This window comes from Colius striatus, chromosome 3, assembly GCF_028858725.1.
Source record: "Colius striatus isolate bColStr4 chromosome 3, bColStr4.1.hap1, whole genome shotgun sequence".
NCBI classification, from domain to species: domain Eukaryota; kingdom Metazoa; phylum Chordata; class Aves; order Coliiformes; family Coliidae; genus Colius; species Colius striatus.
Genome location: NC_084761.1, coordinates 7,125,990 through 7,270,168, shown reverse-complemented (window position 1 = coordinate 7,270,168; position 144,179 = coordinate 7,125,990). Strand labels below are relative to the sequence as shown.

Below are 144,179 nucleotides of genomic sequence, written 5' to 3'. Positions count from 1 at the left end.
TTACTTTATAACCCCAGTTTTCCTTGGTGTGGCAGTATCAAGGACGAGTCTCTTACTTTTTGTCAGAAATCTAAATGTCTCTTCCTAGAAAACAGTCATCCAAAGCAAGATGTCATTCTCCTGGCTTCCTTGAGCAGTCACATTTCCACAGTGTATTACAGGAGAGTTGACACCGCTGGGCAAGACATGAATTGATGATGCCAGTTTCAGAAAAACAAATCTGAAATTTGAGTCCTGATGTGCTGGTTGCTGTCCACATCTGGATAACACTAAATTCTAGTAATTACAGATCTGGTCAACTCAGTTTTTAATCCTCAAATTTCCCTGAATGAATCTACATATTTAGGAAGTACATAAACAGAATATTGTGTATCAGGGCATAAAAGTGCTGCAATTGTTGTCTTTGCTGTATGTACTCTATAATAACTTAGAGGAAGGGGAAATTCCATATATGAGGAAAGTTTGCTTTGTGTTAATTTTAAGTCCTCTTTAAAAGTCAAGAAGTTAGAGAGATATGAATCTGCCCTATAGAGAAAATCAGAATACTCAATCAGTGAAGAAATTGCAGTTGCCTTCAAAGTGTTATTACAAATGTGATCCTACATTAGCAGCAATATCCTGTTTCAGTAATAGGCTACAAGCACTCTAATTAGAAATGTCTATCATGTAAAACAATATTAATACATTTACAGTTTTCAAATCAATATGAAAAGGTTTTTAATTGTCATGTTAGCATATTTTCTTGCTAAACTACTCTTGTACAGCAAATTCGATAAAGTGCCTCAGGAAAAAAAGTCTGTGTAAAACTGAAACTTCACACTAACTTATAAGGTAACAATATTTTTCCAATTAAATTTAGGAACAGTTACTATTTTGTCTCTTGTTTGTTTTACCCACAGTTCACTACTGTGAATGTTGTTGTTCCACACATTACATAAAGTTATCTTGTTCACTTACACAGAAAACACTAGTTTTTAGCCTACAGCTTAAAAAAAACCCAAAACATTACTAAATCTCTTTTACCCAAAAGAAAAGTCTCAATGTGGACTAATGAGAATAACAGGCTGAGGTGCAAATTAGCTCCTTATCTGTCTTTATCTGTTTTCCAGGCACCCAAAAAGCGTGTTCTTCAGAAGGCTGCATCAGTCTTATCTTACACGTTTTTCTCTATGAGATCTTGTGGAAGTAAAGTAACAACTTGATAGAATACTTGGTTTGTGAGGGAGAGAAACATATATGTTCTTAAAGCTGCAGTTCTAATCTCTAAATTCTACACCTGTTCTGCTGGAATCAGAAAGATAAATAAATCGTCATCAAACTACACATTCCAACAACTTATGTTACCTACCTGCAGTTCAGGTGAACAAGTTACAAGTAATAACATCACAACATAGTTCTTTTCACAAAAAAACCCCCATATTTTAGTAGCATTCAGAATGTGATTTTTTTCAACATTTTTTTTACTTAGGATCAAGGAACATAAAATCTTCAATTAACTCCACGAGGTTCCCTCAGTGCATTTGATGACAACTTCCTGACACTGGCTGGGGATGTGAAGGTTGGGCACAGCCTTCGACGCAGCAACCATGAGATGGTAGAGTTAAGATCCTGCAGAGCAGCAAGCAGGATTGTAACCCTGGACTTCAGGAAAGCTGACTTCAGTTTCTTCAAAGACCTGCTTGGAGGAATCTCATGGGATGACATTCTAGAAGGCAGAGGTGCCCAGGGAAGCTGTTTAATTTTCAAGCACCAATTCCTCCAAGCCCAACGTTGGTGTATGCCCATGAGTAAAACATGGAATCACTAAGGGAAAATCCTACTTGACCAACCTGACAGCCTTCTATGACAGCATGACTGGCTGGGTAGGTGAGGGGAGAGCAGTGGATGTCATCTACCTTGACTTCAACAAGGCTTTTGAAACTGTCAAAAAGGAAAGCTCAGACAGCATGGGTTGGATGACTGGACAGTGAGGTGGATCAAGAGCTGGCTGAATGACAGAGCCTAGAGAGTGGTAATCAACAGCACCAAGCTGAGTTGGAGGCCTGCGGCTAGTGTGGTTCCACAGGGATTGCTTCTTGGGCCAGTTTTGTTCAACATCATCAACGACCTGGATGAGGGGACAGCTCCCAGCAAGTTCGCTGATGACACCAAACTGGGAGGACTAGCTGATTCAACAGAAGACTGTGCTGCCATTCAAAGGGATCTTGACTGGGCTTGAGAGTTGGGCAGAGGGGAACTTCTTGAGGTTCAACAAGGACAAGTGTAGAGTCCTGCATCTGGGGAGGAACAACCCTATGCACCAGTAGGGGCTGGGGATTGACCTGCTGGAGAGCAGCTCTGCAGAGAGAAACCTAGGAGTGCTGATTGACAATAAACTAAACATCATCCAGCACTGTGTCCTTGAGGCCAAGAAGGCCAATGGCATCCTGGAATGCATCAAAACAGTGTCCAGCATCTTCCCCTTCTACTCTGCCCTGGTGAGACCTCATCTGGAGTACTGTGTCCAGTTCTGGGCTCCCCAGTTCAAGAGTGATAGAGAACTGGAGACAGAGGGCTATCAAGATGATCAGGGTACTGAAGCATCTCTCTGATGAGGAAAGGTTGTGAGACCTGGAGCAGTTTAGCCTAGAGAAGACAGAGAATAGATCTTATCAACATGTATAAACACTTACAGGGAAGGTATCAGGATGTTACAGTGAGTCTTTTTTCTGTAGTGCCCATCACAGGACAAGGCGTAATGGATGCAGTTGGATTACAGGAAGTTCCACTTGAACATGAGGAAAAACTTTACTGTTCAGGTGAGGGAGCCCTGGCACAGGCTGCCCAGGGAGGGTGTGGAGTCTTCTTCTCTGGAGATTCCCAAACCCACTTGGATGCATTTCTGTGTTACCTGATCTAGGTGGACCTGCTTTAGCAGGGGAGTTGAATTGCATGAGCTGTGATTCCATAAAATTGCAAAATCAGAGTTGCATTGCCATTAGTATACAACAAATCTACACTGGTCACAAATATTTACATATATGTAATACTGTTTACATACATTCATGTTGAAATATTCCCCATTGCATCATCAGCTGCATCCTCTTTTGTTAATAATAAAGTACTTGATTTTTTTAATTCCTTCTATTAAATGAACAGCCAACTTCACTGAATGAATATGACTATGATGTTAGACATTTATGATAGGCTTGAACATAAGTAATGTATTAAAACACTTCATCTATCTGTCATTTTTATATAGTGCTACAATTGAAATCTCATTGTATTTCATGACTTTTACATCTAGAAACTACTAAAGCAGGATATACTACATGGTCATTATATAAATTGTTTATATAAGATGCACAAGTAGAGAGAAAAAAAAATCTAAATTCAAGTTGCTCAGTATACTTCAGTACAAGGTGCACATGTCTTTAAAGTTTTTAACCTAGCTTTCTAATTGTGAGAAAAAATATTGTGAGGAAAAAACAGCTGCTTAAGCTTAATTCTGAGTTTACTTAAGACAAAGTTCATTGAACACACTTGCTGTTAATTGTATGGCAACTATACCCAAGGGGGAACAGAAGGTGAAAGAACATGAATACTTGTGGCTAAAAGATGGCTTTTAATAAATTTACAAATTATGGAATACATTTTTTCCAGTTTCCAATGTATCTTTGTACCTACAGATAAATATCAATATTTCTATTTTTACTCTTTTCTTAGAAAGGAATTTTGTTCTTATTTTTAAAAAATAAATGTATTTTCTTGAGAACCTGGATGGCAAAACTATACATTAATTCAGACAGTTTTGTTTCAGCAGTTAAAAGATATGTAACTATAAGCTTCAACAAGTCTTTGTTTTACTAAAGATGCGAAAACGAATAAGTATGTAGTCAATGATATAATGATGCAAGATAACTCTAATAACAGGACTATGGATGTTAATCTCTTTAAGATTCATCAGCAAATTAGGAACTAGTATGTTGATAAATCTCTCCAGAGATAATGAATCAAGTCTAGAGGACTTGAGGCAAATATAGTAGATTTTGTTTGTTGTAAAATTGACTCTGTGGGAAATTGCAAAATATGAGAACTTTTAGCACATTTCAAAGAAATTGGTCCTTATTTGGAGGTTTTTCTCTGTAGATAATGAGGTTGATAAGGCTAAAATCCAAACAAACTGGGCCAAATACACAAAAAAATCATCAGAGCAGGAAATCTCACCACATTGTCACAGCCAAATATATTGAGCTTTACTTAAAGATAGGATGGAAGACAAAACAAAATGCTGATATTTTACAAAGAATGTAAAATAAAGTTTACAAGTAATCTAAATATTGACTTTCTTCTCCCAGGGAGTGCTCCCCGGCTCTTTACATTATCATTAACAAAAGTTTATTAGTATAACACACAAGAACTGTTGCTAGTTTTCCAAAAAGACTGTTTTCATTACACAAATGGGCAGATTAATGACTTAGTCATGGTTTCCTGCATTTTTCTCTTCCCTGGTAATGATGAATAACTTGTCAAGATTAAAATTAAAATAGTTAATTATCAAAAGCATATATTGAATATATTAATATTAATATTGGTCATACTAATAAGTGATCCAAATAATACTAACTCCAGTGATCTGCTCTATTGCACTACCATACAATTAACCTGCCTTTTATATAGTGTTATTATAATAAAGTAAATAGGTCTGTTTATGCCTTTTTGAAACATACAAGTGAATGTCTTTCTTGGGAGGTTGAAACTGACCATCTCATACAACCTATCAGCTTGACAGTAGCCTATACTTAGTGTGTGTTTTTGATGGAATTAAACTCCTAAACTTATTCAAAATGTTTATTACATACATCCATATAACACAAGTTTTAATATGTTTAAAATTAATAGCAAGCCATCACTGCTAAGAACAGAAATATATTGGCATGTGCTCCCCTGAATATCATTCTCCTAGCCTATTATTCCCAACTTAAAAATTACATATCTTATCTAATTTTTTGACAAATTTTACTTATCCTGTTCCTATACAAATTATTTCTTGTTTTTTTTGATTATTATTTTAATATTACTCTAATGCTTTGCAAGGAAAACTTACACAAAAATCAGTTGCAAGATTTAGGCCTGAGTTCTGCTCTTCTAAGGTAACAAATGACAGCCCTCTGCTGGTTAATAAATATATAAGCATAAGAAGTACTTTTCACAACATTTTTACATTAATATTATATTTAGCCAAAGTTTAAAAAATTTATATATATGGTCCAAAATAAAATCAGACTGCAGAGATATTTTCTTTGGACCACTAGAAAACATAATATTTCTAATTCATGTAGGAAACAATAGGTCAGGAACATTTGTTGTTTATAAATCATACAGACAATCCTACAGAAGATTAACTCTTCAAAGTAGATGCCTTATTGTGCCACAGCTTTTCATATAGTATTCAAAAATAGTAATAAATGTTAATGATAAACACTGTGTAATTGTGTAAGACACTGTCTTGGTCAGTAAAATTACCCATCAGCCACAAAAGTGAAATGTTGCCCAAGTAAAAATAATGATTTTCTGACATTATTATAGTCCAAAGTAAGTTTTAAATGCAAACATCAAACACTTTAGTACCAGATAGGTAAAAATGAGAACCAAAGCATGATATTTGGTACAACTGGCAATGTGATCCAATGTGCAAAGAAAAAAATGTACAGACATTAGCATAACATTTCAGAAATGACATATGCATTAGGAAAATCAAGAATAGTGCCCATATTTTATTATTTTTTGACAGTTTTTAAAGGCTTTTTTCCTACATCACCATGAGTCTCTGTGCTGTGTTCTAAAATGAAAACAAATGTATTATCAAATAATTTCAAAACTTCCTATGTTAATTTAAGAGATTACATAGCATAATGCTGATCATGTGGTAAATTTACAAATAAGGTAAAGTATATCTTCATTAATAGTGTCAATCCAAATAAATATGCAGTGAAAGAACATATTAGCAGTTGTACATTTTTTCCGTTACTTAGAAAAAAACCCAGCTGCAGCTGCCAACATGTGACAATGTGAAACAAATAACTGAAAGTATTTACTTGACTGTACTAGACAGTTGACCCAATGCCCCAGTGATGGTATTTTACCAAAAGAGGATGTAGGGAAAATAATGGGAATAAACAACCAGTGTAAATAGAAAAGATTTTTAACATCTTCCACAGACACTATGGAAAAAGCTGGCTGTACGCTGCCCCTCTGCACAATAACCCTGCCAAAAAAAGCTGTCAATCCACTTTCTCAGAGGGCAATTTTATGGTTGGACTTGATGATCTTGAAGGTCTTTTCTAGTCATAATGATTCTATAATGATTCTGTGATAATGATTCTATGATTTTGAGCCTGTTGAAGTAGCATCCATCTCCCTTCGAGTAGGCACAGAAAAACTACATACTGGAGGCATGTTCACCAGCACTTCACCAAGCTGAAATGTAGGGTAACTCAGACGAGTGTCTTTCAATTTCAGCTGCTTCTGAAAGCAGGTCTGAAGACTCTCTCACCTCTGTGGGACTAAATAGCCTTTTCTGCACTGAGTTAGGGACACTGAAAAATGAGGTACCAGGAAAATATTGAGGTATTTGTGTGAGGAATGCAGGCTGAGCTTCAGGCAAGTTTGGTTCTGTTGCTTAAGAAACGCAAGTAATTAGTAAAGAATAATTTATAATAAAAAGGAAAAGACCTCATATTTACACTCAGTACACACACACACTCCCCACACACGAGGAGGAGAGGAGGCATAACCTCGTCTCGGTGCGAGCACCTGTGGAGAGCCTGCAGGGCTGGTAAGTCCCTACCCCACCTCGGTTTCCACGCCCGTGGTTCTGACGTTCTCTTCTTCCCTCGCCCCGCTCCGCCCGCCAAAGCTTCGCCCGAGGCAGCGCGCGCTCGGGCCGGTAACGGTCGCCGCGCGCGCCGCTGGAGGACCGCAGCGCCTGCGGCCGGTAGGGGGCGTCGCTCCGGCGGCACGCGCCTCGGCAGCGGGCGCGGCTGGCGCGCATGCGCCGCTTCACCGGCGGCGGCCGGCGGCCATGGCGCTGCTCGAGCACGAGAGCCAGATCTTCCTGGACCTCTTCCACCAGGATGGGCTGGTGATCTGCGCCCGCGGGCTCGGCATCGACCGCCTGCTGCTGCGCTTCCTCCGCCTCTACTGCGAACCCGCCAGCCTGGTGCTGGTGCTGAACACCAGCCCCGCCGAGGAGGTGAGGGAAGCCTGCCCCGCTCCGCCCCTTCCTCCGCCCGGGCATCGCCGCTGGGTTGCGGCGGGCGCGTTGCTGGGGCGGGCGGCGGCCCCGCGCAGTGCCGCGGCCGAAAGGTTCTCCAGCCGGGGCGCGGGCTCGGTCCGGGGCGGCGCGGGCAGCCTGCGGGCGCTGGGCTCCGGCCTTCCGCATACTGGGGGGACCTGTCAGACCAGACCCATTCAGGATCAGACCGGGGTCCCAGTTCCTGCTCGTGCAGCACGATGAGGTGCGAGTAATTATAACCAGCTAAAGTAAGCTTATGTACGTAACTTGGAAACAGCAGAAATCTGTACGTAGCCAATGAGTGGAAAGGGATGAAACTCGCTGACATGTACTTTGTCCTGGAACTGGCGAGGTTTCCCACTGTCAGGGAAGTGATGCTGGGGGGACTTTTTTAAGGGTACCGTAGGTGAAAAAGTATCACAGCTGTAGTTCATAAGATTAAGCGTAACATATCTGACTGCTGGCCATAGTTCTCCTCGATAGCAGGTGAGTGGACTAAAAGATAATCTTTTCCCAATTATCTGCTCTTAAATTGGTATGAAAATTACCGATTCTCAAAAACAAAAGCTATTAAAATATAAGAAACTGTAAGCTCCTTTGAGTGTGAGTAGTGTGTATTTGCTTAAGTATTGTCTAGCTACTACTGAAAATACATAGACTTTTAAATTACCTGGATGACTTTGAAACTGAACGAAGTATGCCTAAGGAGGAAAAAAATGATGATAATTCTGACTTTCTTGGGCAGTGTGTAATACTGATGTGCTTTTAAATTTTTTTAGACAGCTCCTCAAAATTACAGAGTATATTTAATGAAGGATTCTTTTTACATCCATTTCATCATTTGCCATAATGTTGTCTTGTGTTTTTATTCTATTTGTTTAGGAGTATTTTATTGATCAGCTGAGGTCAGATGGAGTCGTTCATCTTCCTCGGCGTGTTACCAATGAAATTATAAATAATACTCGATATGAATTTTACACGCAAGGAGGAGTCATCTTTGCAACAAGTCGAATCCTTGTGGTAGATTTCCTTACTGACAGGATTCCAGCAAACCTCATTACTGGTAAGAGTTTAATCAAACAAAAGAAAGACTGTTCAGTTTGAAAATACGTAAAGCTTAATTCTATGGGAAGAGTTCTATTGTCTGGTATGGAGGGTGAAGAATTATTTCTTTTTTCCCAGAAAGACTGAGGGGAAAAGGAGAAAATAGGTAGCTCTTTCAGAATTTTGTAATGGTTTTCTTTGCTCCAGACTTGTCTTTTTTTAGTTATGCAATTTGGAAATATACACATTATTTTAGGTACTGGGCCAGGCATTTGTATGGCTTTCTGACATGAGTAAGTGGCTGAAATGTCTGTGTTTAAAATAAAGAGTAATTGCTTGCTCTTGGTGTAATCATGTCCTGTGGTTTGTAGTACACTGTCCTATGATTAAAACCTATTTTAGGTGTCATATCTTATGAACGATGCACACTATTTTTTTTGTTAAAAAATTACTCCTGATGACTTTTCTCATCAAAAAATAGCATTATCTTACCCACTTTTGTCTTGACACACCTTGGACACTATTTAAATAGCAGTGTTATGAAGTAATGCTGTTACTGTCATTGTGAACATTTTGCAGATAACTTGTGACCTTTGTTGTTGCACAGAAGTTATATGTGAAAGATGATATGCGTATCTTTTCCCCTTCATGTTCTGTTCCCCTCTTTTCCCAACCATGCTTGTTCTTATATTCTTGTCTAAGAATGTAAAAACCCTCAGAAACTGTTACTGCCTGGAGAGGTAATAAAATAGGTAGCTAAGGGACAGGAAGATCTTGTTATTTCAGTGTTAACATTGACATAACAGTTAACATCTTAGTGGCTAAATATAACAAATTCTTGATTTGTAGAATGGTAGGGTTTGGAAGGGATCTCTAGAGATCATCCAGTCTAACCCCTGCTAAAGCAGATTCCTCTCAATCAAGTCACACAGGAACATGTCCAGGCAGGAGAAGAGGACTCTACACCCTCTCTAGGCAGCGTGTGCCAGAGCTCCCTCTTTACACCCTTAAACATTTTTCTTGTATTAGTGCTCCTTGAGGACTTAACAGAGCAAAAGTCTTTCTAGGCTTTTATAAATGTTTGTAAGATCAGTGTAGAATGACATGTGCATTAACATCTGTTGAACTTGTGAGTTCAGCTACATGGGGATAAGAAATTCTTGCTACAGTAGAAATTAATTATTCTTGGTAAGTTTGGCCAAACAGAAGTGATGTACCTAATAATAAATAATAGCATAATAAAAGTGATGCAAGTTGGTGTAGGAAGCAGTGACAAGTTGTTTCTAGCAAGGCTTACACAGCAGCATCAACTCACTTCATAAGCAGAGAAATAGTGACTAAAATAAGAAAGTGTTGTGACAAACAACAGATGTTTTCAGAAGTTCTTTGGTTATGTAAACACTTGAGCTGTTACCTATGAAACATACTTGATGAGCTTGTAATTCCAGAACTTCTCGAACAAAATAATTCAAATATCACAGCCTTGAACATCTTAAACTTACTTTGTTGTAATAATGTGTTATGTCTTGCATTTGCTTTTTTACTCCTTTTAAAAGCTGATAAGTCCAGCCACAGAAGCACAAGCTTTCTTTTGCTAAAGATGCCTTATTAGCCCATTTGTGTTATTTGATGATTCCATGGTGATGAGTCACTTAGTTCGAACCCTAAAAGTTTATTCAACCATCATTTTAGAAGATTTGGATTCCTGTTGGAATTTATTTAGGGGGAAAATAATGTTAAAATAAGATGACTACTTTGAGGAAAGATCGATACAGAATTGGACTTGTCTTTACTTTTTGTGATTTGAAAACCTTTTATTTTGACAGGCATTTTGGTATACAAAGCACACAGAATCATTGAGTCCTGTCAGGAAGCATTTATATTGCGACTTTATCGCCAGAAGAACAAACAAGGCTTCATTAAGGCTTTTACAGACAACGCAGTTGCATTTGACACTGGCTTTTGCCACGTGGAAAGAGTGATGAGAAATCTTTTTGTCAGGAAACTTTACCTGTGGCCAAGGTAAGATACCCCTTTACTTCATTGGTTGCAAAAAAGGTGAAAGATGTTACAACAGGTTCCTAAGAAAAGGAGGTGTGTGTAGTCATACTGCTGATCTGTGTTCCCTCAAGATTCTCAAACAAATTTTACTCAATTTTTTACAGAAGTGGTGTTTAAGATGCTAAATTGCTGTCTTTTTGAAAATAGACTCAAATCGTGAAGGGAATTAACTTTATAGTATAGCTATTCTTTTATTCAATAGAAATCACAGCAGAAAACTACATTCTTGATAGTTTAAGAAAAACTTCCCTTCTTAAACAAATTGTTTAAGCCACGAAGAACAGTCTGTCAGTTCTGCCATTCATGGAGGTATTTGTTTACACCTGTGATGAAACTTTGTGGATCTCTTTTAATCCCTTACATGTATGTTGTGCATGAAGAACGTTTCTTTATGCCTGACAAAAAACAAATTGCCAAGTTTGTGACACGCATTAAATCTTTCAGGAACTGAGCCACAAACACTGGAACTGATTACCTGCTTAGCACTCTTGCCATGGGCCAGAGGCCTGCCCATTTGTTCCTTAGTCTGGTCCAGAATGTATTTCATTTCATCTTAACATAGTTACTCTACATTGTAAATTCTTTCAAAGTCTTTCTTTAGTATCACAAGGACACAGAAATGGACATAACTAGGATAGGAAAGGTTGAATAGAAGCTCTCTGAGCTTCCTTCTGAATAGTGGCTTCTGAACAGTGAAACGGCCTGGGGGTACAGCATGCAGTAAAGGAAATGCCCATTGAGTTTCAGAGGTCAGCAGACATGGCATTAGCTGAGCCTGGCTGTGACAGTAAAAACCAGCTGGCATCTATGCACCTGTGCAGCCAGGTTGACTGCAAGGGCTGTGTCCTAACAAGGACCTGCTGCCCGTCATCAGAAGCTAGCAACATCCTGGGATCTGTTAGTAGATCCACATAATTCCAAAGGATTTATGAACACATTCCAGTTTATCCCTTTATCAGATTGTTTTGTTTTACTTGAATATTTGTTGTGTATAGTAATCTGTAGAATCTAGGCAGTAATTTTCCATGGATTATTCACCAGCACAATAGGCTCACATGACTAGAATGACTGCCATCGTAATTGTAGAGTAGATGGTTTTCTGAGACTGTTGGTAAGATTGCAGTCTTCTCATCAGTAAAAATGGATTTATTTTGCAATTAACTTGTTTACATTTAAAACTATTGTAGTTGTTTCAAACCTCTGAATAATCATAGGTCAAATCATCCATGTAAATATTAATCAGCTGTTTTCCTCTTAGATTTCATATAGCAGTGACCTCATTTTTAGAGAAGCATAAACCTGAAGTGGTGGAAATACATGTGTCAATGACCCCTGCTATGCTTGCAATCCAGACTTCAATCCTGGACATTTTGAATGCATGTTTGAGAGAGCTCAAACGTTACAATCCATCTCTTGAAGTAGAAGATCTATCTTTAGAAAATGCTATTGGTAAACCTTTTGACAAGGTAAACAATTTGCTGTGTCTAACTAAAGGGATGTAGATCTTCAAAGTGCCTGCCATGCAAACAAAAGTAGTATTTATAAAATAAGTAACAGCAGCAACTGAGTGTTCTCCAATGACATATTGATTGCTGCTACAAGGAGAGAAACTATGTTAATGGTGTTATGGTGATGTTACAGTTGCCAGTAGGAGTTTTGATGTGTTGGTATTATCGTTCTTCCTTCATTTCCAAAGTCCCTGCAGTCAGAACCTCCTGGTTCATGGTTGGTTTATTATTATTGTTGGTGGTGATGTTGTTGTTATTATGAAGTGACTGCCATTTCAGCTCAAAACACTTTAGAAATAAGCATGCAGTTACTTGCACACAGACACAGCCCCCTCTTTTTTCCTCTTGAATTTCCTGCTTGTATTTTTTATTTTCTCTATTAGGAGAAGCACTGTATATAATACATAATATGCACACACATGTGTCTGTATATTTTAATGATTATAAATGTCATTAATTGTGTATGCATTGTTATTTTTGGTTGATCTGCAATGTTTGGCGTACATATGCTTTACCTAGAGTAAAATCATCAACTTCAACCATCATACTGAAACAGGGTTATTTGTTACCTGTAATTTGATGTTGGCATAAGACCTTCTGTACTTTAACTATGCGGAGGGGTTTTTTTCCTTATGCTCTGTAGGTTGCATAACTCTGTAGTACTCATTTTTTAAAATTATGTGATATTATAATTTACCTAAGTAAAGGATACTAAATACTAAAAGCACAGGCAACTACCAGTAAAATCGGGGGGGTATGTTTTAACAGTATTTGTATATGTGTGTGTGTGTGTGTGTATATATATATATATATATACAGATCTGCTAAGTGTTGAAACATTTTACATAAAAGTATCCATATTATATTAACTTTGCAAGAAATTATTACTTCTCAAAACAAATACCCCACTATCACTACTTTCATTGGGTCTAAAACTTTAGGAATCTAGTGGCATCTCATGTAATGGGGGGGGGGAAGCACATTCTTACCTTGGTTAATACACATTTGATATCCTGAACTTTCCAATTTATATTTCTAGACAATCCGTCACTATTTAGATCCTCTGTGGCATCAGCTTGGAGCTAAAACAAAATCTTTGGTCCAGGATTTGAAGATACTACGTACTTTGCTACTGTATTTAACTCAGTATGATTGTGTCACTTTCCTTAATCTTCTGGAGTCACTGAAAGCAAGTGAAAAAGCTTTTGGTGAGAATTCAGGTAAACACTGAATCCAAGTTAATGCATGCAATGTTGATATATTTAATTAACATTCCCAAACATACCAAGGTATCTAATTAGGTTTTATATAATCAGCCATAAGGACGTAGGTTTTTATTGACAGATAATGCTTTCATCTTCCCACTTAACTGCTGTTACTTAACAGTGTGAGATGTGCATCACATTTCTGTCTTTTACTAAGCTAGTAACTATGTAGCAAGCAGGTAGCACAGGTATTCCAGATGAGACGTTTGGGGCTTTTAATGGAAAGGGTTGAAACACGCAGACACATTGCAAATATAAAACTATTCCCAGTTTCTTTTCTTTTCTTTTCCAGGTTGGCTGTTTCTGGACTCCAGTACTTCAATGTTTGTAAATGCTCGAGCGAGAGTTTATCGCATTGCAGATGAGAAACTGAATCAGAAAGGCAAAGTTTCTGAAAAAAGTGATGTAAAGAAGGAAAATGGTACTGATCATTCCTAATTTTAAGTTTGAGTGTCACACGATTTCAAGCGCTCTGCATGTTATTACTTGTGCTATGGTTTCCTACATAATCTTATACAGCTCAATATCTCAATTTGTTATCTGGGATGAACTGAGACATAATCTTAGTTCAAAAAGTATACAATAAACAACGTAAAACAGTCATAAAGAAGTAAGGAGTTCTTCTAAGCTTGCTTAACTGATCACTAGGAGAGCTTTTATGATATTGAATTACATTGGGGTTTAGCTTTGTCTTTTATTTTATGTGAATGGGTAGGTGGTTGCCATTGCTTTTATTAAAAAAATATATTCAGGAGTTTCAGAATGGAAGAATGAGTGAATATTTCAACTTATTGTTTTACTAAAGCACTTATCCCAATTTTTAAATGTTTCTGTAAGAGTGTTCTCTAACCCATTAGCATAACAAGTTGCATATGTAGGCTGTTGAATATCGTATTTGCCAACAACCATCACACTATTGACATCTGACTACTAATTTAAAGTTCTGAAGAATATTTTGGCTTTAAGAGCAGCTATGTTCAATCTTACTTTTTTTCAGAAGTGAAAAAGGAATTGGTTCTAGAAAGTAACCCCAAATGGGAAGCTTTGAGAGAAGTACTGAAAGAGATTGAAAATGAGAATAAGAACAGTGAAGACCTTGGTGGTCCAGGTGAGAGAATACTGAATTATAGAAGTTTTCACAGAACAGACATTTTTTACTTCTACTTGACTGTTGAGAGAAGGAGCCTAATTCTGTAACAATAGTAAAGAGAAGTCCATGAATTGTTAGAAAGCTTATGTACGTACAGAAACTATGCACATAGGTATGTACATATGTACGTAAACTATTTAGTTCTTGCTCTAAAGTAGAAATGCTGTTGGTTACTATGCAATATTGTTTAGGAAACAACCTGCAATACTACAAAAAAATATCTTAACTTAAGCTGTCAGTACAATACTGAAATGTAAGTCTTAAAAACTAATAACATGGAAATTTATAATAATCAGGGTACCATTGATGCATTTCTCAAGTTCAGGTTCAAACAAAAACCCAAACCCAGGGATTCTGTCTTATTCCATCACCCACATTCTCTTGCTCCTGAAAATTTGCTTCTCCAGGAGATGCACCTAAATGGGGTAGAGTAGAAAGTTAGAAACTCACTTGCCAACTCCTTTGCTGCCTTTGCTATTTTAGGGCTTTCCATCCTCTTAAATTTCACCAAGTTTTATTTTAGGAAATAGCAAGGGTAAAAAAAATGCTCTTCTCCCACCCACAGTGTTCTGACTCTGGGTAAGAACTGATTTTCTCACCTAGTGTTGTAGGAGTTTATCTGAGTCAGCTTGTGGAGAATTGTTATTCGAGGCCCACAAATGTCAATAATATTGTGTGAAACGTGTATTTTTTAGACTCTTTAACACAGCTGATGGGTTGAAAATTAGAGTGGTCTAAATTAAGTTTTATATTCTTCCATGTTTTGGGGGAAAAGGAAAAAAAGTTGTCAAGAATATATTTCGATACGTGCTAAATCTGCCTTGTTTCAGTTAGTCAAAAGGAAATTCTCTCCAATTTAGACGGTGTAAGAGTAAGGAACACTAAACTTCAATTAACCTTCTCTAATCTTGTTTGGCACGAAACGTCCTGCCATTTGGACTCCCTGAAAGTCCAGAGCAACCGTGACAACCAAATGTAAAGGCTTTTGGCAGGCATCCCTCTAGGATGATTAAAAAACAATTTGGTTAAGAGATGTCTTGTAACAGTTCTTGTAAGAACTGCAGCATAACAGATGATAAACATGATATTCTTTCTTGACTGCAGGGCAAGTGCTTATTTGTGCCAGTGATGACCGAGCTTGTGCACAGCTCCGGGAGTACATTATTACTGGAGCTGAAGCTTTTTTAACAAGGCTGTATAACAAAACCTTCGGAAAGGATGAGAAAGCTGAAGAAGTGTGGCTTAAGGAACGAAAAACTGTGAAGTCCAAAGGAAATTCCAGACCAGACTCAGGGCCTCAAGCCAAAAAAGCCAAACTTGCAGCTTCTTCAAAACAAAACAAACACAAGAAGCAGCAAGACCGGACTATAATTGAAATGATAGGGAAAACTGAGGAGGAAAAAACAGAGGAGTTAGAGGTGGAAGAGAACAAAGAATTAAACAGTAGCCAGGAAAGCAGCATTGAAGATGCCATTCCTGAAGATTTCCAAATGAATTTACCCTCAGATTGTTACTATGGAATTTTCAAGAACCCGCTCACAATTATTCATCCGTTGCAGGGCTGCAGTGATCCCTATGCACTCACTCGGGTACTGCATGAAGTAGAACCAAGATATGTTGTACTATATGATGCAGAACTGACTTTTGTTCGGCAGCTGGAAATCTACAAGGCGAGCAGGCCTGGGAAGCCACTGAGGCAAGTTGACTTGGTTAGAGTAACTGTTCTCTTGAAAGAAAGAAAACACAAAAGTGCGCTTTCCGCAGTTGAGGCAGAATGTGCATCTAGTGATTTTTCTTTAGCTACCTTTTAATTCCTGTTTAACCCTCTTCATATTAAACAGAAGCATAATGTCTAATATAATCAGAAGATATTTTTTTATCTCTCAGAAGGTATGTAGTCCTTTTGCAGCAGAAACATACCTGTAAAAAAAGTTTCCTCCATCTTCTACAGAACCTCTGCTTTGATGACCTTAGTGTCAACAGATCAATTTTGAGGTGCTGTAGTCTCATTTTAAGTGATCTCTATAGGTATAGATTTCAGCAATAAGCTTCATTTTGAATTAATTTTCATTTTTCCTGGTGTCTAGTCATGCTGAAGATAAGTCATTCAGAAACTAACAGAAAACAAGTAAAAGAAAGCACATATATTTGGTACAGTCCTAAACTGAAAAGTTGACCTTTATGAATAAATATTACAGACTAGTGAAAAACGTAGGAAACTTTAAATTTAATATTCTGTAAGTTTTTGCATTATTTTTCATTTATGTGGCTGCCTGATAGAGCATTTCTTGAATACAATAAATTGTAGCTATACCTCTATCCCTCTGGAAACAACTTATGGCAGTTTCTTAAGTCTTGCAATAAACACACTTTATGTATGAAATTATTCCCTTTTGAATTATCATGCATTATACTTTATGAAATTATTTGCATAAATTTAACAGAGGAGTTGTAATTTTCCAGTCAAAGATTTGTATATATGCAACATAACTGAAAATAGAAATGAGTTTGGCAGTATTCAGTGTGTCCACACCTGCTATCCAGGTAAGGATGCTGTAGTGCAGATAGAAATGAAAGAACTCACACAATATATTGCATGGGGATAATTACTGGCTTATCTGTACAACTTTATTTTTTTAATTGCCTAATCAGCATGCGTTATATCTACCTCCAACATCGTGTTCCCATACTTTAGAGCAGGAAAATCAGACTCAGTCATGCAAGTAAGGGTTAGGACTCACACTGCATGAAAAATATAATAATAAAACCTTATCAGGCTGTCAAATTTTACCTCAATTAAAATATACTGGAAGTAAATGACTGTGCTGAAAAGCTATATAGGCTATTAATTCCTTAAGGTAATTATGAATATGTCCCATATAAATCTCCACTTGTGGAATAAAATGTCATTTGTCTGTATGTTCATCTCTGCGAGATAAATGATTTTGTTCTTTGTAGAACCTATGGTTTCCTTGTAGAATATGTCATTTTAAAATCTCAGATGGTGTTTTTCCCTAACCCAGAATGACTGCAGATGTTTTACATTTTATATATTCTACTCAGAAGATTTTAAAACCAGTAAGAAAGTAACATCTCCGTTATACTTGCTTTGTGTCTTTTCTGAATGGAATCAAGAGTGCAATCTGAGTGCACTCTGGTTGAATTCCAGGAAGTGTATCTGCCACTGGCAGATGAGGGAACACTGGAGACAAGAATTTGTTACTGATTTTGGAATATCTTTACAGAAAAAGATATAATGTCTTTTCATTTGCCCTTTTTAAGGCAAATACTAACTTGTCAGGCACTTACTACTACTAATCTTAAATACTGGCTGTGGTGTTTTTAACTTAGTATGAAATTTTGTGATCTCTTTTTTTTCTTGGGTTGGTTTTCTTTTCCTCTTCCAGGGTTTATTTCCTCATATATGGTGGCTCAACAGAAGAACAGCGCTACCTCACAGCTCTAAGAAAAGAGAAGGAGGCCTTTGAAAAACTCATTCGGTAACAAAATTAGTTTGCTACGTTTATTGTTAATGTGTCATGTTGTTCCCTTAGGTGCTTACATTTAAAATACTGAAGTTCTTAGCTCTGTGAAGGCTTTAAGTAAAATTTTAATTCAGTTGCTTTTCAGGTGATAATTTTCCATTGAGAATGAATGAAAAGTCAAAACTTTCCCTTTCAAAGTACCTGACATTTTTGACTTTCAGAGATGTTTAATATGAAATTTCAAAAGCTAAACAAAGTCACTGCTTCTATTTTTCACTAAATGTCTATAAATTTCATTTCTGTAAATGTGGTTTTGTCTGCAGGTAACATTTCTCCTTAGATATTTCCAAGGCTTTTATGACTTGAGTTGCTTTGGGGAACAAAACAATATCTCAGGCTGTATAAGATGGTATTTTTACTGACAGTATCACCTCACCAGGTTAGACTGCTACTACTCATCATTAGTTCCTTTGTTTCATATGCCCTCAGAAGTTCAAAACATAACAAAAATCAGATGCTAAAAAGGGCTAACAATTGAAAATAAAATTAGAGCACCTAGCCCAACAACATGGAAAAGCTGTCAGTTGCATTTCTGATCAGGTTTGCAATGAGTATTAAACTATATATCACTTTATATCAGGCTGAAAGGTATTAAAGTATTTGGATGTATTTTTCTCCTGTAATGGCAGTTTTTAGCATTTCTTTCTTTGCGGTTCTGTAGAGAGAAGGCCAGCATGGTTATTCCTGAAGAAAGAGAAGGAAGAGATGAAACAAACTTAGACCTAATACGAGATGCTAAACCTGCTTCTGCTTCTACGGATACACGCAAAGCAGGTGAGTAGTTCCTGAAGTTGGGCTTTGAAAAAGATCAACAACTACTGCCTCTAAATCCTGTCCCTTACTCCATTTGACTCTGCTAGTGCAATGACAATGAATTATGTTTCTCTTTGGAAAGAAAATACAGATTAATGAAGTCTTTTACCATTCAGATGGTTTCTGGGCAGCTTGTTGGTTATGAGGCTGTCCAGTGTTGCTTGTAGGCAGGTGGAGAGAAATTAAAACATAAAAACTGAAGTCTACAGATAGTCAAAGGCAGGGTTGTCCTTGATATAATAAATGCTGGGGACCTCTTGATCTTGGCGAAACAGATTGCCAAGTCAACAACTGCAGATTGTGGATTTTGTCTTTCTTTTCAGTAAAACATCTTTCTTGTTTTGTTGCAGTTCTAACCACATCTTTGTTCCTGTCCTCTGACATGTATACTCTGTCTTCATTTTTACAGCTCTGCCCATTATTCTTTGTTGTCATTTTTGTGATCCCATTCTCCTTTACCATCTGCTCTCTAATCTTCACTATTATGACTCTGATGCTGCAGTCTCTGCATGCATCCTTCTACAGATCTTTAGAGGCCAAAGTCTGACTCCTACACTGAAATGCCATACTGCCATGGGAAACAGCTGGAAATAAAAAGGATCACCTTTGTTATCTTGCTTTGCAGGCAACTTTAAAAAATTTTCCTGGTACATTTCAATACTTTTTTCTACAGTTTAATATGTTTCATTGTCACAGAGAGCTTATAGCAAGTAGCATGATAGCTCTATTAAACTGTAGAACATGCTGCATAAGCTACAGTATATAATTTGGCTATTGATTTTTCACTACAACAGTGAAAAATTAAGTCTGGATTTATGATACTGCTGAATTTGAGGCTTAAGTTGAGATGTAAAGTCCATCCATTACAGAAGCATTGGCAGCACATAGGAAAACTATACAGCCGGTCAGAGGTTATAAGTATTAGGTTAACTGTGGTTGTTTTGCTCTTCAGGTGGACAGGAGCAGAAGAGCATTCAGCAAACTGTCATAGTGGATATGCGGGAGTTTCGTAGTGAGCTTCCATCACTGATTCATCGCCGTGGTATTGATATTGAGCCTGTTACTTTGGAAGTTGGAGATTATATTTTAACTCCCGATATCTGTGTAGAGCGGAAGAGTATCAGTGATCTGATTGGTTCCTTAAATAATGGAAGACTGTACTCACAGTGCATTTCTATGTCCCGTTACTATAAGCGACCGATTCTCCTCATCGAATTTGATCCTAACAAACCTTTCTCCTTGATTCCCCGAGGCTCTCTACATCAGGAAATTTCCAGTACTGACATTACTTCAAAACTAACCCTGCTTACACTCCATTTCCCAAAGCTACGCATCCTGTGGTGTCCCTCTCCCCATGCTACAGCTGAACTGTTTGAAGAGTTAAAACAAAACCACCCCCAACCTGATGCAGAAGCAGCAATGGCTGTCACAGCAGATTCTGAAATTCTTCCCGAGTCAGACAAATACAACCCCGGTCCTCAGGACTTTCTGTTAAAAATGCCAGGTGTTAATGCAAAAAACTGCCGTGCCTTAATGAACCACGTTAAAAGCATTGCAGAGTTAGTGACGCTTTCAAAGGACCAACTCTCTAAAATCTTGGGTAACGCTGCCAATGCCACACAACTTTTCGACTTTATTCACTTGACCTATGGAGAAGCCATATCTAAAGGAAAAAACAAAAGATGACTAATGAGATTGTTCAACATGGGGCATAGATAAGCTTTTCTTGTGCAGTACTTTGGCAAAGCACATGAAATATTTTAATAAATGCCCTCTAAGATAACCAGCTGTTTCTTGCTAATGCTGTTCCATCAGTTTTAACATTGGAGTTAATTATTACCGAAGGCAAGTTTCAAGGGGAATAAAAAAAGTTTTTTAGTAGAGAAATGCAAATGATTTTTATTGTTCCTACAGCACTTTAACCAATTCTATAATATCACTGAATGAGCTAAATGAAGTTCTTCAGCAAGTCCATAAGAATTAATTGCCAAAACTAATTAATAAAGGTGTTTTCTTTCAAAAGTTATTATGTCTTGTTAAAGCTAAAAATGTACTGTTTTTAATAGTATGTGTGACCTGCTGCATGATGTGTCACTTTGCTTTTGCATTTTATTAATGTCTTGCTCTCTGGAAGCTGCCAATTTTTGATTGACAGTGATGGAACTATTTGAAACACATCGTGGTCTTTTGTCACTAGTTCATTTAGAAGAACATACTTGGGCTCAATTGTGAATTGTAGAACATCATTATAAGCCTTTGTCACAGTAAACTGCAATTGTATGGTACATTCTATATTATACTTATTTACTTTACTAGAAGTTACACTTTCTTCTTTGACATTCCAAAGGCAAGACAGCTGTATGTTGCTAGATTTTGCAAAGTGCATTTCTTTGGTCTAGATTGGATAGAAATTCCACAGTGGCACAATACAACATATTCTCAACGTGCCTTACTTCTTAAGATGCTTTATTTTTTTAATCACTTTTGATAGCTCTTTCACCTCCTTCACTTGACAGTGAAAAATCTAGCTGTACTGTTGGGACTATTCCTTTTTACCAGAGCATATTTTCTCTCATAACATGCAGTAGTTTTCTAAGTAACGTTTTCCAAGTGTATTGAGAAGTTCATCAAATACTATCTTCTTTCTGTGTCCTGTTGCACTTACATTTTAATGTCTTAAATAGACCATCTGTCAATAAATTCAGTAAAGCTATTGTCATCTGGAAGATGAAACTTCTAGCATTCTGTGTAATGTAAAACAGGAATAGTTGTTCTTTTGATAGTTTGTGAATATGTATATTGTTAAAAACCTATATTCTGCACTGGGCTTTGATGTGACAACTATGTAGCAAACTGCCATTGCCAAAAGGGTTGGTCTTGTGTCAATACATGCTAATGTATTTACATTGGCTATTTACAAAATCTTTATCTGTAATGCCTTGCACATATGTATTTATACGATTCTAAGGCAAACAAGATCAATATAATCTCCATCATTAAAGAAGAAAATACTGATTTTTCTGTATTCAGGTTCAGTAAGAACTGTACTGTGCACTTTCAGGTGTAATGTTTACTGTGCACTTTAAGGGTGACTTATGAATTTAACTTACAGTCTAGGACTGAGCTGTGACAGATTTCCAAAGTGAACACTTTTATACAGGTGCAAATTTCAGTATTAAATACATCCATAACAGGATTAAAATTTGAGAATTGTCTTGCTTCACTATATTTGTCTGTATTGGAACATTTTAATTTTTAGTATGTGGTTCATAATCCAGACCTTAGCATTTCCATTGCCCTATATTCTTATTTATTTAATGTAAAAAGAAGTCTTTCCATGAGACTCTTGCTTATTTAAATCAGTAAGATCAGAAATGCTCAGGCTTGAGGATGCCTGTGAAGTGGTGCTAAGAGAACACAAAATCAGAGTGAGAGCATAACTGTCTTGAATGCATGGCCTGTAGAGGTGAGCTGAACAAGTTTTGAAAACATGTATTGTTTGTGCACTTGCATCATTAAGGTGTTTCATGAGCTGTGGGTTGGTTTGTTTTTTTCATGTACACTGCATCTCAGCAGTGAAATCTCAACGATTTTTTTTTTCTTAAATGTGTATAAGGTGAAAATGAATAGTATATCAAGTTAGTGTTACAAAGTTGTAGTTTTGTGTTGTACACTAGATCAGTAAATGCAATTAAATAATTTAAATTTGTCTTTTGTTTATATATGTGGAATTTCTGTGAGGTTTTTTGATATTTTTCCAATGAAGGATTTGTCTTTTTCTTTAAAACAACCACAAGTAATGTTGTATGTTGTTATTGCTTATTTGCAATTTGGCATGTTGTCATATTAGCTTAGGTTGGAAGTTAGTGGTGTGTCCTTCTAGGGGAGTAGGCACAACTTGTGAAGGAAGGTGGAAGAGGCCTTATCTCCTGAAACCACTGAACCCTGAGATAACCAAACCAAAGAGTCTGCCTGTATGCAGATGCAACACAATGTTGGAGTGAATTATGGCATTCCTTAGGATGCATTCCCTGGCCTTATGGTGTTCTTTAGCTTACTTTCATCGACAGTCATGAAATTTTGTAGCTCTTGTCATTGCTTGACGTTTTCTGTTTGTGTTTTCTTATTAAAAAAAAAAAAAAGGAAAGAGATTGTCTTCAGTTTAAGAGTGTCTCAGATTCTTTCTTACACCCAAACCCAAATTCCACATTTCAAGGTCGCTGAATGTGTGAAACTAGTTGGGAATTAAGTTAACAAGCTGCTTGTTTCTGCAGTTTGCCCTAGGCTTTGATTGCACAAGGTTTCTTCTCGAACAATAATAAACTCAAAATCTTTTAGGAACAAATTCAGCTTATAGTGGCAAATATATTTTGCACAAGATGGATCATATTGTAGTTCCATATTGTTGATTCTGTAAAATCCACACTGCTTATAAAATTTGCAGCTATTGTGTAAAAAAGTGACTCTTTGAAAGTACAAAAGTTTAAATACAAGTTTAAATTTTCAATTAAAAAGTTTACATTTTTGTGAGTGTGAGGCTTTGTCATTTGCAGAGTTGTAGTGCAAGCACAAATAACTTCATTTTAAAAAATAAAAACATCTGTCTCTAAAGCTCTCTTTTATCATCCAGAATTCCAACTCTATCACTGTAGAAGAGAATCCAAAAGGAAACACCTGCCAAAAAATCATTATTAAACAAATACATTATTTATAAAGAAATGTAACTGGGGCTTGCCATGTGTGGTCTTACCAGCTGACAATTTTTATTTCAGGCTCCAATCCTTTTATAAGGACTATTTTAGGATAAAGTTTTTCTTAACTCTTTCTCAAAGATATAAATTAAATTAGTATTCAGTTGATCTGCTCTACAATATGTGGTTTTAAGAAATGCAAGTAGATTCATTAACCAAAAAGTCCAGAAACTATTGCTCCAGGAATCTGCCATACTGTGTAATTCCAACTTCTTCTGTATTCATTCTTTCATGAGGTAAGAGCAAGAATTTTGGATACTTGCAGAATAAACTGAGACTAAGCATAAACCCTTTTCTATTTATCCTGTGAAGTCCTTGCTATCTATGTAACTGAGCTACCTTCTTGCATTAAGAACACATTCACTGGCACAAGAGGCACTTCTTTTTTATTTGCAATTTCATATACCTTTTTTTCCCCGAAGTTTTCATTTTTTTCTTTCTAGTCATCCTTTCTAAAACTTCCTCTCAAAAAATATTCCTGATGTCCTCTTGTCTAGCAACCTAGTCAAGAATAAATCATAACTCATAAATTTGTCAATAATATTTCTCACTTCTACTTTTTAAAAATTTCCTGTTTATTCTAAGTTCAGCTTTGAACCATGACAAGTAATATTCCTCATCGCCAAGATTAAGAGGAAGAGTTAACACAAAGAATCTTTCTTGATGTTTATCAGTTAAAAATGACTGAGCTCTGATAACAGCAAGTTTGGGGAGGTTAGTGATGTGTAATTGTTGGGTACATCTCTTGTAATCTGGGGTTGCTTTTTTCTGTTTTTTTTTTCTATCAAGATAAAAGTTCTAACATGTATGAATTTGAAAGAGTGCATGACTCATGTGGTACAGAATGATGGCCAAGACTCAAAGTATTTGGTAATAGAGTATCTTTAAACCTTCCCACCAGCCACTAAAACTGGGATGACAGTCACTGTGACATTTGACCCAGAATGTAGTTGGGGGGTAGCTTGGAGCTACTGTCCTCAGTTTAGCTTCAACTGATGAAACACTGATATTTGAAATGGTTCATTCTTTAGTTTCTACTAGCACTGTAGGGGAAACAGTATCATTATAATGACTGAATAAAAACACTCAGCTTTTATTCAGTAACTTACATAGGTATAAAAAAAGAAGTCCCAGACAAAAATGATTCTCAATGAAAGGGAACTAAGAGGATCTTGTAGAAAATGACCACTTTAGCACTATTGTCTTCCCTTAAGTTATATTCTTGGAATCAGCCAGTGGGTTCAGGAGTGGAGAGAAATTTACTCCATTGTAAAAGGCCGGAGACAGAGAGAATGTATGTGTTTTTCATAAGGTGGTACAAAGAAATATTCAAGTGTTGCAAAACTTCAGTGTCATTTTTTTTTGTAGAAAGTGTGCAGAGTTCATCTCCCAGATTTTTCAATACAAATAGGTTGGACATTTTTATACTTGAGTTTTGATTTGTATTTTAACAGCTTCTCCTCAATAAATTAAAAGACATTGTCAGCTACCCACTCTTGAAATCAGGGAAGGAAAGGGCCAGGAGCTTGGCTAGCCAATGCTTATCTAAGAGATGAATTCTTTAGTCTTACTGAACTCAGTGAGGGTAACCAGGGCTACTACACTGCTACCGTGATTTGTTATCTAAACAGAAGATGTTGCTGCAATATCTCAAAATGGGCCTGCACAGGTACTAATTTTAGTTGGAGCATGGTAAAATTACCTTAATCCGTGACTGCTGTAAAGCAACTTCCTAAGAATATTACAGATACCATTTTCTTAGCTTTCATTTTACCGTAGTTCTGTTTGTAAGAGCTTCCCTCTGGAAATAAAAAACAGATCTCATTTCTGGGGACTTTCAGATTTCTTATTGTTTATAAGAAGACAGCAGTCAGATGGCTAAAAAAAAAAAAAAACCAACAAGTGTTGCAGCTGCCTTGCCTTTTTTTAATGGTTACCTTTCTCACATTCAGCAGATCCCAATAAATAGTCTTTTTATGGAGGCTCAAAGTAAGAACACACATAAGTCTCTTTCTGTTTACGAGATGGTAAGGTTTACCATGAGCTAGGTCCTAGGAAGACTAAAGAGAGTTTCAGAAACTATTGAACTAGCAACCACAATTGAGACAACTGATTAAAGGATTTTAGGCAGGAGCCTTACAGGAGGATTTTCAACAATGGCAGAGAGTAAATTTATCATTTCTGAGTGTAGAATTTTAAAAATCACTACTAAATCTATCACATATGTACTGTAAATGTATACATGTTTTCTTTTTAAATTACCATTCCCCACCACCAAAGCTTCTCCTTGATAACTATAGTTCAACTGAATTCAAATTCAGCCCTAAATCTTGCAAGTATATGCTGGAATATTACATAATTGGATTAGCAAGAAGATAAACAAGTTTCCATCTGTAGCTTCAGTGAAATTGCACTGATCTATATCTCTTTAGTGACTATTACGTGTTGTCCACAGGAACATACTAGTGTTCAAATTTCACACACATATAAAAAGCCCTCCCAAGCGATTCAAAGTCTAGGAGTCTGCCCAGTGAAAGTGGCACAGATACCTACATTTGATATTGCTGAATTTCAGCCTACTAAATAGGCCATTCCCATTAGTGTGCACAGTGGGACATGCACGTTGTCATCCATCATGGCACGCTACAGCACCCAGGGGCACCAGGAATGTGCGGCTGCAGCGGAGGTCTGTGTGTCATATACCCACAGCAGCATTTAACACTGCCTTCAGTAACATCTTACAGGTTTTTTTAACTGTTTCCTCATGATGCTGTCTTTGCATCATTCTCAGATTCTCCATTCAACATTTATCTTCTATTTTTTCTCTGGAATTTTCTAGTTTATTTCCTTGTTTTGCCTCCCTTACGCTAAGGATGTCTGTCTGTGTTCTCCTGCAATATTTTGTGATGTCTGTTGAACACAACACTATAAAAAAAAAAGAAACAGACATTTTTGAGACATGTCCCAGACACATCCCGGTGCACAAGGTACTATCTGTACAGATAGTTTTTAAGATGATAAAGACATCTCAAACCAGGCCTTGAACTGTAGCAATAAATTTGCATTACAATTTGTGTAATTATTACAGTAAATTAGGGTTTTCTTAAACATTAGCATTCTACTGCACATCACTAGCTGACAGAAGTCATAATCAAGATTTTCTTTCTGACTTTAATATTTACTTGACAGAAGGCTTTTCATAAATTGCTATTGATATTAAAATGTAGTGAGTTTTTTTCTTTGTCAGCCTCATCAGATTCCTAGGGATCCCTGACATATTTCTAGTGGCTTGAATAACACATGCATTATTACTCAAATAGAAGAATTTCAACTGGTATCCACCAAGAACTCCTGCCTTTCCTTCACTCATTATCAACTTTGGCAACAATGTATAATTGGTTTGCAGGTGGGCACACATGCAGAGTGTCTGATATGTTGGGTGATACAAGCCTGCACATTTTCAGTGTCCATGTCTCTGAAAATGACCCTGAAAAAGTAAGCCGAGCCCATCCCTGTTTCTATATATAAAGCTGTTTGTTTAATTGGTGAACTGCACCAGGAATAAATAATGAGGTAATTCTGAAGATCACTCCCAGAACAGTCAGCTAGGTTTGTTTCTGCAAGTCAGAGCTACCTCTTCTCCCCTGTTTCTTTGTTGTTTTTATTCTAGTTTCATTGTCTGAAGGTGAACAGCTGTAACCTAAAAGTAATTTTAGGAACAGGACTATATTTAAAGAATGAAGCATTCTGCAGAGAAATGAGGTTTTGAAGTGTTTACTGAATGTAGAAATTATTAAAAGCTCAAATCCCAAAACTGGATCAAGGATTCTCACAATATTGGAGATGAAGCTCCTTCCATGCAAAAAAAGAAGAAAAAGACAGAAAGACGGAAAGACAGACAGAAAGATGGAAAGAAAGACAGAAAGACAGACAGAAAGACAGACAGACAGAAAGAAAGAAAGAAAGAAAGAAAGAAAGAAAGAAAGAAAGAAAGAAAGAAGTGCTATTAAGTGCTCTCAGTCAATTAGGGAAGATTGCCATTAGATTTATTTCAAGTAACAACAGTTTAAAGTAGGAAAAAAAAGATTTTTAAAAAAGGTTTTTAAAAAGACTTAAAGAGGTATAGTAATTCCCTTTCTAAATTCTTTTTAACTCTTTAGCTGTAACAGGATGTAATAATATTGATAAAAATATAAAAATAATTGATAATAACAAAGTTTCCTTCTGGTTTTGATCCTAACATAGTTTGCTTTGTTTCTTCTAATGGCTCTTCTGTGTCTTGGTCTGTGCACTAACAAATAGATGAGGTAAAAAATAGCATACAAAGCTCAGAGGTAAGTAAAATTACTGCATGAGTTATGAGTAATGAGGTAGATTAGCTCACAGCCTTGATGGTGATTTCTTATATTAATACAATTGTCTTTTTTAATGACTACAGACATAAATAGAACTCACATTACTTGACTCGTGGTTAAAAAAATACAACCTCTAGTCAAACACTAAACAGATCCTATGAGGAGAGTGCTGTGCCTGTTTGGTAGATTACAAAACTAAGAGCTTAATTCTGTCATGCACTTGGTGATGTATTTATTTATCTCATAAGCAGGCAGGCAGAAAATGAAGACAAAGGGATATGCCAAAGCTGACAAAGCAAATCTATGATGCAGTGTGAAATTGAAACCACCATTGACTCATAGATCAGTTTATACCTTAAAATTTTTATTTTCTATATGCCTTTTAACTTCTGAGGTGCTGTTACTTATCAGTTTAAAGTAGAAGTCTTAATTTCAGTACGTGTCTAGTGATATCAAGTAGTATAGACTGAAGTTTCTTTTGATTCCTAGAACCTGATACATTGACCCACTCTAAACCAGTCTCAGCCACATGCAGAACAGTTCTGCTACATCTAGTACAGTTATGGGACCCTATATTGACACCTACTTTATGGCACTAATTTGCCAACAAAACTTTCCTAAAAGCCAGTTTCACATTACCTTCTGGGTTGTCCCCTGCTGAGGTGAAGTGGTAGCATGGAGTCAAGAAGCTAGAAGTTAAAGTTTTGCTGCTAGATTTTTTTTCAGTTCAAGTCCTTGTTCAAAAAGAGTTTCAAATACTACAGAAAAGATCAGTCTGGCAGGTGGGGCCCAGCTCAGATCTATAAAATTTGTACGTCTAAGCATCTGTAATTAGCTTGACCCTTATTGTTAGGGCTACTCTGCTTTATTCTGCTTAAACCAGCAGATTCTAAAATAGGATCATGGCCAAATCAGTTATGATCTGGTTTTATTTCTCTAAAGGGCTCATGTGGACTTAATTTGCTATTGTGTGTTAAGATATAATGAATAAGTAGAAAGGATTATGAACAAATGTTTGGCCTCAAAACGGGAGAATGCAGCCATAGCTTCAATTTCCAAGTGCCTTATCTCATCATAAGCTTAACTTTCAGATCTGATATGGGGATTTTGGTACATAATGCCTCATTTTCAACTAATTGCATCTTAACTGAACATCCAAACTTCAACTTGGAATATCAAATTACCAGCTGTACGATGAGCGTTTTTTTCAAACGTGTAGATGCCAACTGGAAGACCTAAGCATCTTAATGTCCTGTATAAAACTGATTGAAATAGAAATGACGACTGTTTAATCAACTTTAGCCAAGGAAGAGGAGAAACTGTTGGGAAGGACTGGTTATGCAACCCAGGAGAGAGGAGGAGAGTCTTTTCAGCAGAGCAGACCTGTGTTATATCCCCTGTTCTTATATTGGCACCTTTGTTCTACCACTTTGCATTTGAGAATATGCAAAACCTATGCTTACTGCACTAGCTATCTATTATTTTTTATATTTATCACTTGAAGTAATGTATCATATTAGGAGTCAAAAGTCCTTCTTCAAAAGCGGGCAAATAATCCATACACCAGACTATTTTAAGCTAAGAGAATAACAATATTCTACAAGAGTGTATTAGAAGAGTAATTGACCTACGAAGAAGTAGTATTTCCCAGGCCTTTTTCATTGCATGTAGAGATGAAACTTACTTCTGTAGCTATGCTTACTAACATCTGCTCTGGCTTTCAAGCTATTTGTTATGGCTAAAGCAGAAAATTATTGCTAACACTGAAGGATTTTCCACAGTTACCAAAAATTAATTCACCTATATTAAAATAGTATTCAAATGTCTTAACAGTTTCCAAACATAGTACACATGGCTGGGACTCACTGTGCCCATTATGTGTTACAAGTAACATCACTCTGCAAGGTATTGATATATCAGGCTACTTGCTCATCAAGACTATGTTAATTTTTACAATTACAAATCCATCTTAGTTCCCAATTAGCGCTATGCCAAAGAGGTCTAAATCTCTTAGTGTGAGCCTGCATGATCTCCAAGAGAAGAATATGGACTTTCTTTTCTGCACTGGAACCAGTATTTAACCATGAATAGCTCACAACACTGTACACTGCTCATCCATGTCACCATACCACATATGATTTAGCAAGCCCTTAAAGTACAAAGTGATGAAGCCTGGGAACACACCATCTAGTCTTCCCTAGGCAGACACTTTTTTGTCCAGTGTTGGAGAAGACAGTGTCAAGCAAGTAAGATCTCTGCAGAACGTCTATTATTAGGAGGAATTTCTTTCCTGAAAAGGTTGTCAGGCATTGGAATGGGCTGCCCAGGGAGGTGCTGGAGTCACTGTCCCTGGAGGTGTTTAAGAGACAGGTGGATGTTGCACTTAGGGAAATGGTCTAGTGGTTGATAGGGCTGGGACAAAGACTGGACTCGATCTTAAAGGTCTCTTCCAGCTGAAACAATTCTATGATTCTATGATTCTATTCATCCATACATTAATTAGAAAGTCATAATCAGCACTTTCACAACTCTACTTTTCGACCTGAATCTCTTATAAAAAAAAATTTAAAAGTGAGGGCCCCTCTTTGCATTGTTTGAAATTATTATGGCACATAAGGTAAAGTAGATCTTTCTCACAAATTAGATAGCCAGATGATGTTGTTTACAGTGCATTCTTTCTTTAGAGATTTGTTACTTCTATTAGTGCCTACTTCCATATTGGTGAATGCTGTTCTACTTTCTTACAAAAAGGATTATCCTTTCTGTTTGTTTAAATGGAGTTATATGCCACTGAGGCATATTATGAGGGACATAGTAACTTCCAGGCTTTAAAAACTCAAGTCTAAGCATGCTTTTATTAAGTAATACACATAATCAGTATATTACAACACTCTTTAAAAAAAAAAAAAACAAAAAACCACAAAACCTTCTTATAATCTGCTGGTTTATCCCTAATCAATATTTTGACTAACACGCCACAAAGTTTTCTTGGCTCTGTATGTAGACAAAACCTTGGGTGAATGTGCCTTGCTTTAGGGCTAAGAAGAAACAAAGGAAAGTGGAACTTTTCTAAGTAACTCCCACACTACATTGTGTCAAAACTACATTTTAAATGTTGAAATCCACCCAGTGAAGAGTACAAACATCCCATCGCAGTCTTACCACCTGTCAGACAAGATTTCATCTGGTTAAATAAATAAATATTTCACCAGTTAAATATGAATGTAAATCACTGCTTCTTTAACTATTTAGGCAAATTACTTTTTCAGTTGGGTATGAGGTGCTTATATTTGAAGCCTACCAAACTGATTCATGACTTGGTCAGCATGAGCCTTGTTTGACACAGAAAGCATCTACAGATAAATTAATCAAACACTCTTTACCAATTTATAACATAGTGTTTATGTATCCACCCTGTGTATGTCGAATGATGGCAGTGACAAGTGCATCGAATAGCAACCTTACAGACTCCCAAATGGCACACTCAGAGAATAATTCATTAGCAATAATTACATATTCATTATTAATCTGGGATCTAATTAGTTTCTTAAGAAAAATCAAACTTAGAAACAAAAGCAACACTGTGCCCTTTGAAAGCATAAAAAAAAACCCATATGAAATCAAACTGTTGAATAACTAGGTATGAGAAGAAGCTGCAGAGGAGCAGTTACAGTGAGGACTGGTGGTGAGTGGTGCTACTTGAGACAGAAGTGTGCACTTAACAAAACAACTGTCTACACAAACTGCATGGTCTGTGCTGTCCTTTCTTTGCTTCTTCCTTTCTAGGACACCTCTGTGTCCTATTCTACATGCATCAGTGGGCATTATGTACAGCACTGGGGACAGAGAACTGAAGAAGCCTCTAGCTGAATTCCAGCTGCATCAGCATGAGAATGGGTGATAAAAGAATCGAGTAACACAACTGAGCCACTCATGTAGTTCTAATCCCAAGGAACAAGCAGAAGAGAGACATGGAAAGGATGGTGCATAAAAGGTAGGATGAACATGAATAATTAATTTTCAGTGAATGCAAAATGATGTATTCACCTTCAGATTTTCCCCATCTGTTGCTAAGCAGCATTCTTTAGTCACAAGCTTTGACTTCCAAAATGAACAGCAGCCTCCGCACATTTTGCTATTTTTACATTTCAAACTGTTCTTTTGCCAAGGTTTCATCAGAACTATATTTCAAAATGCTCTAGAACAAAATAAGATGAGCACTTAAATTTATGCATCTCTTAGGAAAAGGTATTAGACACTACCTGGGACAAGCAGCCCTTGGACTGCCCAATCTCCAGTATGGAATTACGAGAGCTTCCATCTCTCACGTACCAAAAGAAGTGCCTTTTTCCTCTCAGACTTGAGCTTTACATGAGAAATTGTACATGCATGATGGAAAAGGCAAGAGTATCACTCATTTGGATTTGTATATTCATCATCGGTTTCAATCTACATAAACAAAATCCCAGAATTTTTCCCGTGGTGGTGGTGAATTAATTGTATTAATTCTTTCAGTATGTACTAAGGATGTTGTTCCAACCATCAGACACCCATTCAATGCTCAAGGCATTCTGACAAAAATGAAATCAACTACTTCTCTGTGTAAGAAATCATCTCCCATTTAATTACAAGTAAAGGGCTGGCTGCCAATGTTCCCAAACTAATACCAAACATCCCCACTGCAAACACTCCTTAAAAACTCCGAAGCATGACCAGAAACTTCAGAAATCCTTGTTCTTGAAGACGAAGAAAAGCAATTGACAAAGACTACAGGATCTTTCACTGTGGGCTACTAGTAACCTACACAGCTCCCACATGTCCACAATTTAAACACACTACACTGGTAACTCCCTTAAACAAAAAGTGTAAACATTTTAAAGTGCGACTGACCATCAGCTCCATCTTCTTTGATTCATGAAACAAACAAATTGTACAGTAGAATAACATTGCCAGTGCTGTGGAGTATGTGGCCTGGAACAGAAGATGTCTTTCAAGGAGAGAAAAGACATATTGAATAGTTACAACAGGCCTTTTCCAACATTTCTATAGAAAAGGCAGGAGACTTTTGCAAGGTCTCCTAAACCAGCACCAAGGCAAAATCCTACTCTTGCTTGTCTCTACTGGATAAGGCTATAACTATCCTCATTAAGGCTTCTTTATTGGTGTTTCTTTTTTCCCTCTGGCAAGACCAACTAGAGATTCTGAAGTCCTCTGATGAACCACAGAATGCACCTTCAGCTCTCTAGAAAAATATTTCCCAAAGAGCTATCCCAAAAGCTTCCCAAGTCTCCCCGGCTAATTGTAGCAGCCTTTAGAGCCTTATAGCTAACAACTGTTTCTCATACAGCCACACAAATTAGTCTACATCTTGATATCCTTCCAGATGTCTCAGCACTCTCAGAAACAACAATTCTACCTGGCTTCATCATCTGGTTATCGCTCCCCAGAAGTTGAGCAGCTGCATTGTTCTGCCACTGTTCAGGCCACCACCACTGCAGCAAGGAGTACTCCCTATCGAATATTTTTTCTTCATATAAATGAACGTATCAGAAAAACAGCTTTACTGACCTGGGGGCATTGATATTCACCTACTGCCTCAGAATAGCTGTGGACCTACTACTTATATTTACATAGGGATATCTCCCAAGCCAATTTTTTTTGCAGTAGCAAGAGTCAACAGTGCCTTTCTCCCCCTTTTTTGTATACCTGGAGGAAAGAGAAGCAGAGACTGGGTTTTTTTTAATATTTGTTTACCTCTTTTCCTCTCCACCAGCTGCTGAGTAAAAGGACTGGAAGCAGGCAACAAAACCAGCAGCCTACGGGTAGGTTGACTTCTGTTGCCAAATCTATCTCATCCCTGCAAGCCTCAAATTTCTGCAAAACTGCAGGACTATGGTTGAGACATGAAAGAACAGCAGTCTCTGGCATGCTTCCTGTTGCTTAAAGGAACAGGCAGAGAAGGAGAAAAGAGGCATGAGGAGGCAGCAGAGAGAGAATACACACATGTTCAAAGGTGGGGCTGCATCTACACAAGAGGAAAGAGAAAATTCTAACATAGGCAAAATGGGCTGATCCAGGGGATATGGGTACCCCATAGGAAAAAATAACCAAAAAAATGGAAGCTATTAGGAGAATTAGAGGAAAAATAATGAATAGAAAACTCTGCATACACTATATATCCAGATTACATGTACAGATGGCAGATCTTAATGAACATTTTTTGTGGAGCCATACTTGACTCCTGGTCTCTGTTTCTTGGGAGACATAACATTTATACAGCAAATCAAAAACTCAGTTAAAAAAAAATGTAAAGAAATAACTGTGCATGATCATATTCAAACACTACTTCAGACACACTTTCCATTCAGGTACTGTAGAAAAAGTTTAGGGAATTTGGTTATAATCAACAAGAATTACTACTTCTTAAACAAAACACTATTCTAATGATCTGTGTATTATTACCACCACTGAAGGCAGAACAACTACAGACCTCAGCATTTTTCATAGGTTAAGAAAAGGTCCAAGACTTGTACCCTAGTTGTATTTATTTCTACTCTCAACTTTTGATTTCAGAAGATTACAAATGTTTTCAGTTTTTCAGAAGGAAAGATATTAAATGAGGGTTCATCTTTAATGTTTGCTGATTAAGTTTGTTTGCTCTTTAATCTGAAGATAGTAAAAACAGATTCTAAGCTTTTAATCTTAGCATTATTAACATTCAACCACCAAACACAAATGAAAAAAAGCGAATTTAAATGCCACTAAGAAATAACTATTTCTTGTGACAGATTAGTCAAGCTTCAGTGCAAAACTGAATTTACAATTATTATAAATAACTGCTGTTACTGCAATAACCTAAGGTAGTAACAGCCAATGTTTCTGAGTATTTTCTCAGACGTGACCCTAAGCATCATATTGCTTTGTTTCATGAGAAGCCATGGATGACCCCTAGTGAGCTGTGTTCAATGAGGTCAGCAGGACTCCAGTTGGCAGCGGAGAATAAAGCAGTTTGTAGAATCACTGCTTCCAGAGATTGAGTCCCCTCTGTAAAATCACTGCATTAAATTCATTGTAAGTTTCTTTAGTGAATACATAAAAATTATGGCAGAGGCAAGACAGCCTACTGTTTCTATAACATAGCTGTTTATATACTTACATAACCTACTAATTTAACGATGTGAGGTTTTGTATGTTTTTGTTTCGTTCTCAGCTATTAGGCTGAAAAGGCTGTCTTTTTCAATTTCCTTGTCATACAGAAATAAGAACTGGTCCTGTGATTTACACAAAAGCCCATGTAGGCCAGCATCCTCTCTCTAAAAGTGGCCACAGTAGGATACTTCATATAAACATCCCCCTTCTTTGCTTCTTGTTGAACTTAAGCAGCTTGTGAGAGAAACACTCATTTTTAACTATGCTTCCATTTTGTAAGAGCCTTTGTAATAAGAGTGTTAAAAGATTATTCAAATCCAAATAGCACTCTCAAAAAAACATCTTAATCTTAATTATTTATAGTAACTCAGAAGGACCTTTGGAGAAGCTCTTTGTGGAAAGGAGTAATTTTTACATTTCATAGCATGTGTTGTCAGTCTTCTTTTGATCTCAGGTCTTTAAGGAATATATTGGAATATAATAATTGCTATTTATATGATGCTAACAGAAGCCATATTTGTCATCATAGTTTCAAAATAGCTTGCTTAATTGTAAGCTAACTGCACTACTAAACTGCAGGTTACAGTGCAAAATTGTTATATTTACTCAATTCTACTAAGAAATGAAACATCCCTTGTCACATTCTTAGTTAACATTTGGCTTTGGGAGCCCAGGCTAGAAATTACATTTATCTTCCTGCAGGTAGTCCCAGTCTTTGAGGATATAACCTGCCTAAAAAGATGAAAGAGCACAGATGACAGATATTTGCAAAAGCAAAGATAGCTCCCATTTAAAGACCTATGCCAAGAAACAGGGATTATCTCTTTGGAAAGTGAAAATACAGTAACCACATCCGCAAAGTTACTAGAAAGTTTCCTCTATATCTTCCTTTTCCCTCTAGCTTGGACATGATAAAAACTTTCTAACAACAAGCAATTTCTGCAGCCGTATCCTGTGTTTGAACTGCTCTTGAGCTTCAGTGTTAATCATTCCTTTGTGGACTGTGGGTAGTCCACGGATATGCTGGAAAAACTGGAAGCACTTTTTGACAAAACCACCTGGAGCAGAGCACAAGTATTGCAAAATGCTGTTCTCAGCATTTGAATTCTAGTGACGTGTAATTAAACGTCTTAAAGGTTAATTACTCAATAAACATTCATGTTGAGCAAAATGCCTCCTACCTTATGTACCAACTGCAACCTGAACAGAAATAAACCAAAATGATTCACTGATGCTTATACCTAAAGGCAGATTTGCAGAAATTCTCCGAAAAGCTTAAGTATTAACCTCATGTACAGAAATCGATTTTATGTATATGAATATGTTCTTTTCAGGGCTGTAACGAAGGTGTATTTCCAACGTTTTCTAAAGCAGCACTTAAAAAATTCTTAACAGCTTCTGGACATTCTTATGCCTATAAATAACAAAAAATAAAATTTCTTGTGTTTAATATAACTAATTTACATGTCATTTCTGTTTGTAGAGAGGTGTAATTGTGTGATACACTTCACTGGAGTGGGTGCTAATTGTGGTTGGCAAGGTAACCTGTGAATAAAGGCTTGTCTCTGAAACAGCATAAATTTAGCTCTGTTTTAAACAAAGTACTTCAGTTATTTGTGCTAGCAGATACAGGCTTCAAGGGCTTTCTTAAGAAGGATGTTACAAATGAACATCACAGTGTCTGAAGATTAGGATGACAAAAAACTCACTACTTGAAAATGTACACTATTTTTTTTTTAAATTCTTCTCTAGAGTTTACACAGAACGTGGTTTTACTGAGTGGTGTATATGAATTCCCTTCCCAGACAGCTCGTGTGATTCTTGTGTATAGTTACCAAATATTTATATACTAGAAAAAAAGAAAACCTGTAGAATACAGGCACTGTAAGACAATCTTTCTACAAACATCTATACTATAAAGCTCCTATTGATAATCAGTCAAATATGCACTGGTTATTGCAGTAGCAGTAGTGAAAACACACGTTGGTATGAAGCTATGTATACAGACAGGAGTGACAGCCAGATATTTTTTAGAAAAAGCTCAGAAACTACAGTTCTTTAACTAAAGCCTGTATTAGAATTGAAAAAAATGTTTTGCATTGTTTCACTAAACAAACAATCTTTCCCTAAAACATACAGCTTACAATCGCGTGATGAAATACATATTGGTTATAAACATTTTTATTTGTGCATTAATTTGACACTGAAATGCTAATATTGTGTCATTTGCCTGCTTTTCATCAGCTTGACAGCAACAGAGGGAGAGTTAGGACCATCTTTTCACCAAGAGCATTACTGTAGCAATTCACATCCTTCTTATGCTCACTGCTATTGTAAGAAAGGGAATATAAAGTTCATTGTTATTCTTGGAGAGCTATAGTTGAACTTTCCTGTAATAAGAAGGAAGCGTTGTTCATGTTCATACCCAAGACATGAAAGGTGGTGCTCAAAGACAAAAGCTATTGTGTGGTGCTGGACAACTTCCACAGAATGATTTTGTAGGAGAAACTGTTTCCAAGTTACTTGTTGCTTTAAATGTGTCTTCTTTTTCACTGGCTAGTGTCATCATGTTGTTTTAAAAAGCTCTAGAAATAAGTATCAACTGTGTTTAATCTCAACCTTTTAACCTGTCTGATACTTTTTTTGCCCGTGTTTTTACTGTTCTATTAATATGAACCACATCTATAACCTAACCAATTAATTGCAATGCCTTAATACATGCAGCAGTTGAAACAACTAGAATAATCTAGACTGCAGTGTGACATTAAAGGGACTTTATACCTGTAGTACATGCTTGTTTCCCCATATTCTGTACACATTATAAAGAGATTAACTGCATTTCTGCAATAATTATGTCATTTAAATACCCATACACAAGACAGAAATATGATGTACAAGTTATTGTCACTTGAAATCACAGCAAATCTTTTTATGATCATGTCTTTTAAATGTGTTTAAATGTGCAAACTTGAAAGAAAAGGTGAAGAGACTGAATTTAGTCCACATAATCTCTCTATAACAAAGGAATGTCTTGTGTTTTCAGGAAGAGAGAAAAGAAACAGTTGTTTCTCTATGGAAACCACTCCAGAAAGATTAATATAGCAAATGTTAATCAGTGTATTTGATGGAGGAAAAAAAAAAACTCATAGTATCTCATCTTTGGCATAATTATCTGACATCTCATCTCCAGCACCACTCACAAACCAAATTCTTTGCTAGAATTTACATTATAAATCTGTTTTCCCCCAATTACTTTCAATATTAGTTCAAAGTTTTTATAGAAGTCTCTAGACAAACTTTTACTCTCAAAACACTGAAAAATTAGAAGATTTTACAGGAGAAGGCAGCACCAAATATTTAGTGATTTTGAAGGACAATATACATGTGCTTGGCATGGTCAATGGGATGACCTGAAGAAGCCTCCTTGATTTGCCTTTAGAGACTAAATGTAAAAACAGAAGTGTAGCTGTGTTCAGCTGAATTCCTGTTTTCTTGTTAAAATACAAATATTGCTGATTAAAACCAGCTTGAAAACATCCTTACTTTCCATAAATTTTTGACCATATTAAAAGCATTTGTTCATGCACAAAGGCCTTGCATTAAAGGTATTCCAATAACTGTTTCACCACATAGTTCTTTTTTAACTGTGTCAGTCTCATCTAGCTCCCCATTACATAGCTCTCAGTCACTTTTTCTGCTTGTTTAGCAGCAGTAGCTGTTTGCTGTTACGTAATAATTTGAACTGAATTTAGAGTATTGTTTTAATTTGAAAAAATGGTGTTTGGACACAACAGACATACATTGAATTTGGATGTTTATCATTTCTCTGCCTTAGCTTTGCAAGTTTTAGGACCCTTCCCAAATAATGCAATGGCAAAGCAGGACCAAGATCTTAAACCCTGTGCTGCTATACAGGGTTTTTTTCATTTTCTTAGAAATCTGAAACTTCAGATATTAATTAGTTTTATTCAATGTCACGTTTGCTGTCTTGTAATCCTAATGTGACTAATTAGATGCTACACATTAAACTGAGTACTTATTTGCAGTTATGTGCATTTCTAGTTGTAACAGCACTTTCAGATCTGCAGTATTTTATTTGAAATGTGGCGGAAGTAAATCTGGAGCAAATTACAGGTTTTAATGAGATCTTTACACAGTTCATTGCTAAGTTTACAGGTCACTGCTTGATTTAGTTTGTTTCTGAAATTGGATAAAATCTAGTTAGCCAACTATAATCTAGAAGAATGTAAGAGATATGCACCCTGCTTAAGAAAGCAAAACAAACAAGAACCCTTCCAACTCCTCTAAATAATCTGAACTAGCAATTCTTTTGATGCTAAAGCATTAGTCTATAATGAAGCAAATCAGAAGGTTGTTTAGCATCTGAAAACCATAATAAATGTAAAAACTATTTTTTTTTAAATGCATGTATGTGTTCCATTTGCTTTTAGTGTCACTGATGAACGAAAACACTGAAAAACCTCTTTGGAGCTGGGAACCATGTTTTGCTTTGGTACTATATAGCATAAGCAGAATGTAAGTCTCTTAGCAAGCTCCCAGATGCTAGCAAACTGCAAATATTAAAAAAAGCTGTATTAGACCATAGCATCGAGTGGCAGCTCAATTCCTAACCTGGGAGCTGAAAAAAAAACCCAACCACAAAATAAATGCTGAGCTGCATAATGATAGGCCTGATGCAGTGTACCTGTGGAATAGCTCAGTCTCAGTAAAAGCCCATTTCTTAGTACAATAGCCACTGCTGTGAGCACAATGTTGCACAATACATGCATCAAACTATCGTGCGTGCGCTCATGCCCATACTCTGCCTAAAGAATGAATTCAACTTTTTGTCATTATGTTCTCAAGCAAACATCATCAGGTTTCTGAAACCTCTTCCAAGAAATGAGATTTTTTTCCATGTGATTGATGTTTTAAGTTACATCACCTCAGATATAGCTCAGCCTGAAGAGAAACTACCGGAGTTCCAAGTCTCACTTTATGTTTTTGTTCTGTAAAAGTTTGAAGCCATACCCAGAATTTTGCTTCCTATTTCAAATTCGTGGGGCTGCAGAACCTGGAGGAAAGTTCTGTGGCAGAAAAGCCGCCGCAGTGGGCTCTACTCACCCCAACCTCGCCTCAGCACTGCAGAAAACCCACCCAACCCCGAGGCCCTCGGCTGGGACTTGGGCCTCCGAACCAAGCCACGGAGTACGTGGTTACTCTGGGCCTCTCCACTGCTAGCCAGGTGAGTCCAGAGCGGCGGGAATGCCTATAACCGGCGGCGGCCACAGCTCGTTCGAGGCCCTGCCTTAACTAAGGGGGACAACGGGAATGGCCGCTGTTGAAAAGCGGGGACGGTTTACCCCTGACCCTGAGAGAAACCCGAAGACGTTTCCTGAAGCAAACCTCCCGGCACCTGGAGAACAGCCATGACAGACCAAAGACTGCACTGCCACACACCCGCCCTCAGCCGCCCCTCACAGAGGGGCCGAATGCCCGGATGAAGCCATCCCGTCTCTCCTCGCTCCGCCCCCCGCCCCCTTCCCGCCTCCTCACCCACCTCCCACATGTGTGAGGCGCCTGCACAGCGCCAGCGCGCGCGCGGCCTCCCCGCCCCCGCCCGCGGGCCAACCGCCGGGGCGCGCGCCCGAGGGCGGTCTCGGCCGCAGAGCTCGCGAGAGGACATGTCCGCGGCGGCGGCGGCGAGCGAGGGTGAGCGAGCGAGCGAGCGAGCGGGGGGCGGACGGTGCCGCCGCCCGGCCGGGCTCCTCCACGCGGGGTCCGCGGGGGAGCGCGCGTCACGTGACGGGCGGGGCGGCGGCTCGCCCCCGGCGCGCGGAGGGGTGGCCGCGGTGCCGCGCCCGCGGGGTCGGGCCGCCGCCGCCACTGAGGGGACGAAGGTCGGTGAGCGGCAGCTGTGGAGCAGCTGCTGCTGTCCGGCTCCTGGGCCGCTGGCGGCTGCCCGCCCGCTCGTGGCAGCCACAGCCATCTTACGCAGGCTGAAGCGTGTGGGAGTGCGACTCGCCGCCCGGGCCCGGTGCCGGGAGGGACAGCCGCCCGCCCGTCGCGCTGGTGAGGGCCGGCGGCGGCTTCCCCGTGCCTGCCGGGGGAGGGCAGGGTCCTCGCAGGGCCGGCTCCCACCGAACGCGGTGGCGGCGGCCGCATCCCCCCGTCCCTGCCGGCCCTCGTCGGGGGAGCTCGGCCGCCGCGCAGGGCCGCGCAGGTGGAGCCAGCACGGCGCGGGGTTGCCAGTGCCGGCAGCTCTCGCATCGCCCTCCGAGATGCGGCTCCCCTGGAGCTCTGCCCGGCTCTACTTCTGCCGGCTTTGCGCTGATACATTTCCTTTCATTGCGCTGCAGACACATTGATTTCTTTTAAAAAAAAAAATATATATATATATCTTAGTAAGGCGTCCTGTGTGAGGCACAGGGCCTGTGAGTGGAAAAGTGTAACTGCAGGGCCTGGCCTTAAAAATACGTGCATGGGAATGAAAGCTTTTCCTTGTTCAGAGCAGTGAAGTTGAGCCTCTAGCCTCGATGACCCAAGTCATGCAACTACAGCGTAGGTACACTCAGGTGTTAAAAGAGCGGCTGCCCTTAGACCAGGGGCTGTTAAAAGTTTTGACTTGTTATTTGTGAAATACAAGGATTTTAGATGGCAGTTGGTTCATTAGCTTTGTACAGAAAATAACAAGTGTATCTGCAGCAATTACATGCACAGATCTGCATCTCAGCTGAGATGCATTTAAATCAGCAGTTGTGAGAGTGCTGTTCTTTGGGATGGAGGGAGTGCAAGGTCAAGAGCTGTGTCTTTCTGCCAACAAATACATTTGCCTTTATTCCATTTACATAGTTTTCATATTGGTTTGTAAGCATGCAGTGCAGAAAACTGCAGTTGTGTCATCTCAGTGCAGTCGAGAGAGGTAACACTAGGACTTTATGGCTGCAGCAGGCAGTATGACTGAAATAAAAACTACAGGGTTTGGAGTTGTTTTTTTTAAATAATGAAGTATCAGAAAAATATCTTGTGTATTTCACAGACAGCACCATGAAATCTCCTAACTGCTGTCAATATGTCTGACAGATTTAGACTAATCTTAAGTCACCTTTTAAGAAAAAACCCATCTTACGCAGCCGTGCGTACAGCATGTTCTGAAGTTCTTGTTTATGGGAAGGTGATTACGCTTCTTCCTCATGCTACGTCTTTCCCTTTACGATGGAAAAGTGCCCAGGTTTTGAATTAATTGATGTTTTAAAGCTCTCAACAGAGGCACAGCTGGCATTTCAAAACATTATTTACTTAATGTTTGACATTTTATCTAGTTCCTTCCTGAAGTTTTCTTTCCTGTGTAATTAGTTAGGGCAAATTATGAGTATTACATTTAAGACTTGAAAGAGTTCTGTCTGTTAAATCACACCAGTTATTAAGAAAATAACACGGAGAAGCTGAAAATCCTTAATACACTATTGGATATGCAGAACAATTTTCACCATTTGGCTATATTTGAGGAAATGTAGGAAACTGAACTTAATGATATTTTAGGAGCAGTCACGTGATAGGTAAATTTAGTCTTTATACATGAGCCCTTGCTTGTTAGCCTAGAAATCAAATTGGATCCTGATGAAAACGTGGATGACTATGGAATAGATTTAGTTATGGTTTTGGGTTTGATTTTTTTAAAACCAGCATTTAGATTGCTGATGAGCAATTATTAATTATTGGAAGGAAGATGGAATACCTTTTATTGTAGGTCATTTCTTCTTTTAGGCCTTTTTGGTGTTTCCATTTGGTAACTTCATGTGTGTTTTGATTTGGATTATTTTATGTGTTTTGTTTTCAGACTCTTTCACTGTTATGTACAGAAACCATAACATCAGCTTCAGCCTTTGGGCATGCCAACCTTCAACAGAAGAAAAACTCTATTCGTTAGGCTTTATCTCTCAGAGCAAAAGCAATGTTGTGTATCAAGGCAATATATGGGATCTTTTAGACTAATACCTATGGGTTTGAAGGCAAAACTGGAAAACCTTGTTAATGAAATGACATTTAATAAATTCCAGCCTGGAAGATCACTATGATTTTTTTAAAACTTTTTTAAATGTTAGTAAGCAGTAGGTTTCCATTGACCTGTATGTACCCAAAAATATTCTAATGTTCCATTTAAACATGAGAAAAAACTACTGTTAGGTGAGGGAGCCCTGGCACAGTCTGCCCAGGGAGGACATGGAGTCTCCTTCATTGGAGATCTTCAGGACCCACCTGGACACATTTCTATGCGACCTGATCTAGGTGGACCTCATTGTGCAGGGGGGTACATATAAAATGCTGGAGCAAAAAGCAAAATGTGTGTGTGAGTGTTTTTTCTCTATAAAGTTTCCTTCTACTGGAATCTATAAGAAAATGAGATACATTTGCTATTAAATGAAGTTATAGTGCATAGAGATAATTGGCACGTAAACTTCCAAGTGTGAAGACATTATTACTCTAAACAATTGTGCAAGATGGACTTGAAGGATCTAGGACTAGGCTTATATATTGTAGCTAAGTGAGAAGGAGTGTGTGATATATCTCTAGCAATCTTATTCTTTCCAGAGGTAACTGGAAAGACAAATAATTTGTGTGTTAGAATTTGAGAAGTAATATGAAGGATACTAAAAAAAATGAGCTTTGAGCATATTTAAATTAGTGATAAGGATTTTTAACCTAACTGCAAAAACCAAGAAAGAGCAACTTGTATCCTTAAGATTTTAATTTCTTGGATAGAATAGAATATGTTACTTTTGAAATAAGAAAATCTTGTGACATTTTTGTGATTTTTGTTTTTCCTATCTTTCCAATTGACCAGAAATGTGCTGAAACGGACACTGTAGGAGGAAGCTAGTGATACAAGGTAAGTGTTATGTCTTTAAACAGTTAAAGCTTTCTAAATACAGTTTTTTATAATGCTATTTCATAGTGAGCTGTGTATCACTTTAAATTGTACTGCTTTTATAATCCTATTAACATGGAAGGATTTCCAAGAAAGATGTTCTGATGCAAGCAAGATTTCGGGTCTATGTTTTACCTTTGTTACATAAGTGAAGAGCAAGTTATTGTGATGTTTTTGCTTTAGTATGTGCTTTTCCATTATCTCTTAGAATTGATTTAAATGTTCTTATATTGGTTAAGTAATCTTTTTCTCCATTTTAAAGGACTGATTGCAAGCCTTCACAGATTATGTCAGTGATTTTCTAAATGTTAATAGTTTTGAGATTAGTATGTGAGACTTTGGCCTCTATAGCATTTTGGGGGTTTTTAACAGCTATTCTATAGTGACTCAGCCTCTTACCAGCACAGTGCCAGAGCACTTAACAGCACAGCACTGCCAAGGTACCCCCAGACCAAATATGTCCAGTTATAGATGAGAGGAAACTTCTCTCTTGAAGGGAGTAACCGAGAAGATTTAACAGCTGCTGACAGAATTCTGTTTCAGTATTTGTTAGGCAGGGATTTGAGTATCTTAGGAAAATAAGGAACTTAACTTATGTCAGTAAAACATTCTCAGTGTTGAAACTGTGTGCTTCTGACGTTCATCATGTACAAAAAATGGTGAAAATTCTGATCCTGCCTTCTCCCTCCCCATCTTTTGTATGGGAAAAGGGACTTTACTGGGAGAGTGGAAGGGGTTGGTTTTTCAGAATAACCGAGACAGAGCATCAAACTTAAAGCTTCCATAATAATTTCAACTGAGGCCTCTCTAAGATAAAACAGAGCATTGGCTCCACCTCTACAGAAAAAGCCAGGTACTGCATACAGCTTCATGGCTAAGAACTGCTCCAGAAAATGGAAGGGCAGCAAGATGTACAGAACTTTCTGGATTACACAGAAGGTGGTATGTATCTGGAGCATTGATATATTCCAGCAAACCCCAGGACTCTAGTGTTAGGCAAAGAATTAGCAACTGGAAACACTTAAAGATAGGAGAGCTTCCTCTGACCTGAAGGTAGGATGTGTTCTAGGGTTGCATTCAGGCTACACGAAGAGCATGTTTGATTAGACTTGGCAAATCAGTTCACCTCCTTGTTTAGTAAATCTGCAGCCTTTGTTCCTTACTGTAGATATACCCATTTTTTAGCAGTGTGCCTACAAGAGATTAACTACTGAAATTAAGCCTATTTACCCTTCACAACCATGAATGCTTCCTATTTGCTTCTATAAATGAAATTATTCTGTGCTGTGTTTAGCACAATGACCAGTATTCCTGGCTTGTTTCTTAAGCATTTTTATCACCTGAAGTTCAAGAGCCAAAATTGCATAGTATTAGTTTTGGAACAGAACTTATTCAGACTTTTCTTCTGTGGTAAAGATTGACAGCTGCTGTAAAACTACTCTTTGGGGTTGTTGAAGCTCTGTCGAACCCTCAGCCACAAGAATCTTCCATATCCTGAAACTCCAAAGCAAAATGCACGTTGCAGAATTTATTAAAGCGTTCATATTACAGTTATTAAATCCAGATGTTAGTATAACAGTTTTGCACTTGTGCAATAAACTGAATCTCTCTGATCGTTGTCTCAGTAGACAGTATTTTAAGATTGCGTATTTGGCTAAGGCCATTAATTAAATGTTTGAAAACTGGCTTAAACCTGGGCTTGACGCCAAAAGCAGCAAAATGAGAGGGAAGTCATAGTTAAAGCTCACTTTTGATCTTCACACCAACTACTGAAATGCAAATAAGAAAAACACTGAAAATAAAGACAAAACCACTCATTTTCTATCCTTCTCAAACTGTGACATTACAAGAAAATGAGCCCTAATTTTTATCCCTGAAAAAGATGTACTCGTGTATTTTTATTTCCACATTTTGTTTTGAATGTTAGAAGTCCACTAACTTAATGTTAGAAGTTAGGTAACAGTTGCTGAAAACTTGGTTAAAAATTCTAGAAACATTGAAATCAGTTTACAAGTCATTGTTATAGATGTAGCTCAAAAGTTCAGCAGAGAAACTAAAATAGAGTTCTAGTTTTTAGTGCCTTGCACTAAAGTCCAGTTAATAACTATAAATGGTTCTTATCTCATGATGTGGCAAGATTCTCTATATTTCCTGAAAAAAAAGACGTAGAGTTCCAGCTCCTGACATTCTATTTAATTGCTGACAACCCTTAATTTTGCTCCCCTTCTTGAAAAATGAAAATATATTTGTTTGGTAAAGTCGTAATGATGCAAAGCTTCAAGTATGTTTGTGAGACTAAGCGAATTGCACAAAATTGAACACATGCTTCGAACTTATCAGGATTTAGAGCCACATGTTAGTCAAGTTTTAGGAGAGTAATAGTTGTTACTTAATATTAGCAAAGAAATCTGTGTTTGAATGTCACATTGGTGGATGTTTTCCTTTCTGCACTACAGTGTTGCAGATGCAACTTTGTGCATAGGTATTCTTTTACATTGGTAGGTATTCGGTATAAATTGTGAATTATGATCTTATTAAGTGTTTAATGTTTTCTGAGAGAGCGTGTGGTGTCAGCATTAGTATCATTTTGAGTTTTCAAACACTGCTGAAGTTGTATGTGTTATCAGTATTTTTGTATGCTGTGACGTAGCCATGTTTCTCTGCACACCTTGTAAAGTGACTTTGTAAGTGTGAAAGCAAAGTAGTGTGTTAGTGCCTTTATGTCCTTCGGTGGCAATCAGGCAGATGAGGCTTTGCAATGTATTTTGAACATGGAGCTTGCAGAATATGCAGAGATTACTACAAAGAAATTACTGGGACCTTTATGTTCATTATGGTTGGTCTGAATTTTACCATGTGTATATGATTTGAAGGGTCTTTGAATGGACTAATAAATCTCTCTGTTTTTTTCATTGATATTATGTGAAGCTTCATGTCCCATGAACATACGTTTGCACGTCAGTCCCCAGTTTCAGGTTTTTCTTCTATTACGAAGTGGGGTGTTTTTTAGTAATATTACAGAATGTAATGGTTGTGCTATGGAGAAGCTGATGAACTTGTGCTGATTAATGTATTTTTACAAACCTCAAAGTTTTTTCAGGTAAAAAATCCAAAACTTAAATAAAATTTGTAAGACCTGAAAGTGCTAATAATACTTGGTATCACTGAATGCCAAGGAATTGCTCCAAAAGCAAAGCTGATCCGTTAACAAGTCATTTGTTTGGGACTACATTTGTTATTTCTTAAGAGAAATCCAGCATTTCCGTAGTTTGGCTTGTACAGTTTGGGTAAATATTGAGATTGATCCCAACATCACACAGTTGTGTTTGAAGTTATAGGAATGACTGAAATCCTCAATTTTCTAGTGCCTGTCATGACATTTGCAGTTTCTGTACAGCAGAAGGATTTTAATATCTGGTCTATGAGGGCTCAGGTACTGTGTTTCTAGTAAATACTTAATTCCAGACAGGCTACTTCTTTCTTATATAATCTTATTATTTCTGAATTTTATGGGTTATGTATGGTAATGCTTTTTTTTTTTAAATTAAATAGTACAGCAGCACTCAAATACCTTCATGTGGTGTAAGATAAAGGGTGTACTGAGCAAATGCCATCAGTTTATGCAAAATGTAAGCCATCTTAGTGGTTATAGGAATTATAACTCTTCAATGTGAATCAGGCTTTTAATAATTCACCCTCCATCTGTAGACAGTTTCAAGCAACTTTCTTTGCTTCTATGAATAACGTGGTGTAATTTGTGATTTTCTTCTGGAGTCAGATCAGCATGGTGAGGCAAACCATTCTGGCTGTGGTAGATCCACATTGAGTGGTTAATGACTGCCTCCTTCCTCTGCCAGATGTTCCACCCTTCCTGTGTTCTACCACTTTAACCATTTGACTGCTCTTCTTTTTTACCGAAAAGTATGCTTGGTTTTTAAAACTTGTCACGAAGATCTGGGAAAACAGAAAGGTAGGATCTCAGACAAAGGGTGAAATGCAGACTGTAACAACCTCCTTCAGCCAGTCTTTCTCTGCTCTGAGAAAGTCCTGAGCAGGAGCAAAGGTGGGCAATAAAGGAACAAACAAGAAATCTGGACTGGAGGATGAATAAAACACTAGATGGTACCTTCCTTTTCTGCAAGCTAAACCAGGTTGTTAGCTGACAAGAGGCTCTGGAACTTAGATGTGGTTCTAAATGTACCATTCCTCAAAGATTTGGGACAGTAATGGGGCCAGAAGATAGGGCAAAAGTATTCTGTAGCAACTCTTGGATCTATCTATGGGTTCTTGGCCTCCATAGGTAGGATTTTGAGAGACTCAGCCAAGCCTTATGCTGGCTTGCTGAGGAATGTGGTCAAGGGAAGAAAAGCTGTGTTAAGGAAGGATGGTATAGAGAGCACTTTTGCCAGATAAAGTGGAAGCTGAGACAGGAAGGGGTTTAGTGACACATGGAGGTTAGAAAAAAAATAGAGAATTTAGGAAGAAGGATCAGGAAGGAAAGCAGGTTCTGAATTGATCTGGGGAATAAATTAGCTATGATCTGATACCAGGAAAGAAATAACAAAAACAAGCCAAGAAAGAGAAACCCGATCTAGAGTAATTATATCTGACCAGATCATATTTAATAAATGTCTTGTTTTCCTCACATTATACAGTTTTCCAACGGGATTTCTAATAAAGCTTTGCAGTTTTTTTTTCCAAAAATATATTTTAATGCTGTTAAAAATGTTATTGATGAGAGATTAAATACATTGTGTCCGTAGTAAATGGATCTAACCAATGTGTTTTGAAACATACTTACCCTCATAAGGTACGTTTGATGACTGTTAAATGATAGAAATTAAGTCTTACATGTCAGAAGGAAAATTCAAGCAAGTACATTTTCTGTTACGCTGCTAAAGACCAAAAATGTCTAGTATACAAATAAAATTAAATGTGTAGGAGAGAAATTACAGCTGGAATTATTTTTGGGCTCATGAGTTTGTAAATTGACTGCTACTGTAGTTTTGATGTAGTCATGAAAAGAAATGTTCAGGAAGTACTTTTTCCTTAGCATTATGCAGAAGGCTATTAGGAAAATATATTAAAAAATACTTCAGCTTGCGTTTAAGGATTTTTTTGGCTAGCTGAAGTTTACTTCATATTTGAAGTATACTTTCAGGTAAGGGGAGAGATCTGTGCAGCTGCATAACTTTCTGAAGCACAATTAAGATGATACAAGTTGTCTTCTGGTGGAGCCTGTCATTCCACTTCTACCAGAGACTTTCACCAGCTCAGATTTGTTCTCCTAAATCATTTCCGTTCAGGTTAGCCAAGTTAACAGAGACAGTTGTTCAGACTTGATAAGCTGATGGAGTTCTCCGTGGATGAAGAGCACACATGCCAACAACTGACCCAGCAGGGTGAACAGGATCATCATAACCAGGAACTGGGTGGTGAAAGTCATCTGAGAGACTACTAATTTTGTCAGCCACCACAATTGCAGATGGGCTGGGTTCTAACAGAAGTGCCCTATACTTATTAACTATGCCATTGAATCTCATTACTCAATAACTCAAAATTTTATAAATTACTCAAAATTTATAAATATTGAAGCAGATATTCTAGTGGTGGCAGGAGATCTCTGTAGAATTAAGGAGTGCTGTATTTAGCAAGTGCTGTATAAGTTTTGTAGTAATAAGGCAGCGTTGCACGGGAGCTTTCTAAACTAGCATAGCAGATTTCAGTAGTGGTGCCTCTTCCTTTTTAATTCAGAAAAATTAAACTGAGGGTGGGGTGGAAAGATGGGTACAGACTGTCTGGATTTTTTACAGTCATGAGTGTGAAGTTGATTCTTTGTGCTATTACTTGAATTGTAAATTTCTAAATATTATTTTCCTTAGAGATGATTTTTGGAAATAGTCTTAACTGAGTGAAGGAAATAATTTGTTGCAGTCAGACCTTTTCATTTTTAAGTCTATACATATGAAATTTATATCTTTGAATAGAAGAGGCCTTTTTTCTATGTTTATTAACATTCTGTTGAGTGGCTCTTGATTTAAGTATTTCTGAAGGCTGTTATGTTTCTTTCTTGGTCAAGCTTGTTCTTAGTTACTGTCATTTTTGCATAAACAGAGGACTCTTTTTTTCTGTGTCTGAGGGAGATGCGAGTGATGATGGTTTTACGAGGGGACGGTTTAATGGCTTTTTTCACTTCAAGTTGTATTATGAGAAAATCTCGAAAAGCAGAGAATTTTGATGTTTTACAGCTGTTAAGTGTAGCACTTTGTGCAGAAGTCTACTCTAAACAATTCTATGGTTGCCCTCTATCTTTTTATTTATTTTTAAATAAGCAGCTTTGTATGGAATGAAACACTGGAACACACAATAGTTTAACAGATAAGACTTCTTTGAAAGTGGCCTTAGGCAACATAAACTTTCCTGACCCAGAGTTTCTGCCCTATTAGTCTTTAGCTAATTTCAGTATGGAAAATTGAATTCAAGTTCATTTTAACATTGGAGATCGTGAGAAGTTGGTTTTTAAGGCACTGAGGGCATGGACTGTGGATTACAGCATTAAATTGTTTATAGCATTAGAGTTTTCAGACACCATACTAATAGCATACTTTTTCTGGTTATTTTAGAATATGGGTGTTGATTCGGGGATTAAGCTTGATCACTTACAGTCTTGGCTCTGTATTTATAAAGAAACAATAAATGATAGTATTGGCCTTCTTAGAAGAAATGTTCTTTATTTGAGAAGTAGAAGTTTGGCTTTTGTATAGTTATGAGTGTTATTTTGTCTTAAAATTCATTCATTTTTCTCTTAAAGTCATAATGTTTTGTTTGTGATATATCTTCATGCTCAATTTCTAGTAGTTGGTATGCTGAATATTCAAGTTTTAAGGTTTGTGGCTATTTTCCCTACCTGAAAGTCATTGCTAAAGGCATGAAATTTAGCATTCTTTTAGTATGCATCCTTATATCTATTAAAAAAAACCAAAACCACTTTAATTCTTTGGTAAATACTGCAAGGTGTAAATCTATTACCACTGATGTAATTGCTTTCACATTCTGACCTTTTGTCACTGTTGTATGAAAAATTAGGTCACTTACTACGATGTGGGGTATAAGCAGGTCACTGTAAGCAAATGTATCATAGAATGGTAGAGGTTGGAAGGGACCTTTAGAGATCATCTAGTCCAGCTCCCCAGCAGAAGCAGGTTCACCTAGATCAGATCACACAGGAATGTGTCCAGGTGAGTCTTGGACACCTCCAAGGAAGAAGACCTTGTAATGTTACGCTGTATCTAATGTAATGTTACACTGTTTTGTTTGCTTCCAGGTACAGTATAATAACTTTTCTTTAACCTGCTATGTCAGTAGGTGTAACTTGGAGAAAGAATCAGTTGAAGACTGAGAAGGAAAGAGGTTGTCCTCCTGAAGCCTTGAGTCTGAATAACAGCTGGTGTATACGTGATGAAACAAATGTCCTCTTTCCCTTTTAAGTGTTTTTAAAGTTTGGAGTAGAAAGTAATACTTTTAAGCTAAACAAATAAACATATTTGCCTGGATCTGGTAGCAGCTTTGGCTTTAAGAAATGAGAAGTATATCGACCTCATTCTGACTCTAGGATAATGACGAAGACAGTGGAAAATAATTTACATGTATTGAGTAGAAGAGTTTGCAATAGCATGAAATGGTATTATGGGACAGCCGAAGTTTTGTTTTGCTGCCTCTGTTAAGTAGAGAAATATTAGAATTCATACCCATGCAGCAAGCATGTGACGAATACATCTGTTTAATGTATGTAGCTAACTGTGAGTTACCTTTGGGAGCACTTGGAGAGTGCTCTTACAGTTGTAGCTCACTCAGTGGTTTTGTCTAATCGGGACAGTAGCACTATAAAAAAGTCATTTTTTAACTTCACCTTCTTTAATTAGCTATGAATCATTCTTTTGTTAATATTCAGAATGTGTCACATTTCAACAATTCAATTGGACAAAGAGAATATAGTCTCCTGAACTTGTAAACCAGACATGTTAATTGTTTGGTACTAGACCTTTGTTTGCTTTCTAGTTAAAGGAAATAGAAGAGAGGAGAGGATTAAATACTTATAATAACTTACAAAGTAAAACCAGTCCTTTGGGACAATTGGATACGTATCATAATGCCTTTTACAGGTTGGATACATGATTGTGAATAAGAGAACAGAAAAGAAAGTATTTTAGATGCACTCTAAGCACTTAGCATGAATAAAATAAAGAACACATAGTGAATAGTTGCTGCTGAAGATGGACAGACAGAATGTTGATTTTTGTGGGTTTTTTTATTTATTTAAACATGAATCTTTCACCTTCTAAAGTTTTGGATCGTCCATAAGTAGGTTAAATTTTACATGTTTTAGTTTCAAGAGTTAAGAGCAGTAAGTTGAGTGGTTTCCATGGGAGCTAATTTGAATTATCGTTTGTGTTCTTAATATCTGAAGGTGACTGTGTTGATATGAAGCAAACAGTTTGTGAAAGACAGAGTTTCTAAATTGTCCTAAGGTTGTGAGTAGGGACTACATAACTGAGTATCTTCTGCATGTGAGCACTGAATTGCAGTTTAGACATAATCACATGGATATTTGCAAGATCCCCCAAATTGAAGTTGTTAGTAATCCCTAATAATGATACATTATTTTGAACTCTTGTCTAATTAGTATTTATTCGACTGCTGAATGTGAATAGGAAGTTAAATTTCATCCTACAAAAGTCAATTGTTAATTTTTTGCGAGGTCAAATATCAGTCTTTGGTATCTCAAATATTATCTTAATTTTGCTAATCTCTGTAACTGAAATAAAAGAAGCAAAGTACATCCATTTCAAGAAATTTCATGTTCTAGAAGTGATTGTGTAACTTTCAGTCATGCTTATGAAGGTAGAAAGTGGCATGTTCAACAGGAAACAGTCCTGCAGTTCCTTCCTCTTAGACTTGAATCCTAACGTTTTCCTTGCTTTGTTCAATTCAAGGGCTTGGTTTACAGGCACTAAAATAAACAGAATAGCACCTGCAGCTTACTTATAAATGGAACATCTTGAAGTAGCTAAGCAAACAAATGAAATAATGGAGTGCTTTAACCTTTTCTGAAATGCCTTAGATGTTCTACCAACATTTGTTTTTGATATAAATTAGCATTTTGGCTATTGAAGGAATATAAACATGTAAAGGAATTGTTAGAAGTTATGATCCAGTTTATTGATAGAGGTTTCTAATTAATTATGTTCTCAACTATCTGAACAACTCTTGTAAAAAGCTCTGTGTAATTTATTTTCCTTTTTTAAAAATAAATGTTCACTTCTAGGGCATGACACTAAAATGTTTATCAGTCATATGATGTGTTCATATAAATATTTGACCATTACTACAGACTTGATCTATCAAGCACTTGTACCAAAATGAACACTTGTGTGGGGTATTTTTAATATGTTTTCTACTTCAGTTACATAAATAGATTCTACTGGCAACAGAAAATCATGGAGCACGTAATATTGTACCATTTCCTCCTAGAGTCTTCTATCTTAGAACTGAACTTGCTGTTTTGATAAATCAGAGTTTATCTTGCCATTATTTGAACACTATTGCTAAGCACTTGAGATTTAAACTTATTTTAAAAAACCTCTGAATTTTTAAAAATTGGATTTTAAATCAATTGCTTCTGAAATTACATGTCACTTAGATGTTATTGGAAAAGAGATCTAATTTAAATCAGTAGAGATCCATGAGGATGAGAAACTAAAAGTATTATTTATTTGCACTCTGATAGTGCAAATGGTTTCTCTTTGGGTTGTTTTGTTTCTTTGTCTTGCTAAATTTGAATGTTATAAAACTCACCTTGTGTTATTTTCTATGCTGAGTCTAAATTTATTTGCTGCCAGTGTTAACATAGGCATTTTAAATTTTAGTAATTAAGGCAAGTGTTAAATATTGACAACATAATGTTCATAGACTGAAAACTAGGAAATGTCAGGTTTAGATTTTTTTCAGTATTTGCCTTTGGCAAATACTTGAGTATTTATAAGGGCATGCACAATGTATGTGTGTGTGCAACATCCAAACAAGATGTTACTTTAAACTAGAAAGGTAAATTATTTTTATGAAGCTGTTTAATGAAAGATGGAAAATGTTGAAGACTCTGTGGAAGTCCTTCACATATGACAAGTCATAGAACATTTGTTTGTTATGCTTTGAAATGTTATTCTCATGATTCTTGTTGCTGCTGAGTGCTTAGGTAACAGCAGGAAGATTAAATTTCTTCTTATGATTCAGAGCTCTCAACATGAGTTAAGTCTTTGTGAACTTCATGCTACAAACAGTACTGTACTGTAAACTAAGCATAATGTAACTTCTACTCATAATGCATTGTGTCAGTCGAAGGTATATTAATAGATGTTCTGGGTTGTCTGGATCTGTTAATAGATGGTAGCTTCAATGCTTGGCTTTTAATAGCTTGAACAGCTACCTAGATGATCATGTCTCTCGTGATAGAATAGCAAGGTAGTTTATACTTTTCTTAAAAGAAGAAAGTTGTTGCCCATCTATTGTCGTTAAGAGGCAACTAGTCCTAAACTCTGCCTTTTCATTTGGTCCATCAAACCATTTGTTTATTGATATTGATTTATGCTGCAGAGTTATTTTCATAGTTGTTTCTTAAAGGAAGGTGGTAGATTTGAAAAGCTGGATATAATCAGTACACAATTTAAACATTACTTCCATCTGGAGGGATTGGTTTCATTTTAGTGGCTTGAATATTGGACCTTGGCTTGTTTATTGAGCCTCGGCTTGCTTTACTTAAAATATTTGCAAGAAGTTTAGTATCTTGGATAAATTCTGTTATTAATTACCATTTTAAAGCCCATGAAGTATGAACACAGAAGGTAATTGTAATATATATACTTAAAACCTTTTTATGAGATCTTTAAGAAGTTAAACAATAAGCTTCACAGCTATGAGTTACATCCTTTCCACTGAAGGGTAACGTTTAAGTGAAGCCTGGAAGATTTTACAAAATTTTGTTTGAATGGGTTATTTTTGAGAAGGCAGTAATGTGAAAGAGGGATTGGTAAGTCATCTGTATGGCCCTACACAGCAACGGGTGAAGCTTTGGTTTCTTTGCACTTTAAGGAACCTGTGGGAGACCACTTTTGTTCATCACAGACCCACACTCTGCCTTATAATTAATTTGCACTTAACAGGCCACATTTGCCATGAGATGAGGTGCCTCTTCTGGGGGGGTTGCCTGGAAATGGTAAAGGAAGGAGTGTACCATCTAGTATTCTGTTGACTCATCCCCTGCCTCTGTCCAGATAGAGGTAATTTTCTGTACTTTACCTCGTTCATGGTGTGCATTTGCTAGCATAGCTTATTTCTTTTCAGACTTTAGTCAGACTTGAGATTTAAAGATTTGCTTCTACGAATTTGTAAAGAGAATCTTACAGTAGCATTGTCATCAAAACATATAGAAGTGTTAAATGAGTCTCTGAAGGTCTTCTAATGTCTGCTCAGAGTCGACAGTTACAAAATCTTTATCTCAATAATTTATTAAATAAAGAGGAAACATATCTGAAATACTTATTAGTCCAGGCTTGACTCCATACTCCTTTAAGAAGCACATCATTTCAATTGTGGGTATAGTGAGAAGTGTGACAGGACCTCGGTTCTGTCATGTACTTCTGCACACTGTCTTTTAAAGAAATGAGTAGTAACAGTGAGCTTTTCATGATGATGATTACTCATGGTTAGTCAGCTGTTGATATTTCTCATCTTGTTCTGCTTTTGTCTAATTACCTTTGTAAAAAATAGCTGTATTATTTAAATCCTTGCTACTGCATATTTTACCAAAAAATTTCTCTTTATTAATTAATATAGAAACACTGTATTTTAACTGTAGGATTGCAATTTCTCTTTCAGTACAGTAATTCAACATCAGTTTTAATTTCAAAGTTCAGTTGCTGTATCCAGAATACTTTTAAGGATAGAGGTTGTGTAAGAAGCTAACAGCAGAAGTTGAGTGCAACACTCGAGTTGTCAGCAGTGTTGACACTGTTCTCTTTGGGAAAAAGAACAGCATTATACCACTGTGTGAAGTAGAATACTAAAATGGTTGAATATTTTCAAGAGTCCTTCTCATGAAAATAGTCTTAGAAACTGGTCTTTGAATCCACCATGGGGGGCCTAAATCTCAACAGAATATGCATTGTTCTTGGAACAGAGGCAAACTTAATTGGAGACCTTTCCTCCTATCAGTGAAATGGTGAATGTCAAAAATAAATTAGATTAATGTATTCAATTAATTTACTGACAATCTGGATGAATATTAATAGCAAGTACTTTCTATGTCTGTTTATTTTATACTCAGTCATATATTCATCTTTACTCATCCTAAATGCTGCTGCAGTAAGTGGATTTAAAACCTGAGATAATTTTATAAAAAAAGAAAAAAAACCCCAGATTTTGTGTAACATCTTGTTAAAATTGCAGTGCTAAATGCAAAAGGGCTTTTTTGCTTCTTACATCTTTACTGTTTTAAAAAGAGCAGTGTAAAAGATTTGGTGGAAAAGAGAAGTTAATGATCTGGAGGAATACCTTTAAGTTACTTTTAGATACGTTGTATTTCCAGAGCTGCTGCTTACCATTACTGTTATTATTTCTCTCTCCATTTTGTAATGAAATATAAGTAGCCCCCCAATAGCCAAATAGGAATTTAATAAGGTCTTATGTGTTTAGTAGGATATAAGCACAGCTGAAATGAAATATGTGCTAGTGTCTACCAAAGAGAACACACTATGTTTTAGAGGTCACGGTAAAAACATTATATACTAGGCTAAGGACCATTACAGTCTTTGTGACAGACACCTAGGTTTTATATTGGTCCAGGAACTGACTTGAGATGGATTTCTTGCAGCCAACCCTTCTATTTGTTTCTTAATTTTCTTTTTACCCCTTGCTGATAGGCAGCATGCCAAGAGGAGTCACCCTTTAAAAACGTCGCATCTTTTCCTCTCCTTGAAGTGGGTATTCATCCCCAGTTCTTGTCTTTGGGAACTCTAGCTTACAGTTACCGTGTTGTTCAGTGACCTAAATGTTCCTATGCATTTTGAATGTTTATGTCCAAGTCCTGCCGGGATTGATCCTGTAGAAAAAAGGAGGTACTGAGCCAAGGGTTCCAAGGGTTCTGACCACTGGGTCTCTGTTAACTTGAAGATTAGAAAGGAAGTTTGTTGCAGGCATATCTATGTAATTGATAGAGCCAGCTGCATTCTGAAAGCAGAGTTTTGCCTTTCTTTAATGAGATGGAAAGAGGAATTGCCAGGTTAGTCTCATATTGTGATTTAGCACATAATCTCAAATACAAATCAATAATGCTCACTGTTCAAATTGTTGTAATACTTGAAACCATAATGGTCCCCTAAATGCTTATTACTACTCTAACATTAGAGATCGTTGTCCCCATCCTTACAGATTTTGAGGTCTTTCTAGGCATTGACAAGGAGATCCAAGAGCTTAATGCCAGTCACATTCATTGGCAACTGTTCAGCTAACCTGCTGGATATGGTACTTGAGCTTTTAAGTCTCTTCATGTGGTGTTTCCTGACACATTGAAGAAAGAAAAACAAGCAACATTTAGCAATTCTGGTATTCTTCCCTCTAAAAGTTCTAGTGTATTATAGACTGCTAGTGCTATCATTTAAAATTTTACTGGCTTTCATAAATGGAGGCACTTGAGCCTGAATGATTTGCCTGCTAATGTTCACACGATTCTGTAATAAATTCTGTATGTGAGCCTGGCATTACTAATATCTAATCTGGTGTGACTGGTAGTTATTTGGTGCTGCACTGTGTACTGTGACCTAAGTTCCTTTCAGATGTAAATGGGTGAGCTGCATTAAGGTCAGCCATTTGACTTGGAGAGAGTTTGAACGCACTGTGATTCTTGAACTGTTTTTTCCAGTAGATTTCTAAAATAAACGCTGATTTACTACCTAAGCCTCATCCAGCTTTCGTAGTTTGTGCCAAATAAAATACCCGTCCTAGTGTGTCAAGTGGCAGGAAAGTCTGTATTTTTTTCCCTATTCTAAGATTTTTCTAAGGAAATATGCTTTGTCTTTTGAAGATAAAATGTTTAAAAATAAAATAAGCATTTGTCTCCAGAAGTTAAGAAAGATAGCAACCACCTACAATCTGTGAGAACACTTACATAAGACTCATACGCTGCACAGGAGTTCTCTTTTGCCAGTACTGGAAAGCTGTTTCTATGTAGTTGTCAGATAAATGTGAACCGAAGCCTTCCTTGCAGTGCTGGTGCATATTCTATTTTAATAATCTATTCTAAGGGTTAAGTAGGAAAATATTTTTGTTCTAGTTTTCATTTTACTACTCTTGAACATTTTGCTGAATTCTGTGTTTCATCTTAGTTACTACAAATAAGATGATGTTATACTTTCAAACACTTTATAAGTAGAAACATTTTTCATACCAGGTAAAATGATGGTTCATACAATTTAATAGACCTTTAGATGTCTTAGTTTTAAGGAAGGGGCCCTGAAGTTAACAAGTGATATACAAGTCTGTGAAATTAGCCTTGTACAAAATGTTGCTTTCTTGGATTATGCAGAGTACACTATTGAGACTTTAATAATACAGATTATTTTTAATTGTATTTTTCCTGTAAATGTTTTTACCGTTGAGTTTCAGTTCTGTTATTAGTACACTTCTGTGTATAGATCTGCTTAAAGTCAGGGGTTACACAGATAACGGTTACCATCTGTAAATGCAGATGGCAAATATGAAATAGTTCTGCAAAGATTGAGGAGACTTCAAATAAATGAAAGGAGGTAAATATTTTATCCTTAAAATATGATAGTATAATGGTACGTGAGATTCTAAATTAGATATGTTTTTTCCAGTTTTGCACATGATGATTGGATTTATTGTACAGGTTTGACTTTAATAAAGGTGGTTTGTGTTTGAATTGCTGATATCCAAACAATCAGTTACTTTAGAAAGATCAGAATGGCTTTTGGAAACTGAAGAATAAAAGTAATTGTTTATACTTCATTATTGCAAGTCTTCAGTTTGTCATCTCTATAGTATTGATTAGATGTTCTGTTCACTGATTCAGTAAGGAGCTGTTATGGATCATTAGTATATCTGAGCCAGACGGTGATGATGTAGTTCACAGACTTTTTTTATTCCCTTAGTATAAAACCCTGTAGAAATGTTGAGTAGCGGTATGTTTTTATTTTTTAGTGGGAAAGTCAAGAGGATTCATTGTTTTAAGCTCAAAAATATTTCCTTAGTCGTATACAGTAACAGTTCATTAGTAAAAATGAAAAGAGCAGCAAAATATGATTTGAGATATGACTGAGGAATTTGAGAGAATTTCTGTAAATTCTAGAATGTCTTTCATTCAAATATGACACAGCAAGATAACAACATGCTTGGTCTGGTGTTAAATGATGGTTTTGGAAAATAGCCATGTTTTTGACAGCCCCTAGGTAAGTACCCTTGCAGCAAAAAAACTGAGAGGGCCTTCTGCAGGTAGCTGTGTAGGACTTCATCCTGCTCTGTCAGCCAGTATAGACAACCACTTCCCAGAAGCCTGTTCCTGTGAAATTCTGTAGTGGTAGAGGATAGTAAACTGATAAATAGTAGATGTTTTGGCTTTTTTGGTTTTTTTAATGGACAACTTTCTTTTTAGTGGTTACAGTTGTTTATACGATTTAAGACAAGGCATTTGCAATATATGAGACTTTACTGTGTGTTGGAAACTTTCAAATTAGAGGTTAGAGTTCTGCATAGGGGAGCTTTGGTTTTAGAGGTTTCCTAATGATCAAGTTCATGTACTCTATGAAACACAGTAAAAACTGTCATCTGAAAGTCAGAATCAGCAATGTCATCTGTGTTAGAAAAGGCAAGAGGCAACAGTGCCAGGTTTGAGTAGAACAAATTCTCTTTGAAGGGGGTGGAAAATGAGGTTACCCAGAGGTGGTGGGACCTCCAGCTTTGATGATATGTAGAACCTGACAAGAAAAATTGTTGAGTGGCTGATTGCTCTACTCAGGGTCAGGGAATGGGCTAGATGATGTCCAGAGTGTCTTTTACAACCTGATGTAGTCAGGGTTACTCCACAGGTTAAGCAGATCTTGTGTGAGAAATCAACTTGCTTTGAGTTGCACTGCAATGCAACATATCACAGCATATAATATGTTGCATATAATTCTTGCATGCCTTGTTCTTAGTTAAATCTGGACAATAAAACCATATTTGCAAGCATTCCTGAAAGGAAAATTAAGAAATGGATATGTAAGTAATTCAGCAGTGTGTTGTAGAAGTGATGAAGGTTAAAGTGGTTTAATTTAAAGCAAGATATTTAGTTATCTGTCATAGGGAAAGGAGTTAGTCACAGCTAATATGCAGCATAATAAATGTTAAACCTTCAGTACAAGAAGGTGTTCCCATTAATTTCATATGGGTTTTATGGCATGAATACAGCTAATGTGGTTTAATCCCTTTGAAAAGTGACTCCATGACATAACTCATAGCTAGTAAATTGTAGATAAAATGCTGTGAATGTGAGCAGATAAGCAGCTAAATTTTCACTTAAATTCTGCTCTGAAGAGACTTGCTTGGTTAATAATGTACTTAATTTGTATGGGTGAGTGGGAGTTTGAGGAGAGTGTAATGTCAGGAAATCAAATGAGAGCTCAGTAAATTATGCTTCTAAAAGCTAAGAACAAAGAAAAAAATCTTGCATAACAGTAAGTTAATGTGTCTTCATTTAATGTGAAAGCACCGGTTGGTAACTATGGAAAATAATGAAAATATGCACTTATCAATCATAATTGTTTTACTGAGGTACATATCAAGCAGTAGGTGCTTATAGTTCTTATTTTTAAATTGGCACTTTCAGCAACATGATTCTTTACATCTTGCTGTAGTGTAGGCCATTCTTTGGTACTCATGATCTCTTCTGTCATCTTGACACTTTTAAAAATACCAAGTAGCACTTAAAATATTTTGGATATGGTCACAGAGTCACGTTGCATTTTTAAAACCTTTAAATACACATCCCCAACATGTGTGGTATTTATATTCAGCATACCTGAAGTTGGATATTTAAGGTTGAGGATGGGCAAGCAGTAGTGTTTCTTAAGAAAAAATAGGTAAAAAAACCCAAACATTTTAACAGTAGTAAGACAATTTGTCATGAATTATTAAAATTCCTTATTGTTCGAGTTGCCAAGAATACGGGGATGGGCTTCATAGAAGTCTATATTGATTTATTGATGTCTTAATGACTTTTGAGCTCTGTGTGCTACAAAAAGCCTGTACCAGCAATTAATACTTTTGCCTTTCCTCGCTGTAGACCTCAGTACCACATTACTGATAAAAAGGAAATAAACCATAAATTGTGACTTCCATGCTGTATCCTGTCAACATCTTGTAAAATACAATGAAATTTATTTGAAAAAAATTATGGCAAAAATCCTTTCTTGCTTGAGAGGTTGAAGATTAACTGGTTCTAATACAGTTCTTTGATGGGATGAAATCCTGTATGAATACCAAAATTGATTTTTGATCCCGAGGAAAGTTCTGCAGTGCTGAAAAATATTAAAAGCTATTTGTATGTTATCGTGTAGTAATTCCACATTCTCTAATGTAAGGTACTGAAAAAAGGAGAACGTTTTGCTTATAAATGAGTTGGCACAGGAGACTTCTGCACATCCATATTGACAGTTAACATTTTTCTATCAAAGTGAGCAGAGAAACTGTCCTGCTTTGCAAAACTAACTGACCATTCAATTGCTTGTAAATACTTTGCTTAACTATATTTTTGCAAACCCATCATATTTGAGGGAAATTAGTAGAAAAGGTATCTATCACTTTCAAATAGCACTTTGTACACAAAGGAACTGACCAAAACCAAACCAAAAAAGGAATGTGTCTACATGGTGATTTTTTTTTAAATTAGTTTTATCAGCTATGATGTGACTAAGAAGCCACTTGCTTTCCCTGTCTTCAGACAATTTAGCACCATGGATCACCTGGGGACAGCAGATGCTGAAGATGACTCTGGATCTCTACCACGACTTGCACCAAGTCCTCACAGCGAAGCAGTTGCCCATGAGTTTAAGGAACTGTCTCTGCAGCCCAGTCAGTACCTGCCTTCTCTCAATGAACGGAAGAATGGTGAGTGCAAGACCGATTGTTCTCCTCTTCTCTACGTTGCTTAAATGTTTTCTGTGGGAATAATGGTTTGTTTGATTTCACTAAAGAACATTGATTGACTCTCTTCAATTGCTCTTTCCAAAGCACGTGATGCTGAAGTGCTACGGTGTGTGTTAGGAAATATGTCCTGATCAGCTTCACCTGTCATGACAGCTTGAAAGTCTGACTTTAAAACACTATCTGTAATACTATGTTGAGGAATATAGAAGGGATTGCTTATATTTTTTAATAGTTTTAAACCACAGCTAGCATACAATGGAAGGATAATTAAATATTTCTGAGAGTTTTATTAAATTATCAGACAAAAAGGGATAATTATCAAGAACAGGATTGGGGGTTTTTTTCTGCAAAAATAATCCAGAATTGAAGTTTTGCATTGTATCCCAGAAAGTTTAAGTCACCACATAGTTCAAGGTTGAAAAACAATAGAAAGTAAGATTTACATTTTGGGAATCCTTCCAGTGACTTTCCTTGTTATTGTTGGCATGGCAACTTACAAAAAAAGTGTTTCCACTGTTAACAGTAAGCATCAGGAAGAATTAGATCCGAATCCAAATGTAGCCTCATTTTTACTGGGGAGAAGACAGGAACCTTTTTTGTGTTGGTTTGGGTGTTATTTTCCCCTCACACTAATATCTTCTGATAATGAAGATTCGTTCTCCAGTATTAGAGTGGGAATATAAATTATGTAAATTATGTCTTTGATTTTTTTTGAAGTGTTTTTCAGAATCAGTGTAGCTACAGTTAACCATTAATTCAGTTGCAATAGTATAAGCAGTATTAAATAAGAAGAAAACTACCTGAATATTCTGTCTTTAAAATAGAAAAAGGGGTATATATTACTAGGCTGTATGCATATCAAATACCTGGGCCAGGTCCAAGTCAAGGTATTCTCTGTTTCAAAAAGACATGAAATGTTGTCTGTGACCAAGATGTTCCTGTTGACACAATGAAGGACTAACTGCTGCCTTGTGTATATACCCACAGGATTACATATCACTTAAGAAAGAAAAGCATAATAAGGGGAAGATATGGTAGGGGAGAGACTTAGGCTTGGCTTATATAAATGTAGAATGACAATCTCTATGAATACTTGATCTTGTCTTGCAGTTACTTCCTTCTTTTTTTTCCATGTATGAAGATCTTGAAACAGAATGCTATACTAACTGATACATTTTACTCAAAGTATTTTAAATAAGGGATCTGCAGCTAATTTATTAATACTTGGGCTCTACATCATTGAGAATTATTTTTTCTAAGTCAGAAAACTGTAATTTGGAAGACACTGGGTTTTGTTGGCTTCTATTTGTTGTTGAATTGATAAGTTATGTCTATACGAGAAGTTTGTTTTAAGATGGTTTCCAACATTTTACCTTTTTATGACGGAAACAACAGAAATACATATTTAAAGAAAGCTGTTTCATAATGAGGCTAAAAGTGCCAACACAAACTCGTAAGTCTCATAAAAAAGAGTGTAGTGGTGATTTTTTGCATCCTGTGTGTAACTATACCTCTGGAAAATGTGAGAGGTTTAATTGGCTGCAAATGTGAAATAGATGATTCTATGATATCTTACGATGAGTCCAAATAAGTAAAACTTTTCTTTTCTGAAAGCTTATACCACAAGAATGCACTACATTAAATAGGAAAAATCCCGTATAAGCTTATCAATTGCTCTATTGACAAACCTCGCTGTGACTGTGTTACCTTTCATGTAATTACATTGTTTTGTCTCCCTACTTTTACTGATAAAGATGAATTGTCAAACAAGCAGTAAAATGAGCAATGCAGCTTCAGGTGCTAAACTTACTCATATTTTGTGTTTCATCTTTGAGTTCTTCTATATAGGACAGTTGTTTCTTTTCTTAGGCATTCTTCCTGTAACTTGAAGGTAGTTTTGTGGTTTGCTGAATTAGTGAAATGACTTATAGCTAGGTTTTGTATTGTCTTTGTATATAATCTGATTCTTGTTTTATCTTCCAAAGAAAAAGCATCACCAAGATATTTTAATGCTTAAAGGCTTGTTGAAATAACAGAGGAGGTTTTCATAAATAAAGTGACGGGGGGAAATGACTAATTTGAGGAGCTGCCTCATTCCTCTGTGCAAGTTGACTTAAGAGCCATTACCCTGTTACTCTTTCTTTATTTATTGTAATTCGTCCTAGGATACTTTTCAGCATCTGTCCTTAGTAAGTATCAGGCCTTCCACAAAGATTTTTGATGTCTTCTTTGAGGAAGAGATTGTATGAGGGGATCTTATTAATATTCACAGATATCTAAATGGTGGATGTCAGGAGGTTGGGGCATCACTTTTGTATCCAGTGACAGGACAAGGGGTGATAGAAAGAAGCTGGAACACAAAAAGTTCTATTTAAACGTAAGAAAAAACTATTTTATTGTTGAGGTGAGGGAGCCCTGGCACAGGCTGCCCAGGGAGGGTGTGGAGGCTCCTTCTCTGGAGGTTTTCAAAACCCACCTGAATGCATTCCTGTGTGACCTGATCTAGGTGGACCTTTAGATGATCTCTAGTTTCCTATCCTATTCCTTGGAGGTCATCAAGACCCGCCTGGACATGTTCCTATGCAACCTGATCTAGGTGACCCTGCTTCTGCAGGGGGGTTGGACTAGATGATCTCTAAAGGTCCCTTCCAACCCCTACCATTGTATGATTCTATGGTTCTATGATTCTGTTCAATTTTACGTGTCTTTCCAATGTTGTTTAAGAGGAGACTGCTTTATTGGTATTTAAACAATATGAAATGAACTTCAGAGGAGCCTCCTAGTTCTTTTCCTGTCCCTATGCAAAATCTTTGACAATATTTGACTTTATACTGGCTGGCTGCTTTTGTTACTGGAAAAAACAGATGTTTGTGTTCAAATCACTTTCTTAAAACAACAAACTGTTGTCTTCCAGAGCACTCAAACTATTGCATGTCCATAAGTTCAGATTTAGTCACGTTGGTTAATTTGGTTATTTTTTTTTTAGCAATAATTGAAATCAGAAGAAAATTCTTTAAACTCAAAATTGAACTTGATGGATTCATACTTGAAGTATTTTAAATACTCTGTGTTTTTAGTTTTTACCAAAAATATGGTGTTTTAGGAGTATTTTAATGTCACTATTTTAGAAAATCTGTAAACATAAGATATTTCTGTGCACAGGAATACAGGGGCACTTAAAGTGTTTAAGGGGTTGTTGAATATTTTTATGCATGAAGCATTACGTTTCCTGTGAGCTTTGGTAGCGATCCTTTAAACCTTTTGTTTACTTGAATGAGTCTTTTGGCAGTAGTCCAGTAAAAGGCTGATTTATTCTAGTATTGTTCTGCCTGGTGTTGTTGCACAAGGTAGTATAGAAACCACTTTCAAACTTTTCCAATGACACTGGAAGTGTGGGAGGCTTGTGCTTTGGTTTGGTTTTGTTTACCATGGAGGTAACCACAGCAGGGCAACCAAAACATACAGTGAAGTTACAGATGTATGCCAGGTGAGACAATAGTCATTTGAAATATTACCACTTCCTCCTTTTCTTACATTTTACTCCTCTTCCTCTGCCTAGTCTGCCCCCAGAGATAACAGTCAAACAACAAAGATGCCATAAGAATGCAGGTAAGCATAGCTCAGTGGTTTTCAGTGCAAAATCTCATGGCTTAGATTAAGCTCCAATGGATATATTGTCTCTTAAAGTTCACAAATGAACACTTACATGCTCTCTGTTGAAGAGATGTAACTTCCAGTAGAGGATCAAAAACAAAACAGTTGGGGGGCAATAGCATCTTAAACTTCTCCAGCCAAAAGCACATGCACATGTTTACTCTCTGAATAAAGACAAACAGGTAATTTATTTAAGGAATGTGTGAGAGAGAGAAGGGCAACAATGTATAGTTGTCTCCTCAAACGTCATTTTTCAGACAGATGTCTTCCATCATAAAAAGTCTGGAAACAAATACTCACCAGTTAATGTTTCCCATTTTAATAGCAGGGCAAGTAATCAAGATGATTTGCTAGATGAAGGTTTTATTGCAGAGTTGAAATACTTCAACTGAACCATCTCTAAAGCAAACACTTTAATTATTTGGGCTTAGAATAACAATCTGTTTATAGAAGGTAATCTTGAGTCTGTAATTGGGTGTAATTACAAAGAATCATCTTTCCAGGATGTGTATTGGTCTTCTGAACTGTCAAAATTTTAAGATTCCTCTTTTTCTTTCAAACAACAGCTGTGGGCAATAGGGGATTACTAATGAAATTAATATAAGTGTCTCATTCGTCTGCATCTTTCTGGATGATTAGGCAATATCTACAGTGCCTTGATCATGTAAACTTGTGCCCTGTTTATTGCAGCCTGTTCTCTGCAGGCTAACTCTTGTTCCACTTGCCAAAAAGCAGCAAAAATTGCTTTTTTGCCAAAAAGCAGCAAAAATTGCTTTTCATTGGTTCTGCTTTTCATATTTGTCACATATTGAGTGAACACTGAAGACATGCCTGTAACTCTGGCAGTCTGATCACAACCACTGGTGCATAGTTCCTGTCATGGGAGCAGATGGGCTCTTTATGTAAATGAGCGTTGGGAGATGGAATGGTGTGGCCTTAAGAAGTTCTTGGTTTGCATCCCTGTCTGAAGAATACTAGGTTATGTACACTGTTTGCTTTCTTAGTCAACATGTTGTGTCCATAGGAAGGACAGTAGTTGGAGGAAGTGAAAAGTGACAGATGAGGCTCTTCTTTGGGAGCAGGAAGGAGAAAATTGATGACTAGGTGTTGTTTAGTTGGACTGCAGTGGGGGAAGAATGACAGAGTAGCAGGCACCATGGCACAGCTGAAGTACTAGTCAGAACAATATGCTACCCACGCACGGTACCATAGTTTCACAAGCTTCTGTCTGAGAGCCAGGAGGTGGCAAGGGAGGGAAAGATAGGCTGTCTGCTGCTGACAGGAGGAGGGTGGATGGGAATGATGCTGCTTGCAGCCTTCCACCCTGCTGTTTCAGAGCCAAAGTGTGTGAAGCAGTTGCACATGCAGATACCATCAAAAAAGGACACATCACATGAGCAAAACTTTTTGCATGTTGAGTTAGTACTTTCACAGAATTGGTGAGTGTGCCACTTGGGCTGAGAGAGGTAGGTGTGGATGTTTGGGTGTCAGGAGCCATGCAAGCATAGTTGCTTCAAGGTACATGTAAAATGAAGAGGTCCTAGGTTCCGTTTCACAGTGATCCGTTGTCTCTGCAGTGGCTTCCTTGACTATCCCACTGTGCCAGAGCCTCCTTGTGACAGTGGCTACTAGTTTCTGAAAGAGATGTGTAAGTTACTCTTGTGCAGTCATATTCCACAGATGAGAGCCTGGACATATTCTTGTCAAACAGGTAGATAACTGGTTGGCCCCTATACAGGCCTTTAGCACTCTGTAGTCATTCTTCGGCTCTTTTGTCTTGGCTCTAAATCATCTCAGATTGTGAGTGTGCCCATTCCCTATCCTCTGCATAGTGTGGAGAAGTGATTTTGTTTAAGCTAACGGAGGCTAGTGAGTGTCTGCTTCTCTAAACTCAGAACCAGAGGAGGTACGGGATTTCGTTCTGGTTCTGTTTGGGTTTGTGTATCTTGTACTGGAGGAGAGTAGAAAAGGTTGTGATGTGCCTACCATGGCTGTCTGCCAGATGTGGCTCCGATGGCTAGCTATTAACAAGCTACAGCAGAATTTAGCTAATTATCTTGTTAGTAAAAAAGCCTTGGGACAGTAAAAGCAAGACTGGTGAAGAAATCTCTTGTAGAAGAAAATAGCCTGAAGAAATTAGCCACTCTGCCTGCATAAGATCAATGACACTAGGAAGCAAGGATTTTGAGGCACTGAAGGTCAGATGAGAATGACGGCTTCCTATGGGGCCACTAGAGCGTGTGGGGAACTGGACTGAATTAAGATGAAGATGAAGCACCTCACTCCCAAAACCCAAACCAAAAAACCCACAAACACCAAACCAAACCCAAATACTCCAAATGGTGTATATTGAGTCCTCCTAAGGGAACAGTCAAGTCAGCTGGGAGACAGACAGTTCTCAAAATAACCAAATGAAATCTACGTCACAAGTAACCTAATGATATTGCTTAAATAAATTTGATGAACCAAAGGAATTTTTCTGGCATCTAAAAGAGTCATGAGTATATTAGTTTGTATGTTATCTCTTATCTTCTACTCCCTCATTATGTAGGACTGGTATCATGCATTCTTAACATAGCTTTATGGCTTCTGAACAAGTTCTTAGTCTTCCGTGCAGTTAATAGATTTGAAGCTGCAAATTTGACACAAGCGAATCAAGTGAAATTTGGAATATTCTCCTTCTATCTACAACAGGTTTTTTCTACTCAACGTCTCCAATGAGACACATTTTTTTCCTCTCCCAATGGTACATAGGTAGGATACTGTGCTTAGAAGTTATTTTCTTGGGAAAGTTGGGAGAGGTAAAGTGGAGACAAGATGGCTAGTGGCTGTGGTTAAAGCAGCAGATTGGCACAGAAAATCACTGGAAACATTAACTTATATTCACCGGTTTCATAAGCACTAAGCTGAAAGCAAAGAGATCTGGAAAATAGCATATAGATACGTGATTCAGCTTACAAAAGAAATGCATGTGTGTGTATATATGTATATATATATGCACTGTATGTATATAGTGTGTGTGTGTGTATATATATATATATATACACACATATAAAAAACGTATGTGTGTAGAAGAATGGGTGCCCAGAGATGTTGTGAAATCTCCATCCATAGAGATATTAAAAGCCTGACTGGGCTGCCTGTTCCAGCTGACCCTCTTTGGGACAGGGTTTGGACTAGGTGATGTCCAGAGATTGCTTCCAACGTCAGTGAGTCTGTGATTTGTCTTCCCTTTTAAGATTTCAATAGTCCATGGAACATCCAGTGCAAATATTCTACTAAATAACCCTTTGTAAGAACTCACAGCATAAGTAATTGAGATATATAGATATGATTCTATGTTTTGGAGTTTGGGTTTTTGTGGTGTTTTGTTTTGTTGTTTTTCTTTAAATAAAGTGTCAATTAAAAAAACAAATGTCTTTTAATGTGTGGTTTTTAATGTGTCTTCCTGTAAATATTTGAATGTTGTCTTATCTGTTACAAGATGAGAGCACAAACTGACTAGGTACTCATTTCCCAGTAAGTCTGTCTTTGTCATTGGTACTGCCAGTTCCCACAATCCAAGCATTCCCAGGGCATCAGTCAGTGTCTACAAGGAACAATTTTCAAATATTAAAGCATGTGAAAAGACATGCAGGCCAAAACTCAGAGCTCTCTAGGGATTGTGACCTCTTAAATGGAATATATTCTGACATTTTCACAGGCTACATGAAAGAATTCCAGCAGGGTCATTCCGTTGGTAAACTTCTAAACAAACATTCCATCAGTTTAGTTTGATTTATAGATTTTTTTGGTTTTTTGTTTTAATTATCTGCTTATTGTGAAGAGATTAACATGGGAGACATGACCTGTGACTGACTCAATTTAAGGCATCTGGTATATATGAAAAGATCCTGTTAGAGGACTTGGCATTTGAGTGTTTATAGGACACAGGGAAAACATGTTCTCCTTCAAAGAGATCACTCTGTCAAACTGTCTCAATCTGACTTTTTTTCTCCCTGAAATTCCTTGTGGATAACTAAATGCATGGGTAGAAAAAAAAGTCAAGTTAATTTTAAATTCTACTGTATATAATTGTTTTAAATTGTTAAAACTAAATCCTAGCTTCTTATCTTTGAAATGTTCACTGGTGACACAGCCATGACAAGAAGGTCACAGAGAGCAAACAGAACTGGTAACTGATGTGCAGTACTCATTATATGTACCTTTGGTAGCATGGTGGATAACCAGATGTTGTCCTTGAAAAAAATACATATGTGCAGTTAAGCATGTAAAATGATATTTTAATGTGTTTTCTACATATAATCTTAAAGTATTTATTTAGATGTAAACATGGGCAAGGCTGAGTGGTAGGGGAATTTTCCTTTAAACATTGAACATTGTGAACATATGTCTTCCCTTAAAAGGATTTGTACAGGTTTTAGTGGGAGAAGAGAACACAGACTTATAAAATTGATATCAGTGTGTTTGGAATTATTCTAGGAAGAGTAACTGAGGTCAAAGGTGACCATAATTTTGGTTATTTGGGTCTTTACCACAGTGGTTTAGAATATAGGTGGAAGTCTTCAATCCCCCTGAGGTAATTCCGTAGTCACAGCCTAGTACACAATGCTACTGCCAAAACTGGACATTTTCCAAAAATCAAATAGAAAGATATACTTGATGTTTTACTACCAAAGAATATGATGATGAGACTTGAATGCTTTGGATTTTGTCTGTTTATCTTAAGTAGAAGCATAAGACTGTGCATAAGATTTACTGCTGAGATGTTTGACAAATGTCTTAAGCATTCAAAGCAAAGAACTTATGTACTGGTGTAGAAAAAAATACTTCATTGTTGACAAAACAAGAAGACAGAATAGACATCAGTTGTCAGTGGTGGCTGGGGTGGAGGAGGAGGGGAAACAACAAGCTTAAGTTAACCTGTGAAAACCCTTCAAGGTAATGTTCTTACTATTTAAAGAAGCAATAGAATAAATGGTAACAGATTATTTGAATGAATGTTTTCGTTTGTGCAGTGAGAGCACTGTTTACCAATGTGAAGAAATAGTTATACCTTGATGAACTGGATCATCCTGACACAGTTATAGTAGGACCAAGAAATTCATCAAAGTGTTTGTGAAGCCAAGATGAAAGAAATGTTTGTGTAATTAAGCTTTGCTTCCCCGCTTGTTTCACTTGTAATAGTGAAACAGATTAAATACCTAAGACTGTTCTTTAGTTTGCTTGCTTAAATTCCTGTGTAGGTTGTTGGGTTTTTTAATGGGATTGCAAAGGAATGAGCTCCATATGATGTGAAGAGTTGGAATGTACTGTTAAAGCAATTGTTGCTTAGTTACTTCATGTTTAATGAGGTTGTGAAATTGCTCACAGTTAGTGATCTCACTCACCAGATCACTGATACTTCAAAAGATAACGGGTCTCTTCTGAGTGGCAGACAAGGTGCACTGTGGAGGAAGGGTACAGTGTTGCTGGATTGTTTCCTCCTTTACATTGTGATTTTTGGCGAGCATCTATTTGGCATTTCCTTTTTTTAAGATAAAGCTTTTTCTGTAGGCTGAAGTAGGCTGAAGATTGGCAGAACACTTCAAAGGCTGCATTGCACGAGGATGGAAAGAAAAAACATTGATTACCTTAGATTAAGAGCAAACATGTTTATGAAAAACTTGTGCAATACGTTACTATTAAATGAGACGTTAGGAGACTCTAGTTTATGGAACTTACAGTGATGTTCCATTCTGAAGCCGTTTTTTTTCATTTCACACACTTACAGACTATATGCAACTTAAATTGAGAGGTACTTCTAACCTCTGAAGATGATGTGAGTCCCAACAATTTAGTCTTTATTGAAACAAAACCCTTGCTGTATATCTTTCACTTCGACCTTTTTCACACACTGATGCTGTTTGTAATTGTGTTTAAACCTGCAATTGAAAGGTACAACATGGGCTGCTTAATGTTTTCTTATAGCTAGAAGAGATACTAACGTTTTGTTGGTTGATAGAAAGTAGTGTTTCAGCCACAATGGTTTCTAGGTTATTGTAGGTTTCTGCATGATCCTCACCGTAAATTAGCTATTTGTACTGTTAACAATAGCTCCTTGAAATAGGTACCTATTCAAATTGGAGAGGTTATACTTTGTTTACTTTCAAAATGAGTAGGTCTCCTTTATTATAAACCCATGTGTATTTAAGTACAGTCAGCAAGCAGCTCGAAGACAAGATGAAAATTTAGCAATTAGAAAAAGTTTTTTGGCCTGTTTTTTAATTATGCAATGAATTTCAAATGACAATCTGAATTCCAGATGCCTTTTAGAAACTGAACACAAAAGCCATTCAAACTGTGAATGGAGTTGAAAGTCACCAAGCTTTTATTGTATATATTTTATATTTGATGGGTTCTCTTGTATTTACTGTATAACTGTGAAAAAATAAAGGCTTTAAAGAGCAGTCAAGTAACAACTAATTTATTGGGTTTTTTCACATATACTTATTCTAAAGGATTTTTTTGTTGCAGGACACAATGGGTGATTTGAATGGGAAAGTATTAAGTTCCCATCCTTGAAGTTTTTCACCATCTCTTTTAAGATGCATGTGGAATTAGCATCCTTTAAAACCAACAGTGACAGCAAGGGCTGTACAAAGCATTTTTTATCTGTCAAAACAATGACCTTTCAAGACAGACACTATCCAAACATAAGGCAGTATGGTTAAAGCATCAGCACAGTGTTGGTGGCTGATGACAGGGCTTCTGCTATTCTGCAAGAGCTTAAAAAATTACCATCAGGTTTGGAAGTGCAAAAGTAAATGTGCAAAGTAGGTATGGTGCTCTAGCAGTCAAAAGTAAGAGCATATGTGAACTGCTCTGGAAGTGTTACACATCTATTTTATTCAGCAGGGAAAAGGGAGATCTTAAAAGGCAGGTGGATTGGCTCTCTGGGGATGGTGAGGAGGCACTTCACCTTGTTTCACATGGGACCTGCTCATGATTGGAAGACACCTGTGAACAACCAAGTATTGTTAGTTAGCAGAATTTAGTACTTCAATGTATCCACCAGCTAACAGCTTCTGTACCTTCTAGTACAGCTCTTAGGAATGTGAGAAAGTCACTCATAAAAACAGGCACTTTACCCATGTGACAGTGCTGCAACTACAGCTACTGAACTGGCAGTTGTGAGATGCCCTCAGGTGCCTGTGAAACTGTCTCAGAATTTTAGACTTTTCTATTCGACACAATGATTATTTTTTTCTTTGAAGTCTTATCACTAAAAATAGTAAAACTACATTGTTGTGTGCTCAGGTAACCAGTATATCCAAATTCTAGGTTGAGTTTGGATTGCTGTATATTCAAGACTGCTGGGAAAACAAGATGTTGGAATATGAGTCTTTTTTTTCATGAATTTGGGAGTAAGTGTCATTCATTGTGCAGGGTTTTAAGAGCAACTCTTCCCTGAGAGAGTGTCCAGGAGTTCTCAGTACTCACAGAATCGTAGAATCTGAACAGAAACTATTTTCTTCTTCCAAGGTATCTTCTTCCTCTTCAGTTATATCTGCCCCTGCCCACGTATTCAATGTTATTGAGCATTTATTGGCAACTGCAGTATTCGATTACATGGAAAACGCACAGCACTGTTTTGACCATTCGTCTCTCCTAGTCTTCACAAGAATTTCATTATTCTTATCTTCCATAAATTGTATGGTTCCTTCTTTTCTTCATAAAGTTATTTTGCAAATTACTGTTGAGATATTGATCAAATTTCTAAAAGCTGTTTTAAAATATTAACCTGTATGTCAGCTTTTAGTGAACTAGAAGGTAGATTTGAAGCAAAATATTAAGCTTAACTCTAAGTGGCTGAAACACAAGCATACTCCTTTCTGTCAGTTTTGCTGTGGAGTGGGCACCCTTGTAAAGGGGGAGGAGTGAATGGCAGGAACTCCATGCTACTAAAGCTCATTGTTCTGAACAGGTGAGAAATGTTCATGAAGGCTTGAATGCAGTTACCCAACTGTTGTTACTGTCTTCTGGCATTTCCTTGAGCACTTGGACACTCTTAATTTATATAAAGCACCATAAGCAGGTAGGAATGCATAGAACTACCTTTAGGACTATGATGTTTGAAGGAAAATGTATTACTCCTTGCGTTCTTTCATGACACACGTCCTTATTAGTTTCCTCATTTGTTTAAACTTCAAAATATTCTGATCTGTGAAACATTTTGAAATCACTTCAGACCAATGTAATGTTTTTTCAGACAATATGTGAAGTGTGCTGTACCCTTCCCACAAAACAATTTCTGCTGCTACATCTTGTTATACTTCTAGGATATAATTCAGCCATCCAAAGTGTTAACTCCACTGTCGGCACAAGAAAAATGTGGAGTTGAAACCTGATATATCCATAACTGTGGAAAATCCTACTTATTGATGGTGTCAGATTTTCATATAGCTTTCTTTAGCAGTATGTATACATTCTGCCTGTCTGGATTTTTCTTTTATTCTGAATATGTGGAGTTTTTAAACAGTAATGTAGTTCCTTGTGCAAATCAAGTGTTCCTGCTGCAGGCAGTGAGGAAGTTCATTTGATTTATGAAGGAGTTTGTCCACAGTAATATTTTTTTCTTGCATTCATCAAGATCATACTTGAATAGTCTGTAATTTGTCATTAAATAAAATCTTAAGATAATTTTTACACACACAATGTACGAACAACAAATCTTTAGGCTGGCTGAACTGCCTCAATTTATGCCACAAGAGTTTTTCTTTTGTCTGTATTTTCGGCTTCTTAGATGTCAAGAAGCTGATAAGGGCCTAGCAAGTTCACATTTGCTTTGAATCTGCAGTTGTGAGCAAATCTAGATGTCTGTCCCTTCTCCTGGCAGTAGGAAGACGGCAGGACTTGAAAGCCTCTCTGGCTGTCCCCCACAGCCCATGGTATCAGTCGCTTGCCCTGGGAGTGCACTGTTAAGGCGAAGAGTCAGTGTTGAGTGATTGTCTTGTAAGAACATCCAAAGAGGCAAGATGATTTCTTTTTTCCTAGTTTCCACTATTAAAAAATTCTGCATCAGGTGATTGTTATTGTATGTGATCTCAAATTCATGCCATATAAGTGAAGCAGTTTTTGAGTGGAGATGTCCTATATAATTTGAGGCTGAAGGATTTAAAATATTAAAACATGTCAAGTGATGGCATTTTTAGGCCAAAGGTAAGGGAAAATGCACCTGCCAGAGTTACTTGTTGACAAGTAGTGACTACTGAAAATTATGTATTGTTTATTTCTCTAAGTACCTGAAATGCAGATCTGTTTCCCCACAGTCTTGCCAGGTTGACACTGATGACTCATTTAAGATAAATAGGATATGCTGGAAAGAATGGCAGATCAGTGGTTGTGGGAGGAAATACTGTTAAAACTGCAGGGAATAATAAGATGTGTAGCTATAATGCAAAAAGGAAAATAAGAAAATACTTGGGTTTTAGATATTTACAAAGAGCAGAAATCTCTCAGGGAAAGACATGGAAATAATCACTGATTTTTTCCCCCACTTACCTCTGCTAGGTAAATGTCTCTGAAACAAGCGCTGGGGCTGATGGGGAGGTTCCTCAAACACAACTTTTCCAAAAGGCAACGTGCAGCTTTGTTTACTGGTGAATCTCCCCGTGGAAGGGATGTGCAAGTCAGGCAAAGGTGCAGTGTTTCAGCTCCCCGCAGCAGCGTTCGGAGTAGTGGGGGAAGGGAGAAGAAAGGGGGAAAGGGAGCGAGTCCCCGGCAGTACTTTGTCTGGGGTATCAGCGAAGGCTGCTGCATTTATTTTTAACTGCTTGACTCATTCTTTGTCAGATGATTGACCGTCGGAGCTGCACATCGACACGCCAATGTGCAGAGGAAGCAAGCGTAACTGAGGGAAGAGGGGGAGTGGTTGTCTGGGAAAAGAGGTGGGCTTTGGGAGCTGTGCTTCCCATGCTCCGCGCTGCCGCCTGCGCGGGTGCGGGCTCCGGCGCGGGCAGCGCTCCCAGGGCAGCGCCAGGCGATGGATGCGCAGAGCCGCGCAGGGCCGCGGTTCCCCCGCGCGTAGCAGGCGCCCGGCAGCGACGTTCGGCAGCGGGACTGCACCGGGACCAGCCGGCTTTGGGTTGTTTTTCCTACGCTGGATGTTGTTAATCTAAAGGATTCTCATCATGATCGATAGCTCCAAGAAGCAGCAACAGGGCTTTTCCGAGATTTTACCCGCTGGAGATGTGAAGCCGCTGAAGGAGAAGGAATGCCTTGAGGGGAACAGCCAGAAAAGTCTCAAGGAAGGTCAGTTGCTCGCTGTTCAGGGGAGAGAAAATGCAGAAGTACCAGGCAGGGTCAGTTCACCAGCATTTGTGGTGTAATGCTGGATGTAGGGAAGAATTTTTGTAGCTTAACTAAGGGTATTGTTTTCCCTCTTAAAATCTCTTAAAAGCTAAATTTAGAATTTACCCGAGACTGTTAAAGTAACGATGATAATAGCTTGATACAAATTGCAGTACGAAGAAAAATAAGTGATGAATTAGCCTTTTCACAGGAGCATTTAGTTTGTAGTGAAATCATGAAGTACTCTGAAATCGTCCTGTAGATATTGCACCAAATGCTTCAAAATGTTACTGTTTAAGTAAATTTAATGAAATAAATGTCATTAAGTGTGACACTACTAAAAATAAAGTCCTACAAACCTTTAGTTTTAGACATGTATTACTACCTCATTTTCAGCAGTGCTTTTCTCAGCTACTGTCTTTTTAGAAGTCCCTTCTCCCCTCGTACTTCAAATTAGATTTGACTCTGCTTTCAAGATGTATGCTTTTCAAAGTACATTATGTCTCCTTAAATGATTGGGTTTAGACTGTGAATTAAATTGATATTTACAAGCATTAGCTTGTAAAATACCAATAGTTTTGAGGATATTTGGAGCGTTATTTCAAGCTGACAAATGGTAGTATACCAGATTCATTTGAAGTAGTGTTTGTTAGGTTGTGACAATAATACTGATGAGACCTGCAAGTTGTCTTAAACCCTCTTAGCTGGAGATACTCTTCTAGCTGGCCTTCTAGTGTTAAGGAGAAGAAGGAATAAACCTCTTGAGGCCAGCTGCCATGCAGAGAGCAGCTGGGGAACTGGTGTATGTTAACATAGCAGGCTCGTGGCAGTTCAGGACTCCCAACTTCTTAATCATTCAGAAACACTGTATTTGTAGCAGATGACATTTCTTCCTTTCTTTTACAGCACTCTGCCTTGGCTTTTCTTCCAGAGATATCTGGCTTGTCTGGTGATTCAGAGATTTCTTGGTGGTGTGGCAAGACTGCCTTTCCCCGTTCTCCATTTAAATGCTGTTTCTTCTGGTGTTTTGTTTGTTTTAAAATGTGGACCTTAATAACGTATAAAATAGCATAAAGATAGGCCATATTCATTCTCAAATTCACTAACTGACAGTTTATTTTTATAATCCCTTTTACATAGCTGTAAGTTAAGGCTAGAGAAACAGATTGTTATGTAATGTAGTGATACCAAAGGTTTCTCACTGATTGGAAAGATAGTAGTTGAGTATTGATGCATGTGTTTGTGTCTGAGAACACAACAGTTTTGCTTCCTTTAAAGCAGGAAAGTACCGATTGAGACAGTGGCTGAAGGGAAAGGGCCAACAGTGGCTGCTTTTTTCATGGTGTTTGTCTGGCAACCCCAAACAGGGTCCAGTTAAACCTGCTGCTGCAACCTCTAAAGCTCTGCAGGGAAACAGGAACAAAGAAGGAAGGCAAGGAAGTTAAGAAGGACAGAGAAGCAGGCATACTGTTGTGGGAAATACTGTAGAAAACAACCCCAGCTAACTAATTTAAGCTACCGAGAAATAAAGGGGAGGAAGATGTGAAAAAATGAACATGGTGGATAGTGTAGGTGGGCTAATCAGTAACCACAGTAAATCATTATCTTCAGTCTTCTTTGAATATGCCAGTTATGTTGAAAGTGGATGAAAGAGCATACATTACAATAATGATGGTCTGTCAGAGGAGCAAAAACCCTGCAATTATGGGACTCTCTTTCAGTCTAAATTCATGAGTATGTTAGAGTTTAAATTATTCCGTGCATAAAAGAAGATGTAATTGTTTTCCACAATCACTGTCTTAGCTTCCTTTTCTCTGTTTTAGTACCTGTTCTCCATTTTCACTTTTCCCCAGTGAAGATTGCTTATCCTTTTATCTCTCCTAAGTTTGGCAACCTAATAATTACAATAATGAACCTCTTTTTGAGAGTATGAATCTCCTCTTTCTAAAACTTAGGGAAAAAAACCCATCTTCTTTCGTGTAGTATATAGAAGGAATTATGGAAAATGTTGGAAATCTGCTTGATTTGCAACTAGAGAGACTAAATCAGAGCTTCACTTTTTTTAGTGTATAGTGTTATGAAACATATAGTGCAGGTATTTTGTAGATTTAAAAAAAATCAGTTACACTTGTTAATTTAAATGACATTAGAAATTACATTTAAACACTTCTTAGTTTACAGAACAGTGTATCCAAAAATTAGTTGTGGCATTCTGTATTGTTGTTTCTTCCCTTTTTTTTTGGTCTTTTTTTCCTTCGATTCAAATGATGGTATGACTGGTTTTGCCACCTGAATCATCAACCCCTTATTGTTAGGACACAAAAACACTTCTGAATACCATCTGCAAAAATTAAAAATGGTATTCTCTTGGCAAACCCAGATAAATAGGTACATAAAGGTCAAAGTAATTCAAAAGATGCTACAGCCTTTGCTTCATAATCCATTTTTGTTAGATAAATCTAAAAATCCTGGGGCAGTACAGTGTGCTTATTTCAGCCATGAGCATCTTATGAGAAGTGGTAGGTGCAGTTTCTTTTTTTAATTAGTATTTCTTTAAAAAGGAAAGGTACTTTTGATGGAAACACAAATCAATATGGTGCTGTCTCAGGCGGGATTTTAAAGAAGATTGGATTCCATCTTGCACCATCTTTTTCACATATTAATTTGAGCTTCAAGTTACCAGTTGCCTGCAGGTTACTGTAAGAAGAACAAACACCGAACCAGGAAGGAAATTTGCTTTCCACCTTGAAACGTAATGTCTTTCCTGGATTTGTATTGCTGCTTAATTTTACTGTTTTGTGAGGAACTGGAGACTGACGAGTGCTAGAAACAGGATGCAGGAGGGGGAATGAATGAAGCATGGGAATTTCTCAGGTGCTTGCTGGAAATGTCTTCATGCTGCCTGGTTAATAGATTACCAGATTTAGTCAGGAAGGATTTCTTCCCTTCCTCTCTTGCAATCAAATCAATATTACATGAGAACTGTTTATTTAACAGATTTCCTGCTACTGCTGGCATGTCGTGTATTGGTGATACCCTCGACTTCTACTGCTCTCCTGCGGTAGCATGTTAAAGGTTCTACTGTTGGATTGCTGGTTTTGCTTGTGTTGGAAATTGTTTGTTTGTTTGAGGTTTTTGTGGTTTTTTTGGTGATGTGTTTGGGGTTTTTTTGTTTAAAACAAAAAAGCTTTTTGTTTTCTGTTATGGTGTTCAGAGATGTTTCTCTGATTCCTTATCAGGGATAGCCTATCAGGTATGTTTCTGGTGACAGATAGTGAGAAAAAATACTTGAGGGGGAGTGTGGGGAAGCATTATTCCTGTCATCTTAATTAATAAAGGAAGCACTGTAAATTCAGTGTACTGATCTGGTGAGGCTGTGTTAAAATTCTCTAATTTGTACATCTACCATAAACAATCTCTTTAATGACAGTGGGATAATTTTATGTCTTACAAGTAAATCAGCATTTATTCCACAAAATTTTCTTCTTCATTGTCCCATTTAAATGAATAATAAACATATAGTAAACCTGTTAGAATACACACATGCTTAAACACTTCAATAAACCAAGGCCAAAATGCATTCATTTGATTTTGTATGCCATCTTTGTACAATTAGAGGATACGATGGCTAAGGAGTTCTGAGGAGACTTGCTATGGCAACTACAAGATTTCTTTAAGGGTTTTATAAAAGGTTAGGGTTAAGACTACTGCTGCCAAAAGTGTGTGTAGTCTCATCGAGCCCTACCCTGCTCACTGCCAGCCTCTCTCGTGTTGGCATTAGTAATTCTGCAGTCCTGAAGTGTGTAGGATCAATGAATAGAGAAGACTGTTTATTTCAATAGTGTTAGTTTTCATCTGGATCAGAGCACTGACTTGACAGGCTTCATCTTTGCCAGTGTAGATGAAACAGAAGCACCTGGGATTGGAGGGAGGAAGAGAGCATTGTCTTCTCATCAGTAATCCTGTTTTAGATCACACTAAGTTATGAAACCACACTCTGAAACTGCTGTCTGTTTTATTGCTATTCTGGAGGTTTCTTCTTTCACAAAGCATCCAACGAAACACAGATGTACCTCAGCCTTTTTAATGCAAAGTCTTCCTTAATGCAGGAACTCTGCTGTCACTGTAAGCAATCTGACTCATCCACTGAGCAGGCATCTGCAGAAATCTGATGTGTTGTCTACATAGCAGAGTTGACACAAAGCCATTGCTTACATCCCAGTTTGCAATCAGGCATCTTAGTGTAAATCCACCTTCTTCGGTGTTTTGAATTAATGTGTCGTTTCATGAGTTGGAGGATCTGCTTGGGTGTGCATTTTGTTTGCTGGCTGTGCTGTGCCTAGGAAAAGCATGGAAAATGGAGATAATACCATCTCGAGAGGGCTTGGCTGGAAATCGTCTGTCATCATTCGATGTAATATGCTCCAAATTATCACAAAGCAAGTCTGTAGGAGATGTAGAATTTAAACCCAAGTTTCACGAGTCTCTTGACAGAGCACTTCTTGGCTGATTCCTGCAGTGTCTGAGGAAATGCAGATTAGTTTTTTAAAAATCAGAAGACTATACTAAACAGATAAATACTTGCAGACTTACAAAACACAAGTTAATGTTTTCTATATATTGTTGTATGTGAGTTGTTGTTAATGTCCTTAAGGTATGCAATTTTACAGAATACTTGAAATGTCAACTTTAGTGTATTTGGGCTTTCCACTCACAAAGGTGGATTTTCTCATTTTAATGATTTTTAAAGAATTGTGAAAAGTAGATTCTCCTTTTTCGTATATATGAATCTGTGTGGTGTGTGTGTGTGTGTGTTGTGTGTGTATGTTTTTTTCATCCCGACAGACATTCTGGTAATTTGTTTGGCGGCTCATGTAGGTTCTGGCTTGTTTCTAAGCAACATGTTCCATAGCAATAGGATATAATACAGATTGTCCTATAGCCTAGTCATTTAAGCTTCTGAAGTGATGATATTGTTCTGCTTTATATTTTGTTTTAAATGTTAAGTTTACATTTAGCTATCTTTCTCATCTAGCTTTTAATTTTCTACTTTCAGTATGATGATGATGTTAGTTCTGGAAACAGTTATATGTACATCATTACTGGCTTCCAGACAAAAGCTTTAAATCACAGTGGTATAATTGAAAAGATTTGGAGGTCCTACAGGGCTTCCCTCCAGGATTCTGAAGAGATAATCTGAAAGAGGCCTCAGCAGTCACCATTCACATGCTTTATGTTTATCCAGAACATTTCTAAACTGAAATGAAAGTATGACTGGCTTTAAATGAGTGTGCATCAGAGACTGTTTCACTTTTCTTCATTATTTTGGATATTTTCTTAGCAGAAAAATCACAGGTACAATAATGGGAAAAAAAAAAAAAAAGTTTATAAAAATAAATAAAGGATTTTTAAAAGGTAAAATAGTTTCTTTTTTAAATTATACCCTGGCATAAGTGAAAGTTTGGAAGATTGAAGCAAATATAGCACATATACTCTGGATTAGATGAAATCTGAGTTCTTTAATGATCGATTGTTATATTTATTTGCTATATCACTATCTTCAGTCTGCTGGGAGGTGAATGCCATAATTTCAGATGCATCTTACCTTTAAAATGCTGTACAACTTACTTAGAAACACTTGCAACAAATAAAAGGTAACTAAAATATTTTCATGGCTTTTCTCTCTCCTTCCTTCCTTCATGGACATGTCATATAAACAAAACAAACACTATGTTACCAGTTATCTGACTTTGGAGACGCGTGAGGGTCCATGAGTAATGCCAGGTGCAAACTAGCTACCACATTCATTAACCTATGAAATTTGTACTTTGCATATCACCTGTTCTTTCCTTTGCTCCTTATAGAAAACATTCAGATTATTAAATGTTTAGGTTTATTCACAGAGCAAATATTAGTTGAAAAGATTAACTGTTTTTGTCTCAAAGCATTTAATGAATTTATAGAGAACAACACCCCATAAAGATTTGAGGGAAAAACAATAAGCAACTTAGGAGAAAGCAAAGCATCTGCTTCTAGAAAGTGAACTTAGTGTAAATTACACTTTTTAGAAAATGCCATGTAAACTTTTAAGTCCAAGCAGATGGAGTTTGGGAGTGCAGGGGTAACAACTGAAAGAGGCATAGAGTTAAGTACCTAAAATCCTACTTCTGCGATTCCCTAAGTGTCATCCTGTGCTATGGGGATGGTCCAGAATTCCAGTACAAAGCTGAGGTTTAGGTCTCTTGTACAGTCCATCTACCAGCTGATAAAATACTCTTCTACTTTGCTGCCACCCTGCTGTTTGTATCCTCATATTAATGTTATAGTCCCAATGCCAAATAACTACTTATAAATTACTTCAGATGGAGTAGACAATAGACTGGTTCATCTCCTGCAGCAGTGCTTCATGGCAGCTACAACGTCTGTTGTTTCAGCATCAATACGTTAGAGACTTTGGCTGCACAAAAGCTGTTTTAAGCTGGCAGAAAGAAATGGAGGCTTTTGGTGTAACAGCTTTTAATTTAAGGGAAATGGCCCTGTTTCCAGCACTGTCTGTTTCCATGGCAGCCAGCCTAGCAGCCTGCACTGGAGTTTCTGCTGCTCTTGGAAATTTCCAAGGGAGTATGCAGGAATGTTGGACATTACATTTTCCCATTTTTACTTGCAGTTTTAAGTGCTAAAATAGCTAATATCCACAGAATTTGAACTTGGGAAGAAATAATGAGATGATTACATACAGAACATTAAAAATGTCTTGATGCATTGTTTTTCTATTTGCTGTTATTTCAAACTGTATGCTGCCTAATGAACCCCTTCTCCATGGTTTAGTGTCTGTTTCATCTGTGAGAGTTGTTAAATGGCAACAATTATTTGCTGTTCCATAGTACCTTCTGTGAAAAGAGAAAATTTACATATCCTATTAATTTAAAACCAAATTTAATTAACTGTGTTAGATGTGGGATTGTTAGTGCTGGAACTGTGCACAGTGTGAGTTCTGGGTTTTTTCCAAGCCAAGAAGCAGTGGTGAAAGCTTGTCAATCAGTGTAGATAGCATTGTTCCTGCAGGACAACCATCAATTTATTTTTGTCCACTTTACATTCCTGTGCTTATGATTATACAGTACCAGTTTGAGACATCTTTTCCATAGGATACAAATTAAAGATTTGTAACAAATCACCTGCTCAACATTGATAATAGCGGTTTGTTCTAAGTGATGTAATAATAGACTTTATTTTTACTTATTCCACCATTCATGCTGAGTAAGACGTGCTGGACTGCTCTGCCTTTCAAAGAGCTGTACACTGAATGTGAGATGTACTTGCTTAAGTGCCTATTTGTGACAGCTTTCTTGCATTCAAACCAGCATAGCACTTTAGCAAGCTGTTGAGGATCTGCTTGTTTTGCTTATTCTTAATCTTTATGGCTCTTTAGGGCATGGTGGATGTGAACCTGAACAGTATTCACTGAAGACAGAAGCAATTTACTTCATAACGTTAACTGCTATACGGAAATAAGTTTTAAAATAACAAAGTGCATCGGTTAACAGATAAGCTCTCCTTTTTGTACCATCATCTCCATTCCCTTGCATATAGAAGTGTTGATTCCCTGGTATGCTAATGCTGGAAGAAGCTTTAAGAGTAGGAGCACCAGTTTCTGGCACTCAGTTTGTCAGGTGGTGAAAAATCTGTACTTTCAGTGCAGTCAGAAGACTTCTACTGACTTTATGCACATAAAGTGAGGTAACTGATGTTCTTGTCAGGAGGGATTATGCTTTTTAGTTTTGTCAGTAAGTATCTGAGATTTAATGATCATTTTATTGACTGAAGGAAATACTGAATCTCTTCACCTGGTGTTAAAAGTGTTAATCTCAAAATCATATACTGACTTGAAAGTGGTTAAAAAAATACCCTCCCTTCCCCTTCAGGCAAAACAGGAATTTGACTGACCTGTCTGTACATAGCTTTTATTCAAAAGCAGTTCAAAGACAATTTTGTAGAGTTGGAGTGGTGTGAAGAGGGATTTCTGCCAGATAATGTGAAGTGCAAAATATTTGTGCCATCTTTTATCAAGTAGATTTGCGCCATGGTGTTAACATAGGCCTTCCTTTGAACATACACTGCAAATATGAGGAACAGTATTACTGACATTAATAGTGTATTTACACACCTCAGTCTTTGTTGATTCTGGGTCTTCATTTTGGAGATAATCTTCTATGATTTTAGATGTTGTGCAGGTAACTGCCTGATTTTAAATGTGTATAAGTGAGAAGCAAACTTCCAGACAACAAGCTGAATGGATTTACCCCAATGAGAAAAACAGGTTAAAACATAGTGTTTGAATAAGTACCACCCTGTGGGGAACTTTGTTTTGTTTTACCTCATATCCTTTGAATTCTCCCTTCCCCAGAATCCACACTGGTTGATCTGTGAAGTTTCTTTGTAATAAAGAAAACAAGCAACCCACAACACCAAAACACTCCCACCTCCTGAAAACACTGGAACTGTGTAATAACTTTGGCTAATTCCTCAATGGTTTCTAGGCGTTTGTTTAAAGCTATGTCCTCCTATCTCATCCATCCCTATTACATTTACTTCTCTGTTACTGTTCTGGAAATCTCTTGCTATATGGATTTTTATATATATATATATACAATAGGACAAGTTCCTTTGTGACCTACTCTAGGTGGTCCTGCTCTGGTAGCGGGTTGGACTGGATGATCTTTTGAAGTCCCTTCCAACCCTTAACATTCTGATTAATTTAATTACATTAGATTTAAACCAACCTGCATTCTATTCTATAGAGAGTTTCTCACTGAAATAATCAGCAATTCTTTGCCAAAAGTGCAAAGCTGTTCTCCATTCTCACATCCTTCGTTCTTGACTTTGAAGATCATTTCATCATACTCCCCTTATTGAAAACTTGTGATTTAGTTTCCATGGCTCCCATCTTCCATATCTTTCTGGCTGTTCTTTGTGCTGCTTTGGTGGGTCTCCATTTCCTTCTGAGCTCTTCACAAACCTCGTTCCTGTTCCCTTCCTTTATACCCACTTGAGGTTCGTCTCTCGTATAAAGATACAAATCTGTCTGTAACTTGTTTCTACCCAGTTGTAGGGCTCAGTTTAACTACAATGACAGTGTAAAGGTCATTACTGACTGTATGTAGTAAGACCATCTGCTCTGACACACAGACCTGGAAGCCTAATATCCTCTTGGGACTACGTGTAACTGCAGCTGACATACTGGTGTTCACATTTCTTCCTTAGAAACATCTCTGCTTCTTACTTTCTGTCACTGTGCAGGCTAAAAGTATTTTAGATCTTTGTATTTTTAATTGAGATACAAATGCTGGCTTTGTCCCTAGCTGTTTTTTTTTGGGAAAGCTAAAGTTTTTTCCAGTTTTCCAACTTTAAAAAATAGCATATTGAAGTTTTTTATTCACAATTTCTATTTAGAAACTTTGTTTTCCTTCTCAGTACTTACATAAATGTAAAAAAAACCAAATAAATGTGCTAAATTTTTTTAAAACCTTTTTAATTTTTTATTTTTTTGAGAAAGAAAACATCTGTTTTTCATCCAACTTGGTTTCTGTTTCACCTCCTTGCTCTGGTCCAGTCAAAATCTTCAATGGTTATCATCTTACAGCATCTTGTACCTATGAGTCATTTCTTCTTTAGTATTCTTTCTCCCTGCAGTGCTTCCCCATTAGTCATGCTACAGACTGTCCTTTCTTTACTGTGTAATATAGAAGTTCCTGATATTTCTTTCATAAGTAACTGCACTTTGAAGATCTTCTGTATTTCATTTCTTCAGTCTTCCCACGGTTTTTGTGAACATGGAACAACTTCAAAGTCATCCCTTGTCTGCTTTGTGATGCCCAATATAGGTTAACAGATGATGGGTAGGTGAGTAGTCTTATGAGGGCCAGTAACTATTTGTTATATATTTGCTAAAAAATGTCAAGGTTTCACACCCAAGCACAATATGGGTTTTGTGCAGATACATTCTTACTGTTCTTGTCATTCTGCTGTAGACTGCTGCCTCTTCTCTTGTAAGAAGATTAGAGTATCAGTCAGTTTTTCCTCTTTCTGCAAAGCTTAAGCCGAAGAGCTGATCATAATTGGAACTGCAAATCCTAGATATGATACCTTCATAAATTCTATCACAGGGCTTCTCGCCATCTGCATTTGGAATTCATGTTCATTTGAAGAATTAGCTGAAACCGGTTGGAAAATGAAGAGATGAGCTACCTACATTCATACTGCTATTTTTTGCTGAACAGATTTATTTGGTCCCCCACTCCCATCTCCTGGCTGAGTACCATGTATCGTGGCCATGGCCCAGCTGCGTTAATTATCAGGAACTGACAAAAACTGCATCAGCCACAAATGTAAGGAACACATCCACTGGGATATGTTCTTATTAGTGTTGATGCCTCCATGGTGTGTAAGTGTGATGTTGGAGGGAGGCACAGCCTTTCTCCTTCTCTGAGCATATTACACCAGATAAGCACAAAGAGGGAGCTGCAGGAACTGCATCACACTCAATGAGGCTGTACCAGCACGCTCGCAGTGTCTATAATGTCCTTCTCTTTGGACACACAGGTGTTATATTCCTGACACTTCCATGTTAGTGCTGTTGAAAGAGGGCTCAAAGCAGGATCTTGAGACAGACTTTAGTACACTTTGGGATGGTTGGCTTGAGTGTTTTACCAAGAAATATCTCAGTAGCTGAATGTACCTCAGGCAGACTCCTTTAAAAGTACACTTTAGGGGAGTACAGGGGAATTCATACTAGAAACCTTGGAGTAGTTATTGAATTTACTTGTGTTGACAAAGGGCAGTGTGAGGCCTTTGTGATTTTTTTTTTTTTTCCTCTCATAAACTTGCCAATAGAAACTTAAAATGCAGTAATTGCTAAATGCTGACCTAGTGAGGTGTGTTCAGACTGGCCAGTCCAACCAGGAGCATCATCTGTCTTGGTGTAGTGGAATACCAAATAGGAGTCTGATCCTTTCCACATGAAAGATGAAGAGCCTTGTTCTCAGAGTCGTGTCAATATTTGGATCTGGAAAAGCCAGATCTCTAATTAATAAATAATAAATTTCTGATAACACTGTTACATTGCTTTTTCCTGCTCAGAGACTTTGCAAATTATATTTGAGATCGCAGTGATACTACTTCAGGATTTTTAAGTGAAGTCTGATAAGATGAAGAACAAGTATCTATTGTCTATGGGATATGCATTTCCTCCAAGATAATTTTCCAGTTTAGCCAGCTGTCCTAACTGGTGAAGTAGCAAGGGCTTTCACACTGTTGCTATCCACTCTGTAAAACAGTGTGATCATTCTGTAGTGTAATGGTCAATTTAAAAGTTGTTTTAACTTTCTCACTTCTGTTTACTCATATTTGAAAGTACCATACTAGCAATGCTTGGGTAGCCATAGCTGAAACAGCTACACATACAGAAGGGTTTTATGATAAAGCTCAGTAAAAACAGTAGGTCTGAGTAAAAAGCATATGAAAAATCAGAAATATCACGTACCACGAATGCATTTTTTCTTAATAGATGACTTATCATATGCTGGTAGATGACTCACATCAGTGATGACATTCCTGCACCTGTTGTAATATTACCAGCATTTGGTTGTTGATCCACTGTATTCCAGGTGATGGAGTTAAAAAAAAATACTAGCTCTGATGTACTTACTGTGTCTGGTGACATACAGGTTGGTTTTATTGAATACCTTGAGGCTGAAATGAAGTGGCATACATTTAAACTGACTTGTAACTAGGTAAAAGATTTGGAAGACTTGTTTGTACTGTATTTAGTGTTCCAAGAAAGCCAAGTTTAAGTATGGTGTAAAATTGGACCAGAAAGCTGTATAATGTGGATGAAATTCCTGTCCAGAGCAGGACATGCTTTTCAGTCCTTTCCATGGCTTTCTAGTTGTATATAAGGAAGCATAGTTTGAGCAAAAAACAGCTGAAAGTCAAGTTTTAATGCACTCAAACCCAAAATTGTTGGGTCTGAAATACAGTAGTCCTGCCATGCTGTTTATAAATTGTCTTTCACATTATTTGGATGGGTAAAACTTATTCAAGTGGTGAAAGGGATTTGCCATTTAGCTTTAAGACTAACTTTGAGCTTTCTTGATTTCAAAATTGTAAGAGAGAGAATCTAAACCAAACATGTCGGAACTTTTTGCTTTCCTGTAAACACCACACCAGTTACTGATTTCTCAGTGCTTTGTGTTAGTGCAGTAGGGAGTTCTTAGAAGTAGCCTCAGGGATAGAAGCTTAACATCATAACATTGCATTGTATATTTCAAGTGCTTTCCCATCAAAATGTGCATTTCTTGAAGTCTTCTGTAGGAGTGGGTCAAGTCCTGACCCAATATGTTATTGTTCTTGATTCACACTTGAAGAAAGCTCGTGATTTTTTCAGGTTGGATGTACAGTTGCATAAATGTGTAATTGCACACATTCATCTGCATTTTAGGGGGGGCAGATTAGACCACTTGGATTTATAAACTCACATGGTTTTCTGCAGAAAGATTGCCCATGCTCAGAGCTTGCTGGGAGTGTGCAGCTGTCTGGGGTCACACACCAAACCCAGCCAAGGCTGCGCTGCAGGTTACAGCACCATTGGAGCTACTTCAAGACTTAAGGAGGCACAAGTTTGCATCTACTAGTAGAGAGATACTATAAGAAGAGATCACAGCTTACCTGAAGCAACATGAAATTGAAGAAGAATGAACCCAAATCAAACTATTATGGAATAATTCTTTAGTTGACTTCTTACATTCGTTTGATATTACCTGTAAATACAATTAATTACTTAAAGCAGGTGTTTCGAGAAGAACTCAATACATTTTTCATTCCTATCCATCGATTTTACTGTTGTTACTTTTGCATCTCTGTTGTAATTCTTATGTAATGGTATTGTAAAGTGTGAACAGAACTGCCACAGCCCTGAAATGTTTGTATTTAAGTTCTCTATGTTTGTGTGACACAAGAAAATAACGTCCTTGTTTTCAGGATTTGCTATTCTCAGTCTTAATGCTTTAGCCAGAAGAGTATCCTTCCTGTACTGCAGAACAGGAAATAAGCTGGTTCCTTTCAAATTCTGAAAACAATGAACTTTGTCCTTAGCCTAATTTTTTTAGAAATAACATTCATTTTGACGTTTGGGACAATATATTAGTTTGTTTTGCTTCTTTGTGAAGTACAATGTGAACAGCATGTCAGAAATCCATAATAAGCTATCAGGGCAGAATTGAAGAATGTAAATATTGTGTTCTCTTGACCACTTCTTAGCCAGAAAATGCAGTTTGCCATTAGAGTGGTGGTTATATGGGTCTGAGAAATAATGAAGCTCTATCATAAATTGTTACAGAAACAAGGGGAAAGGAAACAATAGAAGAAGCAAACAACAATTTTTCTTCTTCTTCTTTTTCCTGAGAACATGTACAAAGAAGCCCTAATATTTGAAAGTACAAGGCTTTTATATCCTCCTCCAGGTTTTGTGCAGTTCTTGGTATAGTATTACATGCACGTCACGTTGGTTATTCTTACAGTAACAATGAGAACCTTTGTACATGTCATTAAATGTAATGAAACACAGAAGTTACCTCTGAAACTGTAAAGAGGTTTTTTCCAAATTTGATAGTATTGCATTTATTTTGTCCTTGAAATAATTGCAACACGTATCTCAATCGGGAAAACAGCATTTGGTGATGTTCAGAGAGGATAAGGTCTGTTCCTGATTGTATCGCTTTTTTGATGCTATTTTTAAAATAAGCCAGCTAAATTTTCACTTCTCTTCAGTTTCTTGTGTTTCAGTCAGATTGTAAAAATGTACAATATGCCTTTATATTTAAAAAAAGAAATCCTTAAGGACAAAATGATCAAAAACACACACACACAACTTTTCTTCTTCTCTTTCAGCATAGAGCAGTCATGGAAAGTTGGTTTAAGGCATTTTAAAAGGCTTCATAGTCATTATGTGTTCCAGCTTATGGTATAAATTCTGTACTGCACTGTGTTCTCTTGAATTATCCAAGAGTAGTGTAGAAGGAGAAAGAAAGAATCCTAGATTTACTTGTGTTCTTCAGGCCTCTTACGAGGCCTAGCTGATTGGAAAGCAGATGAATGTATAAAATACAGTCCTTTTATCAGATGTGACCGAAAAGCACACTTCAGTATAACTAGGGATTAGAAACAGTCACTCCAAAGTATGTTAATAGCACTTGATCCTTAATGATAAGTGTCTTAGAGGTCATTACTGTCAGCTCTGAACTCATTTAGAAAAAATATTTCTAAAGTTGAAATACTTGATATCCTTGAATAGGTTTTTAGTGCTTTCAGAGGAGATGATGTGCTTACATATGAAGTATGTTTTCTTCTGACAGTACTTCAGCTGAGGCTGCAACAACGACGGACACGGGAACAGCTGGTGGACCAGGGCATCATGCCACGTAAGACTTTTAAGTTATTTTTAGTCATTCTGTATTACTGTACTGTATTTAAGAACTGAAGATGTAAAATAGTGAAGATAGATGTTTATGTGAGAATCGTTAAAAATAAAGTTGGAAAGACCTGTAGGATCCTCTTGGTAATCTAAATGAGCATGAGTAAACTCGTCACGCTTACCTAGTGTTTCAGTTAAAGTGGCCGCTGTGATGGAAACACAAGGGTTTGCAGACACAGTCGGATTCTCCTTTTATTTTCTCTCTTGAAATTATGACTAATCTTAGCCTTTAAAGAGTGGGAGGGCAAGAGTTGCCATACAAAAACAAAGCACTTGTAGAAGTTGTGTCTTACCCGCCAACAGATGTGTCTTGTGTGTCAAATCTTGCATGCTGGTAGCTGTGCTTTTGCAGGGAATTAGGCTGGGCATCCTATGCCTGATCACGTGGCCTACTGCAGAAGCTTATGTGCCAAGACCTGTCTTTCTGTGTATGAATACCTTCCCAAGAATATGGGAAGAGGCTTTGTGGTTTTGTTTGAGATGTTTTCTAGAAAACTTTTTGGGGTTCAGAACATTTTTTCCAGTTGCCACAAGTTCCTGATCAACTTGGCATACCTGGCAAACTCTCCAAATTGGTCTAAGTGTTCTATTCTCTTCCAAAACAAACATTATATAGTGGTAGACATTCAATTACTGCCTGTAGTTGCTATCTTTGGAAGAGTTGAGATGCTGCTGGTCTACCTTAGTGTGAAGTGACTCACTAAGGCAGCCACATCACCAAGTTCATAAATACTGTTGGAGATGTATTTATGATTTCAGGATTCTGTAATGCTAAACCTGTTGACTCTTCAGCATGGCCACCTATCATCCTCAACAACTGTGCAAGAAGTTCTCAGTTCTTCAGTAAATTAGTTTTATCTCTAACTCTGTTCTACCACTGGAGTTTAATTTCACATCATACTGTTTTGACAAGTAAATAATGTTTGAAAATGTGGATGTTTGCTATGTTTGTATGTCCAAATTCACAGTACTTGTCCTTTGAAGATAAGTAATTGGCACCCTTTATGCAATTGCACTTTATTGCCAGAGTCTATTTTCTCCTTTATTGATTTCAGTCTGCTAAGAGATGATGGTTGTTCCAGCAGCAATACTTATCATGCCTAAAATCCATTTAGGAATCACAGGAGGGTCCTGAATATGGATATTTAGTGGCCTGGAGTGCAACTGTGGTTAACTCTTTTCTTACAGATGTTTTGATGCTCCTCCACTTGGTCTCCAGATAGCTATACTAATTGTTTAGTATAATTCTTCTGACTTGTTTTGGAGATCTGCCTGGCCTCAAAATGAGGGGTGCACAGAAAACGTTAAGAATCGCTAAATGGACAGTGTGGCATGAGATTGAGCTCAAGAAAATAGGTCCAAATTGTCAAAAGATTGAACAGAGAAAAGTGATGTTTCTGAAAACAAATAAACCACCCCCCCAGCTGTTGAAAATGTAGTAAAATTCTGTCAAGTCATAAGTCCTCCAGTGTGCACTGGTGAGTTGATGCTTGAAAGTGCACATCTTAAAGCTAATCTTGATTTGAAGGTTTCCAAGTACGCAGCAGACTTCAGATTACTCCACTAAAGTATCTTCACCTTCCCAGGACTGTAGTGTTGATTATCTTCAGGAACAGAATGATCTGTTTCTTTTTCAGTGAGATCTGGGAAGAAACTTCAAAACTGTCAGAAAGTGCTGAAGATTTTGTTTGCAGGGTCTGATCTCTTGTGCAAAGCGTGGCAAATGAGATGGGTTATGCCTGCTGCTATTTCACCTCCTTTCAGCAATTTAATTGAGGTGAAGCACTCTACAATTCATGTTTCTAGCTGAATAGTGGGTTTACCCTTTTTGGCTGTTTAGCAGCTAAGCATCATTCTCTTTCCTAATGTGAACATTTGGAGCTTCTACAATTACTTTTTTTTCTTTAAATCGGCACAAATAGTTCTTAAAGAGTCAGTCCAGTTCTCTCTACTAACAGCAACTATGAGGTATAGACCAATTGTAAATACAGTGGAATAAATGAAACAGCATTTTGGCATCCTGAACTTTACCTTGTAGAAGCTCTAGTGGAACAGTTTTGGTAAACAGACTCTGGTGTACATAGTGAAGAAGTTAACCTGGTTATATCTTACCAAGTAAAATGGTAATGTCTGTTCAAATCAAATATTCCAAGTATTCTATGTGGGGAATATTTCTCATTTTGGGTGAGATAGAAGCGAATACAACTAGTGTAAGTGGTATCTAATTCTGAGATGGTGATAAACACCAGTACACAAATCCTGGATTAGGATATTTTAGAAATCACTTCCTGTCAATTTAACTCTTCCTCTCTCTTCACAGCTTTGAAAAGTCCAGCTGCATTCCATGAGCAGATAAAGAGCCTGGAGCGAGCCAGGGTAAAACCACTTTGTGTAAACTTATTAACCACTGAAAATGGATAATCAGGTTTATGTGATACTAAATTCTCTGAGTACATGAAAAAACTATTACCACTACAGTAATAGTATGTGCTTTTATCTTGGAAGAATGCAAGTGAAATACTGTTGTCAAATCTGAGAGGAACTTTCATAGTCCTTCATGGATCGGGGTGGGGAGGATAAACTTAAGATCGCAATGTAATGTGTGGCTACCTCCAGTTAAGGATGGGGGATACTCAAGTAAACTATGCTTGTGCAGTATTTCTGTAGCAAGTCATTACTATAAGGATTTTGTGTGGTGGTGTGGGATCAAATCCAGAAACATTGCTAACTTCTTTGGGGAATTAATTCAGTAGCACTGCTTAACTGGTAGAAAAACAGAACAAAAGAATCCCCCTTGTACTACCCACATTGTAATAGTGTTGTCCACCTATCTAATGCCACTGCAGGTATTGACTGGACATCAGTGATTTATCAAACTGCTTTGAATTTATTTGTAGTAAACAGTAGTTAATCCTATTTCCTTATTTCTTTTAAGACTGAAAATTTTTTGAAGCACAAGATTCGCAGCAGGCCGGACCGCTCTGAGCTGGTCAGAATGCACATCCTGGAAGGTACGTACCCACTGGATGTACCTTTGGAGCTGCTCTTAAAAGGAACTTCTGTTATGCAGTTTTCTAACAGAGTTAGTCTTTGATCTGAGTTATTCCTGAAGGTTTATATGCTGCGTTTCTCTACTTCTACAGTGTCTGTTGTAACCTGTATTTACAGCTGTATAATGATAGACACACCTTTGGCAGTGAAAGTGTTCTCTGCTGTGTGTTTGCCATTGCATATTGCAAAATTTTATTCTATAACAGTAGTTATACCATGGTGTATGTGAAGGTACTGAATATATTGCTTCAGTTTCTACTTATCCCCAGAAATAACCTGACAGCCTTGTTCTTCCCCCCCTGCCCCCACCATTCCAAACAATCTTTAATTAATTTTACTTTCACCTGAACTTGTTACTTTCCTTGTTGCTCAGGTCATGTGAAACAATAGTCCTTTTATGAATGGGGCTGTGTTATAGTGTTTCACCATCATCTTACCAAATACAGAAATTACCAGATATCCATATGCACCTCAATGCAATAGCCATTGGTTTTCAAAAAAATGCATTTGGATACTAAACCCAGATGGGAGTTTCCATACTGATAGATCACATCCATATTGACAGACTGGCTCCTTACTTTCTTAAAAATTGCATTTCAGTGAATCAAAATTGTGCTAGAAGCTATTTTAAAGGTAACTTCAAGATGTCAAGAGAGCATCCAAAAGTTAATGGATTAATTAAATCTTTACCATACCTTACACTAGTAAAACATTAAGAACAGCAAGTGCTGTCTTCTGATTATGATTAGTGCTTGCTATTTTATATTCCCTGCTTTATTTGTGAACACTATACAAATGCTTACCAAAAGTATTGCTGCTGTTAAAAAAAGAGGTAACATTTCTAGGAAAACATTAAATGAGGATGAACATTTATTCATATACTCCTATTTTTGCTTATTAATTTGAGAGTTTTCAGAAGAATACTTGCCAACTTTTAATAAAAGTGATTATTGCAAAAATCAGACAATGCTGCCATGAGACTGGAGAGAAATGGGACAGAATCTTTAAATCCATGTGTCTTTTTAGAGACCTTTGCAGAGCCTTCACTACAAGCCACTCAGATGAAACTGAAGAGAGCGCGGTTGGCAGATGATCTCAATGAGAAAATTGCTCAGAGGCCTGGCCCTATGGAACTGGTGGAAAAAAATATTCTTCCTGTAGACTCCAGCGTTAAAGAAGCTATTATAGGCAAGTAGAAGTCTCCCAGCTTCCATCTGTTATCTCTAGGCCATTGTAGAAAACAGTAATTTGACTCAGGAGGGTAAAGGTTGCTAGAAGAAAACATACTCTAAAGTTTATTATCATTTGTCTTTCCGTTTCTGGGTCTTCAAATCTATCAGCATTTAATTAAAGCTTATCCTATTTTTAGTCAAAACCAAGTTAGAATTAATAGTTTGTGTGTAAAATTGTCTGTGAAAAGACTTCTTTGCTAATAAAAAGCATTACAAAATAATCAGCCGTACGTGGCCGTTGCCTGCCGTAGGTGTCCAGGTACACCCCACACGTGTTGAACGTACTTCCTAATCCCTTCTTAAACCAACTTTTGCTGTGCAGTTAGTTTTATTGATTCCTTGAATATGATTTGATAGGGCTGTCATTATATTAAAAGCATAATGAATAGTTACTTACCATATGTTTAGACTGTGCTGAAACCTGATCATTTTCCAGCAATTAGATAATTGTGCAACCAATGTCTAAATTCAATTTGTGGAACAAAAAACTATGTTTTGCTTGTTTCTTTGTAAACGTTGTAGCAGTTGGACAAGAGAATTATCCTCAAGCTTTGGATGATTATTCATTTGATGAAGACAGCAGTGATGCTTTATCACCAGATCAGCCAGCCAGCCAAGAATCCCAGGGTTCAGCAGCTTCCCCTGGTGAGCCAAAGCCAAGTGACTCACCATCACCAATAACACCAAATGCTACTACGTCAACACAGGTACAGCTTTTAAATGCTGAAACAAAATCTTCACAGGGTGTCTTTTGGTCTGGCTCTATAGAACTGGGGCACAGTTTCACATGGAGTGAATCCATTTGTTGTTGGGACTCTATTTTCTGTTTGGGAGTGTGGCTTAGCTATTGGCAGGGATGAAATTCCCACAGCATGTAGTAAAGCAATGAATTCACTGAAATTCCTTATGGCCTGTAGATGATCTACGGCTTTCCCAGAAGTTGTTTAAAAGGTCATATCCATGGTTTACTCCAGCTGTTATTGATTACTTAATGTCTGTCTTGATTCTGGGCAAGGTCTTGAACTCGTTTAGAACTGAAGTTAGCTGAAACAACAACAGTTGACATCAGTTCCATTATCTCCAGAAAAGTCCATTAAAAATGAGGTTTCCCACATAATTTCAGTGTTCTCTCCTATATTTTTAAAATGCTGCCTAAGGAAGTCACCATTTAAGAAATGAAAATAACCTTTATGTTGACTTTTCTGTAAGGTTTCTAGTGTTTTCTTGAGTTACTTACAAAGAAAGGAAAGTAACTAAGTCTGCCATGGCAGATAAAACATCATCTTTATAGTAGAGAATTTAAATGCCTGAGAACTCAAAGAACAGCGTGTTGGAATGAAAACACTTGACTGTTTTCACAAGAGTTGCAAAAATGAGTTTTGAAAGAGACCTCTTTGTACAGCAGTTTAGTTGTTTGATTTGCAATGGACATTCACATCGCCTATCCTGTCTCGAAACACATTCTGAAAGTGCTGATGTAACATAACTTGCCAAAGCAGTTATGAAGCAAACATCACAGGCTACAACTAAATTAATTTTATCTTCTGTGAGCTACTGAAAAATACAGGATTATATGCGTAATCATACAGTTATCTGGATGCTTTCTAGAATACTTTGTACAGAACTTGCTTCATAGGTCTTTATCATCACCTTTGAGGTAATGAGTTAAGTTTATTCATTAATGAGATATATGTAATAAAGGTTGCTATGTTTAGATTAAATAGATTGGTTACAATGTTTTCTGTCATACCTCAGCTAGTAATCTTAAACTCACCAACTTAAGCCCAGTTGAGAGGAGAAAGCTTTACTTTGAACTAGATTCCCACAACTGTCGTGAAACTTCTCTGAATAAAGAAACACAAACTAAGGCTCCAGTGGGGAGAAAGGCAGGCAAAGTCATGAGACATTGTCTGATGGCAACCACCTTCAAGGTCAGCAAATTGCAACCTAGCCAGGTTTCACAGTACCTCATCTCCACTCATTAACAGCCTGTCCGTTTGATTCCAACAGAGCCAAGTAAATCACAAACTGCTTATATCCTTATACACTTGCCTAGAGGAACCTCTGGTTTGTGTTGATGTGTTGAAATGAAAAGTAACAAAAATTTTGCCTCATATCAATGTTAAATTAGTCATTAAATCGAATTTACCGATGTCTGCTGAGCAATTGTGTGTGCTACAAGAAAGTTCTTAACCCTGAACCACTGTTTCTACCAGTAAGCCCATTTTCTTGTTGTTGTCACAGAAAAATAACATCTGTTTCAGGTGGCTGATTTTACTATACTCTCCATCTTTCAACTCTAGTAAATTAGCCAAAAGACTAGGGTTTTCATCCCAGTATTATCTATATGAAGTGAATCAGAAATGATGTCAGGTTAATAATAGTGCAGTCATCTTTGTGTACTTGGTATCAATATACCCCGTACGTATAAGCAGAGCAAACATAGATGTTATGGCAATGCTATAATTTTCATTTAATCAGCTGAAATGTTTTTTTATTACTCTGAGCAGTATTATGTAATCAGAAAGCACCAATTTGATGGAAATTCAAATATTTAAGACTTTAACTTGTTTCACTTCATGTAAGTCTGTACCTGGTAAAAATTAGTTGGTTTAACCTGTACAACACAAATACTAAAATACTTTACTTTGAAGGAATTTGAGAGGATATCAAAATTTGATCAATATGTGAATGGTGCTGCCATAAATGTGTGATATTCTTCAGGCTAATGTTGATCAACTGTAATCTCTAACAGATTTTTGTTTAGGAGGACTTCCTATGAGTCTTCCTCCATCCCTTTCTCCACTACACAAAGGAGAAAAAGTTCTATAACTTTGCAGTTCGAACAATTTTCATGCTTGTCTTTTTATTTAGCTTTCTTTTGGAAAATGTATTTATTTTTATATATTCAAGCTTTCAGGGGATTTGTAGCAAAGCCAGGGCTCTACATAGGGAACTGTGCTGCAATTTATAAATTAAAGCAGGAACAAAAGGTAAGACAGAACTTGGGTACTGAGTTCTTACTGTGTAAACTAATTTGACAGTTAAATACAAGATAAATATTGTTTATAGAATCGTAGAATGGTAGGGGTTGGAAGGGACCTTTAGAGATCATCTAGTCCAACCCCCCTGCAGAAGCAGGTTCACCTAGATCAGATTGCATAGGAACATGTCCAGGCGGGTCTTGAAGACCTCCAAGGAAGGAGACCAAAGATGTTATTGTCTTAATGACCATGAATATTTGACAACTGAGTAATTGACAATCTGCAATTGCTTTCCTTGATTTTCTTATTACTGTAGTAGATAAAAAAGTATTGCAAAGTTCATATTCAAAACCAATACTGGACACAAAGTAAATCACAGCCTTTTATTTAATTGTTCCCTAACATATGGCTTAAGATGTAAATTGGGTTTTATGTCGAGAGAATGTAATTTGTGTTGAATAAATTGAAAATAAACCACATGAAATTAGATTCCTAAGTAAAGAGTTAGGTTCCTAATGGAGAGTTAAATAAAAATACTCAAAGCATTATATGCCAAAAGCTTTTCAAGTAGGAAGCATAAGATAGATACGTGATTGCAGCAACAAAACAACAGAGCACTTGAACTTGATTGAAAAAGCACTTCAGCTAGAAGTTCAATCCTTTGCTTATGGGTTTCATAACATATTACAGCCACTTATGTGCACAGATCCAAACTGCGAAGTTGCTCTTCTGCAAATAAAACAGCTGCTTACCTTGTTGTTCCCTTTGAAACAAAGAATAACAGCACAGCATGCCTCTATGGGAGATGTGTCTGGGAAATTGCTCCTTCAGTCTTAATTTCCTCTGACAAATTTTACATTTTATTACAACATAAAATAGAAAGAATGTTTTGAAAATAGTGGAGTGCAGCCAGAGTTCTTTTCAAAGTTTCCTCCTCCACACATTTCCAGGCTTCAGAGGATGTAACGTAACTTTGAGGACCTTCAGTTCTTGTGGACTGATGACCTAAAACTTGCTTTAACCTGATGTATTTGCATCTGGTAAGGATTAGGCATTTTAACCACACCACTCTAAACAAGTCAAATTGTGGTGTTCACAATTCTAAAGACAGTAAACAGTTGATCTTCAAACAGCTGAAGTATTTTGCTTGATGAAACAGAATAAAATGACTGTTTTCCTACTGTATTCACTGTAGCTTGTTGACCTGTGAGATGCTTGTTTGTAGTTAGAAGGTCCAGAAATCATATTATCTGTAACTAGAAAAAGATCTGTTCAAAGGAAATAATCTTTACACTACTTTATGACGTAGTCAAGAAGTTGAGACACGTTAATTTAGGGGTTTTGAATTTAAAAATGTATCAAGTAGATGATATGGACGGTTCATTGCCTCACCTAACAGTTGCAGGTAAAATTGGAAAGTCTGTAAAAAGCTTTGTATTTTGTGTAGCCATTAGTCTTCTGTAGTTTATGATAATATTTACTGTAAGGAAAAGTAATTTACCTTACGGCAAGGGAAAAATATTTAGAACACCGTTATTTTCAAGCAATATGAATTAAAGAGAATGGTGGGGGTTTTTTAGTGGGTTGGGTTTGGGGTTTTTTTTTACCTTTGAAAGTTAGTTACTTCTCCATTTTAAAGAGTTGTGTTGTGCTGCCATTATGGAGTTGTTTTCACAGCTTATGAAGGGTTGCCAATAGTATGTTTGAAGTCAATTTACTGGTTTGGGTTCAAAAAGGATCAGAATGATGAATGGTAAAAGATCATGTGATGAATAAGCAGAAATGTGAAACACTTAAAATGCTTTTTAGATGGGACTTTGGGAAAAGAACATTTCAGAACTAGTGAAAATCATGAGATCATTAGACTTCTCCTGTGCTTTATGGTAACCCTGTACATGATAAAGTGTTTTTTAAAGTGTTAGTCCGATAACTAGAATAAGCCTTTTAAACTTGATGGCAATGGGAATGCAGCATGTTGGAATACAGCATCCAGAACCCTTTTATAAAGGATAAGCCCCTCTAAAGTCCCCTGCCAATTCTTATGCAAGTCCAGCAAATAACAGATACTGTGTAGATGTCGGACGCTTTCCAGAGCAAACACTTTGAAAGTTGGATATAAAAATAGAGGCATTTATATCTTTAGCCTGCCACCATAAACTGACACAACCCCAGGACAGGCATGTGTGCAATGTTTCAGTGACTAGGCCTGGCATGGTAAATCTTGCAATTGAGTAAAGCAGTATCAGGTGCTTTTCTTCTGGGTGGCTGTACCACAGAAGGATCAAACCCATCATACGTTTTAGATCCTGGCAAACTTGCTATATAGCTGCCTTTTGGCAGCTGACAGTTGTGGACAGTAAAATGTATAAAACAAACACAGAGGTGGAAGGGAAAATTACTGTGATTTAATTGTATAAGCAAAAGTCAGAGACCTTATTGTGTGCAGACTGACAGCTTGAAAATTGCCATCCCAGAAATACAAAAGAACCAGGACATAAAGTTGCCAAATGTGTGCCAAGAGTACCACAGAGGACTTAAATCAGTTTGCTCAAAACAATCTAATGGAAGAAAAGCAGAGCACAGGAAGAAATGAAACAGGGACAAGTACTCATTGGAATTCATTAGATTTAAGGTTTTAGAATGTATTCTGAAGAAAAAGAATATTTACTGACAGGAATATAAAGGAAATAGATGGTCCTTTATAAAAGGAATATTGTGTGAGGTGATCTAATTGCTTTATTAAACAATGAAAATGCAACTGATCTTATCTGCCTGGTGTTAATACTGTACGACAGTAAACACTAGCAAAACTGGAGAAGATGGGGATTAACAGAAATAAGACAGAAAGAGGGAAGAAGTGGGTTGGAGTGAAGTTTGTAATAGTGCTCCACAGAAGTTGATTTGGAGATAGTCTGGTTTCATGTTACAAGTAAAAACCTTGACATAAGAAGGGGTCACGTAAGAGAAGTTGGAAGGCATAGTCAGCACAGACTTGGATTGTTATTATACAGGTTTGCCTTTTAGGAGAGAAATGGAATTCCAGTAGAATAAAAGGAAAACAAACAACACCTATTCTTCCCATGAAAAAGAAATGTAGAAGCCTGGAGGTTCTGAGGAAACTGAGGAGTGAGTCAGTTGGGGTGCAGTGGTCAGCACTGAAGTGACTGTGAGTTTCTGTGTTCTTCCTCTGTAAAACTGTGCAAGTATGTCAGAAGAGATGATTCCTGTAGAAATGTTAATTCCATGGTGTAAGGATCTAGGAAGACTCTGTATGGAATATCCTATCCTATACATTTGCAGGTACATTCAAGAAAGACTAATGAAAACTGTAACACAAACAGGGAAAGATAATCAGAGAATGAAAAATCTCTTATGAGAAATGAATAAAAATCGATTTGTGTAGCTGGAGAAACAAGAGCTGAGATGTTCATGTAGAGAGTCTATATCCCATCAGAGGGCTATAAACTACAGAAGGAAATAGGCTTTAAATCAGAAAACAATTTCAGCACAGAAAAAAAATGACAACGATAAGCTCAGTGAGGTTCAGTTATTATGGAGGAAAACTTCAGGGAATTTTCTGCTAGACGTAGTAGTGCCAGGAAAAGAAGAATAAGAAAAAAGTCCTAAGCCTACAGGGAATGTGGGAAGTTTTTAGAAGAAATATGCATCTTGATGTTTGTAACAGCAAAGGAACAAACTCAGTCAAGTTCAGGCTACTGAAGTGTGCCTATGGATTGTACCTACCCAGTCATGTAATTGTGCTGGCAGTCAAATACGGAAGAAATGCACTTTCTGGCACAGTCAGGGGTGTGGTTGCCATAAAGATACTATAGGAAGCTGTCCCTTCAGAATAAATCTGGTCTGCTGCTGTGTGATGATTTGGAAACAGGAATGTTTTCCTATGTTGATGTTTGACCTTGATGAAACAAGGCTTTTCTGACAGTAGTAGTTTGGGTGTACAAAAAATTCTCCTTGTGTACACAAACTTCTGACTTCACAGGCAGAAAACACTGAAGGCCTCAATTCTATAGTCATTACAGCAGTGTTTTCTGTAAGTTGAGTGGGCTCCTCCAGTATATGTGTGGTGTGTCTACGGGCAAATCTGAATGTTGCTTCAAGCAGAGGAACAACAAATGGTGGCATCTCTGATAACTCTTATCTCTCCTTTTACTTGTAATTAATACAATTTTTGAAATATTTTTCTTACTTAGTTGCATATAGAAGTATAGCAATGAATTATGTTCTTAAAATCAGTAATTCCTTGGTTCTAGAAGCTTTCATGTTAGTATTATAAAGTTTCTTATAAGAAGTGCTTTTGAAATATCTTTTTCCTGTAATTCTGAGTGACTGCCTTGAAGAGAAGATTTCTTTTGTATCTTTCTGCTAGGATCAAAAGTACTTTAATGACAACTGTCAGTTCTAGAAGAATTTTTCAGTTACCAAGTCAAGAAGGTGCTGTCCATTACTTACTTCTGATTCTAGGCTACTTACCTCAGACAAATACATGTTAGGAGCAGTGTCATTGTCCCTGACTTGAATGAGTAAGGCTACTCTCAAAGGCCTTCTCAGGTCATTTGTACTTTTTTATAAGAAAGCAAGCAAGAAAATGTTTTGGTAATGTTTCTATATTTGTTTTAATTTATGTTAAAAGCAGAAAAGAAAACTGCAAATTAAAACAGGGTAAAGGTCATGAAAACAAAACCCTTCCCAGGTGCTTTTTTTGTAGGTTATTATAAATTCTTTTTGGTTATCATTCTTTTACCTGCAGAATAAACAACTATAATTAAGGAAAATATTAATGTGGGGGAAATATTTGTTATCATATACTACAAAAGTTGATATTAAATAAATTACAGTCTTGCTTTGGTGCAACCAGAAGTAAATCCTGTATTAGTAAAAACAGATTTTGGATACATTTACATATAGTAGGTAAAAAGCAAACTAACATGTGAAGGCAGGAAACCAGTATCTCTTTGCTGTATTTGAAGTGTGCCAAAACATACCTTTATAGAACACTTGTAGACACATACACAAAGGAGCCCTGTTTTCACCATTCTCCTAATAATATATTGTGAATGCAACATGATAGTGAAATGTCTTAACCTTTTCATATGTTTTTCAATCATGCAGATGGTGGATGTTTTTAATGTTTCTTTTTCCTTATATTTTTTTAATACTAGTATCCACCTTTAACTTCTCCAGTTCCTGAATTTCTCAAAACTCCCTCTACAATCGAGCAGCACGTTACACGTTCTACTGCTACAACCACCCTGACCACAAACACTGTCTCTGCAGCAAAGCCTGGGCCAACGTTAGTAAAGGTACCTGTAACAGTTGCATCTGGGGCCTTTGTTCTTCATCTGGGTCCTTTTCCAGTGCTGTATTTAATGTAAAAATACACAAGTAATGATATAGTGCCTACAACTAACAACAACTTTTACTAGTGTTGAGGAGAATATCGTGGGTTGTTGACTGAAAGCTTTTGTATGCCAAGACCAACCATTAACACTTGTTAGGGACTGGCTCATTGTTTCAAGAGGGCCTCATAGTACAGCTGACAGAAGTTTTCAAGCAGGATTATGCTTTAATGACATTGCTATGGAAGTTTTTAAGAAATGAAGACAATAGATTTTTGCAATATTTTCTACTTTGTATTGGTTAAATTAATCTTTTGTAATCTAGTTTTCTTTGGAGAATAATTTAATAGCAACAGAGACAACCACATTCATACTCTACCTATAACCAAGGGGGAGAAAAGGAGGCTCACAGGAGACATGAGCACTGTCTACAGCTACCTGACAGGAGGCTGTAGTGAGATGGCGGTCAGTCTCTTCTCCTAAGTAACAAGTGATAGGTCAAGAGCAATTGGCCTCAAGTTCTCTTTTATGTCTGTAACATTTCAGCAATTTTGCCAAAGGTCTTCAGGTGTTTCGTGATTATATGTATGTAGGCTTGTACCTAACTACATTACATTAGTTCTCAGATAAATTTAGAAGGATAAACTCTGTCAATTTCTAGTACAGTAATTTAGCTTGATGTAGTCAAGTCAGATAATGATAGTTTTTTCAATCTTTTCCATCCATAAACAGCAAAGCCACCCCAAAAACCCAAATGACAAGCATCGGAGCAAGAAATGTAAAGAACCTAAGCCAAGGGTGAAAAAACTGAAGTATCATCAATATATTCCACCTGATCAGAAAGGTGAGAAAAATGAGCCACAGATGGACTCCAACTATGCTCGTCTGCTACAACAGCAGCAACTGTTTTTGCAGCTGCAGATCCTGAGCCAACAGCAACAACACTACAACTACCAGACAATTCTACCTGCACCACTGAAGTATGTGAAGCATTGTTTGTGTCCTTTAAAGAAAAGATACATACATCAGTTATAGACTTAGTGCTTTGGAAGTAAGCGTGTATTGCAAATGTTAAGAGACTGTTAGAACACAAGAAAGCTTAAATGGCAATGTGCAGCATCACTGTAGGTGTTACTTGCATCATTTAACAAGGTGATGAGGTAGTTCTCTCATTAAAATACTCCTGAAGTCTGATAAGCCTTTAAATGGTCCTAGTTACTTTTGTGTGACATGGAAGCAGAACCCTCCTACCTGTCACATGCATTTTTTCTGACGAGATGCTTATCTGAAACTCAAAAGCATTTATGCAAAAGCAAGAAAGTTTTGACATCACTTTCAGATGTGACATAGGCAGGCAGAGGAGAAGAAAAGCTTACAGGCAATGGCTTTTACAAAAACACGTACTATTGTTGTGGGTTTATTGTCTTTTTACATCAGTTTCACAGACCACGTTTTTGCAGTTTACAAATAAGAAGAAACAGTCATTTTAAATTGGGTAAGATTTGTGTATTGTTTATAGCCTCCTCTCTAATGCTTATGTTAGTTCCTCATTAGTATTGATCTTCAGCACTTATAACAGTGAGAAGTAGACTTTCTGATTTATAGATAGAAACACTCAGAAAAGTAGATTTTTGAAGAGTTGCCAGCACCCTGTAGCAGAATGAGAGAATGAATGTCTGCACAGTTCCATTCTCACCACCTAAGACCGGTCTTTTCCTAGAAGTGCTTATAGTGTAACATGCCACAGTCACACAACTCTAAATTCAAATGACTTTCAACTGGGTTTTTTTTAAATAAATTTTCACTGGGTTGTTTTTCCTCAGCAAGTGAGACTAGAGAAGTTAAAGATACCATCTGTGGTTACAGTTATAATTACCATGTATCCTAACATTTGGACTAGAGATGTTTCTGCCTGCTTACCCACGCTTCTTATGTTCCATTTACTGACATTTCAGAAACATTTCTTCATAAATCAGTTGAACTACACAGAAGAGCTGACTTATGGTTCCTAGTAGTGCCTAGATGGCATTTGAAAAAACTTTTTACAATTATTTTGAGATCTTTCTATGAGATTCTTCTTACGAGTACAGCTGAGAAATGTGCGTCATCTTCAGAGTGAGCTGCCTTCACAGCGCTGCTTGTCACGGATGAATATTGGACATCCATGTAGGGTTGATATTGCGGGGGCTTTTAACTGATGGCAACCAAAAAACTTTAACTAGTTGCCCAGGCTGGTGATTAATTTGTATCAACTAATTCTGCAGTCCTTAGTAACCTCCAGGGGTAGCATGACAATAACAAAAAGGATGAAGTGTAAGGTAATACACTTCACTGAAGAGAAAGTAAAATGGCAAGGTACTACTCGCCGTTAGCTTTTCTTCTCTGTGCTGTTTTACTAAAAATACTTAACACTCCTGTCTTATGTTAAATATCTGTTTATAAAAACTATTAATTTGTTCATTAACTTGACAGACATTAGAGTCAGAATCATAGTTTCTTGATTGAGAATGTGTTTGGCGTTAATATGATTATCCTCCCCTTTCTTATCACTTGAAGGCCACTAAATGACAAACAGAGCAGCAATGGGAATACGCCACTGAATACTCTGAACAACAATACACCAACCTCAGCTGCCAGCTCACCCAGACAGAACACTACTATTCCCAGCCGGAAACCAGGACCTCTGCCTTCAAGCCTGGATGACTTGAAGGTAAAAAATAAGAGTCCATTCATATTCATCACTATAGGTCATAACTTACAAGCTGTTACTGTCAAGAAAAAGTCTGGATGTTATTTACCAATGAAAACTGTACTGTCCTCTTAACTGTTGAGAATAAGATTGTCAGCCTTTTTGTGATCAGCTCTTCTGAACTTAAAAATTGGGTTTGATTTAGTGTCCTCACCTGCTTGGGTTCTAGCAATGGCATTTCCTTCCCAAAGAATTAGAAGAGGAAGAAGAATTTCAAATAAATCGTTGAGGTACATCATTTAATACCGTGGGTAAATTACGAGGTGCACTTTATGTGAAGTTTTAGCCCTGGCAGATTCAAACACTGGAATAGGAATTTCCTCATGATAATGTTAGTATATCAGTAAAGTTTAGCTAAGCAGCATGAGTTAAAAGATGGCCTAATAAATAACATATTCAGAGAGTTAACTGCTGTCAAGCCAACACACAAATAACACTAGCAAAAGAGAAGAGATCTTCTTACCAGAGTTCAACATCATCTGAAAAGCAACACTAAATTTCAGAAAAGCTTCTTGAAGTTACAAGTAACAGTGTAAACAAGTTCAAGGAGCATCTAGATGATGCTCTTAATTATGTGGTGTAGCTTTAGGTAGTCCTGCAAGGAGCAGGAGGTTAGATGTGATGATCTGTATGGGTCCCTTCCAATGCGAGACACTCAGTGGTTCAAATGTAAAGGCATTGCATGAGATTTTCTTCCTTCAGAAATACAGTAACAGGAGAGACCTAATGCAAACGAATCTGGAGAAGCTCATGGAGTTCAGGTCCAGGGCCTTTCTCTAGCAGGTCCAGGGCCATGTGAGCAGTCCCCACTCCCTCCCTGCACCTAGTGCTAGGTTCTGAGGGGTGGCAGTGGGTATTTTTTTAGGCTTGAAAGGATTAAAAAATGAGGTCAGACTCTCAAATGGGGAATATATTGTTGGCAGTTAAAGGCAATCTTTTAATATGAAACAAGTCTATAAAGTGCTATTCAAATGACAGTGTTTGAAATAAGCTTTTCAAACTTGGGGTTATTAGCTGTTAACTTTTTAAGATGTTTAAGTTGATGTCTGAGTCTGTGCTTTGCAGAGATTAAAGCTGTTAACTTACCCATTGCTGCGTAATGTATTGTTATTCCTGCTAATGTGGGTAACAGTAATGTGAGCCATATTTGCAGACCTTCTGTTGGTGGTTTTAACACTGAATCATCTAAATCAGTTCTGATGAAGGATTGCAGACTACGTTGTTGAAAAATAGAGAAGTTGGAATGTGCTCTCAAGCAAACGTAGAAGATACCAGACTGGGCAAAACAGCCACTGGTCACGGTGGCGGTTATTTAATGTGAAGTCACTGTGGTTCTCACAGATGTTAAATGGATTGCTGTAACTTTTCAGCATTTCAAATCATGAGGATCTGTAATTTAAATTTCTAGGCTGGAAAAGTACTGAAATATTACTGACATCACTACCTTTTATTCTTTTAGAGGTAGTTCTAACCTACATATAGCCCCAGACACTCTATAGTTAGGCGTGGTGTATGTATGCCATAAGCAGAAGCCATTCATTGTGACTGTTCTTTTTTAATTGGTATTCTGAAGCACTGAATTAATTTACACTCAACACATTTGCACTTCACTTCCTAAGCTTATTGGAGATTTGAGAATGTTTTTCCATCATAAATTAGATTAATTTTGACTGATTGTACTTCTTATGTTTGTACAACAACCCAGATGGCATGTAGCTGTAACAGTTATGTTGCTAATCAGAGGGAGAGCCTTTTGTATTTGATGGGTCCTCCAGCTGACCTGATAAAATTTCTCAGAAATAGAGAAATAGTTGTCCTGATGGTGTAACAGAGGGCTTCAACATGCTTGTGGTTAGTGCTTCCATCTGCCCTGCTGCCATCATCTGCAGTTTTGTTTCAGAAGTGTTTAGCCCAGAACTGGAGATGTGTGTTTGTTTTCCTGTTTTGAATATTTATGAAAAATCAGCATAACTTTGCTACTATTCACTGCTCAAATTTTGGCCACTTCAACAGTGCAAGTAGCACATCATGGAAATGTGCTCGTGGCTTGTGCATTATCTCAGAAGCCAGAGGTTAATAACTTCTGAGTATGCTGAAAAATATTTTTTCTTATTAAGATGTAATAACATAGAATGTTGAGAAATAAGGTTTAATATTTCATGATCTTTTACTGTTGTGCTTTATTTTATTTCAGGTAGCAGAGCTTAAAATGGAGTTGAAATTGAGGGGATTACCAGTGTCTGGAACAAAAACAGATCTTATTGAGCGTCTGAAACCCTATCAAGATCTTAATAACAATGGGGTTGCTACTAGTAGCTCTGTTACAGTAACCACTTCTACTGTGGCCACAGGTAACACTGGGGAAGTGACTGTGGCATTTCCTGTTGCAACACTAAATAAACCAGTAGCCAATACGATATCCAGCTTCCCTCCAGAAAAAACATCTACTGGACCTGGCTGCAAAGCAGTAAATACTGAAAACATCAGCTCTCCTTTGCCCATATCTCCCTCGCCTTCAGAACAATCTAATCTAAGCACAGATGATACTAGTATGGCAGATACTTTCACAGAAATGATGACCATGATGTCACCTTCCCAGTTCTTAAGTTCTTCGCCACTAAGAGCAAACGTAAGCGATGATAATCAGAGTCGCGGCAGCATCTCAGCCATGGAGTTCGATGTGTCGGAAAAGGACCGCAAGCTGCAAGAAAAAGAAAAGCAGATTGAAGAGCTCAAAAGGAAACTGGAACAAGAACAAAAACTTGTGGAAGTGCTGAAAATGCAACTTGAGGTTGAAAAACGGGGACAACAGCAACAGTCTCAGATTTCTGGTAACTCAGCTGCTTTGGAACAGAAGCAATTCAGCACTGCTGTCAAAGATGAAAATGCTCTTACTGACTGCTCTAGTACCAGCCAGGCTGTACCTGTAGTTAGCCATTCTCTAGGACAATCAGTATATACTAGTAACCAGAATCCCGTTGCCAAAAAGGCGGTTGTGATCAAGCAGGAGATACCTATGGCCAAAGCTGAACCTCAGAATGCCATTTCTCAGTTTTATGTTCATCCACAGAGGCAGCCACAAACAGCAGTTGTTGCCCAACCTCAAGCTTTACTAACTACCCAAGGAACTGCACAGCTGCTCCTCCCACTGTCTATCCAGGGACCGAATTCTGCCACTGCAGTGCAGCTGCCAGTGGGAAATATAAAGTTGCAGGTAAGGGTGTTGTTACTTTTCATCATGAAAACTCCTTGGCACTGTGTGCATAATTTAGTATCAATAGCTAAATATGCTGCTTCTAAGATTAATTTGAAAATTAGGCTTAGCGTGTTTCTGTTTTAGGGAAAAGAGTAGTAAAGACACAACCTCTTCATAACTTCTGCTAGTACTTGCTTTCTGGGCTATTTTTGTTCCCAGATGCTCTTTCCTGAAAAGTAACTGCCTTCCTGTGTGCTGCCTTCATGCAAGGGCTTTGATTTATATCAGCATATACCACTGTGTTGTTAGCTCCAAATTGTACTAGAAAGCCACAAACCCAGTGCTTTATTTTGAGGTATACTCATTGGCAAAATGTATGTTTGAGCTTCCTTGCATGGCAATGGCTCACTGTATTTGAAACTGGGAATGTCAGGTTGTAGAACTCCAGTGGAGTTACAAAAAGAAACCATGGTTACACAAATATTATTTCTAGGCTGATTATAGGTAGTATCACAGTGAATAAATACAGCATAAACCAAGACAGGTTATAAATGAAGAGGTATAAGGAGTAATCTGACCTAGCCAAAACAGTTCAACCTGTTGGTCTAAGGTAGAATTAAGCATATACTTCCCACTGGCATTATTGGGACATAGCTGTATGAAATCCCCAGCCACCCACATGCTGATTGTGCCAGCAAAGAATTCTTTCCACTCTAACATGCACTTGGCTGTTGTGGGCCTAGGCTTTGGTGCTTGCAGGTGTGCCATCACATTTAGCACTGGAGGGCTGTAGAAGTCTGATGGGCCGAGTCCCACAGACCATGATGCAAGAGCTATTCCTAGTAGCTACGTGCCCAGACAACTCTTTGTCTAAATTGTTATAAAATCCTGGTAGAATTCTGCAACAACCTTAAGCAGCTTGTTCTGGTATTTCACTTCAGTGATATTGCAGGAAGTTTTCCTAACTATGAGCTAAAATTCTCTTTCCTGAGGTTAGACACTTCTTGCCTTCCAGTGGCCATTAAAAACTACTACTCTCTCCTTGGAAACAACTATTTTTCTTGTATCATCAGTTTTATCTTTCTGGTTACTCAAACCTATTTCTTAAGAGTCGTTCTTACTGCCTATGTGCTCTTTATCTCCTGTAATTTTCATTGCCCTGCAGTAGACCCTCTGCAGTCTTTATTTTTCTTTAACTGTTGGCAAAATAAACAGCTTTGAGCTGTGAACTCACCAGTACTGGAGTAAAAGTTTTGTTTCCTTTACACAGTTCACACTCATCCTTCCCAGAATACATGCTGTTGCTATTCTGCATAATCTTTGCAATAGATTTTTACATTATGTAATTTACTGTGAGATATGAATAATGCAAATATTTTATCTTCATCCTTTAGGCTCAATCACAAGCTGGAATACAGACCCCATCACAAATACCTGCTCCTATTTCTTCCTCTGGCCTGGTCCAGACAGCACCTCAGATGCATACTCCACAATCAAAACAAAATACCATCACGCAGCATGCACTTGGTCAGACCCAACAAATCAGAAAGGTTTGTGGATAGCAATAAGCATTAAGATAAATAGTTGTGTAAACTAATTCTAGGTAGTTCTTTTAGAATCTTTGCTGTATCATCTGCATCATAGGTGAATGATTCAGTTGCCCGACATCTCTGTACCATGTTTTTCTGTGTGATACGAGGAGCTTGTGACTTCTCTTTCCAAAATATTTATCCCTGCAGGACTTTATTTTTGCAGTTGCAAAGACTTTTATCTTAATGGTCCTCTTAGGGCACCGCTCTCACTCTTCTTCCTCATAATTGGCACAAGTGATACACCACGTATTCCAGTCACTGGCTCAAAATGGAAGATTCTTGTAGGTAGTTCTTAAGAGAAAGCTTTTACCTATGGCTTCAGAGATTGATTCTTTTGCAAGAGTTCCTTTTAATTTTCCTATTTTCCTTGTTGATTTCCTCCTTACTTTATGAAGAAAGCTGTGGCCTCATACTGAGGACAGCATCCCTGAGGAATGCAGGGAGTGATTCACAGAAAGACCCTTTTCTTCCTCTCTATCCAAACCAATCAGCTCTGAAATTTCCCATTCCAAAACAGATGTTCATCAGCACTGGATGCACAGCTGTGAGTGCCAGTCCAGTCATGTTCATCTGGTAACTGTCAGCAATCTGGCATACCAGTAACCGCAAAAGAAAAGGCTTTCTCCTCCTTTGAGCCTTTTTTCAGGATGATTTCTGTTATTAGCAACTCAGAGATTGGATTTGGACCTTTATAGTCTCTTTATCAGTGCTATCGACTCTAAGGTTTCTATCACTTAGGAGAACAAGGTATTTCAGCCTGTCTCAAGGAAAAGATAACTCAGAAACAACTGAAATTTCAAGATGAAGAGGATAATTTTAATGGTATGTTAGGTGACTGTTACAAAATATCTCAGCCTTCAAAGTTTATATTTCAGTTTACAGAAGTGCATCATGAATGCCATGTTCTGATGTGATTCAGGTTTCTACCTATGCAGTGGCCTCTAATCTGCTTGTGTAAGGCTCTTACTCTGGATAAGAACTTCTCTTAGATGATGTATGGTCATGCCCTGCCGTTCTCTAGACAGCTATAATAAAGAGGAACACAACTAAATGAGTGTCATCACTCTTCAGGCTGCTTGTCTAGTCTGTTCAGTTTCATGGACAGAAGTCAAAACTGACATATATCCAAAAAGCAGATTTCTTCCAGGTCCTGGGGGATTTGCTGAGGGGTTAACCTTACCTCGTTAATTCCACTGGTCCAACAGCAAGAAATTCTCCAGTCATCCTGAGGCACGTGCCAGAGACTAGCAGCTTGCTTCCCTGGCTGTCTGGAAGTTCTTGAAATGATTGTAGGAGATAACCAAGAATTGCACCCTGTGCTGTCTCCCCTATTCAGCTCAGTTGTCATGGAGACCACAGAGTTGCCAGCTGACTTTAGTCTTCATCTGCCTGTCCTGGAGCAGAACAGCCTGCCTGTCCTAGCTGGTAATCCTCACACATCTACTGCCATCTTTTACACAGACAGTGCAACTGCACTCTGTTTTACATCAGAATGTTAAATACTGATGTGGTACCACAACTCAGGACACTCTATGAATTCAGCATTAGATCTACCTGTCTGCTGTTTGCATTTCATCAAGTTTGGATATTTCAGCAGGGTAGATTGAGTTAATGAACTGTGAGTAATGCTACTTGTTCATTTAACACTTTTTGGTGAAGCTGGTCTTTGTAATACTGATCACCTCCATAAATGGTTGTTTTCCATGCCTGTTTTCCCTTGCATCCATCTGGACTTTCTGAGGTAGCTTAGAGTTTTATGCAAACCAGATAATCTGTCTATTTTCACCTACACACTTGAGTTGTCTCTTAACATTCTAGCTACTGCATGGCCCTTGTTCTTCAAATCATTTAGCAATAAGGAGACAACTCCACAGCCACACACCTCAGTGGTAGATAGCTGGAAAGTACCAACAGTTTTCACAGAGATGAGTGACAGGTGGTTAACAAAAACTAGGATAAAGTCTCTCACAGAAGATAAGATTTGATTTGGTATTCAGACTGTACTCCACAAAGCTTACCTTAGCTTTATCTTCATTCCTGGGCCAAGATTTGACACACCTTTGTCATAAGTTATCTGGGAGTGATACTGAATATAAAATACCAGTCTTATGCACCCATACATTCATAACTCCTTTTCCTCTACCTTTAACTTAAAAATATAAGAAGACACTGCTTGAAATTATTTGCACTGAGTGTATGCACCATCAGTTGAAGAAATAAAGGTTCATATACCAGTAACCAAATTTACAGCTCGTACTCGAGTTCATTAGTTACATCTCTTGCCCGTCCCTCACTACTCAGATATCCATAGTTAAAAGGAATTAGAATTATATGGTAGAAACCAAACCATTCTGTTAAAACAGGCAGCAAAAGACAAGTGTGGATACATTAACTAGTTTGTATTAGGATAGAAATAAGTTCATTTTATTGACTGTCCACTAGGTGGGGAATCCTGCATACGGTATTGAGCTGCTCCCTACCCTTCGGAAGGTACATTTCATTTCCTCAGGCTGCCTGGAAAAATCACAGGAAAGTATTTTTAGTTATCAGTGATGAAGGAAAGCCTTTCACAGCACAGTTTCATTCAAAGAGTAATTGTTCTAGATTCAAAACTATCCCACAGGAGGAATATAATGACATATAAATATATTCCCTTAATAGGGAACTTAAGAAAGCAGCTCTAATAAAACTTAAGACTTTTTTTTTTTCAATGTTGTTTACCCAATGTCAGCACTTTTTTAAAAGCCCCACAACCTAATACTCTTATATTAATCCTTTACAGGTTTTTCCACCAGCTACATCAAATACAGTATTTTCCTATCAGACTGCAGCAGTTACAACACCTTCACAAACTTTTATTAATAAAACATCAAATTCAAACATTCACACTGGTGGTAATCAGATGGCCTCTGTGCAGAATGGACCTGCTGCTCCTAACAAGGTAAGGTTAGCCCTATAGTGTTCCATAAAGGTCAGTTTTATAGTACCATTCTTAAGTAATATGTGACTATGTGCATACTGCAGTTCACTCAAGGAGAAAGAATATTTTGTACTTTTTAATGAATATCTATATGTGTGTAAGAGAAAGAAAGAAACTATTATCCTTCTGCTTACCTGTACTATTGTTATTTGTAAGTATGTAGATTAGTATGACAAAATAGGATCATTTCTAGAACTTGCTACATCTTGAATTCTGGAGTCAGAAGGACTGGAGGTCTTCAAGACTCGCCTGAATATGTTCCTATGCGACCTGCTTCTGCAGGGGGGTTGGACTAGATGATCTCTAAAGGTCCCTTCCAACCCCTACCATTCGATGATTCTGTGATTCACTAAAGTGTATTTTTCAGTCATTATTTTATTTCACACAGCCTGGCTCTCCATCTCAAGCCCAGACCTACATTGTTCAACAGTCCCTGTTTAACAACACAGTATCCAAGGCAAAAGACCCTCCTCGTTACGAAGAGGCCATCAAACAGACGCGCAGTATTCAGCCGTCGCACCGTGAGGTAGTTATTTTTCTCATGTTTAGTCTATTCAAACCTTCTTTTTTCTTTAGAACTATCAGAGGCATTGCTTATTTCATTGTATTGTTTGGTGTCAAGATTTTTCTAACAGACCCTGTTGATATTTTTGAACTGTGTTTAACTACAGGACTCCTGTGTCATGATTCTTTTTATTAAAGCAACAGACATGTAAATAAGTCTTACAGTGTCCAGTTGGTGATAGAATTGGGATAATGCTGCTATTGCTACATAACAATAACTAGCCTTCAAGTGCCTTGTTTCAAGGATGTATGATACCCAAACTTCAGACTTAAAGACAATATATTCATATTTTCCAAAGTGAGTAAACTTGAGGAGAATGTGTGTGTGTGTGTTGATGCACACTTAGGCAAATACATCTATAAGGAGCGTAGGTGCTTGCTTGAAGAGAGTTTGTATTTAGTGAATAATGCTACAGAGTGCTTTATGTCAGTTTGCCACCGTACCCTTCATCTCTGAGGAAAATTGCAAACAAAACCAACAAGCATCCGTAATGACAAGCATTTCAGAACTATCCCAGAAGATAAAATCTTGTAGTGACTTAGTATGGGTTGCCAGCTTTGAGGTGGCAGACCCTCAGGCAGAAGCATGGGTATCTGATGCAATTTCATATGGTATTTGTCATGTGTGAGACATCCTCATAGTGAAGGCACACACGTTGTCTTGCAGAACTCTACCACTAGCAGCTAGTGAAGGGCCACCCCACTGGCCTCAAAAGCTAATCTCCTAATGACATAATACTTCCCATTTCCAGACTACCACCACTGTTTTAGTTTTGAGACCATCATAAAAGTCTCCACTTTTCCTAGACTGTTATTTGAAAGATGAAGTTTTGGGGGTTTTGTTACCTTTTGCTTAAGGTTCAGATATTCAACAGATGGCTGTTTAAACAAAGAGATAAGCAGTTGATGACAGCTCTGCCCCACTACCTTTTGGAAAAGAACACAAATCTACAGCTTGGGGTGGGGGGGAAGGGGACGACCAACCAACCATACCAAACAAAATGCATCTTAACTATTTGCAGGCTATCTCTGAGAGAAAGCAGTTCAGGGTTCACCCCCACCAAAGTCCTGCAGTTATTCTAGATACTTACCCTGGTACAAATCAGGGTTAGGAATTCTCCTTATCCTTAACTTTCTGCACCTCTCTTCTAGGTTAACTTTATGAAATCCTTGTCCTGCTTTTGAGACTTTTCCCCTATTTGTTTGTACTGAAAGCAACTGCAGGGATTACAAGTGTCTCTCCAAACTATTGCTCTGTTTTCTAGATTGACAGTTTCACAAGAAGAATTTTAGTCTTGCTCATGGGTTAGTACTAATGTACTATTGAGAGAAGCTAGGATCAATCAGCTTAGGAAAAAATACTGCATGAAAAAGAATAACCCTTGTCTCATGTACTGCAGGTTTCCAGTGCACACAGTCAGCAGATGGATGATCTCTTTGATATTCTCATCAAGAGCGGAGGTAAGCTAATTGACATCTGTGTGGTACAGAGATTTAAAACTTGGTCATAAAAACTCAATACCTCAGTCAAAGGCATGAAAGGCAAGAATTCTTCAAGGGAGAGGAGGTAGTAACTATCCAGCCTGGATAAAACTAGTACTTCTGAAAATTTGCAGTAATTATCTGTTACACACCAACAGTCAACCTGCTCTGGAACTCCTCTGCTTATAAGTTAGCTCAGGCAGAGCTTTTTGATAATCCACACAGCATTCAAACAATTGAAATAACACCTTAAGTTAGCACAGACATATCAACATTAGAGAAGCCGTGCACATCCATACAATGTCTGTTGAAACTAGACATAAAATACAGGAAGGGGAGAGTTAAAGCATGTTGATGCTAAAACTTTGTTAAGTAGAACCATGTATTCTCAACTGTTAACATCAAAGATGCATTACTGTAAAAATGTGTGAACTACTTACAGATATTATTGAATAGCAGCTTTCTTATGTCAGTAAAAATAAGGGAGCTATCAGAAGGAACTGAAATAACTCAAGTAATAAACCAAGTAGCTTTGCAGTAGGAGGAGGAGGCTTTCAGGCATAATTAGGCTTTGTAGACTAAGAAGACATTACAGTACTGGGAAATGTTCTGGTGCCAAGCAATTCAATTAACTTAATGTTTTGTACTACTGTCATAGGAGCATCTTGACAGCAGTGAATGCCAGGAGAGAAGTGAGTGATTGTAGGCTATTAGAAGATATTAGCCATATTCTAAACATCAAGGTATTTTCTCTTTTTTGAAGCAAGCTGCAAAGTCAGCTGAAGAAAATGGAGTAGACAGTGACAGACTGAGATAAGTGACCTGTGCAGTGAAAAACTCAAGCTACATTTAAAAATGCTTTCAGTGCTTTTATTAAAGTATTGCATGGGTAGTTCAAACAAGTTCTACCTCTGAAACAGAGGTGGAGGAAACATTGGTATGCTTACTTAAATATTTGCTTTGACTGTTACATTACTAAACCTGTTTGATCTTAAAGGTAAGAACTGCTCCATATTTGTGAAGTTGTCATAAAAAAGCAAACATTTCCTGATCATCTATATGAAAAACTAAGCCAAGCATTCGGAGGCCTTGCACTTACTTAAGCAAGTTCTGCACTGAAAGATGTCCAGTTTATTAATGTACTGCAAGAGGGTGTTTAGTAATGCTTTGCTTTTACAAAGCGATCATTTAAACAGATGCTTTTACAGGTTGTAAGGATGTGGGTTTTCCTTGGAAAGCTGGTACAACATATCTTGTTGGTGGAAACAGCACCTGTGCTGGAGGATTTATTTGCATATTCTGGGTTTTTTTTGTTTTTGAACACAGTTTTGAACATCCATTCACATGGAAGAACTAATTGGAACTTTCTTTGCTTAATTTCCTCTTGTTACTGCCACTATGTTACATGGAATTTCCTGATGTAGAGTCAGGAATAAATGCAAACAAATCACATCAATTGATCTCTTAGACCAGTTCCTCAGAGTGGACATGGTACTCAACAGGGATGGATCTGAATATTGGTTCAGGCATTCTCCTCTAAATGAGAAAATGAGTTGGGTCTGTAATTAATTAGTCAGGACATCTATAAACATGAAAGAGGTAAAGCAAGCATCTAGAAAAATGTTCCCTTTTTCATCAGTATAAATGTTCTGATTGCCTGGCATATTGCTGAAAACAGAACTCTGGAACTTGTTCTAAAGGACTTTGTTGTTCACAGAGACCTGACATAGTCTGATATTTGTAGGGTTGACTATCAGAACAGCAAAATTACTCTTACTCCATTGAGTTCACTGTGGACAACAAAAAAAGCACAGAAGTTGTAAGCCTGAGGATATATGTCATTACCTTCTCTGAATTCAACCATGGGGATTTCTTTTGTTGCAGAGATTTCACTTCCAATAAAGGAGGAACCATCTCCCATTTCTACAATGAGACCAGTAACAGCCAACATCACTACAATGCCAGTGAATACAGTGATATCCCGCCCACCACCACAAATCCAAATGGCCCCTCCCCCTGTGTCCTTAGAACCAACCACCAGCTTATCTGTAAGTTTGGAAAACCAACTTGAAGCCCTCTTGGATGGAACTTTGCCATCAGGTAATGAAATTCCTCAACTGACAAGCAGTAATGAGGACAGAGAGTCATTTTCTTTAATTGAAGACCTCCAGAATGACCTGCTCAATCACTCCAGCATGTTAGATCACTCTCACTCACCCATGGAAACATCCGACCCGCAGTTTGCCACTAATAATTCCTGTCTGTCTCTTGACCTTCCCGATACAACTTTGGACAATATGGAATGGCTGGACATTACAATGCCCAGCTCCTCCTCTGGACTCACTCCTCTCAGTTCTACTGCCCCCAGCGTGTTTTCCACTGACTTTCTAGATCCACAAGATCTACAGTTGCACTGGGATTAAACTGCACCCAATGAGAACACCTGCAAGTCTCCTTACAGCAGAGGTCCATTATTACACCATTCTGATTGCAGTTACGAGAAATTGAGACGACAGTGTTTGGAAGAACAAATGCTTGAAGCTAATTCCTTATTGGATTTTCAAGTTTACAACAGTGAATGGCTTTATGCTTCTATCAGTAATGATGCAGATCAGGGCTCTCTGAAAGCTGTATTTCACAAGTCAAGAAAGGATGATTGTACTCAGTGATTAAAAGTACCCCTAGGTAAATGCATCACAAATATTTAAGAAAGAAGTTAGGTCTCTGAGTTTGGAACGCTTAAATGAGCAACACAGCATGGCTAAACTTAGAGAAGCAAAAGTGAGATTTCAACTGCCTTTATTGACACAGTGATGAGCAAATGTTTGGGGGAGGGTGAGGTATCACTGCACTTCATTGTTCCTGTGGATAGCCTGAGCCAGGTTCAAAATGAATAGTGAGGGCAAAGGCAAGTAGAAGCACTGGCTGGTTCAGTGAAATTTCATATAGCTAGTCTCTTAATTTGTTCAAGTTGTTTTTATATTTTGATTTTGTGGTTTTAAAAACTTCTCCCACTCTTTAATCATGAGGGAAGAATTCAACTGCATCCAAAGGGATATTAAGTGTAACTGCAAGAAATCCACTGTAGCTATGCCAGGTAACATTGAGAACACTGATTTTTTTCTATAACAATGCTCTGGATTTAATAGCTAGGTTTTAATGTGTATATCAGACAGTTATTTGTATAACTCTTTTAACTTTGTATAGCTTATTTTTGTGAACAGAGGGGAACAGCAGTTTTCAAACAAGAGATGAGTAAAAATCCTAATTTACTTAGTGTTTGAGGATACTTGTTAGATCATTGAATCCAGTATCTCAGCATATTAGAACAGTTTGAGGAAGCAGGAAAGTTTAACACGGTTGTGCACTGTGATCTTGCAAGCATCTATGCAAGATAGTCCCAGTGCCCTCAATAAAAGATGTCTTTAGCATTGGGCAAGTTGCAGGGCACAGTAATGACAGGCCAACCATCATTTCTTAACAAATACTTAATCTGTTGAATAGCTCTGTCTACCGCTACATAACGTCAGGGAAGCTAAACAGAGAAGCTGCTCAGTGAGAATCCTACAGTGTCAGGATGTACTGGTTTGTGTTAAGAAGGCATATTTCATACCTGAAACAGATAATAGCAAAAATTAAGGTCTTACCTCACAGCACAGCACATGAAAATATTACTATTTTATAAACCTTAGTTGTTTTTTCAGAGTATATTGTGAAAGCAGCTGGAAAAACAAAGCAATGCGAACAGAAGAAATATCCTTGGACTCCTGTGGTTATTGCTCAGGTAATAGCTGTTAAATGTTGCCATAGATGATGCAGGCTGATAATCAAACACAAAATTAGAGTCCCATTAGGGAATTCCTAAATTAAGATAAAAGGAAACTGTCTCCTATTTCCTGAACAATAGAAATGTGATTTGTTTTCTAGTCTGAAAACTGATCTCATTGCAGAATTCCTTCCTCAACACCCACCTTCCAAGAGTTTGTAGGAACTAATTACAAAATGCTCTGAAACTTTTGCTTGCTACACAAATGATGTGTATCAAAGAGTATCAAAGAAACAGTGAAAAGAGAAAGTAGCTGTTAACTATTTAGTAACCTACATCATAAAAAAAAGAAAACCAAAACACAATCATATTAGTATTAAAAATATACTTTTGTCAGAAAATATTGTGGAATTAACTGCAAATTTATGTCTCCAGATACACAATGCTGTCTGGTTTACTTATTCTGGAGAATTCCATTGGCTTCAGATGAAGTAGTTAGATCATAGGTTCAGGGTTTGAATTGGTATCATGTTTGCATCATATCAGTTACCAGCACTTTAAACCATTACGTATCTTCCATATAAGTAAAGGAAAACAATCTGTGGACATTTTCAAAACAAAAGATAAACCTGAAAGACATCTCCTTATTCCTCCTTGCTGTGCCTACAATACTTGAGTACAATATTACACGTGGACTGTCTGCCTTAAACTTTGATGGGATAGGACTCTTCAACGACACTGAAAGAATACATTCACCTTTTTGCATTCCTTTTCATCAGATTGTCTTGGGAGCTAATACTCTGAGATACTAAGTGCCCTCAGCTGTTAGGAGAATAAGAATGAAAGACTTTTGGTCTGACAGGAACAACTTTGAGTGAAATTTAGTGTTCTGCAGTACTGTCAATTTATTACGTGTGATATGCCAGACATCACACCACGTGTGTGCTTAGAGTTACCCCGTCTGACCCTGCCTTCTGATTGAATAAAAGGCAAGTAAATTAATTTTTAGAGGACAAATTAACCTAGAGCAACTGTACTGTCATTTTTGATGTGCATGTAAATAGAGCTTAAAACTGGCAAAGTCATCTTGCTACCAAACTATCCTTATTGGCAGTGTAGAATGTTAACTGCTCCATAGGAATCTCTGTGCAGAAATAAACCCAAACAGTTGGGATGTGTTGTTAGCAGTACAGTGTAGCTTTCTACTCTCAAAGTCTATTTAAAAATTTAAAAGAATAAGGGATCATTTTAGTTTTTGAAGTACAAATATTCTAGTGTAGAGAATGTGTGATTACTTTTTTGTACATTTCAGAATTGTGTATTAGACTTTCTATATAATGGTTTGCTTTAGACTTTGTTCTGAAATGTGCTCTATTTGCCATAGTTCTATATGCCCGTTATGGCAGAAATAGGTTTTGCTTAGATTTTTGTGTGTGCATGTTTTACATGACAATTTTTATAACACAGATACAGTACATCTTAGAAACTAAATCACAACTGTGCAGTCTGACTGTACAGAATGGAATATTTCTCATGAAGAGAACGGTTGCAAAGGAATGCACAGGCACTAAATTTGCCATCTAATGGCTGCAGTATACTAACAGAACACGGCCTATCAAAGATGTTGTTAGTAGACCCTTCAAAGCAATTAAGAGTACCATTTTATCAGTGTGAGTATGAAAAGTTGGTGTTTATACTTCCAGACACAGAGACAAGTCAGACATGTTTCACAAGGCCAGTGTTAATCAAGAGAAGTCACGTCCTGCGTTTAATACAGAAGTGGCATTTGTTGCACACTTCTAGTGCCATTCAGCGTTAGTTAAGGCAAGTTAAGTTCACAGACAAAGTTTTGTTTAACACTATAAATAGTTAAGAAATGATTGTCCTAAATTTATGGGAGTTGTTCTACAGAAATTAGAGTCTAATCCAGCACTGTGGCATTGCAGAATCAGACCTTTAAAAAGCTGAGGCCGCAGCTTTTAGAAATAATCACTCCTTAATACTGACATTTCTTTCCAAAGTATTTCTAATTTCACCAACAGGAGTTATGTTTAAGGAAGCAGGTGATCAAAATAGAATTTTCAACATTAAGTGTTTATGTGAGGTAATCTCAGACATTCAGATGCCTGAAGAGTGTAAGCACCATAATGAGAAACCAAGCACAAGCTGCTCAACTGTTTTCAAGGCAGAGAAAATGCAATCACAGAATACATTTAACTGGAAGGGCATTATGTAATCAAAACACACTAAAGCTCACGGATGTATGCTGTTATTCTTTGTATGGCATCTTCAGTGTATTATAAACTTAAAGCAAATTCTATTAAAACTGGAAAAAAACCCCCCACATTTCTTCCACTTGTCTCTAGTAAATGTTCTGTTGAAACTCTTTATAGTGTGGACTACTAAATCGCTTTTTGATGACTTCTAGACCATCCTACAGATGGGTTTTTATGTGAGGTACGTGGAATGGAGTCGAGTACAGTATATACATGGCCAATAAAGAGCATCCACTAAAACCCAAAGTAATCTCAAATATTCCTTTTATACCAGTTTGCTAGGAATCAAGTGCAAAGACCAGATAGCTACATCATTCTGTAGTGTCTGATACTGATACAGAAAGACTTTTTAAGTGCATAAATGTATTTGTAGAAATCTAGCCAAAAGAGCCATTCTAGCCATGAGAGCAAAGTCTCCATAAAGGGCAGGGAATGGTTAGTAACTATAGAATCACATTATTTTTCTAAAAAAATAAGAAAATACACAGCTCAGCTATTCAGAAGACAGCCTAAAAGAAATGATAATAATATAAAGTGAAATAGGAACCAAAGCATTGCCATTTCTATTGCCAAAGGAGGCGCTTTGTATTTTGAAGAACAGGATATTAAATCCCCCAAAGTATTGTCCATACTTTTTTAAAACTGAGGATGTAGATATTTTCAGAGCTGTTTTTGATGTTTAACAGTACAGACTTGTTTTGTTGTTTGAGAAATTTGTATTAAGTAATAGCACAGGCTTTTTTCCAGGTAAGGTTTTTCTTCACAGTACTGCTTGCAGTAGAAATAACGCTAACCCTGGTAGGTGTTTCTCTTCTTGTTTTCATACTCATAATTATGTCTTAGCATCTCATTTTGTGAAAAGAAGGCGACAGACACCTGTCTCTAGGGCCCTCTTCCTTTAAGCACTACTTTACTGAATGCAAATTATGGCAATCAGGGCGTCAAGTTTATGTATTGCCTTTCTATAAGAAACCATGATGCCTTTGTATTTGCTGTTTGCACCCCTAAAATCAATTCCATATGTTTGAATGCCATATGTTTTGCACATTGTACTGTATATATGTAATGCATACTGTATTTTTATATGTGTACTACATTTATCAAATATTTTGTACATAGTGGCAATATTGTAGCTACTGAGGAAATGTTTGATATTTCAGCATTTTTGCTAAGTGTCTCAAATAAAAAAGGAAAACTGTGGTTGTGTGTCCAGGCATCCTACTTAAAAGTGAAAAATACCATTAATAATCAACAAAAATTCTGAGTCAGAAATATTTGGCCTGTATTCTAAGTACCTTTCTCACAAAGAAAAAGGAAGAAAAAAGAAATCTGCACTTAGACACACTCCAAAGAATAATGCTTTGTCTTCAAAGTCAGAGCCCAAATCTGTAAGAACAGAGACTTCCTCAACACTCCAAGTTTAGGTTTGGATTTTTTTCTTTAAGCAATGCTATTATATTAATTCTTTTCCTGGTTTTTATTCCTTTACCAGGGTAAGAAACCAGATATATGTGTACATTTATCATTAAAAAGAACCCTACTGTATGCACAAGTGTAACTATGTTACCTAACACACAGGTAAAATTGATGTGATACCGTGCAATATATTTTAAATGAAGTGGCTTCATAAAAATTAACTCAGCTGGCAACTAAGCACCAAGCAGCCACTCACTCATGTCCCCCAGCCCAGTGGGAAAAGAGTGAAACTCGTGGGTTGAAATCAAGACAGTTTCACAAGACAGAAAAGGAAGGGAAGGTAATAATAATAAACAAAACAAGTGATACACACTACAATTTCTCACCACCTGACCAGGTTGAAAAGGGAAGACTGAAAAGCCCAGAGTTTCTTCCTCACTCCAAGTAAGACTTTTTTTGAGAGAGAGAAAAGGCAACTCAAAATACACAATAAACAAGACATTCCAAAGAGGTACATCTTCCTATTAAGAACCTCTTATGTCACTGCCCTGCAACAGACTGGGGGAATCATAGGATGGTTGAGTTGGAAGAAACCTTAAAGGTCATCTCGCTCCACCCACTGCCACAGGCAGGGACACCTTGGATTAGAGCAGGTTGCTCAAAGCCCCATCCAACCTGCTCTTGAACACCTCCAGGAATGGCACAGCCTCTCTGGGCAAGCTGTGCCAGTGCCTCGCCACCCTTACAGGGAAAAATTTCTTCCTTACATCTAATCTAAACGACCTCTCTTGCAGTTGGGAGCCACTACACCTTGTTTTGTCACCACAGGCCTTTGGCATAAGTCCCTCACTGGCTTTCTTGTAGGCTCCTTTAGGGACTGGAATGGTTCAACTGAGCTGCTCAGATCAGGTCACATAGCAAGCTCCAGCTCTCAGAAAGCTGTGTCTGTTCAGTCAGGCAGGCAAGCCTCTATATTCCCCAGAGAGCTGAACCTCATTTGTGAATCAAATGCAGCATTTTGTTCACTTATGCAAATGAACCTTTAAGGCCCTTCACAATGAAGTCAAAAAACTATTAAAATATCATTGCAGATTACTGGGTGTATTTCACCTCACAATAGAAACCTCTGCTCCTAATTGAGTTACACTGTCACCAATACAGAAAGAATCCCCAAGTCAGTTTCTAGGGGCATGCTTAGCAGCTACAAAATACTGCAATTCTTTGTTATACTTCACCAGTCTTGAATTTAACAAGAAAGTAGTGCTTGCGTCACACTCACCTGAATAGGAGCTACCAGTAATTCTCTAACTATTAAAGAAAACAAGTACAAAGAATAAGGTTAATTCTGTGAGAAATTAAGGGATGTTTCAGAGTTATAGAAAAGATGAGAAAATTATTTCTGATGTAGAAAAGAGTGCACCCACTTTCATTCATGACTTTACTGAATTCTTCCAAGGTCTTCAAGATGTGCTGGATTGTGGGATTTTGTATTTTGTATTCTGCTCAGCTTGTGGTCTAGAACATTTCTATGCATTTCATAGAATCACAGAATGGTAGGGTTGGAAGGGACCTTTAGAGATCATCTAGTCCAACTCCCCTGCAGAAGCAGTGTCACCTAGATCAGGTCGCATAGGAACATGTCCAGGCGGGTCTTGAAGACCTCCAAGGAAGGAGCCTCCACAACCCCTCGGGGCAGCCTGTGCCAGGGCTCCCTCGCCTCAACAGTCAAATAGTTTTTTCCTATATTTAAGTGGAACTTTTTGTGTTCCAGAATGAGCTGTTAAACATGTACAAGCTTCTTTTCATGATGAAGCTGCTTCATTTAAATATTTACTATTGTACTTCCTCTTGTGGAGGCAACCCTCATACTCCATCACCCAAATAAAGTCTGTTGTGTGCTGATGACATCAGAATGTGACCAAATAGTACAAACCCCATAAATTACTAAGTAGTGCCCATAAACCTGAACAAATTAAAACTTAACAATGTGCCCTGTAAACTTCATAAAATGCCTTTTCTTTATGAACTTGAACCATTCTACAAGTTTATAGACCATACATGCCACAAACTTCCCTTTGGATATCACATACCAAACACAAAGACTGTAAAACAGATGCTATGCTTTTTGCCCGTGTTTGTGCATTACAGAATTTATAGTTTGAACTTATCAGACAAAACATTAGTTTTGGCAATTTGCAGTTTTTATTGTTTTACAAAGACCAAGAAATATAAACACACAACATTCCCTCCCAAACTGTGCTCGTATTAGTATTATGATGTAAGACCAAGGCCAGAAGGACTGATGAAGTTTGAGATTATGCTAAATGAACTTCTTCTACAAGCTAAACCCATGTTTGCACTAAAATCTGAATTATTAAACCAGGTTCTACAAATAGCCATTATCACATTTGTCTTTGTACAATATTAAACACTTATATACTCCTGCCTTTTAGTTTCTTGTATTATACAAATGTTGCTAGAACATTTGTACTATCTCAAGTCAGAGATGTTTCTTTGATAGTAAAGAAATCACACAGATCTTCCCATACCCACTACTGTAGTCTACAGCTCCACCTAGACCTTCCTAAAAGAGAATGCAACAAATCACTGTAACCCTGCCCCATTCTTGAGTCACTCCATGACAACTGCTATTGATTAAAAGATAAAACAGTGAACAGAAACATTCCTTCCTAAAGTTAGGACAAAGCCTAAGTAAGCTCGAGTAACTGATAACCAAAGAGTATTCCAGCCACTCCATAGCAAGTCGTTATAAATTGGTTACACAGTTGCAGGAATTCAGCATAAATGACTGTTTCCCTGTATCTCCTCAAAAGAAACAGGGAGATTTGCAGAAAGGCCTGACGGTGTACATGAAAACAGACATCAAAGTCCTCACCTAAAGCAACACCTCCATCTCGTAAGAGTGAGGCTTAGGGAAGGAAGGAAAAAACCCAGTAATTATTTTCTCCTTCCAACAAAATCTCTGACATCTTTTCAGCCTTGAAATCTTCCAAAGGCTTTCCTTTAGGAAATTCATGTTGTCTTTTAAAACTACTTTGTCAGAAGAGAACACTGCTTAAGGAGGATGCAGCAAAAAGAATAAGGGCTTTCACACAGAGCTCAAACAAGGACAATGAGCAATGCAAAAGACACATCCAAACAGAAGTACCCAGGCATCAAAAGACACCCCAGGCAATTACAAGTTTTAAAATTGAATTTACATTTTTAGTTACAAAAACTATTGTTTTGATAAATCAGCTCACCGTTAACAGCACTTGGTACAGACAGGCAGTAACATTTTTCAGACACACTGAGGAAGTTCAGCTCAGAGATTAGGCAACTCTTTTTAAATCAAATCAATCATTTCCTCTCTACTCAGACCTTGATGATTTCAAATTGAACTTTCAATCTCCCCATACAGTTAAGGAAGAACTTCAGTATTAGAAGTTGATTTACCATTAAATACTATTTCTGATGCCATCTGAATACATGTATTTAAAAATGTATTGTATTTGAAGAGGTGCAATTCATCTGAATTCCACACACAAGTCAAACAGTCCCCTCTGCTTCCTCTCTCCACAAAGTTACTTGTTTGCTCACAAAGACATGGATAAAACAAATGCAGAGGTGAGCTGCACAGGAACTGTGATGACAAGTTATAACTGGCAAGTGTGGCACATAACAGATCATAGGTTGTAATAAGCTGGTAGGCCAGAAATGAAAGGACACAGTCAATCATGATTTATGAAAATCTAACTCCTTCCTGCCACCAGCTTGGTAATACCAAGAGTGACTCTTTTTCAACCACCATAGATAATCTGCCCTCTGAGCTCCCTCCTTAAAACAGTTACAGATGTGAGGGCTGAGCGAGGCAGTTTTCACTCTCACATTTATCACACTTTTGAAGTGCTGCAGTGACCCAAACAACCAAGACAAAAGCAGAACACAACAGTACTATTTGAGCTTCCCAGCTTTCCATAGCCCACATGAGTGTATGTCCTTGAAAGCTAGTGATGAACAAGACTAGCAATTAAACTCCTGAAAACGTTCAGGTTGGCCAGGCCATCAGTTATGCTCAAAAGGACTGGAAAAAGTGTAGTAACGTTACAGCTACACCAAGACAGCAGCAAACACACTTAACAAGTGCTGACTATCTAGTAAGGTGATTTAAATTAGACACCTTTCACTGCAGGTGAAGCTAATTTAAAATGTTCTGGTTTTGGAAACACAGAATTATCACGGAGAAGCTGACAAACAGCAGCTTACCAAGAACTGAAACTTGTTCACACAGCCAAGCCATCGGGCAGGAGTTTTCCTGACCACGGTTCAAAGAATATCCCAAGAGGATACAGAAACATTAACTTTGAATGCACCTGAGTTACAGCACCGTCGCAGGACTAACCCATCTCAGCCTTTACAAAAGCCGTTCACGTGTTTGAATGCTTCTTCCAAAAAAACCCTCAAAACAACAACAACCAAAACAAACCCCAGACCAAACCTGATCACAGCTGGGACCAGTACCCTCACACAGGCCAATGAACAGTTTTCCTTTCATCCAGGAGGATGGAAAATAACTTGTGTGTTCAGCAAAACCTTCGTAAGGAATTTCAAGAGAATGAGCAGTAAAGGAAAACCAGTGCTTGTGAATGTCTAGGAGACAAAATCGAGAACAGTGCATCTATTGGTGTCCTTTCTGCACTTAACAGCCCTGAATCTTTATAGGGAACAAGTACCGGGCACTCAGTGAGCTCAATTCAGCATTCACCGTTTAATTATCCCAACGTTTCGCATTCCTGCTTCTCGGGAGGAGCAAAGTTTTACTCCCGCTGTTTTCCCTCCCGCTCTAGGCTGCTGTCCCAAGGCACGTCCTCACCTGGATGTCCCGAGGGTAACGCAAAGCCCCGCTGCAGCAGAGCGGCGCGTCCCGGCCCGCGGCGGCCGCGCGGAGCTCCGCGCTGCCCGGGGCGCCCCGCCGGGGCCGAAGCGGGAGGAAGCGCCGCCCGCACAGCCGCCGCCACCGACGTACAACGGCGTCGGGAGCGCGCGATAACGCAGGCGCGGTGGCCAAGTGGTAAGGCGTCGGTCTCGTAAACCGAAGATCACGGGTTCGAACCCCGTCCGTGCCTTGGCGGGTCCGTGCCGGCTCGAGCTCTGCCGCTCCCTTTTTAGGGGAGCGCCCCAGCCCGGTCCTGCCGTGGCGGGCGGAACGGGAACGGAGCAGCCGCCCGGTGCCGCCTGACGGGGCGAAACTGCACAGGGTGCTGCAGGCACGAGTGAGCAGGCGGCCGCTGCCGCTCCGCTCCGACGGGCAGCCGAGCCCGGCGCGTCGACCACCGATCCCGCAACGCAGCAGCGGACCGGCCCCAGCCCGGCGGCAGCCGCGCTCCAGCCGCTCCCCTGCCAGCCGCGAGCCAGGCCGGGCCACCTGGCGCTTCACAGCAGTCAGACCCGCACTCTCTGCCTGGCGACACCGGCTGCCAACTCCTCTCTGTTCACGTTTGCAACAACGGAAACGTTTTTCTTCAGACCACCTTCCTTGGGGCCTAATCCTGTATCCAAATGACTCCCGAGCTCAACCTGAAGAAGCAAAAGTAGAAGATAGTTTCGAATGAGCAAGGAAGAGATGCCCCGCAAAGCCCAGGGGAAGCCGTGTCACACGCATTCCCCGAGCTGCCACCTCGAAGACGTGCCGGTGCCCACCATGATATGGATTCATTCCTGTGAGGCACAAGCGCAGCCTCTGGAAACTCGTATTGGAAGAGATGTTCTCCAGAGGCTGCAGCTACCAAGATCATCCTCTAATTCCCGACTCTTCTCACTGTTTCCCCTTGTCCTGTAATTCATTTAATTATTTATCGATTTGCTTCTGTCTTCTGGTTAGTAAAACACGAGGTTTCTGCACCACTAACCACTTTGAAGGATTGCTTGCAATCCAGTTTGTGTTTGCTTTACATGTTCCATTGTTTTAAATAGAAAAACCCTGTCACGTTAAAAAAGGGGTAAGGAAAGGTCAGGTGGGTTATACTGACAGGAGACCACTCAGCCGTCTCCAGGCACAAGCAAACCCCAGGGGCTTCAGATATAGCTGGTCCAGCAGGATCATGAGCAGCTGGGAAGTCCAGGGCCGGGACACGGATGGTACCACACATCAAATCCACACACACAGTTTGGGGCTGGCTGCTTAAAACCATCTTAATAATAACCCTGCTGCAAGTGAAGGAAATCTTTATTGATTGGTGTTTGATATTTGCTTACCATTTGAAATTTCACTGACCTTTGATTAGTCCACACAGTCTTGTTTTCTTCCTGAAAAATGTTCCTCTCATATTCTGCAGCACTGTTGCCTAGAATCAAAATGGTACAATTGGTACCTGAGCAAAAATAACCGTCATTAACAATTTACACTGGATTTTGTAAAAATAAGATGCATAAATTCTGTTGGTAGGTCAAAATCATCATTCAAGTTGTATTTTGGGTTAAAGAACCATTTACTGTGTTTAAGGTGCTCTTTTTTTGCTCGGGTGATTTATTGGTTTTGCACTTAGTTTACTGACAATATTCAAAAGTCTCCAAAACTGCTCTCTTCAGCCAATTTGACATTACTTTGATGAAGCATCAGCAGAGAGGAAATCACAGTGCTTACCTTCCAGCTCATTGCAGAACTTGAAATTTCTCACATGAAATCTGTGACAACAATGCCCAACCTCCCTAGAGAGAAGGGAAATGTAAATTATTGATTGTGAGCAGTGACAGTTTCAGCACAGAGCACACGCAAAACTACAACCCCAAATGGTTCTAAATTCTGTTTCCTTAGATGTTTTCACTTATGGATACAAAGGACAATGAGGAACAGCCATGTCCCTAAAGCTGCTTTTATAAGAGGGTTTCTAAAACTAAACACAGAAATCAAACTCAAGGACAAAACACTTATCTGACAAATACTGCCTTCTCTTACGACATCCTCGGGGATAAACCTGGAACCGAGCAGCTCTGCTTGTGATAAGTAATGCTTTCATAAAGTCTTTCTTGTTTCTTAGAAATACAGGACTAGACTGGGAGAACTACGTCTGTGTCTCAACATATAACAATGGTTTGAGGCCTATGAGTCTGTGTTACATGACACACATCAAAATTGGATGATGCAGACCCCATTTCTCCATAGTTTGCAGACAGGACTCGCATTTTGCTAAATCACAGTGATAAATGATTAGCATGACAGTAATGTTGCTAAGGAACATTTTAAGATGTGTCTTATAGTTATTTACTTGAAATTATTTTTGATATTAGAAAACCATCTATGAAATCACAGCATGAGAGGAAACCAGTGCAGAGCAGAAATTGATAACCCCAGTTGCAAATTACATTTGCACAGGTTTAGTGCCGCGACATAGATTCATTTACACGGTGTTAAACCTTTTTGAAACTGTCACTATATTTACCTTCAGGTTTCTCCTTTCTAGATTACACAATCCCCAAATTTTAAAATCATAGAATCACAGAATGATAGGGTTGGAAGGGACCTTTAGAGACCATCTAGTCCAACCCCCCTGCAGAAGCAGGGTCACCTAGATCAGGTCGCATAGGAACATGTCCAAGAGGGTCATGAAGATCTCCAAGGAAGGAGACTCCACAGTCTCCCTGGGCAGCCTGTGCCAGGGCTCCCTCACTCTCACTCTCACAGTAAAATAGTTTTTTCTTATGTTAAGTGGAACTTTTTGTGTTCCAGCTTCATCCCATTCCCCTTTGTCCTGTTGCTATCTTTCCTTTTAGGTCAGGTTTTCTATACTTCTAATCATTCAGGCTACAGTACCCCAGATCCTCATCAGTTGCTACATATTCTTCTTAAAATGAGGACCCAAAGTGGACATAGTATTACCACTGAGCAGAGTATTTCCATACAACACAACTCAGAAGGACACCAGGAGTGGTAAAGTGGGAATTTGCATTGTGTACCCAGCAAAGCCTGAGCTGCCAAGGTTCTACAGCTCCCAGAAGCTGTGTAGTGGCCATCACACCACACCACACGAATCATGACGCGGGAGCATAAACTATGTGAACTGGCAGACATGGCTCCTTCCTCACCCCGGGTTGTGTGATGTGAAATTTAAGCTTGAAACTTCCTCTCTCGCCACGTGCTTGGCAGCACTACAGCCCCCCTGCAACCCCAGCCCTGGGGCAGGGAGGTGGCTGCAGCTCCCAGCGCCACCCAGCACGAAGGGCACAAGGCCCACAGCAGTTAGAGCAGCAGCCAGAGGCCAGCGGGGCTGGAGCATGGAGTCATGTGAAACGAGTCCTCCTCCTTAATCCAGCTTCTCATATCCATCATTGCATCATTTTTCAGAAACGATTTAGAAATCCCTCACACTGTGCAGTCTTACTGGCGAAGCAAATTTCATTTAGTTTCATCATTTTTGTGGTTTTTAACAGAGCCTCTTGCTGCCTTTTTGAGGTAATTGAATTTTATGTGTGACAACCAGTACGACCAACAGAGGACAGCACATACATTTCTTTTAATGATCAAAAGATCCTGAACTTGAAGCTGCCATTCACTTTTCCACTCAGGAAATGAGAGTGACAGGCAGAGCAGAGCAGTGTGCCCTAAGTTAACCAGCCACCTTAAAAAGGCCTTTTTGCAATTAACTAGAGCTGTTTTGAATTCCAAGCAATTACTTAAAAGGAATCTACCTCTACCAGGCATTCTTGCTAACGGAACACTGTGGGTGCATCTCTCTGACAGCTGGGTCTGTATTTTGAAGCAGTTGTTTATTGAGCACTGTGATAACAATTAAACCATATTTAGGAGTCCAGGCACACTTAGGATTGTCAGGTGGATGCTGCCAATTCCCCTTTCAAACTGCAGACAGACAAGGTGTGAGTAACTAAGTTTTGATTAAAGGTGAGTGTTTATAATAAACACTGAAGTAAAGCCAGGCTCAGGTGGTTTTATTGCATTTGATTTGAGGACAGTGAAGACTCTGCAAGTCCTAATGAAATTCAAAGAACAAACCCAAGGATTTCATGTGGCTGAGGGGAATTTCACTGCAGAAATTCAATTAACCTGCAAGAATTGCACACGTTGAAATCTATTATCTTTCCCCAAAAGCTGGCTACTGTGATTTTTATAGCAACCTATGCTGTTCCTGGATAAATAATGCTTTATTACAAATGCATTGACATTGACATCTTCATATTATTAACAGCGTACCATAACATCTCCATCCGCTGCGGCTTTGCAAACGTTCATTTCTGCTTCCTCTGAAACGTATCAGATAGCCTTTTTTTCTTAAAAGGTACGACTAAAGAAGGATTGGGTGTCAGACACAAGCACAAAGCAAATACAGAGATTTAGGAGACACGTGAAGGAGAACAGCGGCTCGTGACAGAGTGCGGGTCTGCGGCAGGTCCCGATTTACATTTGTCAGTCGGGGCTCGATCCTGGGAATTGCTGAGCAGAATTAATTACCAGCCTAAGATACCATTTGGTCAGTGGGGACTGACAGCGCTCAGCAGTTCTCAGTAGCGAAGGGGGGGGGGGGGGGGGGTGGCCCTTAAATAAAAGCCGACCTACAAATCGCCGTTCATGCGAGTAACGACACTGCACACATCTAGAGTAATAACATGAATTATTCACATCAGTGTAGCACGAAAGATGCATCCCGCAAAGCCTGTTTAAAATAACACACAGAAATTAATTAGTGCTCCTGTGATACACGGGAAGGTTATCGTTTGGCCCATTTTTCACTCGTATGCCTATTCCTTTTATTTGCTGTGTGCATAGGTCTGATAGGAGGACATGGGGGAAAGTAAACACAGGAGATAGACATCTATAAACATTAGTAGAAAATGATGAAAGGAGGTTACTGATTAGCTTTCTTCCCATATGAAACTCCTAGATCGTATCAGAGAAATGTGAGTTAAGTGTTTTACCATTCTTCTTTTTCTAACCATTATCTGATCAGAGAAGCATGAAAAGCACTTTATTGCTCACTTCATTTTTTTTTTCCTGTGCTAGGAGCCCTCTGCAGGAAGTGAAGCTGAATTTCACAAATCTTCCTTTTCTGACGTCTCCCGAATTTCTAGGAATGCCCCTTCCCTGTTACTATATTTGGAGGTAGTTTCTAGGAAAAAAAACAATTTTCGGACGGTCTTGGACTCCCCACACCTACTCTCGGAGGACGCCGAGCCTCGGGTCTCCTGGCACGGCCCCCGCGGAGTTGAGTTGCCCACGGCTCGGGCTCAGCAACTCCCGGCGCAGGCTGCACGTCTTTGTAGCACTGTTGGAGGAATGAGCATGGAGAGGGAGTGGGAAGGGGAGAGGTGTCTTTGTGGCAACAATGAGTGAATCTCCTCTAGTTTTTTTCCTGGTGGCTGCTCTTTTCCCCCTCCCACTTTTTTCTTTCTTTTCTGGGTGGGTTGGTTTTTTTTGTTGTTTTTTTGATTTTTTTTTTTAAAGGAAGAGAATCTTAAGGAAAAAAACCCACAACTGGATTTCCCCCCCCACCCCCCCGCTTCCCCCTCTCCCCCTCCCCTTGATGTGGCCTCTTGTTTAGCTCGTGGCGTGACCGTGATGAAGAAATGTTTCTGGGCGCCTGGCAGGGTGATCTTTTTATGTAATGAGTCAGGATTTTGCCAACGGAAGGAGCCGGCTCGGAGCGGGGACCGAAGGGCTGTCTCCTTTCAAGAACGGGAACCTGCCGGGCGAGCGGCACCCTCTCCTCGGGATCCGCGCTCGCCTCCCAGCTGGCGGGGGCAGCGCCGGGGGGACTGACAAGTGGTAAGTTACGCTCTCCTTCCGCGCCCCCCGCCATCGCGCCGCGCGCCCGCCCGCGGGGAGCAGCGTGGCCCCGCGCACGTCCCCGCCGCCTCCCAGGCCCGCAGGTGGGGCCGCCGCCCCGCGCCGCCGCCGCCGCTGGCAGCGGGGGCCGCGCCCTGCCGCGGGGATGGGGCGGCTCCGAGCCCTCGGCTCCGCTGCGCTGCGCGCCGGGCGGGCGCGGGCCGGGCCGGCGCGGCCGCGGACAGGCGCCCCGCGGCTCCCGGCGGGTGGCGGCGCGGGGGGCGGCCGCGGCGCGGGGCCGCGCGTTCCCGGCGCCGCCCGGCGCGACGCGGTGTGGCGCGGCGGCACGTGCCGGCGGCCCCGCGCCCACCTGCCGCAGGCCGCGGAGGGGGCGCCGGCGCGCGCGGAGGCCGGGCCCCGGCGGGCTCCGGCGCCGCGCGGGGAAGGGGCCGGTGTGCCCCGGGCCGGGCCCCCCCTCGGGAGCTACAGGTGTTCGCTCCTGTCGGGTGCACGACCGCTGGCCCCGTCCCGGAGCCTAAATGTGGGTTCCGGGGTCGACTTTCGCCGAGCACAAGTAACTACAAAGAAGCGCGCCGATAGGTGTCGATACGTGTCGTTCGATCAGCCCATGAGAAATCACGGCGAGAAAAATAGTCGAAACCGTCGCAACCATAAATAAGTCTGTTAATTTCTCTTTCTACAGGCTACCTATTTTATCTTAACATTTCTACTTAGCCAGAATTTCCGTCAACTTCTCTGCGTTCTCCCTCCGAGGTGTATTTGCTGATTCTGCGGCAGTTCAGCTAGGACAGCATTCTTTGGCTCTCTATTTTGATTATCAAAAGCAGAATATAATGTCATAATATCTTCTCAAGCACAGTAATTAGTTTCTTTTAGGGTAACTGACAGCATTTACCTTCTTCAGTCATCCATGTGTAAACTGTAATGCTTTTAAACTTGGACTTTATTTAGAAGTTCTGTTGGAATTATAAACTGAGGATTTAGAAAAGATGTTCTTTTTGTCTACAGATCTCTACTTTTCCTCTCATCGTTGAAAGAAGTTCTTAAATATAATGCTGAGGCCAGTATGATTTAGACACACTGCTGAGTGCTTGAAACTGCCACTGTTAGTGGGAAGACACCTAACTGTTTCAAGTAAAGTTAAAATATTTTCTAGTTTACTGTACAAATAACAAATTGAGAGTAATGACAGAGCTCACTACAATGTGTCAATCTCTCTATAATGTGTCAACTTTAGTCTGAAATACAGTGGAACAGATAAACAAGTTGTTACTTGCTCTGAGATCTTAATAGATATTTGCAGTGCTGAGCCTAATAAATAACTTATTCTCGGGAAGTTCCATGTCATTTTATAGACACTTAGAGAAGATGCTGCTTACCTACTTAATAAATAAATCATAAAGTGTGAATAAAACTAACAGTATCTGTTAGCAATTCCCGCTGTCTGGAAAGTGAAGGAGTGTATATTGTCAGTTGGCTACAATATTCTCTTCTGTTAGCCTGAAAATTACCCACTTTATAAACAACAATTCTCTCCGTTGATTGGGCATATTTTACAAAGACACTTTACTTACAAATTGAATCTCAGAAGGTTGTGGTTCCAGAGTCGGGGTTTTGGGGGCGAGATGAGCTTATGTTTTATCCAACTGGCCCACAAAGTCCCGCTTTTGGTGGTCACTTTGTTCTGCAAAAGAAACCAGTACATTATGGCTCTTACAGTGGACATTAAGCTTAGTAGTAAACTGCTGCTGCACTCAGTAAAAGGCTGCTTTAAATAAATGATAATACTCTAATGTTTTCTTCAGCAATAAAAAGGGGATAGAAAATACTGTCATTCTGAAAGTTAAACATTAAAAAAAGAAGTTGTCTAACTGTTCGTGGTGTTTTTCTCTTAAATGCCAGTGAAAGACAAAGTTATGTTTCAAAGAGTGGTCAGTCAATGCAGGTGAACCGGGTGAAAAGGAAGTCCCTAGAAATAAGAGTCAGCTTAAACCTTGAAAACGTCCTCTAAACATTGGTAACGTTTGTATTGGCAATCCTGCTCCTCGTTTTTTTCACTCACAAATTGTTCAGTCTTAATCTCTGTCTCCAACTAGCTGTTTCTTTACGTGTGTGTGTTTGTCTACGTGTGTACGGTCTGTATTTGTGAATTAATTCAAAGATTACAGACTTCTGTAGGGACTGAAGTTGTAGAATGTAATTTCATGAGTCAGGCACTGTAAAGCTGGGCTTAGTAGAGCTGTTGAAGTTCATGTTACTCTTTACATTTTGGTACCAATATCCTAAAGAACCTAAGCATATTTTTTTGCTTAAAATTATGTAGTTGTATTTTCCCTCATGGGATTCTAGTCTTGAGAATGTCAGTTGATAAGCTGAATGTTCTTCTGGTTCTGAATATACTGTACAGATATTTAAGACTGAAGGAAACACATTACACTCACACAATGTGATTTATACAGCAGCTCGTGTATAGAGCATATGCATACAAAATGCATGCAGGAGCACCCTCTCAGTTGGTGTAAATGTGTCTGTCATAGTTTTGACATTTCATGCCAGCTAATCACCTGCTAAAGTTACACATAAATATCTAGACATTCACATTGTGGTCACATTATCATTGCAGTCAGATTAATTTTAAGTGCTGACCTACTCAGACTGAATCAATTGGAGAATTTCAAAAAGGGCCTGGAAATTCAGCTGAAGTTACACCGGGATAGCCCGTTTAAAGCAAAGTTGTGGGTGTGTGATACATCGCCTGACTGTAACGCAGGACCTGTATATTCATGCAAATGGCTGTCATGATGAATTATCAAGACTTTTTTTGTGGAATTCTGACATTTTCCATTTTCTAGCAATACAATAGCTACATATGTGAAATAGGACATAGGCAAGTAATAGTGCAACAAATTCCTCCCTTGTTTAAGGCTGTAATCTGATGCGGAAGAGGTTAGGTCAGAATTGTGCTGTTAATATGCCATTTAGCTACTATTTTGCTTGAAGTAGTGCTGTTCAAAAGCAGCATTTATGAGTTTAAATTTTCATGAAGCTACAAATTTAACTGTAGAAATTGTTTCTGAATTATAGTACTTAGGTTGTGAAAACATTCTAGATCTGTCCAATAGCCTCTTGAGCAGTGTTCTGGGAACGTTAAGAGCAGAGAATCAGAGATCTGAAAGTGGATCACTGTGAAGATCTCGCATTAAGGGAAAAGAGGAACAAACTCACACATCCAAACGGCAGCAAAGATCAGCTCTGCTCTGCTGAAAGACCACAGTTGCTTCTCATGACTATTACCTTCAAGTTCTTAAATTAAAACATGTAATTCTGTACAGCTGCTTTCAGTAAGATGTGCTTTATGGAGCACACTTTGCTAACCAGCTATTTTTAGATATTTTTTTTCTTTTCCAATAGGTTCTACTTGGCTCTCTGTTGAACATACATAAAATTCACGTGCCTTCCTCCTAGCACCAATAACCTGGCTATAGAATTAATAAACTATTTAAATGATTAATGAGCAGTGTTAAACAACACAGTTACACTTCTTTAGGCCTTCCTCATACAGTATTTTTATTCACATCCTCTCCCATGAGCCAGCTCACAGAAAGAGCTCCTGTTTGTCTCTAGTGTGCAGTAAACTAGACAATCTTCTGCTACTATGGATGTCATGCATAGAAATTAAACCTTAAATGCATGTTCATTTGTCAGGTGTTACCCAAGTTAGTGATGATTACACAACACAGTGTAGATTCCCTAAGCATCCATGGTATAAAATGTGACCCTTTTCCTGCACACTGGTTTCCCCACAAGGTTTGCGTGCAGCACAGGGTGGTGGCCTCAGAGCTGAGGCTCCTGAAGTGCACTGCGTATCCACAGCATTAATAATTAAATACCTGGGATCACTCTGTCTTGCCATTTGAAATGAAAAAAAAGAGAAATTTACAGAAGATAAAAAGTAGATGGTATGTTTGGAATCAAAATTAATTTTCCTTGAGATAGAAACTGTCATTAATTATTGACAAAATAATGTTTAGAAAGATCAACTCCAATTATGTATTGCAGTATGTATTACACAATTGAGAGCCCTACTAGCTATGTTTCTATTTCAAATACATTTACACCTACATTTTTAGGATGATTTTTCAGCATTTTTAAGCAAACCTTTCAAAAAACAGTTTACAAACACCGAATCAGCAGAGGATTATCAAACAGCCTAATCTGTTTACCTCTGAAATTTTATTGAAAGCAGTGAAAAGATCCGGATCTCCACCAGAATCCAGTAGCATGGTTTGGGGATTGGTCTGTGGCCTGCATTTTCTGAAGCAGGGCCTCAACCTTTGACATCTCCTGACCTCATGTTGCAACAGAAAAGTTTAGTGACTCCCCTCTGATCTAGCCATAGAAAAAAAGAGAAGGAGGTAGTGACCCGGAGTTTGGAAACTCATGACCTGGAACAACTAAAAATTTTGCCTTAATAAAGGCTACAAAATCAGTCATCCCTCCTAGGAAGCTATCCAGAGTTTTTCCAGAGTAAGAAAACACACACCCAAGGTAGGATTTTTAAATTGTGTCTTGTTCTTTGCACTCTGTTAGAATGTTACGCATCAGCACTACTTGCCTGCATAAAACCTGGACCTCATGCCACAAAGAAAAACTGTGCCAACATAGAGCAGTGTTTTCAGAACATATTTTCCCAATATCACTCAAAAATCCTTTTTATAATTTACCTTAAAATCATATTATCAGGTTATGAAGTAAAAAAAATAAAAAGCATCCTTTTTTTTCAGAGCTTTAAAATATTAGGGGAAAATATTGCTATCACCTGGAAGCTGCACCTGTGGTGGAAGAAGCAGCATGTTATATGACATGAACTTCAAATTCCATTTCAGACCATGCAGCTTGAGACTATGAAGCTTCTGGCAAAATTAATGAATTTAAGGCACCATTTGCCCTGTACACAGTGCACAGCAGTTAATAAATACACAAATCCCTTGTTGCGGTGTCGTACAGGCACTCAGTCAAGCAATGCAAATGTGTAGGGAATTTAGTAAAGATACAAACATGGCAAAAAAGAAACAAAGTATCAGCTTTTTCTTTTGCCTGTTGTCAAAATGCCCAACTAATTTCTGTTTACAAGGTTTCAGTGCAAGGGCAATGTTTAGGTAGGTGGCCATGTGACCAGACAGGCATTTTTTCAGCTTGTGGATTTTTTTCAGGGCATTTCTACGTGTACAGATAAATAAAGGAATAGAAAGAAACCCACATCTATTGGTGAAGTAACTTCCTTTGTGGGCTAGACAAATACGACGACATGTTAGCAGTTTGTTTCAGAAAGTCACCACTGATTTCTGGCTCCTTGTTGGATGCAAAGCTCTTCAATTAACAACATTTTGCTTTTCTCACTGGAATCACAATTCTCTACAGACAGGCTCCAGAGTTTGAAGTTATATTTTTTCTTTTTGACGTGCTCCAAACCAAGCTCAAAAGAAATCTTTAAAATGATGTATCAGTCCTACCCAGCTCCCTAATACCCTGAATGCTTACATCACTGATACACATTAGGAACTGTAAAACAAAACTGTTGCAACCTTTTCGGTTAATAGTGCTGTATTAATTTAATTTAGCTGTTAATGGGGAGGGCTATAATTCCCTGGTGTAATGTAGTATTGATGCATTTTTGCTATTTTTAGTAATTCAGTCAGTCCAAATTGAACTGATAGAAAATAGTAGCTAGACACCATTTTTTTCTTTTGTTTTCTAGGTCAGGATAAGAATTCAAACAAAAGAAAACAAAGGCAAAATGCCTTCTGTCACCTACAACAAGGCACATAAAAATGGTTTTAGGAAAGGGTGAGAAAAATCATTTCAGGATTGGTGCACAAGGGTCAGTACAAATAACTGCATGCAGTAATTTAACTGAAGGGGTATTCCTATTTGTTATATATTGCTATTGTTAAAAGTGCCTACTAAGGTCAGCATAATCTAGACTTTTGCTTTGATGCTGCTGCTGTTTGTATAAAAGATTTATTTTGTCATAAAAGGCCTATTTCAAATCACATAAGCTGCACAAACCTCCTTCAGCAGGTGCCTGGATGCACATCTAAGCCAGCCATATCTCCACTGAATTCACTGGACCTACATCAACCAAAAATACAAGTGAGATCACAGCAAAATTTCTAGAACCTGAGGAAAGAACTGGGTTCACTTTTTATATTGTAACCAAAGCAAAAAAAGAGCAAATGTATTACACAGAACACCATATTAAACAATATATGGGGAACTGAGCATTGCTTTTTTCTACAATTTATTAGATTTTATATGTTACAAGAATCATTGAAGAATATGCCTGTTAGGTGCTATTTAGTGTGGGTTATTTTAAGAGAGTAACTTTTCCTTAGGCATGTTGATTGAACAGGCATTACTCAAAGCTCAAATGTGCTACCTGTTTTACTAAGGAGATTTATCAATATGCAGTGTTCAGTCTTTACTAAATTGGGATTCCTCTTTGCATTTTTATGCTTAGTGGTCTTTCTGTGTGTATGGAAAAGTGCCCACATGGTTGGTTGGAAAATAACTTGAAATCCTTTCAAATGATAGATGTTACATGGTTTCATTATATTTTTTTCTTCTATAAACTAACATTTGCTCTGTCACTGAAGTAAATCCTTGAGAATGAGAAATGCAGATCGACTGTTAGTGATGCTTATTCTGATTTATTTTCTTCCTTTCTGGGAGCTGAAAGAACAAAAATTGTCCTTGATTGTCTGTGCTTTCCAAGTAAGGTTTTTAGTTTCCCAATACTAATAGAATTTCTAAGCTAGCTGCTTCAGAATTCACTTTGTTGAGTGGACAGAACCATTTTATGAATCCAAAGCAAAAGAGCAAACTACAATTTTCCTGTGCAGTGGACTACCTGGAAATTATGAAACCCTGAAGTGTTGTTGGGAAATTGTTCTAACTTACAAAAATTTTCTTTATAGTTTCATTCTTGATGTTCCACAGCATTCACCAGTTCTGCATGGCTCTTTACCGCAGGGAAAATGAGGGACTTTTGGGGGCAGATGTGTTTCCATTACACCATCATAATGCCCCTAAAAATCCTTATTGCTCTTGCAGTATTCTTCTGTGTTGCTGGGCCTGGTGTGAACTACTTGAAAACCTATAAGTACATCTTTTCTCTAATAATACTTTAAAGAAAACCCCACTGGGTTTTATTTTGTTTATCTTATTTTTAGTTGTGTTTACTGTTGCCTAAAATATACGTGGCAAGATATGCAACCACCTGTTAGTAAACAAATGTCATAAGTCATAAATCCAAGGGGCATGCTGATAACTGCATGGTATTATGAAGAGGAATATACTTTGGCTTAAGACTGAGAGCTTCACTCTTTTGGTATGATTAACTTGTTTTTAACATAGGAATTTAGTGTGTATGTCTCTGAAAGCATGACATAGGTTTTGGAAGGTAATTTGACTGCTATAGCAGATCTCACTTAGAATATTAACCTTAACTTTTAAGGACATACATTTGCCATTTAGCTCTGTGCAGTACTGTTATTGGAATGAAATGCACACAAATATTAAAAGCTTTTCATACAGTCCCCAAGTAAATTTATGAATAAAGTTATCGTGGGTTCTTATGTACTGTGTGCTCATTCAATTTGAAAGGTCTATGTGTGAACATACCTCTCTCTTGCTGGGGATTTTGAGGAGGAAGGCATGGCATAATCCATTGGGAATGCAGTCATGCTGTGTGGTTCCTCTCTCTATGCCTCCAGGTGATTGTGAGATCTCCAGGACGGGAGTGCCCACACTTAATATCTCTGGCACAGTTTTCTCCTGCTACATGGCAGGTTCTCCCGAAGTCTGCAGATGAAGAGAAAAACATGAAAATGGTTTGTTTTTGCCTGGGAAGTGCAGCGCAATAAATCATCAGTTTGGCACATGCAGTGATAGTAATATTTATTTCATTAGCTGTGTAGGACAGTACTATAGTGCATTTGTGTCAAACGTGCTCTTCACTGACTAAACAGAAATAATAGATATATACAGTGTAACATCGTCCCTCTGATAGTGCGTGGTATCTTTAAATAGCCTTCAAAGAATTTTGTGACATAGGAAAGACACTAGCTGCTTCTCCCCACCCCAAAAAAACCTCTTTAATCCCCAAGAAAATGCCCTTCTTTCTGCTAAGGGAGTGTCTCTCATTTTTGAGGCAGGAAAATCTTGCAGGTTAAGTCATGTCCTATAGGTCACAAACCAAGCTTGCTGTTATGACTGGAACCCAGAACTTTTGATGCCCAGATAAAATACCACAATAAGGAGAAAATTACTTTCTAGAAAGAGAAAATGGGCCATGTTGCACAATATTATATCCACAGGTCAAAACATGCTGGCATGTGCATTTCACCAGAGAACATTTCAACATGCAATAGCATTTTAAATGTATGTACAGACAGAAAACAGGAGAAAAAACTAGTCATTATATTCATTCCAAATTTTCCCATTGATAGTTCAGTATTTCTATTTGGATTCCTGCCTGCAAGATCATTCCTAAGCACCTTCTGACTTAAATGAAAGGTGTAACAGAGACTGGCTCAAGGCTTATATGGCCTCTAACACGATAAAAGTGAATTACTTAACAAGGTGTTAGATTAATGGAATTATTAATGTTATTAGTAAGGTTTTTTGCCATCTGTGAGCATGTTTAGCAAACTTTTTATTTCCAAGTAACACTCCTGGCTAAAGACTCTGCATTTAATTGAAAATGTTTTTAAAAACCCAAACCATAGATATTCTATGGAGTTCTGTAATGTTAAGGCTTAGTGAAGGGGATACCTCCAGAGCTATAAATTGTATCACCTTTATACAGGACTCACTGTTAATATGAACAGACTGAAATTTTAATTACTTTGAAAAAGTCTTTTGGGGGCTATACTAGTCACAGTGCTATGTATAGAATTCTGTGATAGATCTGAGCTTTAAAATTGTTCTGATTTTCTCTTTGTCCTATGTTACAATCTTATCTTAACGTCATCTTTCAAACCTATCACAGAATTTTTTTCTTTTACCTAACATATGCAATCTTTCATAAAATTTCTTGCATGTGTAACTTGTAGATCTCAACAGTTGATTCTTACATAGGTCCCTACTTATATATACAGGCTGTGGCAAAAGTCAGATTCCCTCTGAGCATGCTCTGTAAATATGTAAAAATATATTATCATATGGCTTTGCTATCAAGAAAAATATTTACTTAGATAATCCAGATATTACATTCAAGGAAAATAATCAAAACCTGTAACACCATATTCCAGTCCCTTTTATACCTAATGGGAATCACTTGACATGCAATTGTCATTTTTTTACCAATCTTTATCACTGAATAATAAGCATCAGAAAATGAGAGCCAGGCACATGGTTTGAGATGTGTACTTAGATCTTTGAAGTCAAATACTTGCTTCAAAGTGTTTATTTGAAGTACTGAAATTATTTTGGTTTGAAACAGTATGTCACAAAAATGTCTGGATCTGACACAGCCTCAGAGGAGAGACTGTAAAACTCATCTGTAGAGCTGTCCACTGAAGCTAAGTGCACTTTGTCTGTGAGTAAGATGTGAGTAGGTATCAATATTAAATATTTTGTAAAAGATAACTTTGCCACTTGGTTGTTTTTTAAATATGAGCAAGGAAATATTTCTATTAACCTCTTCTTAGGGATTTTGATATTTTTTAATGATGGGACCTAAAGTCCTTAACATGAACCAATAAAATTCATGATGCTGTTCTAAAAGTAGGCCATGGAAAAAATACTATGGTTTTTTATGGGCCAAGGTATGGGCCAGAATACTTTTGTTCTTTTACAAAATGGAAGAGCATTTAACAACATTTTAGTGTTTTATTATATGTAAAGTTTTTGTGTTTACTAACAGTCTCACAATGGCTAAACCAAAACAGTAGATAAGACATTCAGTCATTAAATCAGCTGAATAAGAGAAACCAATTTCATTTATGTGTTGAATGAGCCCATTATTATCTCAAGTTTTGAACTCCAGGAAGCAGCACTGTACCTGAGTCAGAATGAAGTCGCCCAGATAAGACATCTGGTTTTGCACAGTGTTAGAGAGAG

The 144,179-nt window shown here is 38.0% G+C and overlaps 2 protein-coding genes, 4 long non-coding RNA genes and 1 other non-coding gene across 10 annotated transcripts; 4 read left to right on the top strand and 3 right to left on the bottom strand.

The window, feature by feature from the left end:
* The first annotated feature begins 7,050 nt into the window (after positions 1 to 7,050).
* Positions 7,051 to 23,095, top strand: ERCC4 (ERCC excision repair 4, endonuclease catalytic subunit). The gene is made up of 11 exons (XM_061993919.1): positions 7,051 to 7,234; positions 8,159 to 8,339; positions 10,147 to 10,342; positions 11,640 to 11,847; positions 12,929 to 13,109; positions 13,447 to 13,575; positions 14,152 to 14,262; positions 15,409 to 16,000; positions 17,712 to 17,804; positions 18,511 to 18,623; positions 19,615 to 23,095. The coding sequence occupies exons 1-11, from the start codon at positions 7,064 to 7,066 to the stop codon at positions 20,346 to 20,348; spliced, it is 2,709 nt and encodes a 902-aa protein (XP_061849903.1). The 5' UTR covers positions 7,051 to 7,063; the 3' UTR covers positions 20,349 to 23,095.
* Positions 23,096 to 40,540: 17,445 nt separating this feature from the next.
* On the top strand, positions 40,541 to 123,041 carry MRTFB (myocardin related transcription factor B). Of its 2 annotated transcripts, XM_061991777.1 has the most exons (17): positions 40,541 to 40,629; positions 43,763 to 43,807; positions 61,893 to 62,059; positions 90,496 to 90,561; positions 92,935 to 92,990; positions 93,550 to 93,625; positions 94,692 to 94,853; positions 95,420 to 95,604; positions 103,062 to 103,202; positions 103,971 to 104,218; positions 105,795 to 105,948; positions 108,182 to 109,201; positions 110,578 to 110,733; positions 113,558 to 113,716; positions 114,144 to 114,281; positions 115,720 to 115,780; positions 117,686 to 123,041. In XM_061991777.1, exons 3-17 carry the CDS (start codon positions 61,906 to 61,908, stop codon positions 118,222 to 118,224), a joined length of 3,315 nt encoding a protein of 1,104 aa, XP_061847761.1. In that variant the 5' UTR covers positions 40,541 to 40,629; positions 43,763 to 43,807; positions 61,893 to 61,905; the 3' UTR covers positions 118,225 to 123,041. The 2 variants fall into 2 exon arrangements, with proteins under 2 accessions (XP_061847761.1, XP_010202917.2); XM_010204615.2 differs by lacking the exons at positions 40,541 to 40,629; positions 43,763 to 43,807; positions 61,893 to 62,059 and adding an exon at positions 75,688 to 76,045.
* LOC133625074 (uncharacterized) lies at positions 94,567 to 103,440 on the bottom strand. The gene is made up of 4 exons (XR_009818362.1): positions 103,207 to 103,440; positions 98,634 to 99,137; positions 95,295 to 95,941; positions 94,567 to 94,936 (listed from the first exon to the last, which is right to left on the bottom strand). It is a non-coding gene; the product is annotated as an uncharacterized LOC133625074 (long non-coding RNA).
* Positions 104,645 to 128,241, bottom strand: LOC133625073 (uncharacterized). 2 transcript variants are annotated; one of them, XR_009818360.1, is made up of 4 exons: positions 128,133 to 128,241; positions 117,647 to 117,724; positions 111,956 to 113,289; positions 104,645 to 108,688 (listed from the first exon to the last, which is right to left on the bottom strand). It is a non-coding gene; the product is annotated as an uncharacterized LOC133625073 (long non-coding RNA). The 2 variants fall into 2 exon arrangements; XR_009818361.1 differs by lacking the exon at positions 111,956 to 113,289.
* Positions 128,242 to 128,252: 11 nt separating this feature from the next.
* Positions 128,253 to 132,715, bottom strand: LOC133625075 (uncharacterized). 2 transcript variants are annotated; one of them, XR_009818363.1, is made up of 4 exons: positions 132,465 to 132,715; positions 129,903 to 129,967; positions 129,534 to 129,630; positions 128,253 to 128,836 (listed from the first exon to the last, which is right to left on the bottom strand). It is a non-coding gene; the product is annotated as an uncharacterized LOC133625075 (long non-coding RNA). The 2 variants fall into 2 exon arrangements; XR_009818364.1 differs by having other exon boundaries at positions 129,534 to 129,603.
* TRNAT-CGU (transfer RNA threonine (anticodon CGU)) lies at positions 128,314 to 128,385 on the top strand. The gene has a single exon. It is a non-coding gene; the product is annotated as a tRNA-Thr (tRNA).
* A 572-nt stretch (positions 132,716 to 133,287) lies between the features above and the next one.
* Positions 133,288 to 135,925, top strand: LOC133625072 (uncharacterized). The gene is made up of 2 exons (XR_009818359.1): positions 133,288 to 134,033; positions 134,737 to 135,925. It is a non-coding gene; the product is annotated as an uncharacterized LOC133625072 (long non-coding RNA).
* The last annotated feature ends 8,254 nt before the right edge of the window (positions 135,926 to 144,179 follow it).

What these genes read in the sequence shown, in the direction of transcription:
- ERCC4 (XM_061993919.1), top strand. Translation starts at nt 7,064, where the DNA reads ATGGCGCTGCTCGAGCACGAGAGCCAGATCTTCCTGGACCTCTTCCAC. An exon ending in AAACTTTACCTGTGGCCAAG is followed by an intron (nt 10,343 to 11,639) that starts GTAAGATACCCC and finishes TTTTCCTCTTAG; the next exon opens with ATTTCATATAGCAGTGACCT. An exon ending in TGAAGACCTTGGTGGTCCAG is followed by an intron (nt 14,263 to 15,408) that starts GTGAGAGAATAC and finishes TCTTGACTGCAG; the next exon opens with GGCAAGTGCTTATTTGTGCC.
- MRTFB (XM_061991777.1), top strand. Translation starts at nt 61,906, where the DNA reads ATGGATCACCTGGGGACAGCAGATGCTGAAGATGACTCTGGATCTCTA. An exon ending in AGAGCCTGGAGCGAGCCAGG is followed by an intron (nt 92,991 to 93,549) that starts GTAAAACCACTT and finishes ATTTCTTTTAAG; the next exon opens with ACTGAAAATTTTTTGAAGCA. An exon ending in TTCAGCCGTCGCACCGTGAG is followed by an intron (nt 114,282 to 115,719) that starts GTAGTTATTTTT and finishes CATGTACTGCAG; the next exon opens with GTTTCCAGTGCACACAGTCA.